Here is a 144,179-nt window from a genome sequence, read left to right as displayed (position 1 = left end):
ATGTGTGCTTAAGAGATGAATGGGAAAAATAAGTGGAACGTAACCATATTTGGGCTCTGAGTTTATGGAGCAGTTCATATCAGCTATCCTAATGATCCCAGAGGGCATTGTGAAATGTTAAAAGAGATTTGGTCTTAATTAACTTTTGTTTTTAGGGTTGCAAGATGAATAGCTCTTTTGAGGGCAGGGGATCGTCTGTTTCCTGGGCATGGAGGTGGTGACGAACAAGGTATGTTTGGGACCCAGTCAGAAGGCTGCTGACTCTGGGTCTTAGAGTCTGTCAGAGTAGTTGGAGAAGATATAGATGCAGGTTACTTCTGGGCCAGGGAAGACCTCAGGTGCCTTGCTAAGGGGTCTGGAGTGGCTCTTGGCACTTTAGAAGGAGCAGTCCTGTCTGGCTATAACTATAAGGGGTCTGGGGACTGAAGAGCTGTCCCATGAGGGCTGATGCAGTCTCCAAGATGGCTACCCACCTAGGACACCTAGCGCCCTCAGCCCTCAAACTCCTTATCCACAGTCCATGCTCAAAAAACAGCCAACGCGGCAGCTCCGGGTGGCCAGGATTGCGACACCAATGTGTTTGTTCCCCGTGTTTGTGAAATACCTCAGAGGCACCGTTCCAGTCCCACCTGACTAGTTTTCTGATTGCCACATGGCCCTGGCTCTATCTGCCAATACTCAACCAGGGCTGACGAGTCAGAGATTTTGAGATGTTTGTGGGTTCAGAACCTAAGAGCCCTCATTTCTGTCTGCCTGAGTGAAGAGACTTTACCTTCCAGAAGCTTCTGAAGATCATCTGTGGGGCTTGGAGACAGCTCTGGTACCCTGGAGTGAGTAGGGTGGCCCTGGGCCAGTCACTTGACCTCTCCAAGCTTTTGTCACTTTAACTGCATAATGAGGATAGTAATTCCTATCTTGCAAGATCATGACCTACAAGTATACCACCAGATGGAAGGTCAGGTACCAGGTCACTTACTAGGCTTCCTTTCCCTAAAGGTCACTGCAAACAAAGTTGGCTTCAAATTTCTGAGTCATTAAAATTCAGTCTTGCATTTAATTCTTGCAAATGAATTGCTGTCAATCTTTGACTGAGAGCAGGAAGAGGAGGCCTAGCTAATATATAACATAATGAGAACTCAGAAGCCTCTGGAAATTGGTTCAAGAACATGGCCAGTGTCTGAAACCACAAAAATCCTAAAAGAGAGCACAGGTAGTAATTTCTCTGGCATTGGCCGTAGCAACATTTTTCTAGATATGTCTCCCGAGGCAAGGGAAATAAAAGCAAATATAAACTTCGGGACTACATCAAGAAAGCTCCTACACAGTGAAGGAAATAATCAACACAACTAAAAGGCAACCTAGGGAATGGAGAAGATATTTGCAAATGACATATCCAAAAAAGCGTTAGCATCCAAGATGTATAGAGAACTTATATAACTCAACAGCAAAAAAAATCCCAAATAATCAAATTAAAATTGGGCAGAAGACATGAATGGAAATTTCTCCAAAGAAGAGATCCAGACACGTGAAAAGATGTTCATCGTCAATTACCGATAGGGAGTTGCAAATCAAAACTACAGTGAGATATCACCTCACAGCTGTCTGAATGGCTAAAATCAACAACACAAGAAACAACAGGTGTTGGCCATGATGTAGAGAAAAAGGAACCCTCTTTTACCATTGGCGGGAATGCAAACTGGTGAAGCCACTCTGGAAACCAGCATGGAGGTTTTTCAGAAAGTTAACAATTAGAACCCCTCCCATACTACTGCGTTTTTACCCAAAGAATACAAAAACACTAATTCAAAGGGATACATGCACCCCTAGGTTTACAGCAGCATTACTTACAGTAGCCAAATTCTGGAAGCAGCCTAAATGTCCACCAATAGATGAGTGGATAAGGAAAATATATATAGATAATGGAATATTATTCAGCCATAAAAAGAGTGAAATCTTGCCATTTGCACCTATTGGGATATGGATAGAGAGCATAATGTTGAGTGAAATAAGTTAGTCAGAGAAAGACAAATACCATAGAGTACACCCATATGTGGAATTAAAGAAACAAAACAAATGAACAAAGAAAACAAAAAGACAAACCAAAACACAGACTCTTAACTATAGAGAACAAACAGATGTTTGCTCCATCCCAAAGGGGAGGTGGGTGGGCCTGGGTGAAATGGGTGACGGGGATTAAGAGTATACTCATTATGATGGGCCCTGAGTAGTGTAGAGAATTGCCATGTCACTATGTTATATACCTGAAATTAATACAACATGTATTTTGCCTATACTGGAATTAAAATAAAAATAAAGGAATGTGGTCAGTGGTATTCAGCCCACGGAAGCGGGCAGCACAAGACAAATGACCTTATACCTCATTTCCTTCCTCGACCTCCTTCTACCAACGGCATAAAACCTGAATTTGGGGAAGGGTAAGGCTAACGATTATTGAGCTTCTATTATGTGCCAAGCACCGAGAGAGTAAGAGTGATTATGCATATGTTTTCTCATTTTGTCATTTCCCCAGTCCAAAGAAATAGGCAGCATTATCCTTAAATAACAGTTGCTCGTTTAAGTAATATTCATTGAGTTATTATTATGTACCAGGCATTGCTTTGGGAGTTAGAACATGTGAGAGAAGAGGCCTTGCTCAAGGTCACACGGCTGGCCCGTAGCCCATCAGGATAAGATCCCTCCTTTATGGAGGCTTTATTCCAGAGCTGTTTTCAGTCTGACACGATGCACAGACAGACAGACCCTCAAATATGCACACACATGCACACACACTTACATGCCCTCTCACACACAATACACTCACGTACCATGCCAATGCACATATTCTCGCACATGCACTTGTGCTCGCACACAAACACACACGCGCACAAATATACCCACTGGTGTGTGCATGCACACACCAGATATGTATATACCTGCACGTATATTCACACACACCGTTCCATTCATTGGGAACATTTTTTCAAACTCCTGGGATCTCTGAATATTTCAGGTCAGAAATATTACAGATACAATCCCATAAGTTTCATTCCATTAGCTTCCCTCCCTCCCCCTGCTTGTCTTTCTCCTTCCTCCCTTTGCCCCTTCCTCTATCCTTCCCTCTCTCCCTCTTTCCCCTTCTCGCTCCCTCCTCACCTCCTTTTTCTCCGTTTCTTCCCCATTCTGTGACCAGACCTCTCTTTCTGATTTCTGCTAGCACTGACGTCTTAGGGAATTATCAGGCCTGCCAGGATCAGGTCGGAATACTTAGCCAGAAAGCAGACTGTCTAAGGCTACCAAAGGCTGAATCTATTTGCCAAATTCTGCCTTGGTTGTGCTCTCCCCCATGCGGCTGCACTAATCCAAAGTCCCCTTCCCACCCCATTCTCTGCCTCTCTGCCACCAGACATGACATGCTCAAGTTCAAGTGCAAACCTTGGCCGGGAGTCCTCAGCCCCAGCGCCCATCTCCCTTGCCCTCCCTTGCAGGTGCCAAGTGCCTGTGGAGGCTCCTTCCAAGTGTTTCATCACGCCTCGGGGTGGGGATGCATCTATTTTTGTTTCAACACTTTGCTTCCACCTGGCATTTCATTTGCCAGCTAATATGTGAAGTAACTCATCCCAATGCTGGCGGCATTGGAGGGTGAGGGGTGGGGGTGGGGAGGGGAGGGGGTGCTGCACTCTGGTCTGTAAAGTGTTGGTGGGGGGCTCAGCAAGTCCTACCAGTTGTCCTTTGTGGTCACATAGGAGGTAGGCTGGGTGCTGGGTTTTAGCTCAGCTCACCAGTGTAAGCAATTCAAATTCTTCAGAATATTTCATCATCCAGGCAGCTCAAGGTGGGGGTGGTAAAATTTGACAAACTTTGGCAACTCCCAAGTCTCAGTCCCCGAAGAGTGCCAAGAGTCACCTTACCCGACTCATCTATTGTCCTGTGGTTTCGGGGACCTCTCTCCATATACATATCGAAAACACTTTGCCTTTACTATTAAAGGATCTTTTTTTTTTTTAACTTTTTTAACGTTTATTTATTTTTCAGAGACAGAGCATGAGTGGGGGAGGGGCAGAGAGGGGGAGACACACACACACACACACAGAATCAGCACAGAGCCCGGCTCCAGGCTCTGAGCTGTCAGCACAGAGCCCGACGCGGGGCTCGAACCCAAGAACTGTGCGATCGTGACCTGATCTGAAGTCGAACACTCAACCGACGGAGCCACCCAGGAGCCCCTGAAGGATCTTAAAAGCGTGCTTACAGACTTCCAAGTACTCATTGAAACCTCTGGATCCCAGGGGCTAGCATTTACCCTCTCCGTGGCCATTTGGCCACATTACCCAACCTGTGAACTTGCTGGAGGCAGACTGTTGAGTGGAAACACTCACAAACCATTCTGAGGCACAGGAGACAGCACATTCTGCAGACAACCCGGGAATGGTTGTGACCGCATGCACTTTGGGGCAAGCTCACTGTAACACACACGGACACACACATGCTCTCTCTCTCCACTAGAGAAGATAAAACAGGAAATGCAAATAGGAGGTCCGGTGAGAATGGTGCTGTGGAAGAGAACACCCCCCAGTGAGAAAGGGAACTGGGTGCCCAAGTGCTCGTGGGTGCGGGGCCAGACTTCGGTATCATTCAATGAGAAAGACACGGAATTCTGGAGGTGGGGTTCTCTGGGGCACTTAGCTGATGGTCTTATATGGTGATTGCTTAGGATCACGTCTTGACATTGCAACCAGGTCACCAACTCTTAGTACCCAGAGATCAGAGCCTTCCTTTCCCTCTGCGATACCGACTTAACTCAGATCCTTTTGTGCAGGGCGTGTTCAATCAGTGCAGGAAAGAAAAGGAGGCTCGGCTACATTTATACGATGCTATGTCATGTTCAAACCCCTTTACGATGAGTCATCCCCTTCTGGTGGCTGAGCTCACTTTCAGGCATGTGAACCCCTCACCTCCCTTTTCTGGTGCCTGTTTTGGTATATAGCAGCGTCAGGCCGTGGCGAGGCATCTCCTAGCAAGGAAGGCAAGATTCACACATGCAGAGTGTGACCACAAGCTGTGGTGGGTTTACCTAAGCACCATGATGTTCAGACCACATGCCCTACAGCAGACAGAGGCATCTCCCCTCATGTTACAGATACAGAGACGGCCTTCTCGAAGCCAGTGGGACCGAGGGGGGGCTGCAGGCAAGAAAAGGAGATGATCCAGGCAAGAGTACAGCACAAGGTAAACACGAGGTAGGGTTGTGCACGCTTTCATTTGCTCATTATTCTTCTTGTTTACTCACTCATTCACCCAAAACTACTTCATGAGCCCTGTTCCACGCCGGGCACCGTTTCAGCCTCGGGGAGCAGAGCAGTGAGCACGTCCGACTTATGAACGTGTGCAGAGCCAGATCGTGAACAACTATCACAAGTGAAAAAACATCATCTGGAAAAGACCAGCGTGTCACAGAGGGTGGGACAGGCAGGGGTGGGAGGAGGAGGGTCAGGAAAGGCTGAACCCGAAATGATAAGGGGGCAGGTCAGCCTGGGGGACAGGAAAGGGTGGGAGGAACGGCAAGAACTATTCCAAGCATGAAGCTCCAGGAGCAGAGAGAGCCGGGCGCTTGCGCGACACTTGGACAAGTGCTGTGTGGTCAGGGTGCAGAGAGGGACAGAGGGAGGAGTGGGTGAACAAGACAGGGGTGAGGAGGCGGGGAGCAGGGGTGGGTCAGGCCGGAAAGAGGTCATGCAGAACCTTGTGGGCTATGATAGGGATTTTGGACTTCCATCTAAAGCAGTCTAAGCAAGAGATGCTATTGGCTTGCGTTAGGGTGCAGAAAGCGTAACAGTGTGGCAGCTTGGCAGTTCATTTAGGAAGGGAATGTCCTACCCCACCCGAAGATCTTCGGTAAGGTTGTTTCCAGCTTGGCCTTTTGCGATTGCACTCTGTGCTGTGCTTGTTCGGCCCTCCCTGGGGGCCTCTTCCTTCCTGTGCCCTCCCTCCCCCACCCATTACATCTTCTTCCTCCATTGCCCGCTTCAAGGGGTCGATGCCCCCCAGTTACCCTATGTCGCCCAGTTACCCCATCGCTTTATCCCAAGGAGATTGTGGCTCTCCTTCCCTCGGACTAAAATCCCCCTTCCACCCTCAATCGAAGTCCTTATTGGGCATTCAACGCCAGGGTGTTGCGGAGCCTGCTTTTCCTCCTCCTAGCTGGGAAGCTTGTGTGTCCCCAACCCGGGGTCTTGAGTAGAGAATGGGTGACAGCAGTGCCTCCTGGGGCAGCTGTGAGGGTTTACAAAGCTGCCACTAGGAACGTGCCTTGCCCTGGCCTGGCTCATGTTGCTTCTGTAAATGCTACCTGTGGGTACAGTCATGGCCGCCCAAGCCCTTCCCAATGGCCCCCCACTCTACATCTGCATCATTTCTTTTTTTTTTTTTTCAACGTTTATTTTATTTATTTTTGGGACAGACAGAGACAGAGCATGAACGGGGGAGGGGCAGAGAGAGAGGGAGACACAGAATCGGAAACAGGCTCCAGGCTCTGAGCCATCAGCCCAGAGCCTGACGCGAGATCGTGACCTGGCTGAAGTCGGACGCTTAACCGACTGCGCCACCCAGGCGCCCCATACATCTGCATCATTTCTATCCCTTCTCCGAACTGCCTCACCTCCCCAGCCATAGTGGACGCCCCCCATCCCCGAACATGGATTTCTGTCTTGCTCATGCTGTTCCCTCAGCCTGCAATGCCCTTCCTTCCCTCAGCACCCTGAGGCCTAGCTCATGTCTTGTTTCCTTTGGAGAATCTTCCATGCACACTCCTGCCAGTCCGACTCTAAGGCAGATTTAACTCTTCCATTGAGTCTCCCCAGCGCTTGGGGGCCTTGCTTTGTTACAGCACACACGGATAGGTATTTCTGTGGCTGTTTGGGCTCTGTCTCCCCTCACAAGTATGTTTCCTTGTGCGGGGACATGTGTCATTCACCTGCCGTGCTGAGTACTGGGCACAGAGCCCAGCGCTCAGAGCTAGCTGGGTGAATGAGTGAACCAGCCTGGTGCCCTTACCCGCTCGGAGGCAAGGACTGTGTCTAACTGATCTTTGGTCCCCCAGTGGTCGGCTCCCAGTAGGAGTTTGCTAATTCTCCTTGCCCACCGTGGAAGGGTAAGTCGGGCAGGTTTTGGTAGACGTGTTGAAGCAGGGAAAGGCATGGAGGGCCAGGAGGAAGGGCAATCTGGACGATGGGATCAGGGACCAAGAGATAATTCCAAGCTTCTTTGACGAGAATCTGGGGCTGGAGAGCTGGAGTGTCAAGGGAGGCTCAGCCTCTTTTCCCTGGGCTGGACCCTTTCCTAGCCCTGTGGGAGGGAGGACACCCCACCCAGGCCAAAGGGGAGTATCAACGTGTCAGAATGACTCCCAGAATATTTCACGGTCTTATCTGTTAATAATAAAAATGAAATTATATTAAAAATACAGCCATGTGTGGGTTGCAGAACGAGTTAATGATGCCTCACGTAGTTAGATGCGTCCCCCTTTAATTGAGGCAGGTAATGACTGTGGTAATAATACCTTGGATCTGTTTATGGGTTCTTTCTTCGGAGAAGCTCAAAGCACTTTCCCTTCCTATCTCATCCGTCTCCCCAACTTCCCAGGGAAGTGTGTCTTATTATCCCCACTGCTTAGGTGTCTGTGCAAGGTGACTCACTCCATGGCTCTGAAGCTCACCTCCTTGTCCCCTGGCCAGGGTGGGGCCCACGTGCCCCTTTCTTCCCTGACTCTGGGCCTGGAGCACCCCATTTCCTGGACAACCAAGAAGGCCTGGCTTGCTGTGCAAGACCAAGGGGTGCCGGGGCACCAAAGGAGCAGAGAGATGGGGGCAGGGGAAGAGGGAGGGCGGAGAGACAGGAGGGCCGGCAGAGAAAATGGGAGAAAAGGCAGAATGCTAGAGCGCCAGCATTGTGAGGGTAGGGACCATGTCTTGTTTACCTTCCCTGCTTCTGGATCAAGCACAGAGCTTGGCACATTCCGTGGTAGATGGCAATACCTACGGTGGCATTGAAAACCCAGCTCAAATGTCACCTTTTCCAAGAAGCTTTTCTTGGTTTCCCCAGGTGTCCCCACCACACGGCCACAGGGCTCTCCTAGCCCTTGGAACCTCTGTTTATCCTTCTCAGGCAGCTTTGTATGCAAGTTAAACTGTTTAGGTATCAGCCACCCCCATTCAGGTGTGAGCTCCTAGACCAGGCTCCAGGCTGACTCATCCCCTCTCCCCAGGATCTGCCAGCACAGGGCTCTCACACAGTAGGACCGCACACAAGGAGTGCAGGTAAGAGAGGGCTTTGAAATCAGAAAGACCCAGATTCAAACCCTCGTTCTGCCTCTTACCAACGGTGTGTCTCGGGAAGCCCCTTGGCCTCTTGTAGCGTTCCCTTCCTTACAGAAAGCGGAGCTGAGAAAGCCCACTTTGCAGGATTGTGGCGAAGTTAGCCACAGCGACCCTGCTTGGCACCTAGTAGGTGCTTATTATTCATTTCCTATGATTAATTTTAGACCTGGTGGTTCCCGGCCCTGGCTCCACATCAGAACCGCCCTTCTCAGGAACAGACGTCCTTGGAAGCCCCCTGGGAAATTCTTAGCCTGTGGGTCTGGGGTGGGGCCGAGGCATCCGCCTTCTAAAAAAGCTTCTCTGGTTCTTCTGATGTCGAGGGTCTCAGTGTTTGTCAAATGGAACATAAGATTGAATGTAGAATCGTACAAAAGTCATCGATTCCTCTGGTGTCTAGGGTCCAGTGCAGGAACAGTGAAATCTTGTGGGCGGAATTGGACCCCAGGTGGGGTGCCTGTGGAGGCAGATAGAATGGAAAAGGGAGGTTCACCCTGGCTTCACTTCACAGTGGCTCTGTGAGCCCAGCCAGCTGTATACCTTCTCCGAACTATATCTTGCTGCTTTCTTGGGGATGGAATAATCATAAGGGCTGATTTCTCCATGTTTTTACATTTGAGGTCCAGATCTGGTGGGCAAAACATCCCCGCAGACTCCACGGCCATCAGTCAACGGGGTCTTGAGGTGTTGTGTGGTCTTTGCTAAAGTTTGCCAAGTTTATGAACCAGAGTTCATAAGCATGTATGGCTCTAGCTGGCATCTGACGGACCCCTTTGTGCAGACCGGGGTGCCAGCCGAGCCTTCTTTCTGGACAGGATCCTGGACCTCTCCAGCCCTGTAGAGGACAAGCGTCAGCACTGCAGAAAGAGCCCAGGCTCTCGGTCCTTGAGACATGACCCGACAATGAGAAATTCTTTTTCAAAGGCTTATTTATGATCCTTGAAAAGAATTTGATGTCGTGGAAAACGACATTTGTCCCAGGGATGAAAGATAGAGTTGCCAACAATGGGAGTCTGGAAAGACCCACACCCATAGTTCAAGGCGGGAGTTACGGGGTGCTGGAGATGCGGAGTCTGGGGTGTGGGGCTCGTGGGAGGCTTCAGGGTCACATTTCATGAAGTAGCCCCATAAAATGGGCAATGGGGCTTGAACATGATGCCGGGCATTTTCTCACATGCTGTTTTCTTCAGTTTTCCCACAGCCCTGAGAGACATTACCGCATCAGCATTCATCGCTCATGATAATCCGCTCTGTGTTACAGATGAGAACACAGAGGCTCAGAGGGGGAGGGTCCCCAAAGTCTCCAGCAACCTGCTGGAGTCAGAATTTGAATCCATATCTGTCCAACTCCGATCTGTTTGCTCATGTTCCCCCACTACACTTTACTACTAGGATGGCCGCCCCAAAGCATTTGGGTTTATTTAAATACTGTCTGGGGGGCGCCTGGGTGGCTTGGTCGGTTAAGCGTCCGACTTCGGCTCAGGTCATGATCTCATGGTCCGTGAGTTCGAGCCCCACGTCGGGCTCTGTGCTGACAGCTCAGAGCCTGGAGCCTGTTTCAAATTCTGTGTCTCCCTCTCTCTCTGCTCCTCCCCTGTTCATGCTCTGTCTCTCTCTGTCTCAAAAATAAATAAACGTAAAAATAAAATAAAATAAAATAAATAATAAAAAATAAAAAAAAATACTGTCTGGAACGGCTCCCCAAATGTTTCCCCCAGGTGAGGCAGACACCCTCCCTTCCCTGGGAACAGGCCACTCTCAGTGTTGGGAAGGTGGGGAGGTGTCTGGTCAAAGCCACCAAGGTGCTGACTTCCTGTCATTACAGGTTGGGGATGGGGCTGGTCCTCAGGATCCTGAGTGGGGGGCCTGAAGCCGTCTCTGCAGGCAGGGTCTGGGGGACGGCTCTGAGCTGTGACTGTCAGTCCTACCGAGCAGGAGAGTGGACAGGTTTGAGGTCTTGCAGAGATTTCCAGATTGAGTATCACCCCGGAAACTCAAAGGGCAGGATTGCACAAGGGTGACCTTGATTTGGGCCCAGAAAACAAGAAAGTCTGCTTCTTTTCTGTGAAAGGTGAATGAATCACTTTCCAAGAAGCCAACCCATCTGTTGTCCACCGCACCCCACACGTGAGCTCAGAGCAGCAGCCCTGCCGGGGCAGAGCGGAGCAGGGAAGGTGAGATGTCAGTGGCATCATGCCCATCTCTCTTCTTCCCTTTCTCCACTGACAGCGAGGAGGTCAGGGGATTCGACCGGGAATGGCCCCCTTACGGTGGCTGAAATTCCTACCCCTGGCATTTCCCTGTGTCACGGCTGGGTACTGAGGCTGGCAGAGGGGCAGCTGCCCCAGAGGCGCAGAGGCAGAGGATGTAAAAGCCACCGAGGCTGTGGCACAAGTGAGGGGCAGAGAAGAGCCTTCTCTGGCTTCCCTGCCTATTATCAGGCTGCAAAGTCCGAAACCTCGCTTGGAATCCTAGCTCTCCCTTTATATTCCTTCCTCTCCCCCCAACTCCCAGCCCTCAGATCCCATAAACACATAGCAACCTCAGACGAGTCATTCTAACTTTTCTAGGTCTTAGATTTCTCATCTGTGTAATGGGGATAACATTACCTGCCTCCTAGAGTCGAGAAAATTCAAGCAGATTAAGCAGGAGAGGTGGCCCTGACATGCCGGGCAACCCTTACTCTCTCCAAGGCTCAGTCTGCTCACCCATAAAATATGCCCTTGCCAGGAGTAGTTGTTAAGGCTCAAAAAAATAGGACAATGTTGGGGCGCCTGGGTGGCGCAGTCGGTTAAGCGTCTGACTTCAGCCAGGTCACGATCTCGCGGTCCGTGAGTTCGAGCCCCGCGTCAGGCTCTGGGCTGATGGCTCAGAGCCTGGAGCCTGTTTCCGATTCTGTGTCTCCCTCTCTCTCTGCCCCTCCCCCATTCATGCTCTGTCTCTCTCTGTCCCAAAAATAAATAAATAAACGTTGAAAAAAAAAATTAAAAAAAAATAGGACAATGCTCCTGGCATATACGAGGTGCCAAGGAAGTGTTAATTGCCATGCTCATTCTTTCATAATTTTGCCATAAGAGAGATTTGGATCTGAAGATGTCAAATGACTCCAGGGATTGGTCTTTTCTGGATCCCTAGTTCATTAGGTGGGTTAGAAACAGCACATATCTCATAGAGCTATCGTAGGGCTGAGGTGATAGAAGTACCATTGTAGAACAGCGCCTCCCACACAGGAAGTGGCTCATAAAGGTCAGTTTTGTGGTCGGCTGTAGATAATTCTTTGTGCTAGTGATGGAGTCCTGGCTGGCGTGTTGGCCTCAGTGGTCAGACGGGGCTGAGCTGACTCACCCTGAAGTGACAGGTCTGGGCAGTGACAGCCTAGACTGGTTAGGTGGGAGCAGCTGGGCTCCTTGCTGAGACCCCAGGAGCAGCTTGGGTATTATTTTGCAACAGAGATTACCTTTGACTTCGACCAGTCCTAGAGATGGTGGGAAAGAGGGTTGTCCATGACCATTGGATGCTCCTACATTTTCTCATGGCTAAGGAAGCAGATGTGGGCAGTGGTAGGGCGGGCTGTGGTCTTTTCCTGGATGCTGACCTACTAGGAGGCCACTATGGCCACAACTTCCATGGTGTTGGGCAGTGAGCACTGGACAGACAGGGCCCTAAAACCTGTTCCTGGCCAAGTCAGACAAGATGTGCGTCCTTCTCAGGAGCTTGGAGGAGGTAGCTGGATGGTGTTTTAGGCTTTGAGGCCATGTTTCTAGACTCTAAGTCCAGTGCTCTTTCCATGACGTTGTGTACGTCCTGAGTCACGGAACCCTACCCTGGGAGCTCAGCCATTGATTTGTGGCAAATGGCGTCCTGGATGCTCAAGGAGCACAGAGGAAGAACAGAGGTTCAGAGAAAGTTTTTGGAGGAGGTGACTTTTGAGCCAGGCTTTTTAGAGGGAGATGAGGGAGAAAGCAGTTGTCCCCACTTCCTCATCTCCCACTCATTTCTCCAGCTCCACTCACTGCAGTCTCGCTTCTCCCACAACATGGAACTGCTCTCGCCAAGGTCATCAGTGACCTTCTTGCGGCAAATCCAATCGATGTCTCATAGCCCTTCTCTTAACGAACGTGGGGGTCATTTTTGACACTGAGCTCACTTCTCCTTTGACTTGCAGTTCTCCTCCTGCCTCCCCCGCTGTCACTTCCTAGTTTTTCTTGTGAATTCATCTTCACTTGTAACCTACCTATCTACTATCCACCCCATCCATCCATCCATCCATCCATTTATTCTATCTATCTATCTATCTATCTATCTATCTATCTATCTAGTTAAGGAGAGTATAATGAAGGCACTATTTACAAAAGTATGGAAGGATTAGGAGAATGCAACAGAAATGGTGAACACTCTAGTGTGAATAATATCAGGGAGCCATTAGCTGCTCCAGGTTTAAAGGGAAAGCCAAGTGGTTATCAGAACCCAAAGACTATAGTTATAAGAGGGGCCTGCGACAGAGGGGCCCAGCCAGCCAGGGGTATAAATAGCCTGGACTCTCTTCCTGCCCTCTGATGCAGTTCACAAAGGCTAGCCTCCCGTGCTCCTTACACTCTGACATTGGCCGGCTATGCTGTCTGAGCCCCTTTCCCTTTTCTCCATGTATTACCCCAAGGGCTCCTCTGTTCCAATGGCTGATGGCCTGAAATTGCTATCTTGTGCCAAGACTTCTGTCCTGACCACCTGGCCACCCAACTGTCTACTTACTGGACATCTCTAAACGTCCTTCCGGCATCACGGACTCAGCATGTCCACAGGGGACCTCATGGCCCTTTCCCAAACTGTTTATCTTCCCACATTTCCTTCCTGCATAGATGGCGTCTTCACTCATCTTGTCATCCAAGTCAGGGCCTGGGATTCATTCCTGGCTTCTGCCCTTGCTTTCCCTTCTACACCCCTCACCACGTCCTGCCAAATCCACACCCAGACATTTGACACACACAGGTCCTCTCCACCCCCCACTTCCGCCCCGCCCACTGATTCCCTTTGCTTGGACCCCTCTCATCGCTCCCTGGATTATGACAACTGCTTCCAAATTAACCTCCTGGTTCCTTTCTCACAGCCTCGTGGCAGGGGCTACTAGCTGCCTCTTAAGGTCCATTCTCTCTCCCGTCTTAGCTGAAGAATGTCAACTTTCAGTTAGGTACGTGGCCAATGATCTGCTGGCCAGGTAGAGCTTCAAAGACAACATGTGGCAGGCTTCTACAGCTAGGAATGACTATGTGCCTAAGTTCTGGCCGAGAAGATGTAAATGAAGTATTATGTGGCAGCACTAGAAGGTTCCTTAAAATGGAGAGGGTGCATTGCTCTTTCCTGGCGCTATTCTGCCTCCTGGGACATGGTTCTGGTGGCTGGAGCTCTAACAGCTACCTTGGGCCATTTGGACAATGGCCTTCCACAACCAGAAGAATACCCTGCATGAAGTGTACCAGCCACAAGCCTCTATTTCTGGACTTCTTCAATGCAAGGGTGAATTAAATGTCTAACTTGATCAAGCTACTATTATTTTTTGTTTTCCTGTTATTTTCAACGGAGCGTAATTCTCACTGCTGCATCTTATACCCGGGGGCAGAGCTGCAGATGTTTCTGCGTCCCAGAAACGCCTCCCTTGGGCCACCTGATTCCAGCGCGACAGTGAGGACGGTTTGTGCACGCTGGGACTGTCCTATTTCAAACGTGCAGGGCTTGTTCAAAACCACAGTCAGTGGAAGGTCAGTGAGACCCTGTGCCTAGAAGAGCAATGGGTGGAAAGAGAATTAATGCCTCCCGAGGCAATCTGCGAGCAGTGGGGACTGCAAGTTGGTGACAACATGAAGGTCATTAATGGTTTCTCAGAGGCTCCCCAGCAGGACTGAGTTCTGCTGTTCACAGAGGTAACTAGTTCAATAACACACCTCTTATGGGGGGGGGGGTCTTACCCCCCAACCCCAACTCACTCTCCTCGCGCTGTCACTGCTGCTTCCTGAGATCACCTCACAAACAAACCACCCGCACCCACTTTCTGGTCTCAGGCTCTAATGCTGGGGAGCTGACAGGGTTTGCTCTAAAATGTGGCTCTGTTTACGCCCTTCCCCTCCCCAAAGTCCATTTCTGGAGCCCATTAATTTCTGGATGATGGTACATTTCCTTGGCCTGTCCCCCAAGACCCTGCTGGCTCTGGTCACTTCTCCCCCAAAGCCCTGGCCCTTGCTTCTTGGCCCCGATGTGCCCTTTGCTCTGGCCGTGCCAGGCTACAGTTCACGCTCTGGTGCCTTCTCACTGACTGGAACATTCCTTACCTTACCCCATTGCAAAATCTCAGGTGTCCTTCACCACACAGCTCACGTGTCCTGTCTTCTGGAAAGTCCTCCCTGACCTCCCGCATGCAGCTGGAGCTGCTCCCCACTTATGGTCTCATTTTTCCTTTCCGCCATACTCAAATTGGCTAATTAGCTGCCCTCTCTCCCTCTTGACTCTGTGCTCCTTTCTAGAGCAGACACTACATGCACCCTATGCAGTTTTGTGTCTCGGGCCTAGTGCTCAGCTGGGACAGAGTTGAAATGTGGCAGGGTGAGCGGGGACAGGACCAGGAGATGCAAGGCCCGGCGAGGGGCACATGCGTGGTACCTTCCTGGGCTAAGGGCTCCACATCCCGAAGGCCCGTCACCCCAGCACCCCCACTTCTCTAAAATTTGGTCTCTTGTCCGTTCAGCCTCGGGTCCCACAACCTCACCTTCTGTTCAGAGCTTTAGCCACACCCAGTGTCTGCCGAACACCACAGACTCTTAAGCCACCCTGACTCTGCTCACAACCTTCCCTTTACTTGGATTACTCTAGCCGCCCCTCCCCCCCCCCCCACACCCAGGAATTTCTCCCTGCCCTTCAGGGCCCTTATCAAGTACACGTGCATCCATAAGCCCTCACCTGCCAGGAACTGTGCCTTGTACGTTGTAGGTGCTTAAGAAGCTGGTTGTGGTTGTATTGGGTGTGTTGGGTGGAGTGGGGGGCATGGATATATGTATTTCATAAATACTTACATTGGGCTGAATATATCCTAGGCACTACTCCGTGTGCTGTGCACTGGTGAACTAAGTCTTTTAAATGTTTATTTTTGAGAGAGAGAGAAAGAGTCATCAGAGAGAGAGAGGGGGCAATAGAGGATCCAGAGCGCCCTCTGCGATAACACAGAGAGCCCAACGCGGGGCTCGAACTCACAGACCACGAGATCGTGACCTGAGCCGAAGTTGGATGCTTAACTGACTGAGCCACCCAGGGGCCCTGAACTAGTTTAATATACATAGTTCTATAAGGAAAGTCTGACTATTATGCCCCACAGAGAGGCTGCTTAACTTTTCTAAGATTGCACAGCTAGAAAGTGCTACAGAAAGGATTTGAACCCAAGCAATTTGAGAAGGACAAACGTTCTTTTGCAGGCACAGGGAGCCATGAAAGGGCTTTGAGTTCTGTCAGTGTAGAAGCACTGAGGGTAGCTCTGGACAGGACCAGGCTACACAGACGTGAGCTGTGATTTTACTGGGCCGTGCAGGCTTGAAGTGACCGTAGGACAGGGGGACTCAGGGGCTGTTCCTCAGGTCCCCAGGACAGTGGAGGTGGCTCTCAGGTCCTGGGGAGCCTTTGCTGTTGAGACAGAGCATGTGGGGTGGCAAGAGGACCTTTTAAATGGACACTCTAAACTGGAAGGAGAAAATCAAATACTTGCTATTTCGATCAGACTCTCTTTCTGGGAGCTCTGAGGCCAAGCCTGGGTGATCAGGGCAGCTGTGGACCCCTTGCAGGTGGCTGGGAACAACTTTAGAGGCCTGGGCTTCAGGTGAGGTGTGGACATTGGCCCGATCTTCACCGAGCAGGGTGCTGGAGGAGTGTGACTGGCAGGAAGTCTCTCTTGACTCCATGAGCCTACTTTCTGCTCTCCTTGGTAGGTGAGAGGGGTTCTCAAAATAGCAAAAATGGTGTTTATAAATGGATGTGGGGATCACAGGAAGACCCCTGTGTCAGTGGTCAGAAGCTTCGATGTAATATACTGGGTGATTTTGGTGGCAAGCTATTTTCCCTCTATGGGACTCAGTTTCCCCATTTGTGAAATGCAAACGTTGGGCTGGAAGCCCATGAAGGGCTCTCCTAGACTGATGTTTCATGATCCTTCCTCGGGAAGCAGGAGGAAGGAGGGAAAATGGGGTGTGTTATGGCCTGAATTGTGTCTCCCCAACCTTCATCCAGATGTTCAAGTCTTAACTTCAGAATGGGACTGTATTTGGAGACAGATCCTTTGAAGAGGTCATTAAGGTGAAATGAGGTATTTGGGATGGGTTCTGATCCAACCCGACTAGCATCCTTATATGAAGAAGAGTCTAGGACACAGACATACACAGAAGGAAAGCCATGTGGGGACACCAGGAGAAGATGCCCATCTACAGCCAAGGACGGAGGCCTCAGAGGAAATCCACTTGCCAAGACCTTGGCCTTGGACTCCTAGCCTCTTGAACTGTGAGAAAATACATTTCTGTTGTTTAAGCCACCTGGTCTGTAGTCCCTTGTTGTGACAGTCCTAGTAAACTGAGACAGGGTAACACCACCGGCAGATGCAATGGCAGTGTCCTCCAGCTGTGGTGTCTGGGGCCAGGCTAAACCCGATAGGAAAGCAGTGCAGGCAGGACAAGGGGAGGGGTTCAGAGCAGGTCATCCTGGGCAGTGTGTACAGAGCCTACTATGTTGTCAGGTCTAGATGAGTAAGCCCTAGCCCTGCCCTCAAGGAGCTTCTAGTCCTCTGGAGGAGACAAATATGCAGTGACGCTTGTCCAGTGGGAGCCCTACAGTGATGAAATATATATACCATGCAGATGCAGGAAGCCCAGGATGACCTCACAGAGAAGACGCTTTGAAGGGTCAGTCGTCGTACTCGCCAATTAGGGACCAGAGGGAAGAGCATCTTAGGCAGAAAGGTCGGAACGTACAACGGCACAGAGACCCACGTGATTCCGCGAAGGGAGGGAGGGAGGCAGGATGCCGGCCAGCAGGACGGGACTGGATCAGACAGACCCAGCCGCGGAGGATGGACTTCCTCCTGATTGGCCTGGGGAGCCTGTGAAGGGTTAGGAGGGGGCTGATGATGCAATTCAGCATCAGAGGGAACATCGCTTACAAGCATGGGGGTCTGCCGCTAGACCCCCTGGGTCTCAGCAGTGCCGCTTACTAGCTGGTTGACCTTGAGCGGGTTTCTTATTCTCTGGGAACGTCTGTTCTCACCTGTGAAATGATGGTAACAGCATGTGCCTTCTAGGTTCGCCACAGAGATTACGTGAACACCTACTAACATGCTTTCCACAGTGCCTGGCAGGTTGATGGCTCTTAATTCACCCTGGTTGTTGGCTCAGCCTTGGTTTTGACACCTGCTCTCCTGGGGCTGAGACCATTATTTCATCAACCCTTTCCATTTGGTGAAGTGAGGAGTGAGGTCAGCGTAGGAAATCAATCATCACAAACTGGAACCAGGAACTGAGAGGTGCAGAGGCTGCTGGAAATGTAAGAACTTGCCAGGACGCATTTCTGTAGGGTTCTAGGAGTCCTGGCCCTCAGCGGGGCACCCTCCGACACCTCGTAGGTTTGTGACGCACGTGGAGGAAGGAACTGAAAAGGGGACCTGAAAGATGTGTTTTCTCAGAAACAGGCAAAGGGGGCAGCAGAATTGGGGGTGGGGGTAGAATCACAGCCCCTCAGGACTGAGAGGCCCTCAGAGGTTATCTGGCCTACAGATACCAAGATGGCAGCCGCTGCATTAGCCTTGGCTTGAAGACCTGCTTTAGTTAACTTTATAGTGTTTGATAGGATTAAAAGGGGCAAAGAGTTACTATTTTTTATAATTCAAGGTTTTTCACAAAAAATCCAGATGTCCGCCTTCTGATGAAAATCAGAATATCTGGGAACGGTAGGCCAGCATTTCCATTTGGCAAGTGGCAGCAGCAACTGGATGGTCAGTGCTCCTGCATCAGGTTCCCTTAGTTCATTTTTGTTTTGTCCCTGCCCTGTTCTAGTAGGCATTTGCTCGTAAGGTCGCCAGGTGTAGGCCAGTATTCTTATTTTACAGATGAGGAAACTGAGACCCAGAGTGAGGATTTACCCCATCCAATTTTACACAAGTGAGTGATCGAGCTCAGAAGGAACTCTGGGTCTCCACACACTCGGCCAGTTTCCACACTCTGGGTTTTTTCCCCCTTTGCCTCAGTGTCCTGGTGGGAAGGACCGGGGAGCAAGGGGACATGGTCTGCTTTTACCTTTAATTGATGGTAATTTAAAATTTTGTTTAATGTTTAGTTAGTTTTGAGTGAGAGAGAGAGAGAGAGAGGGAGAGAGAGAGCAGGGGAGGGGCAGAGAGAGAGGGAGACACAGAATCCGAAGCAGGCTCCAAGCTCTGAGCTGTCAGCACAGAGCCCGACGCAGGGCTCGAACTCACGAACCGTGAGATCATGACCTGAGCCAAAGTCGGACACTTAACTGACTGAGCCACCCAGGCGCCTTTAATCAGTGGTAGTTTTAATAATAACAGTAGTTATCTGTTAAAAGCCTACAAATTATCAGGGGTTTCATCCACATTTAATCCTCATAACAAACCTGGAAAATAAATGTTATTATCCCAGTTTTTCAAATGAGGAGTCTGAGGCTCAGAGAGCTAAAAAAAAGGTTTGCCTAAGGCCACCAGGCCACTGCATGGTGGAGCTGGGACTTGAACGGGGTCTCGCTGAAGCTAAAGCTCCATGCCTTTGTTGCAGGCCTATTATTAATTGAGCACTGGGTTAGGCCCTGGAAGCTGCAAATCTTGGAAAGTTCTGGAGGCCACAGTCTGAATGATTTACCAATGAGCAATTTGGACAGCTGAAGGCATGTCACAGGAGGTTTTGATGTGCTGAAGTCCCACGAGAGAGGGATGACCTTATCTCTCCCTGGGTCTGTCCACCTCTTTCTTCTCAGGCAGTCCTCATCCTGGGAGGGGGCACCGGGAAAGGAGTGGGGAGACCTGGCCGAGGCTTCTGTTTGTGAATACAGAAGGCTTGCTCAGCTTCAAGAGCTCCCCACTCCCCAACATCCCCATGCTGGGTTAATGGTCCCAGCTGAGGACTGCCTAGCACTGTGACCTGACCTTGAACATGGCAGTTGTCTCTTGGTGTGGACATTTCCTTTAGTTTGTCTGTCTTCCCTCTTTAGATTGTCTGCTCCCTCTGGCCAAGGGTCGAATCTCATTTATGTCTATATCCCCACCACATCGCCCAGGACATGACTCACAATGGGCACAACTATGTGTCTCTGGAATGAATGAATGAATCAATGAATCAATGAATGAAGGTACAATGAAGGAACTATTTTTTCTTCTTTTTTTTTAAAGCTCATTTATTTATTTTGAGAGAAAGCGAGAGAGCACAAAAGTCTGTAAGCAGAGGAGGGGCAGAGAGAGGGAGGCAGAGAATCCCAAGCAGGCTCCTTGCCGTCAGCAGAGAGTCCTATGGGAAGCACCATCCCACAAACCGGGAGATCATGACCTGAATCAAAATCAAGAGTCGGACGCTTCACTGACTAAGCCACCCAGGCGCCCTGAAGGACTCTCTCTTCTTTTTAGGCTTAGTCTCTGGGATCTGAATCTTGGCTCCACACTTACTGAGTAACATGGACAAATTCTCTAACCTCTCTGGGCCTCAGTTTCTATAACTGTAAAATGGAGGTGATAATCATGCTTATCTCATTGTTCTTTGTTAGAATTGATTTCTTACCCGTAAAGGACTTAGCACAATATTTTGTACCATGCTGTCTAATACAGCAGCCACTAGTCACATGTGGCTATTTAAATGAACTAAAATAAAAAAATGATCTAAAATTAAAAATTCACTTTTAAAGCAAAAATCAATTGCACTAGCCACATTTCAAGTGCACACCAGCCACATGTGGCTAGTGGCTGGTATATTGGGCAACACAGATAGAGAATGTTTCCATCACAGAAAATTCTATTGAACAGAGCTGCTCTAGAACATAGCAATAGAATACTATTATTCTTACCGTTACTGTTCCTCTCTCTCAACTCAAGGTGGAGTGGAGTGCCGGGCTCTCTTTTGCACTAATGGTGGAGAGTTGCCCTCATGGCAGAGAAGGCTGAGACCGGACCCTGTGTACGTCCTCTTCCTGGAATGCTTTCCCCTGACCATCACCTGGGCACATTCTACTTGTGCCAGTGCCTGAGTGTCAGGCTTTAAAAAAGTCTTCAAAAGGTTGAGCCCAACATAAGAGCTCTCCCCTCCTCTATGAGGCTGGGCTCTCTTCAAGGGCAGGAATGGGTTTTATTCATCCCTGTGTCTCCAGTGCCCAGCATTTGGCAAGCACTCAAAATAAGCTCGTCGAGGAAATAGAGGGGCTGTGCCTACAGGTTTCCAAGGATCTAAGGCGACATGTTTGCGTGGCTTTGTGGCTGCATCAGAGGCTTTGTGCCTGGGAGTGTGGAAGAGAGGGGGTGCTAGGAAGCAGACTGGGTCCGTGGACAGGAAGCAGGAGCATGGGAAGTACTGGCAGGAGAGTGAGTGGCCTTTGAGACTGGTGGAGGCCACCAGGGGCATTACTAGAAGCGCAAGGTGAGTGGGTGGGTGAACAGACATCCCCGAATTAAGGGGAGAACTGTCTTGTGCACAGGGGACATGCCAAGGCCTCCCTGAATCTGAGAGGAGGGACCAAGGTTTCAGGACACCCTGGTGGGGGTGAGGCAAGCCACTAGCATCACTTAGTTTCTGTAACACGTCCCCATTTGTCTTCATTTTTGTCCTGTCCTGATGGGGCTTGGGGAAATGAAAGTTTACCCGTATCTTTTAGTCTGTAATCATAGAGACTCTTTAGTTTGGCTTCTCTCATAACTGCAGATTCTTTCTTTTATGGGCGTGTTTTCTCTGCCAAGTCTGTATTGTTTCAAGGAGAAGCAGGATGTCTCAGGTAAACTGTTGTATTTTTTTGTATGTATTTATTTTTTTAAATCATTTATTGTCAAGTTAGCTAACATACAGTGTATACAGTGTAGTCTTGGCTTTGGGAGTAGATTCCCGTGATTCATCGCTTACATACAACACTCAGTGCTCCTCCCAAGTGCCCTCCTCAATGCCCATCACCCATTTTCCCCGCCCCCCCAACCCCCACCGCCTTCAACCTTCAGTTTGCTCTCTGTATTTAAGAGTCTCTTAGGGTTTGCCTCCCTCTCTGTTTGTAACTTACTTTTCCTTCCCTTCCCCGATGGTCTTCTGTTAAGTCTCTCAACTTTCACATGAGTGAAAGCATGTGATAACTTGTGGTGATCAGGCGTAGTCTTCTGTAATCAACTCACAGATCCAGAGGCCCATTTTGGGGGAGGGGTGTGTCTTTTGCCCCCCACAGTCATTGGAAGCCACCACTGCCTACAAATCCTCTCCTGCTCAAATCTCTACCTGGCCCTCCCTGCCCTAAAAACTCCTTAAGCCACTCCCTTTTGATATCAGGGTAAGCCTCAACTCTACATTGAGGTCCACGTGGCTCTGTGACATCTGGCCCTGATGGCCCTGATGTCTGTCCATCTTTAGCCCCCAGCCTCTCCTTCGCACTCTCTCTGCCCCCACCAGCCTCACTCAACTTTCTGTTTTCCCAACCATCCTGCTTTCTATCAACACTGGGACTTTGTATGTGCTTTTTCCACTGCTTGGTTCCGTCGGCCCCTGCTTTGTCATCTGGCTGACTCCTGCTTGTTTCTGAGGGCTCAGCATAGATGTCAATCCTCTAAACCTTCCCCTCTGCATCCCAGGACTCTCTGGGATGGCCCACACCTGCCACCTGTCACCTGCCATCTATATTGCAATTACGAGCTGAGGCCTGCATGCTGTCCAGGTGGTAAGCTCTGAGCAGGCAGGGCCACGACTGTCTTACTAATGGTTGTCCACTCAGTGTCCGGCCGAAGGCGTAGAGGATGCTTGGTGATACCTGATGAATGAGTCAAAAAGGTGAATTAGTCAATGTCATCATCAATTTCATAAGCCACTCTCTGATTACTGGTTCTGACAGTCTTGAGAATGCCTTTCAACTTGAATGTGGAAATGACTTACTCATTACAAGAGTTTACTCATTTACTTGCCCCCAAAATAAAATAAAATTATACCAATGGCTTTGTGTTCATTTGCTTTTACAGCTCAGAGGTTATTAGCATGGACTTTGGGGTCAAACTGCCTGGATTCGAATTCCAGCTTTGCCCGTTAGGGGCTGTGTGACACCCTGTATATTACTTAACTTTTCTGTACCTCAGTTTCCTCATCTGTAATATGGGGATGGTAATAATATGTATACAATATGATTGCTGTGAGGCTTCAATTAGATTACACTTGTAAAGAGATAGCCCCTGGCACACAGATGTGCTATATAAAATTTGTTAGGTAAAGTAAGTAAAGATAAAGCTCAAATAATAGGGTGGTCTCTTTGATGATAACCTTTTGGAGTAAAGCTTTGGCATGGTCCCAGCACAAGGCAAATTCATGTCAGAGGGGAAGTTCATTTTCAGTGTGTGGCCATCCCCTCTTCCCACTCTTTTCTCGCCTTCTGTGGTATTTCATCCCACTCGTAACTCCTAGAAGTCTCATCCTTTTCACCTTCTCCATCTAGCAACTGCTTTCAGATCTGTTAAAAAGACCAGTTAATACTCTAGTGTAAACGACTTCTAGGGTTTAAGGTATCTCCTCCCCAAAATATTGTCTTAACATGAAGTGCCCTAATTCCAAGAATCTGGGAGGGTAGAAAAGCCTTGTTACTACATGTCTAAGGACAGCAGACTTTGGCCAGGCTTATTTATGACATCTCCCAGAATAAGGAATCAAGAGTGGGAGGGTTAGGCTCATGGAGCTTAACACTGAGAATCTTGGGGACACATTGGGAAGGAAGAGAAAAATGTACCATCTAATAAGAGTGGATGAGTTTAAAATAGAAAATCAGAGTTCTAGCTAGCCCACACTGTCACTCCAAGGCTACTGAGCCCTCAGGTGCCACGTGACCCGCCCTCAGAGGAGAGCTGCGGTCTGAGGGTCAGCGTGGCAGCGGCCAGTGATTTAGACAGCAGAGCTCAGCATGGGACCCCCTGGCAGGAGGCCGCCTGGAGCCTGTAAATGACGCCACTGTTTGAAGTTGCATGCAATCAAAAAAAAAAAAGTCAGGAAAAAGAACGAAAACCAAACCACTTAAAATTTTTGGGACAACATCCCTTGCCAAACTTTTTTTTTTTTTTTTAAAGGAAAAACGAACCTGGAGTCAGTGAAGCAAAGAGGAAAGTGGCGTCTGGGCCTGTTCTGAGGGCAGACGGCAACCTCCTGAGTTTCAGCATGAGCCGATCATTGCATAAACAAGGTGTCCTCTGGGTAGGGGCGGCCTGCTCTGTGGGAGCTGGCCCCTCATTGAGCACTGGGTCTTTTAGTGTCCGCACTCTCTCAGCTGGGCTAATCCCATAGCCCTTCCAATTTAGGCATTGCTGGGTCATTTGGTCTTATTCCTTGTGGTGATCTGTGGGGGTGGCATGAATTATTAGACCCATTTTATGGAAAGGGTAACACTGAGTTTCAGAAAGGTCACCTTGCTGGCTCAAGGCCGGGGTTGGTGGGGGGGCGGAGTAAGTGGCAGAGGTAAGCACAAGACACAGGCCTCTGTTCTGTCATTTGGCCAGGAACATGTAGACAGGAAGGGAAGAGGAAGGCATACCTGACCTTGGGGGGGGGGGGCGCTGACGGGTGTGATGATAATGTCACCTGGAGTTTGTTGAGCGTAGGCTCCAGAACAAAAGAATGTGAACTCAGATCCCAGACCCATGTCCTACTAGCTGTGCAACCTTGGGCAAGTTATTAAACATTTCTGGGCCTCCGCATTCTCATCGGTAAACTGGGGATAATAGCAGGGCCCTTACTGGGACGTTGTGGTGGGGATTAGATGAACTACGGCATGTAAAAAACTGCTCCTGGCACAGCATGAGTGGCAGTTCTTATTACGGCATCCTTTAACATAGGCTCTTTCATTCCAGGTTTTCTGTTTACGATGAGAGAGAATTATTTATTTTTATTTCCATTTTGCAGATGATGGCATGGAGAGGTGACGTTATTTGTTAAGTAAAGCAGCTGGGCTGAGTGTTGATTCGAAGACTAAACCCACCTTGCTCCTGGCTGGCCATGTGGGTTCTCTGTGTAAGTTCTTGGACTTCCCTGCCATTGTTGACCCCAGGTGTCTTGATAGGAGCCACAGCAGCACCAACACTGAGCGGAGTCATGACCAGAGCACCAGCGTCCCAAACTTCCCTTGCGGCCCTGTTCCCCTATATGAGTAGAAGCCTCCAACTCTCCCTCCCAAGTGCTCAGTGTTCTTCAGCACTTGCCTTGTTTTCTTGCTCCAGTGGGTGCAGACTCCTCCTTCCCAATGCCTCATAAATGTTAACCACCCCCTCAGCACTCAGGAGGCAGTGGTGGGGGCCAGGTGAGACCTGACAATCCTTTGAACCAGGGTGGAGGTGGTGGTGACAGAGATGGATGGCTTTGAGGGCTCTTGAAGGCGAAATAGATTGGTTCCAGGCCCCGTGGTAGGCAGTGGAGACACAAAGGTGAAGAAGATCTGGAAACCCATCTCTAAGGGGCTTCTGGTCTAAAGAGAGGCAGGCACACGTGTAACACAAGCATGCCTATAACACCTACACACAAGGGCACCTGACTGTGGTGGAATGACTGGCCATGGTCACAGTTCCTTGGCTCGTGCTACATTCGTGCTCTTTGTGATGTGAGTTCCTAGTTCCTCCTGGTAAGAGACAGAAGCTGCGTTCCTACCCCTTGGACCTGGGCTGGCCTTGTGAGCTGCTTTGTCAATAAAATGTGCTACAAGTAATGGTGTGCCAGCTTCGAGCCCGGGCCTCAACTGACCTTGTACTCTTCCATCATCTCTAAGGCATTTCGCAGAGAATAAACCCAGGCCTTGATGACAGGAGACTCATGGCCCCATCATCTCTGTCACCTTCACTGATAGCAGGCCAACTGCCAGGTGTGCAAATGAACATTTTAAACCATCCGGCCCCCGGTGTCTGTACAGCTGACCACAGGTGTATGAATGAGCTCAGGCAATATCAGCTGAGCGTGGCCCAGATGAGTAGGTAGATTGCTTTGGCCAACTCATAGACTCATGGGCAACGATAAATGCTTATTGTTCAAAGCAGAGATTAGTAAACTATGGCCTGTGGGCCAGCAAGCCACCCATTTTTATAAGTAAAGTTTTATTAGAATACAGTTATGCCCATTTATTTATGTATCGTTTATAGTTTCTTTGAGCTATAAAGGCAGGGGCTGAGTAGTTGTGACAGAGACCATGTAATCTACAAGGCCTAAAATATTTGTTATCTGGCCCATCGAGAACATGTTTTCTGACCACTGGTGTGAAACCATTGAGTTTGGGAATGGTTTGTTACACAGTGATAGCTAATTGATACATAGGTGCTGGGACTGAGAGGCTGATGGGAGCACAAAGGAAGGATTGGTTAGCTGTCCTTGGCCATGACATGGAGTGGTTGGGAGAGGCTCTGTAGAGGAAGTGATGTTAAATGTGTCTTGAGCCACGTGCACACTCACAGGGAAATGATGAGGAAATCAGGAGCCAGAGTGATTATGACCAGGCCAAAGTCACATGACAGGTGTCCTGGTTCTTGTTTGGAGAATTTTCTCTTATTCAAGTAGACAATTTAACTCTTTAGGTGAAAGAAAGGGCCATGGGGCCAAGCAGAGTTGGGTTTGGATTCTAGTTCTACCATTTCTGAGATGTGTGATCTTGGGCAACTTAATTTTTCTCTACCTAAGTTTCCTCATTCGCAAGCGATACCCATCTCCTTAGATGACGGACCCAGGTTCTGGCAGGGCAGAACCTTTATGGTTATAAAGAAAGCTGTAGAAATAAAGACAGCTTAGATGTACTTGCGCTGGGATTTTCCTTTGTAACCAGGGCAAGAGGTTTCAGCTGAAGGAAAGTTGTTCCACTGCTGGAGTTTCTGGTGGGATGGGTGGTTCTGGAACCATCCATGAAACCCCTCCCACACAGGCCACCTGCTTCCCTGCTGGATTCATCTCACCCTTGGGACTTTCACTACCAACAGCTTCTTGGGGCCCCTGCTCTGGGCTGCTTGCTCTCTGTTTCACACCCCACACATGGTGGGCGGGGAGATTTGGTCACTTTGTACTTATCTCTAGGTTCCTGTTTCTCTGGGCCCAGTTTAGGCCAATTCACATGCCCATTTAGAGGATGAGGTCAAGCCAAGGGTGTTGAGCCAGATTCTACAAAGTGCTCCTCTGAGCATCCACTATATGCCAGACCCTGTGCTGGGCTCTGGGAATCAGGATGAAGCCAGACATGGTTTCTCTGTCTTCCCAGAACTCAGAGGTGAGAGATGGACCAGAGGGAAGATGTTTTCAACACAAGGTGGTGAATGTCAGGGTGGAGGGAAGCCTGGGGCTCCACGGAAGTGCCGTGCAGCACGGGGCTCGGGAAATGATGCTCAGGGTGAGCCTGAGCTGAGTCTTCCAGCATAAGTAGGGGCTTGCTGGATAAAATCTGAGGAGGAAGGGTGTCCCAGGCAGAGAAAATACCATGAACAAAAGCAGAACAGCCCACAGAAGGTGTGTCAGGAGCCTGGTGCTGTCTGGCATAGAGTGTGAGTAGACGAGAATCAGGCGAGGCTTACAGGGTAGGCAGGAGCTCACAGACCGTCGTCATCAAAAGGACGGAAGCCCAGGGGGGCCGGGCAGATTGCTGGTGGGCGAATGCGCCACGTAAGGGATCAGAGGAACCCTGCCGATGGGGCTACCACAAAGGGTGACAGTTTCTGTTTTCTTGGTTTCCAAGAAGGGCAGGGAGTAAGGAAGTTTCTAGCATCATCATGTTCCCCTTCAGCTCCGAAGCCCATTATGGTTTCACCATTGGGTTACATTCTATTTCTTACCAAACCTAACAGGAGATTTTATCATGTTGCTTCATAACGTATGGTGGGACATGGAGGGCACTGATAAACTGTGCAGGGCGCGTGAGTGGGGGTCAGGGGAGAGGAAGAGGAGATGGAGACATCCCATCTTGTGCCACATGGTTCCAGGAGCTGACAGTCAGGGTCTGGGGACAAGGCCAGTCTTTGGCGCTCAGAGGAGACATTCAGTGAGCGTTTGGAAATCCTTTCTGCTCTTCCAGATGAATGAAGAAGTGAATCCAAACCTAGAAGTGGAAATTCAAAAACAAAACAACAAAAAAGTCCCATCATCACTTTGGGAGCTGAGATGTCCAAGTGTCACAAAAGAGAATTTCTCAATGAGGAACTGGCCAGCAAGGGAGAAAAATACCCTTTAAAAATACTTCCTGCTAGAAGTCAAATGGTAGGCAAACAAAAGTTGCACCATCAATGCACTCTTCTTTCTGGGTTCAGTTTCTGAATTCGGAGTAGGTCAGTTTCCACAAATCTAGCACTTTGCCCCTGCTGCCAGCATCCCTCCAAACTGAGGCACAGAAGTGAAACTTCCAGCTAATTAGCTAGTGCAGACCCGGGTGGGCATTGATGGGGTCCTCGATGATCAACACACAGGGAGTGAGGAGTCACAGTGACCCGGGACATCAGGAGACCTCCATTCCTTAACCTCCCCCACCGGCTCGTCTCAGACCCGCCAGAGCAATTCCATTTCCCACCTAGTGATTTTGGATTGGAGACAGATGAAGTTCAGAGCCAGGCTCATAACCTCCCGCCCCCACGGAGGCTGCAGGGACGGTTCCCTTTGGCCACCGTTGGCTCACCTGTCCACCCGGCAGGCCCGGTGCTGGGCTCAGAGATGCGAACGTGGCGGTTGGAGGCATGGATATTCGCATTAGGCCCTGCCCCTCGCTATTTGAGTCATTTGGGGAAAGCTGATAACCTTTGGGAGCCTCTGTTTTCATATCCAAAAAATGGGGACCCTCCACACTCACCTCATGGGGAGTAAGTGATGCCATGACTGTGAAGGACTTAAGACATGCGCCCCATTGTAGTAGGGGCTCAGTAGGGGATACCTCTCACGGTGTGCTCGTTATCGCATTGCACCTGCTAAGACTGTGTTAACACGAGCCTATACCTGTAAGACACAGCTCCTGCCCTCAGGTTGTTCAGTCTCGGGAGATTACTCGTGGGGTGTTTTGAGAACATAGCGCAAGGCGGTTATGAGCTCACTCTGAGACGCGTGCCAGTTTGTGGGTCTGTTTGCGGAGGTGTGTGTGTGTGTCTGGTGTGTGAGAATGAATACGAGTGTGTGTGTGTCTGTGCGTGTGTGTGTGTGTGAGGGTTTTGTAGCGCCTTTGGTGTTAGTGCTGAGCACGGAGGACGCTGGGAGTTGGGCTGGGGATGCCTGGCAACATGCAACCGATATGGACTGAGGGTCTTATCTGTGTCCCGCTCTCCGCCAGGCGGTGGTTATTAATCAGTCACCTCTGCTGGTGCTCCTCCACGGTCCACGGGGTGCATTCCTGCCCTGCTCTGTGCCCCGGAGGCTGACCCTGAAGACTGCGTCGCCTGCTCCCTTGTCCTGTCTTCTGCTTGAGCTCAGCCATGGAGGGTCCTGGCAGGAGACCAGACGGCAGGGGAGAGGCTCGCTCCTTTGGCCGTGCTCCTCCGCGAAGTCCTCCCATCATCCTCTTTCAGCGTCTCCGCCCCCCTGCTGCTCCGGGGGTGCCACGGCTGGGAGCCATGACCAGCTGGCCCCCATCTCTAAGCCATCCCTTTGATAGACGCTCTTCACCGGCACTATCTGTGGTGGATGCTGGTTTCTGCTGGGAAACCTTATGGATGCACCTCCTGTTCTTGTTATCATCAGTACTCTGTTAGGCCCCAGTCTCCTTTCCTTGGGATGAACTCCCAGCCCCCTCCTGTGTTTCATCTTTTGGTCCTAAATAAAGCAAGCGGGGCCGGCAAAACTAGAGACTCTGGGGTTTGCTCCACCTCTGAAGGTTCCGGGCTTGGCTTTCAGTTCTCTTGCCTGCTGTGGGGCAGGGCTCCGCTCCCGGTGGTTCCGGGCCACTCTGCACTTGGGGGAGGAGAAGGGGGAAGATGAGTGTCTGCACCCAGCTGTGCCCTGACAGGGGCACCCATGGGCAGCTGTCAGCAGCCTTGGAGTTCCTCCTTGAGAACGGTTCTGCCTCCCCCTCCACGCCCCTCCCCACTTTGCTCAGCTTGTGGCTTTCTGGCCTCTCGGGCCTCCGCCTGGCATGCCAGGGGAGCCCAAGACTTTTGTCCCTCGTGCAACAAATATGCACAGGGCACCTACTACGTGCCCTGTCCTGTTCTCAGCGATGAGGCTACAGCAGTGAATGCTCATATTCTAGGGGACAGAGACAGACCATTAACAAAGAGATGCATCATTCTGACTGGCCAGGTGGGGGTGCTTGTTTTGATGGAAAATCAAACAGAATGAGGAGATAAAAAGTGAAGGGATGCTATTTTAGAAAGGGTGGTCAAGGAAGGCGTCACCAAGAAGGTGGCCTTGGAGCAGAGACCGCGAGGAGGTGAGGACGGGATCCCTGGAGATGTATGGGCGAGAGTGCAAGGGGCAGAGGGGGCAGCAAGGGCAAAGGCCCTGAGGGGGGAGCATGTGGGCGGATCCCAGGAAGAGAGGCTGAACAGTTGAGGTCAGGGAGGCAGCTGAGCAGATCTTGTAGGTGCTGCGGGCCTGGTTTTGGGGGGGCGGGTGGCTTTGGATTTTCTCTGAGTGTAGTGGGAAGCCTTTGCAGGGCACCTGGGCCGCTCGGTCTGTTGAGCGTCCGGCTTCGGCTCAGGTCAGGATCTCACAGTTCGTGAGCCTCCCTGCTGTCAGCCCAGAACCCGTTCGGGATCCTCTGGCCCCTCTGGGTCCCCGTGCCCCTCCCCCACTCGTTCTCTCAAAAACAAACACTAAAACAGAATGAAATGGGAAACCTTTGGAGGAATGGAGGGGCGATGAAGATTTCAGGATCACTCTGCCTGTTGAAGGGACCTCGACGATGACAATCAGGCCCAGCCCACTGTTACCACCATCACATCGGAAACGCAATGTAGCTTATAGAATCTGCGCCCCCCATCCCCCCCCATCCCCCCCCCCCCCACACACACACACAGGGTCCTGTTTGCCGAAGTCCTCTTATCAACAACCCCACTGTTAACCCCACCGGCCGTGCAAACTAATGGAAGTGTTTTTTTTTTGTCTGAGGTTCAGTTTGCTCATCCCTACAATGGGATGATACTAGCTACCTTTCAGTGCTGCCCTGATGATTTATATTGCTCACCGACGTCACCCTCAGAGAAAGTGAATGAAGGGATTATCGCCCCCATTTCAGGGATGAGGAAACTGAGACTCTGGGACTAAACCAAGGCCACAACCTGCCCATCCGCTTCTACCAAAGAGGAACAGCCTCAAATCTGGGACTTAACAGAGACGTGCCTCAGGTCCTTGTGGCAGAGGGGACCCTATGGCCCTATTTTCCTAATCCAGTGAGATTCAGGCTCCTACGCCCTCCAGCCGGTGAGAGCCCAGGCTCCCACTCTCCGTGACCACCACACTTTTATAATTCCCCCTCACTGGCTCTGACCTAGTGCTCATCACGTCCAGTGCGACCCATCTTCCGTGTGCTGCCTTCCTCACGTGGGCATTGTGGGGACGAGTAGCCTCCATCACAACAGCTACTGTTTATTCCATATTTGCTGGGTGCCAGGCACTACGCAAAGCCTTTCATACATGCTGTGCCATTGAATCCCCATGACGACCCTATGGGGTTAATATTCTCCTTTGTAGATTACAGAGGAAGAAATGGAGGTTGAGAAAGGTTAACTAATTTACCCAAGATCATGTCCTCACGGTAAAACCAGAGCCTAGATCCAATACTTCAGAGGTTCAAAGTCTGGGCTCCTTTCACTGATCTCCTCTGTTTATGAATCTGTTGCATAGCCCGGCTTGGTCAGACGACTCATAGACGGATTAGTTAATTAATCAGTTAATTAACTGATACTGTTCCGTTGCGCGGATAATCTTTGCTGACTTGGTATCATGGGGGGAGTGGAATAGAGCAGGGAGAAAATGAACCATGGAAATGAGCTAGGTCTGGGAGGGACCGGGGTTCCTGCACTTGATTGCCACGTGGTCTCAGGCCAAGTGTGGCTGGCAGGAGGAAGGCCCGCCAAGATGTCCACGCTTGAGTCTCTGGAACCTGTGAGTGTATTACCTTATGTGGCAAAAGGGACTTTGCAGACATGACCGAGGCTATGAAATTTGAGACAAGGAGATTATCCTGGATTATCCTGATGGGTCTGATCTAATCATGTGAGTTCTTAACAGTGAAAAACCTTTCCTGGCTCTGGTTAGAGGGAGAGATGCCAAGAGAGTGGAAGGGCCAGAGAGATATAATGTGGCCATAGCTGGCTTTGGAAATGGAGTAAGGGGCCATGAGCCAAGGAATGGGAAGGCCCTGAGCAGTTGGAAAAGACAAGGAAAGGGATTCTCCCCCCAGGAGCCCCCAAGAGGGAATACAGCTCTCCTGACACCTTGAATTTAGCCCCATGAGACCTATGTCAGACTTCTGATCTACAGAACTGCAAGATAATGGGGGCGCCTTGGTGGCTCAGTTAGTTCATGTCTGACTTTGTCTCAGGTCATGATCTCGCGGTTTGTAGGTTAGAGCCCCGCGTCGGGCTGGGTGCTGACAGCTCAGAGCCTGGAGCCTGCTTCGGAGTCTGTATCTCCCTCTCCCTCTGCCCCTCCCCTGCTTGTACTCTGTCTCTCTCTCTCTTTCTCAAAAATGAATAAATGCTAAAAAAAAAAAAAAAAAGAATTGTAAGATAATAATTTTATGTTGTGTAAGCTACTGAGTTTGTGGTAGTTTGTAGTTTCCACAAGAGGGAACAAATACAGAAACTTATTTCAGCCCCTGAAGCCTCTGTTCTTCCCTTGGCAAAATGGGGACCACAAACCCTACACCCTTGGGTGGTTGTGAGAATCCAATGAGGCTGAGCGTGGAAGTAACCCAACATGGAGCCGGGCGCCCAGTAGGTACATGGGGACTGCTAGCCGTGCTGGAATTTGAACGATGAGATGTTGAGCTTTTCTTTCCTGAAGCCGGGCTGTGATCGGTAGGTGTCCATCAGGGTGGACAACAGGCCCTGGAGGAGTCCAGAGGAGCGGGGAGGGCTCAGTGGACAGGCCAGTCAGAGAAGGTCCCTCAGCGGGGGTGAGACTGAGACATGAGTCGAAGGGCCATCACAGGAGGATTATCGTGTGGCTTGTGAGAACCTGAAGTCTGTGTTAAATCTCACTATTAGAGTTGTCGTCTTATGGATGTGGGGGTGGGTGACCCCCGGGGAACAGCAGTGGGTCACGGGAAACACTGGGTCCTCATGAGTGACTCACGAGCTTGTCATTACCTTCTCTGAAAATCTTTAAAAATAAGGATAGCCACACCTACCAGGGGAATTTGACAGGAGGATACAATGAGGTGAGATGTCGATTGCAAACGTTATTCAAAGGCAGCCCTGCAGGGCGCACAGGCGAATCGCCATTATTCTTTCCCTTGCTCAGGGTCAGGCATTCTTGCACCGCCATGATGAAAATCAACAGTGCTTTGCGAGGAAGGTGGCCCAGCGCGATGCTGTTGGATTTGGGACCATTTTTCCAAACAACTGTCCTCCGCTCTCCGGGAATGCGTGCCCACTTCCTGCCATTCTCACACCTCTCTAGAGACCTGCTTCCTCCCCGGGAGCCTGTGCGGTCAGGGAAAGGTTACCCCGGTTTCTCTGCGTCTCACTGAAGGAAGGTTGCTCCTTCCCTCCACCTCTCGCCCTGGGACCTGAAGAAAAGGACTTTTTTCTGGGCCTTGTTTCCTTGTGGGCAAAATAAAGATGTTGCTCTGGACCACTGACGGTACCCCTTAACTTTAAGAATCTATGTGTTTTGGGGAAAAAACAAAAACAAACCTAAAAGCAAAACCCCTGACATCACCATTTTAAGACTAGAATAATCAGGGCTAAAGTTTACTTGCTAGAAGCCAGATGCTGTTCGCCTAATCGTTCATTTAATCCCCACAAGAATTCTAAAAGGTCAGGGCCATTCTTATTACCAAGCACAGAGAGGTGAGGTTTCTGGCCTTGACTCACACAGTGAGCATGGGTTGTGACCGGGCTTTACCCTCAGTGGTCGTATTCCACGGGCCATGTTAGTAACCAAGATCCTTGGACCGCTTCCATTCTCTCCTCCACTATTTGGGAGTCACCATGGATCCTTACCAAGACCTGGCCATGTCTTCCTTATACCCCATCTTTTCTTGGCTGATTTCTCCTAGTATAGTTAGGTTATATTTTACTGTTTCCCAGAAATGTATGGCAAGCAAGAAGAGGGTTCTGAGACGTTTAATAACTGTGTTCATGTTGTTGGATAATATGTGAGCCTTACATTCTAAATAATTGATATTTATTGAGCACTGACTATATACAGGATCCATTCCAAGAATTTTACATGTGTTACTTTTAGTTCTCACATCCCTTCTCATGAGGTAAGTCCTCTTATCATCCACATTTTCCAAATGAGGAAATGAAAGCACAAAGCATATGGGTAGAGTAGCGTGTTTATGTCACACAGAGAGTGGGGGGCATTGCTGGGATCCAGACCCAGGCTGTCTGGCCGCAGACACCAGCCGCTTACCCACTTCACTTTACCGTCTTTCTCAAGATAGCCTCCTCTGGAAAGGAACTCTATGGCGTGTTTTTAGAAATTCTGTAATAACAGGGTTAAATTAAATGAAACAAGCTGCTTTACCTCGGGATTCCCCACAGTCTTCAATAACCAAATGATGATCAGGATCTTTAAAGGCAGGACATCTTTGGGGCGCCTGGGTGGCACAGTCGGTTAAGCGTCCGACTTCAGCCAGGTCACGATCTCGCGGTCCATGAGTTCAAGCCCCGCGTCGGGCTCTGGGCTGATGGCTCAGAGCCTGGAGCCTGTTTCCGATTCTGTGTCTCCCTCTCTCTCTGCCCCTCCCCCGTTCATGCTCTGTCTCTCTCTGTCCCAAAAATAAATAAACGTTGAAAAAAATTAAAAAAAAATAAAATAAAGGCAGGACAGAGCAGGTATATTTGTTAAACTCATTTAATCATGGGGACTCTTTACTTCTGGTGGATCAGCTCAAGGAACATATTTTGTGAAAATCAACTCTAGAGACATTGCAGATGGGAAGGTTTTTTTTGGGGGGGGGAGTCAAGTTCCAGATTCTCAGTAGCCTTTCCCCATTCTAGTTATCCCCCAAATATTCCATTCTCACTCCACTAATGACTTTGCTGATCCTGTAATGCACCTGACGTGTGTTAGGGCAAAACAAATTTATGTATTGAGTCTCTGAAAATTTAATGGTACACTTTCAGTGTACCATGTTGGTAATTTGTCACTTAAAGAATCTTCTTCTTCTTCTTTTTTTTAAAGTTAATGATTTCTGGTAAAACAAATCATTACTTCTAACTGATTTATACTCTTGGGCAATCTGAATTTTCATGAAATCGCTTTTTTAAAGCAAGGCACATTTGGCTTTTTCCCCTGTGGATGGGAAGAAAAAGTTGAATGGGGAGGGAATGACAGAAGGGGGTGTGGAAGCCACAGGAGTTGAAGCTGTGGTTTTCCCCAAAAGTTGCACAAGATAATAATATGACTTCTGTTTTTCATCTACTCTGGATGACAACTGGGGAATCTGGCCGCTGGCTACAGAGGACACAGCTGGTTAAGTTGAAGGGCAGTCTAATTGTTAAACCTCAGAAGGTCTGGTTGTCTAACCTGTTGGGCTTTCTTCAACTCTGGAATGCAAGAGGCCCTTCTCACATTGCCATTTTATCAGTTTCCACATTCGATTCCATTCCATCTATGGTTGCCGAGCACCTCCCAAGGCTTGCTGTGAGCCTGGCACTATGGGTTCGGTACTCCTTGACTCTGCACATGAATGCCAGGCCCTGGGGATAGTTGACTGAAGCATAGGCTCTGCTCCAGAGGAACACTTGTTAAACAGAGACAAGTAAGCCAAATACACAGCCCATCATAACTTTTGGTAGAACACGAGGGTCAACAGAGATGGACAAAAGGAGGATTCTGGAAAGTTCTCTCGACGGTGCAGCAGCGGAGCTGGACTTTGAAAGATGAGTAGGTTATAGCTACACAAAGAAGTTGGTGGGAGAGAATTTTTCGGGGAGAGAACAGCCTGAGTGTGGAGAAGAACTTGAGAAAGTCTGGTGGGTATTAGTAGTTTACCAGCAGCAAAGTGGCACTAGGTTCAAGTTCTTTTGCCATTTTTTTTTTAATGTTTTATTTTTATTTTTGAGAGAGAGAGAAAGACAGCACGAGCAGGGGAGAGGCAGAGAAGGGGAGAGATACAGAATCCGAAGCAGGCTCCAGGCTCTGAGCTGTCAGCCCAGAGCCCGACGCGGGGCTCGAACTCACAGACCGCGAGATCATGGCCTGAGCCGAAGTCGGATGCTCAACCGACTGAGCCACCCAGGCACCCTCTTTTGCCATTTCTGTGATGACTGCTGACCCCTCATCCGTTAGCTGCCCCCCAGCAGTGGAGCAGCTTTCAGTTTCTAAAGCTTTCCAGATAGTTTCTAAAGGGCCCAGATAAGTTATTGCACTCTCAGTAGCCTTATGTTTTCATCAGCAGAGTGGGGATAAACTAATAATCTCATGAGGTTAAGGTAAAGAGGAAGGGTTCATGGTGTATGTAAATAAAAATATTTATTTTTATTTATTTATAAATTATTATTATTATTATTGAATGCTTGAAGAATTCAAGAAATAGCTTTATCATGAGATCTCTAGAGGCACGCTCCCTTAATTATTTCCGTCTCTGCTGCGTTTACCAGTTTCTGAGCTGGTAGCTTTCAGTAAGTGTCTTTCAGAGAACTTGAATGGTTGAATGAAGAAACACGAGAAAAGTATCCCTTTTCCTAGGATGAACTTGCCCTTTTGTCCTTGAGGGGTCCAGACACCAGACCCCGGCCTGGGGGAGAAGGACAGGACCCCCGCATCACTGGGCCACCTCTGTATCTCCATGTGCCTCTTCCGTGAGTTACTCTGGGGTAAAGAAAAACATTTGACCCCTGTTTAGAAAGATTGCCTTTCACAATCTCCCAGTTCCCTAGATGGGAATTGCTGAGCTGACAGAATGTACAGAGAAGAGCTAACTATTTTTAGGATGAACGAGAAAGATTAGAACTTTGCTCTCTCCTCAAATATCCAACCTGCAATCTGTAGGCATCCAAACAGGAATTATTGGGGAACTGGATGTAGGGAGTTATTCATTGCACCGTCATTGCTTAAAATTCCTACATGAGGGGCGCCTGGGTGGCGCAGTCGGTTAAGCGTCCGACTTCAGCCAGGTCACGATCTCGCGGTCCGGGAGTTCGAGCCCCGCGTCAGGCTCTGGGCTGATGGCTCGGAGCCTGGAGCCTGTTTCTGATTCTGTGTCTCCCTCTCTCTCTGCCCCTCCCCCGTTCATGCTCTGTCTCTCTCTCTGTCCCAAAAATAAATAAACATTGAAAAAAAAATTAAAAAAAAAATTCCTACATGAAACTAATAGTAAGCTGTTGATGTCGGAGTGCCTACTAAGTGCTTTACACCCGTTACACTGTATAATTCTTATGGCAACCTCAAGAGATGGGTTAAATTCTTCCTATTTTGCAGATAGGAAAACTGAGGCATAGAGATGTAAGGCATCTTGACCGAAGCCACAGACAGAGGGTTAGCAGAGCTAGAACTCCATCCCTGGTCTGTCTGGCTTCAAGACCCATGCTGTCTATGAGGGCGAAAATTACAATGACACAAATCAAAACAAAGAGGAGAAAACAACCTGGCGCTACCGGCCGAAGAGTGAAATCACCCAGGTCACCGTGGATTCAGGGAGCACGTCGTTTTGCTGGGTCGAGTGGCAGATTCACAGATGAGAAACTCAGGGGATTCTGTCTCTGGGGCGCTCACATCCTAATAAGAGAAATGCAAAGGCTGTTTTTTGTCTGCCTCGCCCCTTCCTTTACTTTTTGGTATCTCCCCTTCCCTCACTGCATGGCACACTGGGGTTTTGCCAGGCGGGTTTCCTGTACCGTCCTGGCCAAGGGCTGGCCGTTTGTCTCAAACGGGAAAATTGGACATTGGAAAAGGAAACGGTGACCCAAGAACTACAAATGGCAGGAGCTGAGTGACTCAGGTAACTGCCTGTGAGTTCCTGCCGTCTGATTGTTCAGCTTTTCCTTCCTCCTGACGCCTTCCTTGTGGTAGGAACTACAGGCTATTTCGCTCAACACGTGCTCCAACTCTCTTCAAGCTGTGCTTTCTCTGTTCCAGGACGTGGAAGGCTCAAAGCTCACTCTCCCAGACTTCTTGCAGTTAGGGGTGGCCATGCAGCTCAGCCAATGAGAAGCAAGTGTCCATCCGCCAAGGATGTCGCTCCCCTTTCTCCTTCTTCCTACTGGGATGCGGGCGTGATGGTTGGGGCTGTGGCAGACACCTTACAAGCGTGAAGAAAAGGTTAAAAGCACCGTACAGACATCAACCCTGCTTAGTGACATCAGGCCACAACTTCCTTTTGGACTTCTGCCGAGAATCCTTTATGCTTTAAACCGCTACAGGGGAGTTTTGGGAGTTCCATTAGTTGTAACCAGATGTACCTCTTAACTGATACCTAATCTATTTCCTTTGCATTTTTTCTTATAGGGAGGGTGCTTGAGGTAGGCAGATTTCCTTATGCCACCCAAACCATCCTAACTGATGGAAGGGAGGAGAGCACAAAGCAAACCATAATCTCAGCCAGAATGAACAAAGCTCCCCTGCAGGGAAGAACAATCACAATACAAATGTATGCTGACATAGTTTGTTACATTTTTCTAAGGGTTTTCTCACCATTGTTTCCTTTGGCTCTCTCAGCCACCTTGTAAAGTAAGAATTATTATACCTGCCTTACAGGTAACAAAACAAAACAAACGACTTGGCGTGATTTTGTTCCACGGTGCTATGGAACATAGTACTCAGTGCTATCGAAGCAAAGGAGGGGAAGTGATTGATTCTAGCTGGAGAAACTGTGGCAACCTCATGAAAGGAGTGGCTTTGAATTGGGGTTTGAAAGATGAACAGCCTTTTAATAAACAGAGGAAGCAGTGGGATAGGAGGTCCTGGAGAAAGCGAGGTCTACAAAGCACCAGAAAGCTGGGTGAGTTTGGCAAACGTGGCTGGTACTTGGGGCCAGGGCCTGGGGAACTTGGGAAAGGTATAGAGGAGATAAGGTTGGAGAAGTCAGCAGGGGCCAGGTCATAAAGGTCTGGTGTGTTGGCAGCCTCTTTGGGCTGCAGAGGTATTCAGGTAGCTTCAACTAATGGGGTAATTGGGAGGATATATGTGGGAATACAAGAGCTTCCAGAACTAGGGCCAAGCTTCTCGGGGAACCAGGAATACACCATAATCAGCATCATAGGATGAACAAGATCCTTGGGACAGCCGGGCCTCATGGAGGTTGGAAGTTACTTTGACAACCTAAAATTGTTCAGGACTGAATCTCCTTCTCGTAACTAAATCATCTCATCTTCTGCACAGTAGCAAAACTCATTGCTTCCTACCCTAGAGCTTTGACATTAACAGGAAACCCTTTTGTGTTCAAGTCTCTACGTGTATCTTCAGTTCAAATTCTTTTTTTTTTTTTTGATTTAAATTTTCATTAACATACAGTGCAATATTGGTTTCAAGAGTAGAGTTCAGTGATTCATCACTTACACACAACACCCAGTGCTCATCGTAAGTGCCCTCCTTAACACCCATCACCCAACTAGTCCTTCCTCCACACCTGCCTCCATCAACCCTCAATTTGTTCTCCTTCATTACCAGTCCCTTGTTGTTTGTTTTCCTCTCTCCTCCCCACCCCCCACTTCCCGTATGTTCATCTGTTCTGTTTCTTGAACTTTCAGTTCAAATTCTTAAGTGCAAATTAGTTAGGACTGATTGGGCTCTGTTGTGATAACAGATAGGCCCTGAAACCCTGGTGGCTTTACACAGTTACACAAGTATGCCTGGAACACGCAGCCTCCGAAGTCTCTCATGGCAGGAGAAGAGAGGGAGGGACAAGGAGGCGGACTAGTTCTCAGTGTTCTTGATTCTTATCTTCACAATCCATTGATCAGAAGTATGGCCCCACATGGCCCCCACTAACTGCCAGGAAGGCTGAGAGGCGTTGTTGGGGGGGGCGGTGCACAGAGCATCTGATGAGCGTAAACTGCCCCTGCCCGAGGGTCTGATGGATCTTGTGCTCACCTTCACCTCCACGGACACGGCACTCATGCCAGATGTCTTAGTCAGTTCGGGCTGCTGTAACAAATATACCCCAGATCATGTGGCTTAAACAGCAAGCATCCCACAGTTTGGAGGCTGGGAAGTCTAAGATCAAGGTACCAGTGGGTTTGATGTCTGGTAAAGTGCTTTCTGCTTCATAGCCATTTTCTCACATGGCAGAGAGGGCAAGAGAGCAAAGGCCCCACCTCTAAATGCCATCACGCTGGGGGTTGGGATTTCAACATGCGAATTCTCGGGGGGACGCAGATCCAGTCCACCACAACAGTCACTTGTAGGCCCCTTTCCAGCAGTAAACTGGCTGCCCTTTGGTCAGGTGCCTTCCTGTGGTGCAATGAGCTGGCCTGGGAGGAAGACGCAGCAGTATCTCTGGTGTAGGCAGGACAGTTTCCATCTAAGGACTTACTGGAGCCACTTCAGTATGCTGTGCGAAGGCTGAGGGCTTCTTTTGAGGCACTGGGGAGCCACTGAGGGTGTTAGCAGGGCAGTGGGAGACATTGCCAGATTTGCATTTTGCACATGTCCCTCCGGGGCTGGGCTGAGCATGACGCATAGGAGATACAAGATGGACTGGAGGCAGGGAGTCTGGCTGGGAGGCTGGGATTGTCCAAAGAAGGCACTTGATAGGAGAATGGAGTTGAAGCAGAAGATAAATGGAAGACTGCAGACAGGAAGCTGGAACCCCAGGGTAATACACAGAGTGCCTCACATGCATTGTAGTGAGAAGTAGGTGAGATCCTGTCTGTAGAGTGCTTAGCCCAGACTTAGCCCCTGCTATTATTCCCTGCCCAACATGTTCAGAGAGGGCCGGTCAGCCTTGCACGTTTCCAGAGATGGGAAGCTCACCACTTTGTGAGGCAACCCGACTTTAATGAGGTAAATAATGCTCGCCTGGCTAATACTGCAGCCGACACACAGCCTCTGAAGGAGCTTTATTAACATAAACAGCTAACCCATTATATCATGTTTCAGAACTAGAGGGTAGTTTCAGGAACATTTGGTTGAAAGCAGCAAAACCTAGTTCGAGCTGACCTATATAATGAAGAGAACGTATTGGTTTATGTAAATAAAAAGTCTAGAGGGTGTGATTCAGGCAGTGCTTGATCCAGCAGCTCAAAGATGCCTCTGAAGACCTGGTTTTTCTCTGTTTCTTCACTCTGCCTCCTATGGTGTCACTTTCATTTAAAGCTGGTTCTCTTGTTGGTTGCACAGTGGCTTCCAACATTTCCTTGGTCATGTGCTTCTTCCTTTGTATCCAGAAAGAGACAGAAAATGATTTTTCTCCTATGTTTTCAGCAAATATCCTGAAATTCACTCTCACCGGGCCAGGGCCAGTGATTGGGCCAATCACTTTTTGCAGGTGGATGGACCTCAGTGATGGGCTTAGCCAAGGTCATGATCCTGGAGCGGGAGGCAGAGTCAGCTTCTTGGAAGCCCAGCGATGGAAATCAGCACAGAGGAGTACAGACCTGAGCCCTGGGAGACACCACGTTTGTCCTTGTCATGCCTTCCCTCATCATGTGTTTTATTCCTCTGTCTTCTATGCCTGTTTTGATAATGAGGAGTCTTAAGGCTTTGGGGTGGGGCCGTGAAAGCTTGGTCTTTGTTCCATTAAAGAAGGACTCTGGGGGCACCTGGGTGGCTCAGTCAGTTACGTGCCCAACTCTTGATTTCAGCTCAGGTCATGATCTCTCAGTTCATGGGCTCGAGCCCCACGTTGGGCTCTATGCTCACAGCATGGAGTCTGCTGGGATTCTCTCTCTCTCTCTCTCTCTCTCTCTCTCTCTCTCTCTCCCCCCCCCAAATAAATAAATAAACTTAGAGAAAGGTTTAGAGAAATTCTGAAGAACTGTTCTTTTGGAGGAACCTCCTCCTTCATCTGAGACTCTCCTCGGCTCTAGGGGACCCAGGCGGGACTTAGACATCATAGAAGCAGATTGTCAGCTAGAAGGAACTTAAAAGTGGCATAGTCCTAGTATGGGGACCGAGGCCCAGAGAGGGGAGTCTCTGGTCCTGGGCCACAGAGTCACAGAACCTCAGTTTGCTCTGCCACACGCACTGACGTGCCTGGCTAGCACTGCCCCTCTCTGGGACTCTGCCCCCCCTCTTTGTAAAATGAAGCCCCTTCCTTGTCTCTGGGTTCTGTGGTGAAGCAGAGTTAGCTGGCGAGCTCGTCCCAAGTACACTGCCCAGCTCACACCGAGACTGTGACGTGCCTGAAGGGGAGCGGGGTGGGTATGTGCATCTCGAACAAGCTGAACGTGCCGAGCCCTGGCCTCTTGCTTCGCCTCAGGTGCCTTCCACTCTGGTCCCAAGACCTCTGAACTTGGCCTCAGTCTGAGGGCTCCGGGACTGAGAGAAAGGGAAAGGCAATGGATGTCCCAGGGGAACCTGCCTTCTTTGACCCAACCGTAGAGGGAAGACAAGAGACCTGAGTGTGCTGGCGACAGTCCAGAGGGCCAGTCCAAGACTTCGCAAGGGTGCCGCTGGCTGAGCCTTGCTGTCCCGAGGCCCCGGGCAATGTCGTCATGCAACGCGGCCTCACGCCTGCCCTTTGGCTGACCGGGGGAGTCTGCAAGGCACGGGGCATCGTGTCCCTGCTCTCGACCACTCCCCCTTAGACGGCTCGGGTTACTGGATGTTTCTAGAAGGAAAGCCTTTAGAAGGAGGGCGGGAGTCAGACTGAAAACGCCCGGGTTCCAGTCCAGGTGTTTCTTCCTGTGCACTCTGTGAACCCCAGCGACTGTGGGCCTCAGTTTCCTCAGCTGCAGAGGAGGGCTAACGGCTTCTGCCTAGCCTTTGTCTTCCCCAAGACGCAGGATTTAAAAAACAACGAAGCAACGTAGCGAGAGGGCCGGGTGGACAATACGCACGTTAGGGGATTATTATTATTGCTGTTAACAGCCATAGACACCTTGGAGGCTGGAACGAGAGGCAGCTCCAGAGGCAGCCCCTGCCAGCCTCCAGATCTAACGGAAGATAGCAGGGCACGGAGAGGAAAGCTGCTCCTGGAGGCCTCTGCCCGTGACACCTTTGTCTCCTTTTTCCCCTCGAGGCCTGCGGGGAATCTGGGAGGCTTTCAACACACACAGCGCTACCTGGTAGAATGACTTGTCATGCCGAGGCACCTGTCATCACCTCCGGGGAGACGGAGGCCAGAGGTGGGGAGAGCAGGAGGTGCACACGGGGGGGGGGTGGGTAGGGAGGATGGCTCCCCTCCCCCACCCTCCGCGTCCCCTGAACTCCTCCCTCCCAGGACACTCCTCCGCTCACCGCTTGTCAGTGTCCTGAGCTCTGGAGGTACAGGTGGACCTGGGCCACACTGGCCACCTCTGCTTCCCACCCATAACCTGGCTCTCTTGATATTGGAGGTGAAGTCAACCCCCTTCTTGTCCTGAAATCGATGCCTTTAACGGAAACGGGGGTCATGAACGTAAACCCAATGGCCTTGTGAGACAAGGCAAGTGGCCGTAAACGTGAATGCACAAGTATGAAAGTCAAAAAGGGGACAGCCTCGCAAAAGGGATCTCAGGTCCTTCTAGTGGTTTCCTCATTGGGCCGTGGAGCGCCCTGAGACAGCAGATGCCATCAGTGCCCCGGAAGCATCGGGCAGGCTTCCGGTCCAGGCACGGAGTGTTCACGTTCGTGAGGCAATGGACTCTGGTTCAATGCGAGCCTCGAGCCGTGGGGCCATTTTGCAGATGAAGCAGCCAAGGCTGAGAGACAGGTTAAGTGACTTCCTCAAGGTTCCCGGCCAGGAAGAGGCACGACGGGGGGCCAGAGTGGGTCTGTGGACTCCAGGCCCAACGTGTTTGGTGTCCCCGACAGCAGACGGCATTTAGCCCAGCGCTCGACACAGATGTGACCAAGGGGGAGCTTTTGAATGAGGCAGGCAGCCTCAGGGAGGGGGCGGTGCCTCGGCTTGGAACCTAGATGCAACTGTTCTAGAATGTTTGCTTGGATCGGTGGTCCCCCAACGGCGCTCATAACCCCGCCCCTCTCCTCTGGTTGAGGAGCTGAGCTCAGGGGCCTTTCTACTTTTCCTTTTCCTTTTTTCTACTTTTCCTTTACCCAAGGCAGATCCCTCTCATGACATGATTTGGAGTAAGATTTCGCTAGAGAAAGAAGGAGAAACAAAGATTCCTTTGCTAAAAACAGGTTAAAGAATTCTGTTTCAGGTGGCCTTCGAGGTCTTCCCCAAACCCCATTGTCTGTGATTTTATGATCGAGCATGGGCTCCACCGCCCCCTGGCCACACGGGGGTGGATAAGCGGGTCAACACCCTGAATCTTAGCGTCTTCATCTTTCAACTGGGCACCAGGAGAGAGACACTGCTGAGTGACCAAGTTTGTCACGTGGAGGAAGCGTGCGGACGGGCCCCGAGAAGAGCCCAGGATGGGAGCGAGGTGAAGTTGTGCAATCATCCAACATTTCTGGAGTGGCGGCTCTGGGCTGCACGCCGGATAAGTGCTGGAGATACAAAGAGCCACCAGGCTCAGAGGGTAGTAGGAAGCAGATAAACAAACGTGGACGCACAGTCTCCTGGGAGATAGGTAAATAAGCAGGCCGTTTCAACGCCAAAGGGATGTGTGCCGCGAGGTAAGCACGGGGAAGGGTCATCCGGCCCAGCTCAGCCTGAGGATGGAGGTGACAGGAAGGGGGTGGGGTGGCAGGAGTGACATCTAGCATGAGTCTCCAAGCGGAAGCAAAGCCTGATAGCGATACTGGGTGCCCACGTCCCTGCTTCATTCACACAGGAGTTTAGTCACAAAGCGTTAAGGCTTCTGAGGTTCCTCTTCTCCTTTCCGCAAGGATCTTACAGAGACCTAGTGTGAAGAATACCACTGGGCCAATGGTACAAACTCTGAGGAGTTTGCTCCCCCTTTTTTCTTGCAAAAAAAAAATATTTTGCTAGATATATGTTCTAGGCCCTGTCCTCTTGAGTAAAACTCAACCTACTTTCAGAACCGTCATCCGTGAGAGCCCAAGGGGGCCCTCTGAGTATCTCTTGGCCAACGACATGTTTGTACAATGAAAAAGCTGGAATCCGGAGAGGTGAGGTGTCTTCACCGTGGCCTGGAGGTACAGGAGTCAAGTTTAGACCTGGGGTTCCTCGGGTACCCCAAGCTCTGAGGACTCCGGAACAGGAGGGGCCGTGTGTGTAGGAGACACATCAGGTTGCAGTCCGAGGGCCAGAGGTGGGGCTCACCCCTGCCTTTACCCCACAAAGGTTGAGTGTGTACCTCAACTACAGCGATGGGCTGGGGTATGAAACGAACCGCTCTCCTTGCTTTAAAGAGCTCATAGGACAAAGATACTCAAGTGCCAGTTAAAATCCATGATGCCAAGTGCCAACGGAGAAAGGCGTCCCGTGCCTTGCAAGCAGTATTTGCATATGATGGGTTGGAAGACGTGAGCTCTGAAGCCACACACACCTGGGTTCCAGTTCAAACTCTGCCCCTCACTGTGTGATCTTGGGCAAGTTAGTTAACCTTTCCAAGCCTCAGTTTCTCCGTCTAGAAAATGGGGAGGAAAATCCCCCACCTGTGGGCACTCGTGAATAAAGAGTTTAACGCTGAGATACTCATGGTACAGGGCCTGGACCAATAAGCAGAGACCATCACCAATGGTAAGAACTGGGGCAAAACAGTCAACTTCTCCAAGCCTCCAGGAGCATTGATCGTCCTCATCTGTGTGAGAGGTGATGGAAGTGAAGTGTGCTTTGTACCACGGTGACATGTGAGAAAAACGGTAGTTATCTCTCTGGGGATTCTTAGCCGGTCCCAATTAGGATGAAGACACGGGAGCACGGTGGTTTGTCAAATGCCGGTGAGCGGCTGTGGGTCAGAAGCCCGGGCGGCCTCCCATGCCCCTTGCCCACTGCCCTCGAGAGCCTTCGGATGTTTTCCTCCTGTCATCTGCAACCTAAACGTTTTCTGGACCGGGACCTGTAGGTCTTGGGCTTTGTTTCTTTGTCGATCAGCAAAGTCCTGCAGGGAGGGGGCCTGGCCATCAGGCCTGAGAAATTAGTCAGGCGTGCTTGGAATGCAATTGCAAAAGAGGTTACAAGAGCCTGGCGAGAATGCTGAAATCAAGTGATGTCGGGAGGTTTTGTTATTTTTGAAAAAATGACTCATTCTGAGAAACCCTAACGGGCCTCACAGAACGTTCACCTAGTTGCCTGTATGTATAACCCAGAACCCACTGCAGAGAAAAACAAACCCTGTTGTCACAGCTGAAGGAGGGGGTGGCGAGGCTGGTGGGGGAGACAGGGATGATGATTTGATGGAGGAGAGCTTCAAGATAATTCCCGCCCTCTGAGCGGACCGCTTTAATTTCCCAGTCCCTTTCTCCAACCACCACGGAAACATCCCCTTGGAGGTAACGATGTGTCCTTCGGATTGACCCGAGCTGGCCAGAGAGGAGGCGGGGTTATTTCCATTCCACGTGCAGGGCAAATAGGTGTCCAGAGAGTATTAAGCTATTGCCCCAAGAGGAAAGAGGAAAGGGAAGGCTAAGGAAGTGGGGGGAAGAGAGAGGGAGAGAGAGGGAAAGAAGAAAAAGGAGAAGGAGGAAGACGGAACAGAAGAGCAGAGCAGAGAAGCTCCATGAGTGAGAACCCAAATGAGAGCCGTTCTTGTCTGGAGAAGCACCGAGAAGGGCGGCTTTCAGTGCGGGCACGAGTTGGCCTCCTCACGGTGGGATGCCCTTAGCCAAATGTAGGACTTTGTTTTTTGGTTTTTTTTTAATTTTTAAATGTTTACTTATTTTTGAACTAGAGAGCTGCGTGAGCAAGGGAGGGGCAGAGAGAGAGGGGGACAGAGGATCTAGTGGGCTCTGTGCTGACAGCAGCGAGCCTGATGTGGGGCTCAAACCCACGAACCGCGAGATCGTGAGCCGAAGTCGGTCCGTCAACAAACTGAGCCACCCAGGTGCCCCCAATGACTCTGGGGAAACAGGTTCCTTCACCAAGTCTCCAAAAGGGATGGGGGAGTAGAAGAGATTGAGAACTTCTAAAATTTAGTAGGCATGAGAATATTCTGGAAAACCTATTACAATACAGATTGCTGGGCCCCCTCCCAGAAATTCTGATTCTGAAGGTCTGGGGAGGGGCCGGGGAATCTGCATTTCTAACAAGCTCTCAGGTGAGGCTGCTTTTGCTGCCACGGACCCCAGCGTCCTGGGGCTGGCTGAACTTGAATGTCCCTGCTGTTTCTGCTGTCAGTGAGTCAAGAAAACTCAACAACTCCCGGTCGTGGAGAGCTGTGCCGGGAGGCTGGGAATATAAAAACGAACAAGACAGGGTTTCTGCCTTTTGGGTCCAGGAGCCCAGGTGAGGGAATGGACAATGCGAGGAATTTCACTACCACACAGGGACACACAGGGAGCCCGCGGAGGCAGGAGCGGGCAGCTATCTGTGGGGAAGTCAGGCAGGGCTTCAAGGAGGAGGCTGCTGGGTGAGCCTCTGGGCCTAAGTTGTCACTAACCAGGAGGTCATGTTAGGGAATGACCTCTGGGCAGAGGCCAGTGCAGGCTGTTTGGAATAGTCCACAGAGAAAGCTTTGGCTCAGTGCTCACTGAGGCGGTATGAGTGCTGCTCAGAGTGTTATCCCAGCTCTGCCATCCAGGAGCTTGCCAAACATAGCTACAGCTTTTCCTCATCTCTCCAGAGGGCCCTGGGGAAGCCAGGGGAGGGAGCTCCGGTGGCCAGCATCCCTGGGGACCACAGTCAAGTACACACACACACACCCACACACGATATTATACATACGTGCAACACATACATATGTACACACACATGCACACAGATGAGACTCGTTATTTGCCTACTGGCTGGTATTTGCTTGCAACCCCCAAATCGATACTCATGGCCCTTTTAGCCATTCAAGGACGTGTGCAGAGCGGTGACAAAATTCGATTCACCTGACACATTCCATATGGGATGATGCTCTGACTTCTTGTTTCAGCCCTTGTCCTGTAAACAAGGGTCCTTTTTATAGCTTATGAGTACCATGTTTTGAGCATCTTGGTGCTGTGTGTGTGTGTGTGTGTGTGTGTGTGTGTGTGATTTTGCTGTTTAAAATGGCCCCCAAGCCAGTGCCGTAGTGCTGTCTAGAGTTCCTAAGCACAGAGGCTGTGATGTGCCTTCTGGAGAAAACAGGTGTGTTAGAAAAGCCTCATTCAGACCATGAACTCTAGTGCTGTTGGCTCTGACTTCAATGCTAATGAATCAGCAGAATATATTAAATAAGGTGCCTTTGAACAGAAACACACACGAAACAAGGTTATGTACTCAGGGGTTGATGAAAATGTTGTGGCCAGAGGCCCCCAAGAACCTAACCTTTCATTTCCCCTAGGAGCAGTGATATGGCACTCACTAATTCAGTGTTCATGGGAACTTTAAAGAACTTAATTACCATGAATAATGAGAATTGATGTATGTGTGTGTGCGCGCGTGCTTGTGTATAACATTAAGCCCCTGCCAAGTATTTCTGTGGCTCAATATTACAAGTTAATATATTTAACAAGATAATTCAGAGTTGTGGCAAGGGCTTAATAAAGTCCAAGCCCACATAGGTAAACTCCGGGAGTTTTCCTACTAATCCCATGTGGTAGCTGTCCTTATCCAATTTAACCATTTCTTTTTCTGCGGAGATGCGAGCAAACGGCGTTTTTCTCCACGTCCTGAAGTGGCTTCCACACGCACTTGAAGTCACAACGTCTCACCAACTTGGTTTAGGTACACATGTACATCTGCGGAAACTTCATGCCGCAGCGTAGCTGAGCGTGACTTTGGTATGGATGACAGGGCGATTTTAAATTGGAGATTATTTTGGCTTCGTCACTATGATTCTGCCGCCAGTTTGGATGTGTGTTCTTTCTGACACCATTGAGCAATTCTCTGCGACACCAGGGTGTCCTGTAATCTAAATTCTGACACTACTGTTTGAGGTTGCCCCAGACCCCACAGACTAAAGGCTCAGTCCCACAAGACTGTCCCCACTTTGGATGCCAGGGACAAGTGCAGGTTGTCACCTATGCTTCTGACCGATGGGCCCTAAATCAGAGGTTCCCATAATCCCCTCCGTGGGTTCAATGAATTTGCTAGAGTGGCTCACACAGCTCAGGGACCCAGGTTATTCGTTGGATTGCTGGTTTATTACAAAGGATATTGAAGGATATGGATTAACAGCCAGATGACGAAATACATAGGGCGAGGTTCCAAATGCAGGAAATTCTGTCCCCATGGAGTTTGGGGGCCAGCAATGTGTCAGGTGCTCTGGTCCACTGACCTGGAAGCTCTCCCAAGCCTCTCTTTTTTGGGTTTCAAGAAGGTTTCATGATATAGGCACGACTGATTCAATCACTGGCCATTGGCCACAGAACTCAACCCCCAGCCCCCTCTCCTTTCTGGAGGTCAGAGGGTAGAGCTCAAGTTTCCTCAGCCTTAGGTGACTTAGGGGCTTTCCAGAAGTTACCTCATTGAACATAACAAAAGACACCTCCATTACTCTCTATGTTTAGGAAATTCCAAGGGTTTTAGGACATCTGTGCCATGAACAGGGATGGAGACCAAAGTATCTATTTTTCTCTTACAAATTGAAATCACATCTGTGAATCCTGCATTTGGCAGACTGGTTCAATTTTTGCCACGGAAGGGGAGACAGCACTTAGGCTTCAGGTCCTCTGGGAGCCGATTCGAGGGCAGGGAACTAGGACGCAGTGACTGGCCTTGCTGAAGCAGCTGGGGACCAAGCTAGGCCTTGAGCCTCTGCAGCCTAAGGCAGCAGTCGCACTCCCCATGCCTTGGCCACCCTGCCTCTCACCTCCAGGACCGGCCCTCAGCCCTGTCCCCTCGGCCACCTCAGACCTTTCTGGCTTGTTTCTGAGACATGTGCTGAGAACAGACAAAGCCCTGTCAGGCCTTCGTGGGGTTGGGCTTGCACGTGATTTCCCTGGGAACCAGGGCCGGAAGGCGGGGGGAGGGGGTTCCGCAGGCTTCCTGGACTGTGAAATCTCTGCCTCCTGAGGGTGGACCATGCTGGAGGGAGGCTCTGGGTGCTCCTGGGCCTCTGACTCCTCCCCATGGGTCCTTGCTGGCCAGCCGAGCGAGAGGAAGCACTGAGGCTGAAGGAGCGAGGCGGCTGGCTGCCATCCCACATAAACACGCTCTGTCACTGTAAATTATTTACGCACCATATGGAGGCTGGACAGGCTCCTTGATGGGGTGCGTTAATTAGAAGCCTGAGGATCCTGCCTTGGCCCAGATTCCTGGGGGCCGGCGGTGGGGGGTACAGAGGAATGGAGGGGGGCTTCCTCCTTTTGCTCGGTATTGCCCTGATTAGAAACGTCAGTGATTCCGGCTTTTCCAGGAGCAAGTCTGAATGCCTCCGCTCGGCATTCAAGGCCTCTTTCCATCCACCGCTCTCGCGCCTGCCCTCTGCTTCTGGCACAATTTTCACTGTTCTCTGTAAATGACCACACCATTCCCACCTTAGACCTTACATCGTGTGCCCTCTCCCCTGGAAACCCTTCCTTTCTCAGCACCCTTTAAATCACAGACCCTTTAAATGTCATGGCTTCTGGTGTGAACCCAGACACCGGCTGTGTCCCTTGCTGGGGGATCTTGGTTCCTTAAGCAGAACCGGGAACCGAGGGTGTCTCCCCAAAGCTCTGGGCAGGGGGAGGGTCGAATATATGCCAGCTTTAAGTAGTGCTTGGCACCCACACATCCCACAGACATTGGTCTTCTTTATTGTTATTAACACAGCATTTATTTCCCTCGGCTGTAATCCCTTCTTTTGAAAACCTCACTCTTTCGAGACTCTGAGTGCTGGGGCTTGGTCTTGCTCATCGCTGACCCTTCTGCTTCCGGCCCTGTGCCTGGTGCTTATTGGTGTCACACAAGGAGCATCTATTCACTAGAAGCCCACATGTGTGGGATTCAGCGTTCACTGAGGGCTGTGTCCTCAGCCCGTCACACGAGTTAACTCACTGAATGCGACGGCTTTACGTTATAGCTGTTATCGGTATTCTCATTTAACAGATGAGGAAACTGAGGCACAGAGGGGCGAAATAACTTGTGCAAGGTTACACAGGAGTCCCGGAGGTGAGATCTGAACCCAGAGAGGTTCCAACCTCCGTCGTTCCAGTGCCCCTCACAGTTCGACACACCAGTGATACAGAATGGGGGTTCAGCGGTCGGTGCCTGGCACAGAGTAGGTGTTTAGTGCGTGTTGAATAAATGTTTGGAGCCTCTGTATGTGGACTGCCCAGACGAGAGGCAGGCAAGCCACACAGGTCAGCTACTAAAAAAGGGTAAAATTTCCCATTTGTTAAATTTATCTCTAGAAAATGTGTTTTTTTGGGAGTCTCCGGTCCTGTGTGTCTTTTTTCCAGGTGGCCTGCCCTACACCCAGCTCTTGACTTTCCAGAGAGGAGGAACGGCCTGTGTTTCCCAGACAGGCTCTGTGTCACCCCCTCATCGCCATCTTTTCTTTGGGCTGTCTCTTCCCTCTGTCCAGAACGTTCCTTCTCCCTCTCTTCTGCACCTGCCCCGCCGCCACTGTGATCCCATCTGGAAAACTCCTCTCCCGTCCTTCAAGGTCCAGTTCACACCCACTGTCCCCCGGGGAATCTTGCCCAGCCTTCTCCCCACTCCTTGGCTCTCCCAAACTGAACACACATCTGAATTATACGTACGTGACAAAGCAGTGCCTGGCATGGGCTTTAGCGCCAGGCACCTGGCTTTCACCTGTGCACCTCTCCCTGCCAGAACCTTAGTTTCTCCATCTGTGAAATGGTGCAGTCATAGCCCCAACCTCGCCGGGTTTTGTGAGGCGTTCGTGGAAGAGTATATATACAGCACTTAGCCATGAGATATGAACACAGTACGGGCCCCTGTGCCATTAGTCTTTCAGAAGGAGCCCCCTAGACCCGGGATTGCCCTACCTGCATCCTCCGTCTCTGGCGCTCACCCTGGTGCCTGGCACACAGCAGTTGCTCAATAAATGAAAACGCAATTCGGGTTCAACACAGGAAGCATTTTCTGAGCACCCACCGCGTACCAAGTGCGAGATAGGCAAAGATGGCGGCAGCTGAAAGTCAGGATGCACGCGCGCAGACAGAGCCCGTAAGACACTTGGAGTGAAGACCGATGTGCCAATTCCATCGGTTCATTTGTTCATTAAGGCATTTGCTGTGCCAGGCTCTGGGGAGACAGAGGTCAGTAAAATGCATGCCTGGTCCTCAAAGAGACGTGACTGGGTGCATGAAACATACAACGGGGCAAATGACTGCTGTCCCAGAGTGTGCCTTGGGGCTCTGAGGACAGAGCCACTGGATTGCAGGGCAGTTTGTAAGGGACGGGGGAGGAGAAGCTGAATGAGAGGGGAAGTGCCTTTGCACTTGCTGGTTCTTTCCCCCGGGATGCCTTTTCTCTCACCCTTCCTGTCTCAGATGGCATGTCCTCTCGTCCAGCAGCCCCTTAGGAAAGCTGCCTCCTCATTGCTCTGACACCGCACTCTTGTTTATTTCTTGTCAAGCACTGACCGTGGTCCCCAGTGAATGAAAGCAGGCAAGGAAAAGGAACTAACATTTTGGGGAATATCTACTATGTGCCAGACACAGTGCTCTTTAATTGACAAATGCTATTTAATTAATTTCCCCAACATTCCAGGCACGGTGGTATAATTATCCTCATTTTGCAGACTTTGAGAGGGGCCCCAAGAAGGCAAATGCCTTTGCTCAAGGTCACCAGCCGGATGTAGCAGCACTGGACTTGGAATCCAGGGCCAGCTGCCTCCCCACACCCATGGTGCTTTCATGGCACCGGGAGAGGCCAAGTGCAAGAAAGGAAATGGAATGACTCGTTTACTGCTTCAGGCATTTTCAGCAACCAGTTAGTGATTTCCCTAATTCCCAGTCTGCTGTTAATACAGAAACTTGGCAGCTGGGAACCAGGCTGCAGAAAAACAGGTTTCCTTCTTGACTCAGCAGCGCCACCTGCCGGTAGTGAGGGAACACTGCAGAAGTGATCAGGAGCCAGGGCGCTCCTCTCTGTGGGAGGGGATCCTGAAGGGGCTGACACAGCCCCCCAAGCCCTTATTAACGAGTGGGGCTGAGAAAGGAGCTCACTCCAAGTTACAACACAGGCTTGGGTCTGTATCTCTTCTGATTCCCAGTTCAATACCCTTTCCCCACCCACTCCTTCTTTCTCTTCCCTTGTACCATTCAATGAGCATTAATCTAGCACCTACTATGTCTTGGGCATATTTCTTCCTGTGGGCTATAAATATTAGTAGCTAAAATTAGCATTTGGGATTATCGTTGTATTCCTTAATCACCCTTAGCAACATACTGCATCATTGTGACTAAGATGTGTTGACCATTGGGGCACCTGGGTGGCTAAGTCGGTCAATTCTCTGACTCTTGATCTCAGCTCAGGTCTCGATCTCAGGGTCTTGATCTCAGGGTCTTGAGTTCAAGCCCCACGTTGGGTTCCACGTTGAGTGTGAAACTTACTGAAAAAAAAAAAAAAAAAAGATGTATTGACCGTTACTATGTACCAGGCCCTATGCTAAGGCGTTATCTCAGTTGACCCTTACAGATGGAGAAATTAAGGTTTAGGGAGGTTTGGGAATGTGCCTGGCATAGCTTAGTAAGTTATGGAGTTGGGATTCCAACCCAGATCCTTCTGAGCCCAGAGCCAGAGATCTTAGTCACTATGTCATATTTATTCTTTAAAGTGTCTAAGGTTAGTTCGAAGAGTATCAATACTCTAATAAGGATTTTGTTCCTATTTCAAATAATAATTTTTTTTTTGTCTAAGAGTGGTGCTCTCTTCTCAAATTCATTACTTCCAAAAAAATTTTTTTAAGTTCATTTCTTTATTTTGAGAGAGTGAGCAAGGGAGGGGCAGAGAGAGAGGGAGATAGAGAATCCGAAGCAGGCTCCGCCCTGTCAGCACGGAGCCCAATGAGGGGCTTGAACTCATGAACCGTGAGATCATGACCTGAGCCGAAACCAAGAGTCAGACGCTTAACCAACTGAGCCACCCAGGTGCCCCTCAAATTCATTGCTTCTTAAATCCTTGGGGGTTCATACTGAGGTTCTACTCTGTACCAGGCACTGTTCTAGGTGCCAGGGACATAAAGGTGACTGGAACTCAGCTAACTGCTCATGGCTTTGTGGGTGTCAGCCTCAGTCCAAGGCGATCGGCAAGCTATGTTCTCATAGAAGCATTGCACAACTCCTGGGGGCGCCATTCACACTGCAACTGATGGAAAATGGCCCCTTTTGAGTTGTGCGGGGCACTGCGCGGGTGGCCATAAATGGTGGCCCTGACCTAGTGAGATGGGAACGATGGGCAGGGGCAAGGGGTGAAGGATGGGGAACAATCACTTCCACCGCTGCGCAGAGAGGAAGCTTCGCAGTAAAGGGCACTGGCATGTGAATGCTCTCAAAGCTGCACAGACTCTGATTTCCTGTCCTCCTCAACTGGGAGGTGTCAAGGTTTGAGGAAATATATCGCTGTGTGTCAACCAGCCGAGCAGAAAATGGATTCGGTTTCCATTTCTCCAATTAGCCGCCAAGTTGCATTTCATTTTAAGTTCCCAGGAATTTTGCTCTTGTTCTAATTTTTGGCCGGACGGGTAGTTTCTCTCTTTTGAGTGGTTGGTTCCTGGAACTGGAGCTCACCAGCTGCAGGTGGCATGTGTAAAACCAGAAGATCAAGTGTAGGCAACCTGACGACCGTTCGAGAAAATCTCTGCCCAACCACAGGGTAGTGAACTCACTGCAGCCCCTGGGAGTGGAGTCCTCATGTCCCGGAAGAGAACACGCTCATCTCTCCAGCTTTCCTTAACACCCTCACCAGCTAAGAGCACTTGCTGTGCTTTTGTGCCCGTTGGCTTTAACTTCTAGTATGAAAACAAAAGTTCCCCCCCCCCCCCTCGGGAAAGACACGGCTGTGGGTGAGAATCGCAGGATTGGGTTGGCACCACGGGCGCAAAGCTGTAGGGGACAAAAAAGAAAAGAAGATGCGCTTTCAGTCCTCCAGAAGCTTCTGTCTGGTTGTCGCACTGGGTGTTGAGGCACCCGGTCCGGGAAAAGAAAAGGACCAGGTGGTGAAGGAGGTCCTCGTCACCAGACAGAAGGCAAGGAGCTCCCCAGCTCCCCGTCACCACATCCCCTTAATGGAGAGCAAGTAGAAACCTCAGCCCGTGTGCCAGAGGGAGGAGGTGAGGGAGAGGGCTCTCCGTTGCCCTGGGAGAAAGATACGATCAGCTTTTGGATTTCTCACTAAATCAGAGCAGGAAGGTTCCTTTACTTTCCCACGTTGTGGGCTGAATAGGCATTCGATAGCCGGTCTGGGACCATAATCAGCCAAGATAACCTTGTTTCTACGGGGAAATGAATTCCCTGGTCTGTGCAACTGTCTTGGAAATCAGCTATTGGAACACATCCCTTCGTCGTGCTCAAGTGCCTCTGCTATTCATGACTGTAAAAGTCATGTTGTGGAAGGAGCTGTAAATTCAGATGTTGGGGTTCCAGGCTGCTCCATGCTGGCTGTGTCGTGCTCTTGGGCAAATCACACCATTTTCTGCCTTGGGGTCTTTCCTGTAGAATGAGGGCTTGGACCAGATGAATTCCCATGCTCTTTCGGGGTCTAAGACCTGGGGATTTTGAGTCTCTTCACCATGGTACTCTCAACTCTATTCCTATTATTGCTTTTCTCGCTAAATAGAAGACTTCTTTGGCCCAGGGTGTGTTGGCTCCAGATCCGCTTGTCACTCTCATGTCAGTTGGTTTCTGGCTTGGTCCAGCCAATGGGGGACAGTGGAGCGTTATTAAAAGGCTATGATCAGGGTATTTCTCCTCCCCTCTGCTTCAGAGTTTGGATTTCATCCTTGACTCTGGATCCCACCAGGGTTATAGGGTGATCTCAGGATTTGGTTTTCTATGACCCTCTGCCTTCTCCTCTGTCCCTCCAGCTAAGGGGCATGGCTTCCTGCCATAATTAATTTCTGGGTTGCCTCACTGTTTCCTGGTGGGTTTTTCAGCCCTTCCATCCCATGTAACTCATTCCCCATAGTTTCCTCTTGTTCCAAACACGTAGAGTGGTTTCTGTTTACTTGGTTGGACTTTGACCTGAGACATTCAAACTTTTGTTGGTTTTACCTTATAACAGCCAGCAATAAAGATGATAATGATAATGTTGATGATTATAACCCCTTACTTGGTATATAACCTCACATATTACAAAGCTTTCACTCGGGTTCTGTAATTTTAGTCTCATAATAACAGTGTGACGTAAGAAAGGCATTTATCATTAATTCCACTTTACAGAAGAAGAGGAAATGATCTCACTGAGTCACACAGCTGGTAGGTTTGGGGACAGCTGGAACTAAAACCTGAGATCTTGGTTTCTCATCTAATTCCCTACCCGCCCCCCCCCCCCATTGTCCTACTTTTCATCATTATCCCACCTACCCCACTGGAATGGTGTCTTAATGCTATTCCTTTAGGATGGCATTTTCTGAACGTGAGGCACAAAGCGTCAGTTGAGGGTGTATTAGTTATATATCACTGTGTAACAAATTACCCCACACTTAATGGTTTAAAACCGTATCATTTATTGTTTTGAAAATGGTTCACATATGCTTTAATGCTTTCCTCTATCCCACATTTTTTGAGTTGATGGTTCACCCAGAGCTTGAGGAGGGGGTTCAGCCTGAGAGGGCTTTGAGTTGGGCTTTTCATCAATTCGAGCTGGAGTCTGGCTGCAATGTGATGAGGTGGGACGTGGTGGGCTGATGTTTGTCCTGGGCAACCCTGAACACACAGGCTTCTGCCCTCATCAGACCCTGAAGAAAAAGCGGCCTCTAGCCAAGGGACAAGGCCACGGGGGTGAAGCATAAGCTTATTTGTATTAAAATCATTAAACGGGGAGACCCCGGTGTGTTTCTCTCCATCTGTATTCTTCACTGAGTGTTTAGTGTAAAACATCACGCCAGAAGGCAAAGTGGATCCTGCCACTGTGGGACTTACAACACCATCAGAAAGAAAAATGTTTTGGAGCACGTGGGTGGCTTGGTCGGTTAAGTGGCCAATGGCTCAGGTCACGTTCTCACGGTTCATGAGTTCGAGCCCCGTGTCGGGCTCTGTGCTGACAGCTCAGGGCCTGGAACCTGCTTCGGATTCTGTGTCTCCCTCTCTCTCTCTGCCTTTCCCGCACTCGCACTCTGTGTCTCTAGAAAACAAATAAGTGTTCAAAAAAAAAAAGAAAGAAAAATGTTTTATATTCCTGAGCCCCCAGAGACCCCAGCCTTTGGGGAGGGTCAGGGTCTCCACAGCCATCACAGTCTCTGTGTTTTCAACCATCAATAAATATTTATATTTACCTTATGCTCATCGTGTTCCAGTCTCTTACCCCACTGTCTAGGATTCCCTGCCAAGAACTTCACCTTGGTTATTTCTGGAGGTTCCAGGGGATGGCTCCTGTGTACACGTGAACTCCGTCCTTCTGGCTCCAGTGTTCTGTTTACTCTCCTTCTTCTCAGCTGTAGTGGTCTGCTCTGATGTCCACAGCCAAACTTTGGAGGTCCTTGTGTGGCTGCCGTGGCTGGTATCTGTGCTGGGCCCACTGTCTCTCTCCAGCATCCGTGTTCCATGCTGACCCAAGGACAATGCCCATCTCTTTTTGCCTCTTATTTGTTTACATACACCCTACGCAGGGCCACCCTGCTTCTCAGTAGCTCATGGAGATTTTAAGGAAATAATTCGTTTCTTTGTTTCTTCTGTTTCAGCCTCTCTCCTCACAGATTCTTATACAAGCTCCAAGGCAGGTATAAAGAGGCATATGGGAAAACTTCTGACCTCTGCACTCAAGTTATCTCTCTGCTTTCCACCATGACCCCACCTACCCCACTGGAACAGGGTCTAACACTGTCCCCTTAGAATTATGTTTTCTAAGTATAGGGCACAAACCATTGTTTGAAGGTGTACTAGCTATCTATTGCTGTGTAACAAATTGTCCCAACACTGAGTGTCTTAAAACAGTATCATTTAGTATCCCAGAGTTTTCTGGGTCAACAATCCAGGAGAGGTGTCACTGGGTCCTCTGGCCCTGGGTCTCTCAGGTGACTGGAGTCATCTCAAGGCTCGACTGGGAAGGACTTGCTTTCTATCACTATTGATGGATTCAGTTCCTTGTTGGCTCTTGTTCTAGGGGATTCAGTGCCCCAGAAGCTGCTGGCTGGAGGCACTCCTTGGTGCCTTGCCACATGGGCCCTTCCACAGAGTATCTCACAACAAGACGCTGGCTTCCCCATAGCGAGCAAGTGAGACAGCAAGAGAAAACACACACACGTCAGACGTCAAAGTCTTTTGAAACCTTGTCTTGAAAGTGCCATCCATCATCTTTGCCCAAGTTTATTAATTAGAAACAAGTAACTAGATTTAGTCTGCACTCAGGAGGGCATTACACAAGGAATGAATAACAGGAGATGAGAAGCCCTGGGGACCATCTCAGAGGCTGTGGGGCACGGACAGCAGGGGTGGGGCGAAAGTCATTTTGATGTTGAACAAATTAGGATCAAAAACAATTAGTCATCAGCCACTTATTTTAAAGTGTGGTAGGAAAATGTTACTGGATGTTATTGCCAAAGAAGAGGCTAAGAAAAAAAAAAAAGTGAGGGAATCAATTAAAAGAAAAAGAAAACTATGAAATGCAGGTGCTTTTCAAATGGGCTTGCCAGCAGGAACTGTGACTTGTTCCTAACCAATGAGATGTGGCAATGGTGATGGGATGTCACTCTCACAGTTAGGTCGTATCATGTAAGACCCTGTCATATCAGAGACTCTCCCTGTGGGCTTGATGAAGTAGATAAGCCTGCATGGCAAGGAACTGAGGGTGGCCTCTAGGATCTCAGGACAACCTCTGGCTGACAGCCAGAAGAAAGGCAGGACCCTAGTGAGAGAGCCACAAGGAAATGAATTCTACCAACAACCTGAATGAGCTTGGAAATGGGATTCTTTCCCAGTTGAGTCTGCAGATGAGAACGTGGCCCAACGGACACCTGGACTGTAGCTTGGTGAGACCCTAAGCGGAGAACCCGGCTAAGCTATGCCTGAACTTCCGGCCCACAGAAATTGTGAGGACGTAAGTGTGTGTTGCTTTAAGCCTCTACGTTTGTGGTAACGTGTTGCACAGCAGTAGAAGAAAAATAAAAACGAATGCACCCACTCTGAGACATGTGTGAAAAGCTAGAAAACGTTTCAGGGCACAGCAAATTTAACTATCTAATTTTGTTTCAAATTGTCGTGAGGTTCCAAATATTCATGGAATCTTGAGAGGGACAGAGCCCTCAAAGCCAAATTTAACAAAGTCTTGGTGGAAAGTAGAGAGATGTTAGCAGCATCTGTAGAGCTGAGTGCCTTTCTTATGGGGATGATGTATGCAACCAGGAGCAGGTGGCTGATCAGGGGTCATTGAGAAGGCACCTGGCTGGCATCAACGAAGCGAAGACTTTCTGAGGCTTGTTCAGGAGAGGGACTAGCGAGTGTATTTGTATTTTCCTTTTAAGCTTGTGATCTGGAAGGAAAACGATGAAAGAGAATGGTGGGAAGTTGATGTGGGTTGAGTCAAAGAGCGGCCATCTTTTGGCCGTGGGAAGTCAAGTTCACTTGTGAGTGCTTCGCTCTGGCCGGCCACAGGCTCTGCAAGCATTCACGTCACATCCATGGCTGGGACTAGAACGACTAGAGAGTGGGGCCCTGACCTTCAGTCAACTAGTCGTTGGCATTAGAGGGGTCTGTTGAGATAGAGCACCACGTTGTAGTCAGGAGTTTGAGTCTCAGACTTGCTCCGCAGCACATGTCAGTGGCAACGTCTATCTAACGTAGTAGTCATAGTTACATAATTTGTGCTGTTTTCATGTAAAGACTATTTTTGAATGAAGAATTTGTCTTCATTTTGGTTCCGGAGCAGAGTCCAGGCAGGGATTTGGAGCCAGGGGTTAATTTGAAGGTGATCTGAGGAGGCTCATTTAGGGGTGAGTAAGTGAGCCAGGGAAGGGAGGAAGCCAGTGAAGGTGCATGAGTGAGTCTTTTGCCACTGTGGGCACCTGCGACTCAGTTGTGCCAGGGACCCTTTAAGGGGCAGTATCGGCTTCCCTCAGAGTTTCCCCATTGAGGGGTGAGACAACTGGGGTATTTATTTACTAATTCTTGTCCGGTATTAGTTGAGGGTCGCTCATGGGAGCTGTATTCCCCGATCTGCCCTAAGGGCCAAATGCACTCCTGTGGGAGAGAAAGAGCTTAGATCAAGGGAAATGAAGGTTTGGAGTAAGAAGGCAGAGGAGCATATGGGAACTGTCACCAGCCGGCAGGTGACCTGTGGGATGGGCTGATGGGATGGGGGCAGGACGTTGGTGTGCGTGAAGCGTAACCATAACATCCAAAGGGGATAGCCACCAATAATAGGCCACGCTTGTTCAAACACATTGGACAACCAAAGCTCATTGGGAGAGATAGTCTTCTGGGTCACAAGACACTGTAAAACTCATTCAGACAAGGGTGCTGTGGAGCCAGGGGCCACAGATGCACATGCCACCTTGCATCATAGCACCAGCCGCAGGCCTCTCTTTGCGGCTCGCCTTTAACTGGTTGGATGCTGGGCCCATTCATGGCCAGGCGACAATGGCAAGACCAAGGACGTACGGGGCAGAACTCCAGAGAGAATTCTGAAACCTTGACGAGCTAGACCCCATCTCTGTGAGTCTTAGAAGATTCTCGCCATAGCAAGTCTCTTTTGCGTTAAGAGCTATAAATCACCTCTCATGTAAAACATGGCAGGTAGTTGAGACTGTTCAGAGTACAGATGAACTTCTTTGGTCTGGAAGGGAGGGCATCGGCCCAGTACTAAGATTTAGACTTAAGTTCTTACTATCCAGATGATGAACAGATAGAGAATGAATTACTTTTCAAACTCAGGTTACTCGTATGATCAGTGATGTTAGTCATCGCTAACACTCATTGAGTGATTACTCCATGCTGGGCTCTGGGCTGCGTTGTTTACATGCCCGACCTCATCAAGCCCTCACAACTGCCCAGTTAGAGAGATATTCTGACATCTCCGATTCGCACGTGTGCGAATGAGACTTGGGTTAAGCAACTTGCACAGATCCCGAGAATGGCACAAGCAGATCGGGGATTGGGAGCCGGGTGTGACCCTAGGAATTTGGGAAGAAGTTCTGTACGATGACTGCTAGGGTTGTGTGTGTTCTGTGAGCTGGCCTACATCTCTCACGGGCCAAGGAGTGACTGAGGTGTTTCGGTTAGATTGGGGTCCCGGGTTCTACAAAATGCTGATGTGAGAAGACCATCAAACATCGGACGTTGCATGCGGCGGATTCCAAACCGCTGTGTGTGTGTGGAAGTATCCGTGTGTGCCGAGTAGTTGGAACAGCATCCGTGGACCACCCCGTGCTCTGACATTCACCTGTGAGGCATCCCAGAAACAGTCCGCCTGCCGTAGAATGGGAAGCTCTGCAGCGACAGTGTCCTGGGAGTCGGGGGACCAAGACGCTTATTTTGGGTTCCACCCATTCCTGGCTGTTTGACTTCAGGCAAGGGACTTAGTCACCAGGGAACCTACTTTTCTCATCTGTAAAATGAGGATAATGACTCCTGCCTTCCTCGCAGGGAGGGCAGGAAGCTTCCTGAGATCACCTCTCCAGAGCCTTTTGATCTGCGTGAAAAAAAAATCCTCCTTAATTGCCCAGCCAGGCACTGGAGCAGCTGGGCGAAAGTTTTACGACCCGAGATTCCCACAGCCCATAATCCACATGCTCCCAGAAGCCCTCTGAGGAGTTCAATGACGGATTCGGCTGGCAAGTGTTCTGCCGGGCCATCAGCAGAGATTTCTCAGAGACTTAGTCATATAATAGGCGGTTTCCCAGGGGCGTCCTTGCCAATGCTTCCACTTATTTGTGTCGTATTTCTTAAGAGTTCCTATGTGCACGCGGCAATTTCTCACCGCCCCCCGACTTGTCCGCACAGTCACCTCTGGCATCGTGGACAGCTCTTGGCTACTTTAGCCTGGATATGCGCTCGGGCCTCTGGTTCAGGTTTGAAAAGCCTTCCGCAGGTGAGCGGTTTGGCTGCCTTCTCATTTCTTGTCCGGACCATCACAAAAGCTTCTTAAAGAGCCTCCCCGTTCCCGGTCCTGCTCTTCTGTGTGTCTGCCCCATGCCATCTGGTCCGTGAGCCACACTAGTTCCCTCCTCAAAACCTATCAATGGTTCCCCATTTTCCACGCAATACAAATGCGACAAGTCAACCTGGCATTTAAAGTCCTGCCCGCTCCCTTGGCTCAAAACTCGGCCCCAGATTTCCTTTCTGGCCTCATTTCTCATTTCTCATTCCTTCCCTGGTTGGCTCGTTTATTCAGTCAACCGTTCCACTTTATTTGCCTCTCGCCTCCTGTATGCCAAGGGCCGCGTTCTGCTCTGGGGAACAAAATAAGGCCCCTGTGCTCACTGAGCTCACAGACTCATGGCAGGTATAGACACACACACTGGTGAGTGCCATGTGGGGTTCGATAAGCACCATAATATGGGAAATGGAGGGTCCACAAGAACCTGTTCAAGGGGAGCCTAACTCTCCCTGGGGTGAGGGTACCACGTTGAGCCCTCAAGGATGAATAAGGGTGGCCGCTGGGAGTAGAAATATGTCTCATCAAGAATGACTTAGATATGAAGGGTGGTGTGGGGATTTCGGGGGACTGACACCACAATGGCGGTTCATGGCTTGGCAAGAAGCCCAGTTCCTGTAGCTGCTTATAAGCCTCGTCCAGGGGACTGCATCTTACCCTGGAAGAAAAAAAAAAAACTAGCAGTAGGGAGGTGATGTGGTCACCACCCTCCTGACTCAGCAATCTTTCAAGTGCTCTCAGACTCCCTGGCCTTCACCAGGGCTAGTCTTTCTTCCTGATGCCCCTCCCTTCCCCTCCCTCCTCCCCCACCTCTCCTCCTGGTACCGTCCTACCCCTTTCATGGTTGCCATCTGTTTCCCGAAGACTTCCTGCATCCTGGGGTCCGAATTCATTGTTTCTTCCTTTGGCACCTAGAGTCCATTACTTGTATGTTGCCATTTTCACATTCTCCATTATAGATGTTTATGTTAGTTGCACCTGTTTGTCTCCCTCCCTGGACCAAAAGTTCCTTCAAGGTGTATTTCTCCTGCATTTCCCAGAGCACTTAGCATACAGTGCTTTGAGCCAGGCCTCCCCCAAGCTCTAGTTCCACTGTTTGTTAGCAATGTGGTCTTGGACAAGTCACTTTATCTCTGAGACCTCGAGGTGTCTCATCTATAAAATGGGGTAATGATTTTTATTACATAGGATAATTGTGAGGATTAAGTAAAGTACCTAGTTAGCACTCAATAAACATTAGTCGCCTTCCTCCCGCCTCTGGTCCCTGGTTCAGAAAGATTGTTGCAACATCGTGGGAGAGCGTCAAGGGAGGGAGGAGGGCCGCGCTCTTCCCGTGGGTCCCGCGGACACACTGGGTGCACCTGAAAGACCTCACGGGCACTGGCTTGCGGAGCGGCCGGGCAGAGAGGCCGGATATCAGCACTGTTGCGCGAAGCCTTGGGCATCAGTGGTAGTCACTGCCACCCGTTCCTATATGGGCATTTTTGACAACTTCCGAGGAGTGCTCATCTTTGATGTAAACAGAAAGAAAACGCTGAAAACGATTCGCAAAAGCAAACTTTATAGTATGCGTCTCCTTGTCTAGGATAATACCCTAAACCAAGGTATGCTCGTAGGGAGAGGTAAACAGTCATCTGCCAGTGAGTCGTTTCCTTCCTGACCCGGTCGCTGCTCAGTCTGTGTACAGAATCTGTGCTGTGAGATCATAAGGGTCATTGTCATGGCTGTGATCATCCTTGTCATCACCATCAACGGCAGCCTCCTCCTCCCTCCCCTCATCCACCCACAGCTGCATGTGGGCGGGAGGCAGGGCAGGGGGCAGGGTCCCCCCCTCCTCACCTCCCATGCCATTCTATATAGACCCCGTGGCCACACATAGCCTCGTGGGTCACTGCTCTGCTTGTATACGTACTTGATTCTTCCAGCAACCCCACGAGGTAGGTAAGGCAACTACCACTCTTTTAGTCGGCAAGGGGTTGGGGTGTGGAGGACCTGGGTGACTTGGTCAAGTCACAACCCAGGCTGGGAGTGGAGGGGGATGTGTAGGGCTAGGGCTGAGACTCAGGTGGTTTGAAGCCTGCAGAGGGCTGTGTGAAACAGAGGACAGCCTTGTTTCTTGGCAAAATGTCACCGTGAAGTCTGAGGAATTTATAAAGCACGGGTGGAAGCTGGTCTCTTTTTCTACTTCCTTTTGGTCCTTGGAATACCTACTGTGTGCCCAGGACAGGCAAATGTTGGTTGCATAAATAGAGACTAAAGGAGCATGGGAAGGGGAATAATGAGATTGCCCTTGGGTTTATGGGGCTGGTGTGATTTCAGGAATATTCCACAGACGCTCCCTCCTGCCTTCCCGCCTTGGCACGCTGATGTGTGAAATTGCAGGAACATATATATTTGTCCTCTGTGGAAGCAGATCTTCATCTCTACTGCTTTACTCGCGTTGCCTCGTGGAAAAGGCAGAAATGTCATTGTACTGGGGATACAGGGAAGGAAGGACTGGTGTTCATTGGGTCACATTTGTCTATTGAGCAGCGTTAACATTCCAAGTCTGCGTGTTGTCTGCTTTCTTCTGGACCCACCTGGACTCTGACGTGGTTCCTTGCACTTTTACTTTTCATGCTTTAAACTGCCCTCTCTCTCCCTGCAGGTGTTTGGGGAAAAAGTTTTGGCCAAAGAACAGAAGTATTTCTCTTTATCGAGCCAGCCTCTCGATGAATTTAAAAAGCTAGTAAGACAGGTTGTGAAAGGTTTAGAATTGCAAGAGATGTATATCAGCGGGTGGAGTTTTCAATAAGACCCCTTCCATTTTCTACTCAAGATCATATTGGGATACAATCAGCCATCACCTGCATTGCATTGTCTGCTCTCTGCCGTGGAGATTTCTTTCCTGGGATTGTTTCAAATGATTCTGGACAGTGAAGACCACTCCCCTCTCCCCTCTCCTACTCCCACCCATCCCCACGAGGAGACTCCTTCATGGTCAGGGTCCTAAGACATAGTTTGGTCACTGCTTGCCTAGGGGCAAGGTGACCCACTTTCCTCTTTTATACTTGAGACATTTATTCTTTGACAACAATGACATTTAATGGCTATGTCTTCTTTCATATTTGGGGCCCTGGGAGCATGGTTTCCTCCAATCTCTAACGGGTTTATTACAGAATCACAGGCATGGAAAAAAAAATCTCATGATTTACAGCAAGATATAGAGACTTTGAAGAATACCTCATCTTTCATTCCCTTCTCTTTATTGTAACCTCCGCAAATTATCTCTTGGGAAAGGAGGCACGCCAGGCTTGAGTTTCTGGGTTCTCCTAGAGTTTGTCAAATCCTTGTTTTTCTCAAGAGAAGGGTGGAAAGTCACATGGCAGGCGGCCGTGGTGTTTGACCTTCAAGGCCAGAACTTCTAAGTCTGGGTACTTGTAGGGAGCTGCCTCAAGGTTAGCACTCTGACCGTGAGTGCTGTGTGGGTGGGGTCCCTTTGGTGGGAGGGAGGAAGTGCTGGGCTGTGGTGTTCAAGTCCAGCTGCGGCTCATAGTCACCCTGACCGCTTCAGTCAGAGTCCCTGGAGGTGGACCCAGGCATTGGGATTTTTTTTTAAATCTTTATTTATTCTTGAGAGACAGACAGACAGAGCACGAGCGGGGAAGGAACAGAGAGAGATGGAGACACAGAATCCGAAGCAGGCTCCAGGCTCTGAGCTGTCAGCCCAGAGGCCAGCACGGGGCTCGAACTCACGAGCCGTGAGATCATGACCTGAACCAAAGTCAGATGCTTAACCGACTGAGCCACCCAGATGCCCTCAGGCATTGGGACTTTTTTAAAAGCCTTCCCATACCCAAAATGTGGACATGATTGAACACACAGATTCTAATATTCAATATGAACCACTGATCTAAGGCAGTCTCCAGTTCTAAAGATTGTTAGAAAACATTTAAACAAAGTGAATATTTTTATCTCTATAGTTCCTTCTATCTATTATCTAGTAGGAATAAGAACCTAGAGGGAGAAGTACGTAGTACCTAGCAGAAGTGCCTAGTACCTTGTGAAAGAATTGTCCAGTACCTTGTGGGAGAAGTCCTTAGTACCTTGTGGGAGAAGTACCTAGTATCTTGTGGGGGAGAAGTACCTAGTACCTTGTGGGAGAAGTACCTAGTACCTTGTGGGAGAAGTACCTAGTATCTTGTGGGAGAAGTATCTAGTATCTTGTGGGAGAAGTACCTAGTATCTTGTGGGGGAGAAGTACTTAGTACCTTGTGGGAGAAGTACCTAGTATCTTGTGGGGGAGAAGTACCTAGTATCTTGTGGGGGAGAAGTACTTAGTACCTTGTGGGAGAAGTACCTAGTACCTTGTGGGAGAAGTACCTAGTATCTTGTGGGAGAAGTACCTAGTATCTTGTGGGGGAGAAGTACTTAGTACCTTGTGGGAGAAGTACTTAGTATCTTGTGGGAGAAGTACCTAGTTTCTTGTGGGAGAAGTACCTAGTATCTTGTGGGAGAAGTACTTAGTACCTTGTGGGAGAAGTACCTAGTATCTTGTGGGAGAAGTACCTAGTACCTTGTGGGAGAAGTACCTAGTATCTTGTGGGAGAAGTATCTAGTGTCTTATGGGAGAAGTACTTAGTATCTTGTGGGAGAAGTACCTAATATCTTGTGGGGGAGAAGTACCTAGTACCTTGTGGGAGAAGTACTTAGTACTTTGTGGGAGAAGTACCTAGTATCTTGTGGGAGAAGTACCTAGTACCTTGTGGGAGAAGTATCTAGTATCTTGTGGGAGAAGTATCTAGTGTCTTGTGGGAGAAGTACTTAGTATCTTGTGGGAGAAGTACCTAATATCTTGTGGGGGAGAAGTACCTAGTACCTTGTGGGAGAAGTAATTAGTACCTTGTGGGAGAAGTACCTAGTTTCTTGTGGGAGAAGTACCTAGTACCTTGTGGAAGAAGTACCTGGCATCCAGAAGGAGAAGAAGGGGTGAGCAATGGTACCCCTAGCTCCAACACCTCCTACAAGCCTGGAGTCTGTAAATCTTCACCATGTAATCCTCACCCCAGCTCTTCTAAGTAGGCCCACCATTCCAGCAGAATTCACAGGAAGTTGGACACGCTGAGGTTCACCTGGTAGCTAAAGGTAGAACCAGGATTTGAATGCAGGCCTGCTGGGCCCCCAAGTTCAATTTCTTTGCTTCTCACCTGGATAGCGTCTAGTGGGTCGGGTGCTTCAGCCCCCCTCTAGCCCCTACGATAGCAGGTAAGATCCCTTCCTTCTCTGAAGCCATGGACAATAGGATCTGTTATAACTGCACCCTCCAGATTGCCTTGGGAACCCCAGGGGTCAAGAGTGCTTTCCTTCTGGTTCACAGGACCACCAGTGTTCCCCCAATTCTCCCAGTGTCGGCCTCCAAATGAATCCCCCAGCCTGCCCCGCACAGAAGCACCAAAGCATTTTTTTAAATCTGTATCCTGATTTCCAGCTTGGGAAGAACAGTCCCCATAACCACGGCTGCCTCTGAACTGTCATTTTTCAGAATCCCTCCAAGAACCTGGGACTGTGATTCACAAGTCACAGCCCTGTGGGTGTTAGCAGTGCGTTCTGACTGTTCCTCTCAGGTTGTCCTGTTCTCTTCAGCGGGGTGACAGCATGAAGGGGCATGGAAGCCTGAGGAGGAAATGTAACAGGTCTCTGGGTGTCCATTAAAAGCCAATTATGCAGAAACTGCACAAGAAGACGGGCTCAGCAGAAGCACGATGGTGTACGTGCAAGGGTTTTGAGTCACAGGAAAGGCCGTATGCGTCAACAGTCTGATCTGACTTCCCTCTCGCCCCACGCACACCTGATGTGACCCTAGGACATATTCCTGTCGGTGGTCCCGTTCTGCTGAAAGTCAGGTCCATCTGGGAATCGTGGTCGATCCTGAGTATTGGCTTAGAGAAGGCGGCGAGCCGATTGGAAGGTGTTGGGAAGATGGCAGCCAGCACCGGAGAGGGACCTGAATTCATGTATGACGACGAAAAGAAACAAAGCGAGGGCAGTCTGCATAACTTGGAGCGGACTCAGGAGAGAGCGGCAGCTGCCTTCTTTACGGCCTCCAGGGCTGCCTCCTGTGTGTCAGGCCAGACCAGGCCAGGCTATGCTGCAGTCACGAAATAAGCCACATAGGTTGCAGCGGCTTAATAACTACCATAGTTTGTCTCTCACTCTGCTGAAGTGCAATGCGGATGGTGAGTTCGCTTCAATTTTGTGGTAACGCCATCTGGGACACGGAGCCTTGGTGACAGCTGCCATGAGGGCAGAGAGAGAGGGAGGCGGGTATCAGCTTCAGGTCGCCTCAGCCTGGATGTGACAGAGCCATATGACCAGTGAAGCCAAAAACATTTACTATCTGGCATTTAGAGGACAAAGTTTGCCAGTCTGACATAGAAAATCAGCTGGCTTCTGAAATCTTTCCTTTTCTTTATTCAACGTGATTTCTGTAACACCATATGGCAAACACTGTTTTAAGTGTTTTACAAATATAAACTCCTTGAATCCTGATAATAACTCCGTGAGGGGGATATTATTATCCCCATCTCTCAGATCAGCAGATTGATGTCTAGAGGTGCCACATGAGTTGCAGTAAGGGTGAGGTCAGCCCAGGGTTCAAAACCAGGCGCTGGGATTCCAGAATCCTTGCTCTAACCACTGCCCTCTGCATGCCGCGAAAGCTCACTGCGAAAACCCAGGCTTGAGGTGCTTGGGGGTGACGAGAGGTTGGAATGCATAGGGCTCATCAGCTCACAGGGAAGCAGCGCTGGAAAAGGCTCAGAGAGCACTGGAGCCAACGCTCTCCTGTATCAGAGAACGGCTAGGCTTCTGGGGAAACTGAGGCCCAGGAAGCGAAGTGGGGTCTTCAAACTTTCCCAGCAAGCTCCGGTTGCCCTAGCAGGTTAAAGGCTAGTGAGAGGTGGCTGGACCAAAGCTCCTAGATGACAACAACAAAGGCGTTTTCATTATGGAAACCGCAGGACAGACCCAAAAGGAGAGAGAACAGTTTTGCGGAACCCCTACGCCCCTTCCCCCAGGCGAATAACTGACGACGTTTGGCCAATCTCATTTCACCTATCACTTGCCAACGATTTCAGAGTGGGGAGCGGACTTTCTAAAATAAATCCCGGACATCCTGTTATGTTACACACAAATACCCTAGTGTCCAAACTCATTTTGGTGGAGGATTCGGGAGAGAAAGTGAGGCGTAGAGCAGTCCTCTGGGGCAGAGCCGGTCCCTGGGACCGGGGAGGGCACTGCTGTTTTCCACGACTGTCAGAGGAAGGTTTGCACACACCCGTTCCTCCCTGGCCCTTGATTCCCTCCCCTGTGAGTAATGCCAGTGCCTGCCAGACTCAGGGCTCCTGGTGGGGGGGAAAAAAACACCTCGTGGAACGCTGTCTGCAACCAAGATGAGAAACAAAGTATCTTGAGTGGATCCTTTCTTCACAACCAGCCTCCCTTTCCAAGAGCAGCCTCTGCCCATGTGGGGCCTCTGTGCCCTGCTGGGTGGGTGTCCACATCAGCTGAATCACGAGTATCGCCCCTATTATCTTATTTACCCGAGTTTGTCATTTTCCAGCAACGTGAGTCACCCCTTGAAAGGGAAACAGAGAGCCTGGGGAGATGAGCCTCTGGTCAAACCCTCACAGCCCCTCCTCTGGAAGCTGAATCTTCCCCTTTGAACTCTCATCTGAGCACCCAAAAGTGGCGGGGGGGGGAGGTGTGGCCGGTCGAGGGGCGTTTGGCCTCTTAGAAGGGCCGCTGGGCAGATGGTGTCAGACTTGGGAGGGGGCGCGGCTAGGTGGCCTTGTGTAATTCTGGAAGCGATGTTCCCACTCTCCAAGCTGCCTGCTGGGTCTTCCCAGAAAGGGTGTCCTTTTCCATCACGCTGGAGTGGACCCTCCTGCAGCCCAGGAGAGAAAGGTGTCTACCCAGCATCCAAAGAAGCCCCCTCTTCTGGGGCAGCCAAGGTGGGACATAGGAGGAGGACCACTTCCTTGGGCCCTGGAGCATGCCCATGCTTGGCCACCCCAGGCTTGATAAAGCAGCCACCCCTATACACGGTCGTCCCCCTGTGCCAGCCACAGGTGCTACACTAGGTCCCCTGTGAACAGACCAGTTTGGAAGAGAGCCAGGGAATCCTTTTATGCCATCTCTTCCTGGGCCGGGACAGACACTGGGCTTCCCACTTCCTCTGTAGCACCGCCCCCCCCCCCCCCCCCGCCCCCCGTAACCTCTTCCTTAGGTGCATTTTCATACTGATTTTTAATTTAACAAATGCTCATACAGCACTATTCTGCTGTTAAAGCACTGTTTAAGTACTTTAGAACTATTAGCTTATTCTAACCTTCAGACTGACCCTTGGAGGCGAGTAACATTATCCTTGCTTTCCGGGTAAGGAAACTCAGGCACAGAGAGGTAATTGCCCGAGGTCCACAGCCAGCATCGTAGAGAGTCTACTAGCCTCGCTCCAGAGTCTGGGTCAGGATCCCTAAGCTCTGTCTTCTCATTTAAGTCCTACAACCACCCAGCAAGGTAGGGATTATTGCCACCTACTCAGGACACTGAGACTCAGAGAGGTTAATTTTGCTCAAGGTCACACAGATATAACTGACAAGATGGCAATGGAATTCGCTTTTGTCTGACCCCAAGCTGACACAGACTGAACTAACAGCTCAGACTACGGAGGAAGAACATTCTACCTTTATGAGTGTACATAGCATGAGTCCTTTCCTTAAATCTCCTGTAGCCAATCAGGAACACCCCCTTCCCATTACCTGAATTCTTCTTTCTCTTCTTCCATTTTCTTTCTTTATCTCTACCTGTCACCGTGTTTGGACCCTCTACTTGGAAGGCGAATAGCAGTACTGATCACCAAGGGCATATTGTATTATCTTTGAGTATAATAGGAGTGCTGCTAACATTTTCTTCTTTCTTTTCCAAGGACAGCGGTTTACTGTGGCTCTTTAGTGCCCAGGAAGAGCCCTGCATCGGGAGGAAGATAGTGGAGGTACTGACTGTGGCTCCACCTCTTGCTTCCAAGAGAACTTGGACAAGTCATGTATCTTGTCTGATCTTCAGCGTTACCATGTAGCATCGGACAAGATCTAGGGTTGGTTGTTCAAATTTTTACATTTAGCTTCTTTTTTTTTTTTTTAAGTTGCAGAATATGTTGGTTACAAGAAATCTTAAAAGTACCTCCAAATACAAAAGAGGTACCGTATTTGTTAATGTATCATGGTGGCCATGGAGGGCTCTGCCGAGCTTAAGTTTGGAAATCAATGCATTAGATAATAACAAACTGCATGATTATATGAAGCCAAGAGGATCAATATATTAGTTTCCTAGGTAAAAAAATTACCACACATTTGATGGCTTAAAACAACTGAAATGCATTGTCTCACGGTTCTGGAGACCAGAAATTCAAAACCAAAGTGTCGGCAAGGTCATGCCCACTCCAAAGACCATACAGGAGAATCCCTCCTTGCCCCTTCCTGAACTTCTGGTGGCTCTGACAACCTTGGCATTCCTTGGCTTGTAGCTACATCACACCAATCTCTGCTTCTGTCTTCACATGGCCTCCTCCCCTGTGTTCTGTATCTTCTCTTTTGTCTCTTCCAAGGACACATGTCATCGGATTTAGGCCCCACCTGGATAATATAGGATGTTCTCCACCCAAGATGCTTAACTTACATGTGCAAAGACTCTTTTCCCAATAAGATCATAGTCACAGGTTCTAGGGATGTGGATGTGGATGTATGTATCATGTAGGGCCACCATTCAATCCACTGCAATCGGTAATACCTTATAAGCACCTAGTATATACCAGGCATTGTGCGAAGCCTGCCAGACAACAGAGATACTTAAGATAAAAATGCTGCTCCCTGGAAACCTCGAGGCTCATTTGAGAATCTCTGTTTAATTTCAGGCCTCCTCCCTCCCTTTATTCCTTTTAAAGATAGGTTTATGGAGATATAATTTACATGCAGTAACCTTCACCCTGGTTAGGTATCCAGCTGATGAAACAGGCTTAGAGAGGTAGAATTATTTGCTCCAGAATACACAGGGAGGAAGTGGCAGAATCTGGGATTTGAGCCTATGTTCCCTATCACCAGGGCTTGCATTTCAAACCAGCGGTCTCCATGGTCTCTACTCTTTCTTTGGGTGCTTCCACCTCCTCCCCTGGCAGATGAAAAGGCTGGCAATATGCTTTCTAGAGGATCTGAGAGCTCTGACATTGGAAACTGTCATGGTGAAGTGCAGAGAAGCACTCTTTATTCAAAGGAACCCTTCAGGACGAGGAGAATCTTCCTGAGATGGAAATTTGTATGCCTTCCAGAAGCATTTGGCTGATTTGTGTCTATGTGCTGGTTAAATGGATTTACAGCTCATGATATCTCATTTCAATTTAACTAATCCTCACAAAATGGACAAGTGATTTAAGTGGTTCCATGAAGGAACTGCAAGCTGAAGGTAATATTAATGAGGCAAACCCGAGGGACCTGTGGGAGGATGGCCGGCTGGATGCTTCTGTAACTCCTGGTGCTTTTGCCACTTTTCAGCGAATGACTGGATAAAAATAATGGCAGTCTAATTACATCAATCACAGCATTGGTTGAAAGACTTAAAAAAGTATTGAGAAGACTATTTGAAATATGGCCTTTCATCCGCTGTGGTTAATGATGAGTCTCTCTTTGCATCTTGACATAACTGATGAGGGTATGAAGCCATCACAATTAGCAAGACACTAAGAATTTTTTTCCCCAGCTGGTTAAAGGCATGATACTCAATCCAGGCCTTTACAGATTTTGGTTAAAACTCATAATTTTGAATTTATTACTTAAGAGCAAAAGTGGGAGGCCATAATCCATTGGTCAAATGCTTGCTCCCCTTGCTATGGTAAAAAGGGCTGAAGAAATACCTGAAAACTACCTAGGGACACATTAAAATGGATTCCGTAGTCATTAAATATTGTTGCAAGATTCATAGACCTTGTTGCTGAAGAGTTGAAGGGACATCAAACAAATAATTCAGTGTGAGAGATTTGGTATGCAATTGGTGGAAAGTACAATATTTCTAGCACGTTTCAGCTTATGCTGTTTCTAGATTGCTCATGTCAGTCATGAAACACATTGGTGGGCCCTTTCTTATGAGCTCTTTAAGAAAAGATGTGCCAGAAAAAATTATGTTCTCAACAGTAACTAAATTTCTTTTTTTTTTAATTTTAAATGTTTTTATTTATTTTTGAGACAGAGCATGAGCAGGGGAGGGGCAGGGAGAGGGGGAGACACAGAATCTGAAGCAGGCTCCAGGCTCTGAGCCGTCAGCACAGAGCCCGACACGGGGCTTGAACTCACAGAGTGTGAGATCATGACCTGAGCTGAAGTCGGACGCTCAACCGACTGGGCCACCCAGGTGCCCAGTAAATGAATTTCTTAACAAAAGCAATACTTTGGGTATTTATGTCGATTAGAGTGGAAAAAAAATTTCATGAGCTAGCACCCTATGTGAAATTTATTTGCTGCTTTGTCCACAGCAAGCTATGTAAGCCAGGAAGTTTAAGCCGCAAAAGTACAGAGCACAACAGGCTCTCATTGATGTGGATCATTACATAGAGGCAAGAAGTTTAAAATATGGCAGAATCTTTATAACACTTTGTAATTAGATAGGAACTTTGCCCGGAAATATTTTATTCAAGAAGGGATTCCCTTATTCTCTTCTGCCCAAGTGTTTGAAATGGCGAGTGAACAAATTCAAGGGTTCAAATTATTTGATCTTTTCCAGGCTGACAAGTAGCTGTGAGGAGTGAGCTATAGCAGGTACATTTGAAAAAAAAAAAACACAAACAGTGCACTTAAGTTGTCCCCACAGGGTAGATGTCACCACTTAATAACGAGACAGTAACTGCCTTCTGAAGAAACGAGTAAGCTGTGGTGAGATGCCATCGTACGTATGTGCACCAAGATGGCCAAAATGAAAAAAGATGGACAATACCAAGAGGAGGTGAGAATGTGGAGCGCTCAGACTTCCAACCTTGGCCGGAATGCAAATTCTCGGAACCAGTCAGGCAACTGTTCGGCACTGTCTAAAAAGCAGAACATAAGCAAACCCAGTGACCCAGCAATTCCACTGCAGGGACATACCTGATGGAAATTCAAACAGGCTCTTGGAAAAGGCAGGCTTTGCAATGCGCATAGCAACACTGTTTCTAATATACTAACACTGAAATTTATCCAACGTCCCATCAAAAGCAAAATGGATCAACTTATTGTGCATTGGCAGGAGACAATCCCCTACGTGATGAGAATAAGTGATCCATGACAACTTCAGTGATATGGATGAATCTCACAAATAAAGTTTTGAGCGAAATGAGCCCGACACACAAAACGGTGCCTCCTGTATGATTTCACTCACATGAAGTTTAAAGAAACACAACAAACAGGCGAAATGAATCTGAAAGCTAGGATAGTGGTTACCTTGGCCATGGAAATAACTGGAAAGGGCACAAAAGAGCTTTTGATAATGTGACTGCAGATAATGTTCTGTTTCTTGTTCTGTGTCTTTAGCTGGGTGTGCTCAGTTAAATACAAATACATTCATCTGTACACTTGTGATGTGTACATTTTCCTGTATGCATGTTGTTCTTGAATACAAAGGAAAAAAAGATACTTTTCCCATGAAGACAGTGTTTGAGCACTGAGGATGTGAAACATTTCCAGTGGTAGTATTGTTAAAAATGATGTGTTATAACTGAGATTGTGTTCCTGGAAGGACTGAAACAGAATATTCTAGCCTGTTTTAAGTTTCCAAAGGTAATGTTATTGAATGTTCAACTAGTTTTTTTTTTTCTTTTTAATTCCAATAAATCGTGGGGAGAATGGATTGTTATCAGGGAGTTTAGAGATGTACTAGCCAAATTTCACCAAAAACCTTTGCATAACTGGTAGATGGAATTGAAAAATGAGTATTATGACTGAGTAAGGTAACAATGCTGTGTTTCTTTCGTTTGAATTTACATGTCTCTTCCAGTAATGACAGGCACTAAAAGCAAGTGTCAGAACAAACTGAATTTAGGACCAAACCATTAATCACTATGTCATACAGATTAATCCAAGATTGAAAAAACTGAGAAAAGCATATTCAAAATCATATTGGTCTCACTAAAAGAATTTGTATTATATCAATAATTTTTCACGAAAGCAAAAGAGTTCTTAAGAGTCGCTAAATAAAATAAAAATTAATAAAAATTCTTTAATTCATCTTGATTTCAACCTTTTAAAGTGACATTTTATGTATATTTTATAATACTGATAATATATTAGAATAATAATATGTATAGGTAAATTAGAAATATACATGCATGCAGTGACAGTCTGTGCTTGAAGTTTCATTGTTGATAGGGTGCTCAATCAGAAAAAAGCTCAGAGACGGTTGGTCTCCACCAGCAGTTAGCCGTTAGAAACAGGTTATTTTAATTGATATGGGTGAGGAACCAAAGAGATGAAGTACTGAATTCTCAACGTGCCACTTACTGCCAAAATGTGCCAAAATCTGTGATTCTGAGCAATCAGTCAATGTACCTGGATCTGGGTGTTCTCGCTAGTAGAACAGAAAGTTAGCCTCTGTTGGAAAAAGTTTGTCCAGGTAATTAAATGAGTCAATATACGTAAATTTCTTAATACCTTGAGTGGCTTATGGAGGTTTAATCAATAGTCACTTCTACTGTCACATAGTCATTTACTAGTGTTTTCCAAACTTGCCTCATGATAAGGATCTTCTGCATGCTTAGGAAAATGCTTGGGTCTACCTCAGATTTTCTGAATTAAAATCTTCATGGGTAGAACCTTGGAGGTTGTATCTTTAAAAGGCAATTTTTATGGCCGAGCAAGTTTGAGAAAGACTGATTTACAAGGTGCTGAAGCTCTCTTCCCTTTAATGATTAGCTCCATGTATGAATCTTACCTCATAAGAGCCAGAAACTCTCATAGGACCATCTCTGTCCTGCACAGCGTCCAGCAGAGAGCTCTATAACCCACTGGGTGGAGAAGGCCAAGGTGAGAGCTCCATGTCTGGGCTGATAAACAAAAAATGGGTCCTAGTTGGACCCATTGGACCCACTGGAGAGACTGGGAGAGGCAACAGGCTGACATGTCTGCAGGAGAGGGGCAGCGTGAAGTAGGAGGAACTTCCCTCTTGGGCTTGGGCTCAGAAGTAGGACTAGTTCCTTGGGGGGCTAAGTGGGAGATGCTGGAGGGAAAGCATGGGGCCCAGGCACACCGGGAAGGCTCTGAGTCCTAAGTCCTATGTCCGAGGTGGGAGCTGACCACAACTGACCGATAAAATTAGACGGGTCCAGGATGGGATAGACGTGGTGCTTTACGTTTGACCTTGTTGACGAAGATCCACACATTCCATTCCCATTGACTTAGGAGACACTGGTCCTTGAGACGGAGGCTTGTCCTGTGCATGAGGATCGAGCAGGCTAGAAGCATAGGGGGTGCCTGCTTATTCAGGCTGGCCTATATTCGGTGCTTAATAAATGCATGCACATTCAGCATGCAGTTGGGTAATCCCACTGAATCGTCTCTTGTCATTTTGTCTTCTGTGCATCCAATTTTCTTCCCTGTTCTTCTCCCTGCCTCCGCAAGGAAGACTGTCCCGGGTGGGCAGCACTCTCTCCCTGTGTTTGCTCTTCCCTAGCACAGACGCTCTGCTGTGTCCTGACAGCCCTGAGTTGCCCTCAATTTGAAGGTGTGGATAATTAAGCTAATGAACACTTTTCCACTGGCTGCTGAAAGCCTCATTAATCTACACACATGTTGCCACAGGCAAATTATGGCGTCAAGGGTGGGAGGATCAACAAAAATAACTTCAGAAATTCATTAATCAGACTTAGTCAAGCTCACTGTTTGGAACGGGGAGTTCTTATCCAGCCGTGGCCAGAGGATCAGATTTTTTTTTTTCCCAGCTACATGAAAGGGACTTCTTAAGCAATATTTCGGAACATCTAGGTTATTGTACTGGTATTTATGACTCTAGTGGTTGATGCTAATGAAATCTGTCCGAAGACTTCCGTGTGGAGGATTCGAGAAATGCTGAGTGGATGATCAGGTTTCCAAGCACACAAGAGGGAAAATATGATCACGAGATCACACGTAAAAACATACCTAGCTCTGATGGAAGTGGTTCACGCCACCAAATAGTCATTTTCTCCCCAACATTTCACAGGTGTCCTTGGAGTCATTTGGAGCTAGTGACTCCTTCCTGTTAATGCATGGTGAGCAGGGGCAAGATCTGGCATGCCTCCATGGCCGCCTCAGAGCCCACCGTTCTAGATGGCAAAATAACAAGATGGGGAACTGCTTGACCCATATGGGATTCACATGCATGAAGAATAAAGCATATGATAAGCCATGGAGATCTCCTCCTTATCTGTTAATCAGCAGAGTCTGTTGCCTCCTGGTCTATTCGCCAACCACTTAAGGCTAAGGGTTGTTTTTTTCGAATATGGTGATTAGATTAGTTGTCTCATATCCTCATGAGCAGAGTGTCTGGATTGCAGCATGGCCTTCAACAGGCTCTTCTATGGATAAGTTGGGGTCTTTTTCAGACATTTGGGGTCATGGGTGCCGGATGATAAAATAGTTACATGGATTCTAAGCTTCCTGAATAACCATTTACCCTGAAAGTGCTCATTAGCAAATTAACGTGAGCCTCAGGAGAGAGTCTCTACTCAATGTTGTTCAACAGTTTAATCGGTGACTTGGGTGTGCTACTGAGAAGGGAAACACACTGAGGGTCTTGACCGACAGAGTCAGAACTCAAACTCTGGCAGTCGAGAACAATGGGCTTCATATGACACGATGGGAGAAAAGCATCACATATGAATATGAGACATGAGATTTGAACAATAGCATCACAGGAGAGGAGGCGTGAATTTGAAGAGCATTTTGAAAGTAGCTGTGAGTAGGCTAGTAACCAGGGCTCGAGACCAACTAAGGGTCCTCTAAGCTCTAATAATCTCTTATTCCCCAATACTCTCTCTACCTACAGACCTATTTAGGAGAGTGGAAAGTGGGTGAAATGGGGAGAGAAAAGAGAAAGAACACGTGGTCTGGGATTCAGTTGACAAGTCTTCAAATCCTTTAATAAATTTGAAGCCAGGCCCTTCAAAGTTAGCATTGAAAGGAGAATCTTCGTGAAGAATCTTCGTGACTGACCTTAGAGGACATGGATTTGATTTATTAAGATGGCCAGGAGCTCCTCTCACTGCTTGAGGTAATGCGAGACCAGAAGCCCAAAGTTACTTTTGGGGACTTAGGAAATCTCCATTGTACATCAAAGTTACACCAACTCAGAAGCTCTGTAAACACAAAGAGGATCTGAATTCGCTGGAGGTCCTGATCCTGGTTGAAGTTTCTGGTGGCTTTCCTCAGTCACCGTCATTTAGTGACACTCTATCTTGGACAAATACAATAGTAATAAACAACTAGGATCTTGGGCTTTTTTTCCTTAGAATTCTAAAGGTCACATTTCCCTCTTCATGCGCTTACAGTGTTTGATGTTGTGGTGGTCATGCCCCATTGAGAAGAAAGCATTCTCTTAGAAAAGGTGTGAAGAATCGGGAACCAAAGCACAGTGTCCCTGTCTCCCTGGGCTCCACAACTGGGGCCAGCGACTAAGTGTGCACACAGGTTTGAAAAATGAGCTCAGAGGTGGACAGAGAAATTCTAGATTGCAAATACAATAACCCACAACAAAACCAGACCGCCTCCAAAATATCATCAACCTACAAAACATCAGGAAAATAAACCTCTAAGTCAGAGACACAGTGAAAGGTAATTGTCCTAATTCTTCAGTGAAATTTGGCACGGCTGGTTGAGTCCCAGTATAAAGGCAACCCATTGGTCAGGAGAATTTTGGAAGGCCATTGGTTCCCTTTTGTGTTCAAATGATGGGCATTGATGGAAGGAAGATGTTTCCCCTTGTAATGGAGATGCTTGGGAAAATTCTCAAATGGGTGGAGCCCATGGCAATGTCTTGGAACGGTTAGGATGTATTTTTCCTTCTTGTGGACCCCAGATGAGATGAGAGGTCATGGTATCGCTCTGCAGCCAGGAATGTCAAATCTATAGCACCATTTCCTGAAGACTGGCTGTGTCCCTGCCCACACCAGGGGCTAATGAATACCAGACAGGGAGCCCTTGCTTAAGGCCCTTCTGTTCAGGAATGCTGCTTGCTTCCTGCCTCTAGATTGAGGCAAAAGCATCCCTTTTGTTTTCCAAATTAGATGAAAGAAGATTGTGATTGGATTTTTCATGGGCCCACAATTTATGCTTCAGGAACGTGACTGAACGATTATGCCCTCTATCTCCCCCATCCCCCTCCCCCCACGCTATGCCTTTGCTGGAGCATGTGCAGTAATCCCTTTATATCCTCCTCGGCAAACTGCAGGCAAGCCCTATCCGCCCCCCATCCTGGGGGGGCCCAGGGCCGGGCATTGCTGGGGTTCAGGAATGCACAGGCATCGAGTACCATGCCTTTAGCAAGAGGGCTAGAAGCAGTGTGGGAAATATTAAGCACTACATTTGAGAGGGAGCAAGGGGCATGTGACATGTGTGACAGGTACCCTTTGCATGGTGTTCTAGTATTTTCCTTTCCAAGTTTGGGGACCTTACAAAAGCTACTTAAATGGGTAAACAGAGCAGCCTGAATGGTATGCCTGTAAGCAGAGCAAGGGATTGTGGCCATGGCCTTCACCTTGGGTCTTCAGTGGGGTCAGTGTGATGTACTTGTCATGCTTGTGTTCTTACTTCAGTTCTGCCCCTTCCCTTTGGACATGATTGCTTTTAACCTCACTTTCCTTACCTGTAAAATGGGAATGCTATCAAGGAGGGGGTGCTGTTGAGAACATCGTCTGTTGTTATATATATGAAGCACCTTGCGTGGCCCCTGCATATGGCTGACACTCTTTTTCTCTCACTCCTGGCTCCGAAGATTTGTTTTATCCTGCTCAGTGCAAATGTATGGAGTTTGAACTTGAAGAAAGTTACGGAAAGTTAGGGACGTACAGCCTCCTCCTTTTACAAATGAGGAGACCGAGGTCAGAGAAGTTAAGCCATGTTCCCAATGTCATGACACTGAGGTCTTGACTTTTTATCTAGCGATTGTTTTATGGTTTGATCTTCTCTTGAGATTGTAGAAGCCACTAATGCGTCAGTGTTTGTGAGCAAGACAATCGTACAAAGTAGAAAAGACCAATCAGAAGTATTTGTCCACGTTCAAGCATAGCTATGTGCATGCCCGGTGGTGGGGCTGATGATGGGTTGTCAGCAAATTAATTGCTGAAGATGCCTCAGAAGCATGACTTCCTGGGGACAAAAGCAGACAGGGAAACTTCTGGGTACTCTTTAGGGCTGGGCAATAGTGCAGAAGACACAAAGAATGTTAACGAGGCAGTTAAGAGTTACGGGGGGCAGGGGGAGTGTTCCCCAGGGAGATGGAGCCCCTGGTTCTGCACAAATGTGTATTAGCAGTTGAACACGGGTGACGTCCTTCAAAGTAACCAATATGCTCCACCACCCTCGTATTAATCCAGTTGGGTCTGGGATGGATGGGATATTTCAGCTAAGACATCCTGACTCACTGAGAGTCACCCTGGTGAACATAGGTGCTTATACAATTCCAAGGATTCCACTCCTGATTTAGTATTTTTTGGATGATTCAAAAAGTCTTCCAGGAGGTAAATGTGTCTCTAAGGTCACAACAATGAGCACTTGTCCTAGTGGGTGGCCCATAGAGGGAGCAGGTGTACATAGATAGGCAGACCTTACCAAGGGTAGGCTCTGAAGTTCACTGGATCGAGGTCTAGGATGCTCGTTATTACATCTCCATTGGAATGACAACTCCCATTTGATCATGCTCTTTACAAACCATGCCACTGTGAGATTGTCAAAGCATACACTGTTAGCCCCACTTTATTATTAAAAAAAATTTTTTTAATGTTTATTTTTGAGAGAGACAGAGTGTGAGTGGGGGAGGGGCAGAGAGAGAGAGAGGGAGACACAGAATCTGAAACAGGCTCCAGGCTCTGAGCTGGCAGCACAGAGCCTAACGCGGGGCACAAACTCTGGAATGGCTAGGCTGGAGTGACCTAGGCTGGAGTCGGACACTTAACCGGCTGAGACACGCAGGTGTCCCATGTTAGTCCCACTTTTTTTTTTTTTTTTTTTTTTAACGTTTATTTATTTTTGGGACAGAGAGAGACAGAGCATGAACGGGGGAGGGGCAGAGAGAGAGGAAGACACAGAATCGGAAGCACGCTCCAGGCTCCGAGCCATCAGCCCAGAGCCCGACGCGGGGCTCGAACTCACGGACCGCGAGATCGTGACCTGAGCTGAAGTCGGAAGCTCAACCGACTGAGCCACCCAGGTGCCCCGCATGTTAGTCCCACTTTAAATGAGGAATCTGAGGTGAAGTGCTTTGCTCAAGTTCATGGGGTGGGAAAACATCTCATCTGGGACAACCAGCAGGATCTCTTGACTCCTGATCCAGGGCTCATCCTCATGCCTTGTGATGCCTTTGACAACTGCAGAGGGCTATTTGGATCCCGTGAAGTATCCAGGCAACAGATACGATCTACTTCTTTAAGTCTGTGGATCTGTTTTAGAACCCCGCAGCCATCCCGTAAGTAGAGTCTCTAATGAAAGCCTCAACAGTATTCACAATAAAAGTGAAAAAGCTTAACATTTAAAAATTATAGTAATACAGGGGCGCCTGGGTGGCTCAGTCGGTTGAGCGACCTACTTCGGCTCAGGTCATGATCTCACGTTTTGTGAGTTCGAGCCCCGCGTCGGGCTCTGTGCTGACAGCTCCGAACCTGGAGCCTGCTTCGGATTCTGTGTCTCCCTCTGTCTCTGCCCCTCCCCCACTCATGCTCTGTCTCTCTCTGTCTCAGAAATAAATACACATTAAAAAAATTTTTAATTACAATAATACAGATTTATTGTTGAAATTTTAATAGTTACATATATGCAAAAACATACTTATAAAATTCAAATCACATGTAATTCTTTTTTTTTTAATGTTTATTTATTTGTGGGAGAACATCAGAGCATGAGCAGGGGAGGGGCAGAGAGAGGGGGACAGAGGATCTGAAGCAGGCTCTGTGCTAACAGCAGTGAGCCCGACGCAGGGCTCGAACTCACAAACCATGAGATCATGGCCTGAGCTGAAGTTGGATGCTTAACCAACCGAGCCACTGAGGCACCCCAAGTCACATGCAATTCTATTATCCAAATGATCCACATACTTTTGCAGTATTTCTAATTTTTCCTTAAGTGTAGAATTCTGTTTCTTTTTATATCTTTGTGATTGTGTTTATTATTTTGTATTCTGAAGCTTCATTTATTTCCGATGACCTTTTCTTCATATGATTAAATATCTTTAGATATATTTTTAATGACTGCATCGTGTAGGTATGCCATAGCCTTTCTAACTCAATTCCCGATTTTGAATGTTTAGATTATTTACACTTTTTAATATAAATTACACTGTTGCAAATGATGTCACTTACAGATCTCTCCATATAATTTTATAGAACTCTTTATATAACTGTCTTATTACCGGCTTTAGACAAATTCCTCAAAGAAGCATTTTGAAGCTTCTTGGTACATCTTCCTGGAGAAAGTTTTGAACCTTGTCCGTAGCTCCTGAGCTCTCCTGCCCTTCATCTTGATGCCTGCCATGCTCTTGACCTCCTTAAAGGTCATGACCTTTGTCAGTCTGGGTCATAACTCTCTCAGCCAAATCCGCCCTATTCTCTGGACCCTTCTCTTCACTTTCTGGTGGGGAACTGGACAAGAAGGGGAAACTGGACTCCTTCTGGAACACCCCCCCCCCACCTATTAATTTCGTGACACTTTATGAAACACCCACTGTAAGGCTGACTCTTGTAATACTCTCCAGAAACTTTGTTCCCATCCCAGCAGGGGAACAACACAGGGAACCTCCTGCCCTGCGTGCATCTCTGTCCAGGGCAAACACCCCATCTGTGGGGAGGCATCACTTTCCTTCTTGCTACAGCACCTTGTTTGCTCAATAGGCGCTTAATAGCTCAGCCTCTTAATAGCCCTTTCTATCAATTTCCCCATCTGCAGAATGGGGACTGTGATTCTGGGCTGACAGGGTGGTGCTGTGAGCATTAATGAATGTTTTGAGGCACGTCGAGATCTGCAGATAAAGAAGCACGGAGTGCTAATGAGGTTACTATTGAGCAACCTGCTTTGTTTCCCACAGAGGAGGGATCAGTTCCTAATCCCTGGGCAGACAGTGTCTCCAGGCTGCTTCCCCAAGAATCCAAACAGTGGATTCCCAAGGAAATTCTTTCTTCCTAGCTGTATGCGGCTCTCAGCTCAATGGGAAAACTCAAAATTCCATCGGAAGCAACTCCAAAATAATTCCCGAGTCAGTCTGTCTGTCCAGAGACAGCACCACGTGGGCACGGCCCCTGAGCCATCTCTGGAGGGATGTTTGCCTAAGCAGAGAATGTTCACCTGCTGAAGATACTCAGACGACTTTAGACGCGTTACGGATGAACTTTCAGTGACTTTTCACCGTTGTGCTTGGATTTTGGTGGTTATTTTCTGTTTGTAGCAAGCGATACGTGTTTAAAAACATTAGTCATAGTAAGAATACCTACCTGTTATAAGTGCTTATGATGTACCACGTATCGTGGCAAGTGCTTTACAGGAAGTAAACCAGTTAATCATCACAATAGCCTTGTGATGTAGCTCCTCTTGTTACCCCCTTTGGACACACGGCGTTTGGGGACACAGATACTTTAAATAGCCTGTCTAAACTTACACAGCCGGGAAGCAACAGAGATGGGATTTCAATCAGGCAGTTTTGGCTCTGGGGCCCATCACACTCCTGTTAAATGCCTGTCATGTTTCCTTCCAATATATTTGCGTTTAAGGTACTCATATGAAATATGTTTTAAAAATAGATTTATTTAATGTTATGAAAGCATGTGGTTAGGAATAAAAAATGGTGAATAAAAAAATTAGTTTGGGGCGCCTGGGTGGCTCGGTCTGTTAAGTGTTGGACTCTTGATTTTGGCTCAGGTCGTCATTTCCTGGTTTGGGTTCGAGCCCTTCATCAGGGTCTGTGCCGACAGTGCGGAGCCTGCTTGGGATTCTCCCTCTCTCTGCCCTTCCCCCACTCTCTCTGTCTCTGAAGAATAAATAAATCAAGCAATTAGTTAAATACTGAGATGGTAGGAGGATTTGATGGACCCCGATGATGGAATCAAATGACCCAGGGGCAGCGTCCCTCAGAGGGTGGTCTGGTGACCACCTGTGTTGGCATGCCCCATAAGCAGGTTAAAAATCCAGATTTACGGAATCGGAATCTCAATGGGTGGAGCCCCAGAATCTCCATTTATAGCAAATTTGTCAGAGCGTCCCTATATATCACAAAGCATTCCTCTCTATCACCCACACCCCAAACCCCTACCCATCAGCAACTACAGGAATCTTGATTGTCTGGCTGTTCCACTGGGCTGTCACTTCTTTGGCCTCATGTCAGGGAAAGCCATAGGTGAAGGGGCAGAGAGCTACAGCATAGGAAGCATCTACTGTGTTTGGGACTGTGCTGGGTTTGTACCTAATCCTCACAGTTTCCAGATAAATAAACTGAAACTGACAGAGGTTAAGTGACTTGGTAACTGGTGGGGCCAGGAGTCAGCCCTGGGAGCGTGGGGTTTTTCCACTGTGCCTCTTCTATCACCCCAGCCCATTGACGCCAGACCTTTACGGTCAGTGGATCCCATAGACCAACTGGAAGATGTCAAGTCAAGAAAGTGAGCTTGTATTTGGATAACTACACTAAGTGGTGTATCCAGCACTTAGTGCTAGAATTTCAAAGAGGCAGTATCTAAGTCAAGGAAATGTGTCTCCTCCTACGTGTACCCACTGTTGGGTGAGAGGCTCATGGCTACAAGAAAGAGGACAGTAGATGCCACTTATTAGCTGTTGGTTTTGACAAGTTAGTCAAAACTTTAAAACCCACTTGTCCTCACCAGAACCACAGTAGATCTAATCTCTGATGGTTATATTCAGCGTTAAATAGGCTAGTGAATGTTGAGTGCCTGACACTCTATGGTTGGTCACTGCTGGAGAGCCAGGCTGCGAACTCAGGGAGACTGGACAGCAACAACCACAGCCAAGGTCAGCCCTGGACAGCACCACCAGGATGTTGCCGCTGGTGCTGTGGGCAACTCCTCTGACTTCATGCTATTGCTGGGCTCTTGACACAACTACATCCTTGAAAAAAAGACGAAGCCTTTCCTGCATCTTTGTTCCAGCATCAGAGTTCTAGACAGATGGACTTGGTCCTTGCCAATGCCCTAGATTCGACAGATGAAGTATTATCTCTCTTTAGGGGCTTCCAAAGTGTGAGGTGATTGTGGGAAGTTCTAATCCCATGGAATTCTCCTCAAAAGGCAAGAAAGGCAGGGTTGATTTTTGAGAAGAAGGAAGAGAGAGAGGGAGAGGGTGAGGAAGAGAGAGAGAGAGAGAGATCCACTATATTTCATAAAGCTCACAAAGTGCTTTTATGTTGTCCAAATTTGCATAATGGAATCGAGGGTGAAGGCTGGTAGGAAGTGGTCAAGCCAACTCATAGTGAGGATCTGGGTGTTGAGTGCCTGAGGGACTAGATATATTAATTTACTTGTTTATTTGTTCCTTTATTTACTGAGCATATATTGAGTTCACCATGTTTGGGGGTCTAGTGCTGGGCTCCAGGAACATGCTGGTGAATACGACAAAGTTCTTGTCCTGGAGGAGGTCTTAGACTAGTGACATTCAAACATGGAATCCCGGGGCGCCTGGGTGGCGCAGTCGGTTAAGCGTCCGACTTCAGCCAGGTCACGATCTCGCGGTCCGTGAGTTCGAGCCCCGCGTCGGGCTCTGGGCTGATGGCTCAGAGCCTGGAGCCTGTTTCCGATTCTGTGTCTCCCTCTCTCTCTGCCCCTCCCCCGTTCATACTCTGTCTCTCTCTGTCCCAAAAATAAATAAATGTTGAAAAAAAAAAAAATTTTTCAAACATGGAATCCCAAGAGGCAGGAACAGGATCGAGGAGAGGAGACAGCCTGAGCCTAGGAACTGTACCAGGATAGGAATTGACAGATGACGCTTTTGGCCTGTATCTCCTGGGGGTGAGGTGACTGGCTCCAGTTCTATGACTAGTCAATCATTGACCAGGAACTCCAGCAGAAGCCTTCAAGTGCGTGTTCTGAGGCCTTCGTTAACCCTGGGTGCAGCTCTATGCAAGCTGGAGGGGGAGACAATAATCTAGAGCAAGGGGTTGCTGGTCAGCTTTGGGGTCCTGCCTGTTCTACTCGCTAGCTAGGTGACATTTATTGGTTTAGAGTCATGTAATTTCAAGACCTAATCTTCTATCTATACAATGTGAATGGTAAGATTTCCTTCCCAGAATTACTATGAGGACTAACTGGCAACAAATTCAAAGAACAAAAGTGCCCTTGATAATGGTAGACACACCGAGTGCTTAGTAAACGGTAGCTACATAGAATGAAGCTGAGATAGGGTGATTGCCTTCAAGGAACTCACTCTTTACCCAAAGGTGATAGGGGGGGAATAGGACGGGAGAGTAGAATGTACCCAGGTGTGAAAGAGAAGAAATAAGCACGAATCTCTTCATTGAGTTGGTTATAAGTAGGATCAGAATTCGGAGAAAAGAAGAGCACAGTGTGGCCATAAGTCAAAGGCTTTCTGGAAGGACCAAGGGGGTAGCGAGGGTGCTGCTTTTGTTCTATAACTGGACTCCATGGGTTCATATCTGAAGTCTATCCCCCTTATTAGCTCTGCGTTCTTAGGCAAGGAAGTTGTTCAATCTCATTAAGCCTCAGTCTCCTTTGCTGTAAAATGGGTGTAACAGGAGTACCTACTCATGGGGTAGTTCTGAGAATGAAATGAGCTAATCCACATAAAGTGCTTAGTGCAGGTCTGGCACTTAGTAATCATGCCATGACTACTATTCCCATTGAACCGAGCCTTGAACAATGAGTGTACAAAACTTACCTCACCATTGTTGTCGTAAGGATTAAGTGAGACAATTTATGTTAGGCAACTAGCAGAATGTCTGGTACACAGCAGACATTCCTTAAATGCCCTTGCCCTCAATGGTAAGAGCAATGCCTCATATTTCCCTGTATCTCACGTGGCCCCTAACACAAGTGTCTGGCCTGAGGTTAGTGTGAATATGAGGAGGCTGGCTGAGAGGTAGACAACACAGTCAGAGACTAAAAGGAGGCCATTCTAAATATGGGAAATGGCATGATTGAGAACAAAGCAGTGGGAAATAGGCCAGATCCCCAAGGAACCTAAGAACCCCCCTCCGTAGTTTAGCTCAATTAAGTCCCCTTTGTCTCCCCCTGGAGGCCGTCAAAAGCACACAAAGTGGACTTCTTGGGGAAGGGAGTCAGCAGCTTATGAGAATCAACCATCGTAGCCCTCCCCTGAAGATCCCGAGAAGTTGTGCTTTGGCTGTGATTCAGCCCCACAGAATGATTCATGACCTGTCTCAGCAGTACTGACTTGCTCTTGGTGACATTTCCCCAGTAATAACAAATAGTCACCTAAGAACCAGCCCTGAAACTCAAGAATTAAGAGCTGTTATTTGATCTCTTCTCGCTTTAGCCACACAAATCCTTTGGGACTCTGCCCTTTGACCTCCTCCTTCAGGAACGACTGTGCCAGATGGTCTCCTCTTTCCTGCGTCCTTTTGGGCAATTAATCATGTAACGATGACAACAATATTTTGGATGCTTACTCTGTGGCAGGCAGTGTTCTAGACTCTCTAAACATTTAGCTCACTCAGTCCCTCAAACAACCCCATAGGTTTGTCCCCTTTGACCCCAATATTTCAGATGAGGCACAGTGAGGGATGTGACTTGCCAGAAGTGACATGGCTGATGTTCGGCAGAGCCAGGTTCCAAACCCAAGTGATCTGGCTGCCGAGACCATGCTCCCAACTGCTGCCATCGTCAGTCTCCCGTGTCACAGGTATGCCTGGTGACAAATCCTGGCCCACTGTCTTGTATCCCTGGGTTTTTGAGGCATAAAGGCCTTGACTCTCCAACTTGGGGTTAGCTGGTATAGGGCAGGTTCTCACAGTTTCCCAACCATAAAATCATGGGGGGGGAAATGGCTTTAAAAGCACATCATTGGAAGCCACACTCAGAGCTTCTCATTCTGCCAGTCTGGGTTGGGCCCAGGAATCTGCACTGCACAGGGTGGTGATCTCTGGTGTAGCACAAAGAACACAGGTTTGGGGACCGAATCTTTTAGTTCCAGTTCTCAGATCTTTGACAGATCACTTTTAGCCTCCCTGTGCCTTTGCTTCCTTGTCTGCAGAATAGGGATGATAGCCCCAACCTCACTGTAGTTGTTGTAAGGATTAAATATGTGACTCATGCTAGACATCCAGCCCGGTGTCTGATACGCAGCAAGAATTTCTTAAATGAGCTGGCCTTTGAAGGTTGGGGCAGCACTTCCTGTTTCTTGGTATCTCCGGTGGCCCCCACCACAGGGAGGGTAGTGTCAGCTGGGAGGCTGACAGTCACACATGCCATGCAAAAGTGGGACTTTTGGGGTCAGGAATAGACACCTCCTCCTGAGCAAAGCAGGACAAGGGGGACACGGACTCGGAATAAGCCTTGGTCCAATTAGGGCAAACCTCAGTATCTCATCTGAGCCGGGTAGATAAACATGCCTTCCTTCCACAAATGTTGTTGGGAGAATCCTCACATAAGATTGTATGTGAGGGAGGCGTGTTTGGTTTCTCCAAACATCATCCTTCTTATTACCTAGACCGTTTCTACATGGGGACTCAGCCAAATTCCAGCCAGTCCACGGGCTGAGTGGGTGAGCAGGTCCAGAAGAGGTGAGTTGGGTTCTGGATTTCTGGAAGGCAGCTCCCAGGGGGCACGGCAGGGCAGGGACGACTCTCAGAGACTGCAAAGCTGTGTCCAAATACGCCGAAGAAGAGGACGCTTCAGTTCTGATGTAGAAGAAAAGACGGGAACATCTTGGGGGTGGGGGGTGCTATGAACATTCTATGTGACCTCTGGGGTTGACATAGCAGGGGAATTGAGATTCTCCATTCATTTTGGGGGCGAGCAAGGAGGCAGCAAGCTTGGACCTCATGTTGTCTCTAAAAACTGGAATTAATAACACTTCTCTTTTGTTTGAGCCGCCTCTCCCTCTTCCTGCTTTGAGCCTGTGGATATTTTCTCACTTTCTGTCTGTAAAGCCCGTCTGTCTCATTACTCACCAGCAATGACCCCAAATGCAGAAACTGCCCCTGTGAAAAACCACTGGGGAGCCCACAGCAGTCCTACGTCATCCTCTGAGTCACCCTGGAAAGTGAAACCTGGGGTTGCTGCTTTGTCCTGAAGGCTGGCAGTGTTCTCCTGGGGCGATGGCTCCCCCCAGGCGCTGCCCTGTGGTTTGCAGCAGATGGGCCCAGACGGATCCTTACACGGGGTTTCAACCAACACCTTCTTGCCTCTGCACCGTGTGCTTTGCTTGAGATGCTCTCTTCAATCTTCTTTTTCCGGATAATTCTCATCGATACATTAAGACCAAGCTCAAAAGCCTCCTGTGCAAAAACTCCCCTGATTTCCCTTTGGCTCCCTACCAGAGATACCATATATCTCTACTCCCAGGTTTCCACGGCACCTCAAAAATCTGTTATAGCACAGACCCCACGGTGTTGCTATCAGTTGTTCTCACCAGACTGAGCCACTTGAGGGCAGGGACCCCGTCTTAGCTCCGCTAAGCACCTGGCCCATGGTAGGAGTTATGGCAATATAGTGGGCGTGAATTATTCATGATATGGTTGATTACTGTCATGAATCCCACCATGAACATTAGTCTCATGCCCGCTGGACTCCTGGGCCTTAGAACCTAGATGGTGGAAGATTCTGTTCTATGATAACCTTAGCAGAAATTTGCCTGGTAATTCCTTGGGTACTATTTGTGGCAGGTGCTGACCTTCTTACTCATCCTTCTTACTCTGTTGTACAATGCCCATTGTTAGAAAGGCTATTCTGGCCTGGTAAGTCACGACACCCAACTATACTTATATCAGATAGAATTCGATTAAGCTGTGGATGATGGAAAACTCAAAATTGACAGTGGTTTAAATAGGTATTTATTTTTTTCTTTTAAGTAAGCCTCCATAGAGAATCCAATCCAGGACAGCTGTGATCGTTCTTTCCACAAAGTCCTTGGGGCTGTGGCCATTCAAAGCTTCCCCCTCACTCTCAGGGTTTAGCCGCTGTCTTCGTGGCCCAAGACAGCTTCCATAGTCATATCTACGTTCTAAACCCAGCCCGAGGGATGGTGGGAAGGAGGGGCAGAGTGGGTGGACCGGCTCTCTCTAAGGAACCTCCCCGGAATCTATCTCATGACACTTTGTTCACACTCCACCGGCAGAACTTGGTCACGTGACCACACTTAACTGCACAGAAGTCTGGGAAGTGTAGTCTTTTGAGCAGTCATGTTCCCAGCTGTGGAAAAGGGGGACAATGACATCGAGACATAGTAGAGGTCTTTGCCACAATATTTGCTTGGCACTTTGCCGTTCAGATATAATTTTCATTTATTATCTGAGCAGATATCGTATGTAGATGAGATAAGTAGCATGTTCAAGGACACAAGCATGCAAGTGACACAGAGGAACTGAGAGGTGTTTTATTTATTTATTTATTTATTTATTTATATATTTTTAAATATAATTTATTGTCAGATTGGCTTACATACAACACCTAGTGCTCATCCCAGTAAGTGCCCTCCTCAATACCCATCACCCACTTTCCCCGCACTCCCACCCCCCATTAACCCTCACTTTGTTCTCTGTATTTTTTTTTTTTTCAACGTTTATTTATTTTTGGGACAGAGAGAGACAGAGCATGAACGGGGGAGGGGCAGAGAGAGAGGGAGACACAGAATCGGAAACAGGCTCCAGGCTCTGAGCCATCAGCCCAGAGCCTGATGCAGGGCTCGAACTCACGGACCGCGAGATCGTGACCTGGCTGAAGTCGGACGCTTAACCGACTGCGCCACCCAGGCGCCCCTTGTTCTCTGTATTTAAGAGTCTCTTATGGTTTGCCTCCCTCCCTCTCTGTAACTATTTTTTTCCCCTTCCCCTCCCCATGGTGTTCTGTTAAGTTTCTCAAGATCCACACATGAGTGAAAACGATAGCATCTGTCCTTCTCTGACTGACTTATTTCACTTAGCATAATACCCTCCAGTTCTATCCACGCTGCTGCAAATGGCATGATTTTATTTTCTCATTGCCAAGGAGTATTCCACTGAATATATAAACCACATCTTATCCATTCATCAGTTGATGGACATTTAGGCTCTTTCCATAATTTGGCTATTGTTGAGAGTGCTGCTATAAACATTGGGGTACAAGTGCCCCTCTGCATCAGCACTCCTGTATCCCTTGGGTCAATTCCTAGCAGTGCTATTGCTGGGTCATAGGGTAGGTCTATTTTTAATTTTTTTGAGGAACCTCCACACTGTTTTCCAGAGCGGTTGCACCAGTTTGCATTCCCACCAACAGTGCAAGAGGGTTCCCTTTTCTCCGCATCCTCTCCAGCATCTATAGTCTCCTGATGTGTTCATTGTAGCCACTCTGACCGGCGTGAGAGGTGTTTTAATGCTCTATCCTTGCTGATGCACCGAGGGAAGCTGTTGCTTCCCCTGCAGAGCTGGAGGTGGCCTTTTTTGCAGATATGCAGTGATCTTTGTTGTGTTGGCTTAAGAGAAGCAGAAGGAGGATGGTCTTCCTGCAGAGGGGTGACTGCCTTAAGCCCAGGGCCGTGGGGCATTCTGAATACCCTCCCCTTCCCCCACATGGTGCCTGGAGCTCAGAAGCACTCAATAGACTGTGGAATTGAGGAGTTGTTGTGGAACCCCCACTCTTCCTGTCTAAAAGCAGTAACAATGCACGTTCTTATAGCACATGACAGTTAGTCTCTACATCTCTCTGTTTCCAGCTGGCTTCATGATCTTTGGAAGAATTTGCAGTTCTCAAAGCCCTATGGTTCTGGAAGGGCTTTCTCTGGCACGTACAAAACGGTGTGATATTTGATGAGGCACATCCAAGTGTGCTGTACCTTTAATTCTCACTGAGTTTTCCCGAGCTTGGGATTATTATCCTCATCTTCGAGGTGAGGAAACTGAAGATTAAAGAGCCTAACTAACTGGCTGTGAAGGGCGGAGCTGCGCCCTGACCCTGCCTGCCAGACTCTCAATGGCTGTTGTCTGGGGATTCCTCCACTTCTGTCACTCAGTCTGAACACTTCAGTCACCTGGATATCAGGGAGTCACCGGCAAGGTGTGCAAAGTGCTGTTCGGGAGGCACAGAGAAGGGTTAGTCATGGGATACCTGCTATTTCTGGGGACTCGGGAAAAGCTAACCCCTGAATCAGCCAGTGCTGGGGGGGGGGGGAGAGACAGAGAGAGAGAGAGAGAGAGATATGAGAGAGAGGCCTGCTTGTAGGGTGAGGGTCTGAGAGGTCTCTTCACCCTGGCGGGGACTGGAGAGCCAGAAGGGCATGGCTGTGGAGTACAGAAGAAGGCGTGCAGGGTGGGGGGCCCCGGGTGGCTCCCTCAGTTAAGGTTAAGCATCAGACTTTAGCGCAGGTCACGATCTCATGGTTTGTGAATTTGGTTCATGAGTTCGAGCCTCACATGGAGCTCTCTGCTGTCAGCATGGAGACTGCTTCAGATCCTCTGTCTCCCTCTCTCTCTGTCCCTCCCCTACTCATGTGCTCTTACTCTCAAAAATAAACATTTTTTTTTAAGGAGGAGTTTGGGGAACTCGCAGGAATGGCCCTCTTTCTGGTGGACTTCTCCAGTCGTTGGAACTCCTGCTCCTGGGAACTTTCAGGAAGCAAAAAACTTTAAAAATCCGTCCTCTGAGACTCTCCGGAGGGGAAAGGGAATCTGATTAAGATGCTGAGGGGTGAAACAGAAGCATCTCGTGGTGGACATAACCCGGGGTTCAGTCAGCAGATCCCCGTCCAGGTCCTGTGTCTCCTCTGAGCGTGACCCTTGGGTGGGACTCCACCTCCTGCCAAGAGCTTCCTCATCTGTAACACGGGAGCATGACACAGCCTCTCTGACGAGGTGGTGGAGGGGACCGCACAAGGTCGTGTACCTGGGTGAGTTTTGCAAACTGTGACTCACTGTAGGTACTTGAAATACAGTGCTGTTTGCTTGGGTTAAGCTTATTATACAACACTGGGACACAATAGAAGGCAGGCCCACGGGGGCTCAAATCTTGGCTGTGCCCCTTACTTCCCGGGCAAGTCACTTCCCTCTCTGTGCTTTCTTTTCCTAATCTTTAAAATGTGGAGAGCAATGGAACCCAACAAATACGGCCGCAGTGAAGATTTAATGAGATAACATGTACATACTAAGTCCTTACTGTTAGCGATGATATGACAAATATTTTAGAATAATTCATTATGCTACGAGGAGTCAGGCATGTAGCTGAGGAATGCCTTACCTACCTAAATGGTATTTTATTTTATTAATTAAAACATTTTTTTTAACATTTATTTATTTTTGAGAGGCAGAGAGAGACAGAGCATGAGCTGGGGAGGGGCAGAAAGAGAGAGACGGAGACACAGAATCCGAAGCAGGCTCCAGGCTCCAAGCTGTCAGCAGAGAGCCCAATGCAGGGCTTGAACTCATGAACTGTGAAATCATGACCTGAGCCGAAGTCGGATGCTTCACCGACCGAGCCATCCAGGCGCCCCCTAAATGGTATTTTAAAATACTATTTTTGAGATATATCGTGATTTTTCTTACCATTGGTTTTATTAGTAGTAGGATTTTCAACATGGAAACTGCAGGATTCTGTGCAGGTGTTTCTCGTTTTAGCCAGCAGATGGCACTCATGTTGCGTTTAAATTCTGAAGAAGCTTTAAAAAATACATACATATTCATATTTTCTATTTTTACCAGAAAGAGTGAGAAAAAAAAATCTTAAGAAAGGCCATTGTCTGTGCCACGGGGAGATAATTAGGGTATGTAAAACAGCTGATACAGTAATTAATAAGAGCAGTGACTGGAGAGTCTTGAAAAGCTTTACTATAAAACTGCGGGAGGGTAATTGACCTCACCGACATCAGAAAAAACATCGCGAGCTCGCACACAGCAGGGAAAGGCTGTGTTCTTACTTCTGTGGATTTAGAACCAAACCAGGAAATCCTGGAGCTGCGCTTCTAAGCCACACCTGGGAAGGCTTTGAAGCAGTTAGTTCTGAGAAGACGGGATCTTCAGTGACTGTTTTCAACCAAATTCTAGGGCTAAGGCAATGATTGACACGTAGTAGATGCTCAGGAAACACGAACACCATGGCGACAGCAGAGTCTGAACAACAGGCGTCCGCTTTCTCATGGTAATCCCAGATAGACTTGGAAATTCTAGGGTCTTGTCTCCATTTGCTGGTGCAGCCCCGAGCATGGCCCTCCCCTTGCCTGGGTGTCATTGACTTAGGGGAAACGAGGTGGAAATAGGCATGTATCGTGACCCTATATGGATTCCACTGGACGCATCCTCTGTGTTGGGGGAAAATGGGTAAGCATGGACAGAAGCAGTCAAGTTCATGCCGTTTGGGTTGGAGAATCTGTGTAAGTCTCCTGGGAAGGAAACAGTGACAGTGTTGGGGTTACATGGACATTGTCTGAATTCTGGGTCTGCCTGGACTTGCTGTGGAACTGTGAGTGGCTTCACCTTATGGCTCCTCCACTCTGATAGGGCAGTTGTCCCTTCATATTTGCTTGTATGGGTAATGGAATGATACGGTTCTCAAATGTTTTGTAGAAATAGAAGTATATTCTAGATGCTGAGTCTATTACATATGTTAGAGGTGGCCAGTAAGAGCTATGGGAACACGTGCCTGGATTTTATTTCTAATCTACCCCTCATCTGGCTCCCTTTCCCCATCCATCTGGGCCCTCAAGAGCACAGGCCTTTTCTTTAACCTTTCCAATATGGTGGCCCTGGAGACCCACTGCTCAGATTTTCTTCAAGAGACCCTGCCTTGGGAAGCACCGTTGACTGACAGCCTGCAGTCACCATCCCATGAGCACTGAGGCCCTGCTTCCTCCAGGCTGCTCCCAGCCAGTGACTGGGCCTGCCTCTGATGGTCTTATCTCCCTGGTTGGCCATCTTGAGCTGCAGTTTGAGGCTTTTCCTCCCCACTCCTTCCTTTGCTGTCTCCCTTCGGAGGTTTCAGATGTGCCTCCCTGTCTGAAAACTCTACCAGGCTTCTCCATTCCTGACCCCTTCTATCTTTCCCTGTAATGAACCTCTTGTACATTGAATCCCATTGTGGCATATGTCTCCTGCCAGATGACTGAGGGATTAAGTCCTGCTCTCTGTTTTGACCCATTCTCTGACCTTCAGAGCATGGGGTTGACTTTTCCTCTTTATGGGTTTGTACAAAGCCGGAAGGAAAGTTCCAAACAGCCACAATTTTTTTTTTTTAATTTTTTTTTTTCAACGTTTATTTATTTTTGGGACAGAGAGAGACAGAGCATGAACGGGGGAGGGGCAGAGAGAGAGGGAGACACAGAATTGGAAACAGGCTCCAGGCTCTGAGCCATCAGCCCAGAGCCCGACGCGGGGCTCGAACTCACGGACCGCGAGATCGTAACCTGGCTGAAGTCGGACGCTCAACCGACTGCGCCACTCAGGCGCCCCCAAACAGCCACAATTTAAACAAAAGAGAATGACTACTTTAAACCAACAGGATAAGGTAACAGCAGGCTGTATGCATCACATTGGGGTCTATTAGCTTTTGCTTGGTTAGTCTAAAGTTTCTTTTTTTAATGTTTATTTATTTATTTATTTATTTAAAAAAAATTTTTTTTAATGCTTATTTATTTTTGAGACAGAGAGAGACAGAGCATGAACGGGGGAGGGGCAGAGAGAGAGGGAGACACAGAATCGGAAACAGGCTCCAGGCTCTGAGCCATCAGCCCAGAGCCTGACGCGGGGCTCGAACTCACGGACCGCGAGATCGTGACCTGGCTGAAGTCGGACGCTTAACTGCGCCACCCAGGCGCCCCTAATGTTTATTTATTTTGAGAGAGAGAGAGAGAGAGAGCATGCATTTGCGTGTTCACCAGGTGGGGAGGGGCGGAGAAAGAGGAAGAGAGAGAATCCCAAGCAGGCTCTGTGCTATGAGCACAGAGCCAAATGCGGGGCTTGATCCCACAAACTATGAGATCACCACCTGAACTGAAATCAAGAGAGAAGCTCAACCGACTGCGCCACCCAGGTGCCCCCAAACAGCCACAATTTAAACAAAAGAGAATGACTACTTTAAACCAACAGGATAAGGTAACAGCAGGCTGTATGCATCACATTGGGGTCTATTAGCTTTTGCTTGGTTAGTCTAAAGTTTCTTTTTTTAATGTTTATTTATTTTGAGAGAGAGAGAGAGAGAAAGAGCATGCATTTGCGTGTTCACCAGGTGGGGAGGGGCGGAGAAAGAGGAAGAGAGAGAATCCCAAGCAGGCTCTGTGCTATGAGCACAGAGCCAAATGCGGGGCTTGATCCCACAAACTATGAGATCACCACCTGAACTGAAATCAAGAGAGAAGCTCAACCGACTGAGCCACCCAGGTGCTCCTAGGCTACAGTTTCAAACCTCAAATCTTAATGGTTTACAGACCCAGAGGGGATAGTTCTCACTTACATTACGGGTCAGCTGACATCCACGTGTCTTCTTTATCCCAGGATCCAGGCAGAAGGAGCAGCCTCACTGGGGACATGCTGTTCTCTTGGAAGAGAAAAAAAGAACAAGAAAGTAGATGTTTCAAACCATGAATTGGCTTTAGAGGTTCTCCTGAGATTGGCATATATCACTGCCACTTGCATTGCACTGGCCAAAGTGAGTCATACAGCTAAGGCCTGATGACAATGGGCAGGGGCATATACTCCCTCACCCCCAGGGAGGTAGGGGACAAGGATGTATAATCCCCTTACCGTGAAGACAGTGAATAATTTGGAGCAATAACACAATATATACAGCTGATCTTCATTATTGACAGATCCTATATACGTGGATTCATCCGCTTGCTAGAATTTATTTTTAACCCCCAAAGCAATACTTCTGGCACTTTCAGTCATTTGTGGACCTGCCCTGAGCAGCAAAAGCTTTGAGTTGCCCGATGCGTATCTTCCCAGCTGAGGTGGAACAGTGCTGCACTCTGCCTTCGCGTTTGAGCTCTGGCGCACAGGTGGGCAGAGGATGGAGGCAGGATGGAGCGGACAGGGCTCTGATACAGGCCGGTTGGACAGGGTTAAATCCCAGCTCTGGCCCCTGTTCATGTGGAGGCCTCAGGCAAGTCACTGAACACTTCTGAACCTTGTTTTCTCAAAATAATGGAATCTGCCAGGATGAGTTGTTTTTAGGATTTAAGGTTATAATCTAGGTGGTGTGTGTGTGTGTGTGTGTGTGTGTGTGTGTGTTCCCTAAGAGCAGTGGTTTAGTATTTGCTACTTCAGTGTTTGCGATGACGTTACAGCACATATCTATCATATAACTACCCTGAATAATGAGAAGCAAATGTATCTCAGCGTCATTGGGAGGCCCCCCAAATAGCACCTCTCTTCACCACCCATGTTCTGAACCATCTGAAAAATCATAAAATGACGAAGATGTGGAGACTAAAATGCAACTTTTCTTATCGATGGCTAGTAGAAGCTCTACTGAGAGCCAGATGGGCTCGCTTACCCCCTGTCCATGGTTCCGTCTCCCCAGGGCACATCCGCAGAGCAGACACACTTTCTCAGGTCACTGATACCCATCTGTCTGGGTAGAGAAGGAGAAAGAGACCAGTGACCCTTTGAGGGATTAACTACTCCCCATTGAGAAATGTGGACCAATGGCCATACTGTTCATGGACCAGGAAACTCATTCCACCTTGGTGGGGAGATGAAGCATCAAGGGTCTGGAAATATTTGGGGAAGAATGGCCCCTCATGGTCAGCAGATATAGGGAAAAGGCATTCTTCTCGGACACATCAGAAGAAGACGCAGACCCAGCTGTGGGCTTAGTGGATGAGTTAGGATTTCCCTCCGTCACTGCTATGTGTTGACTGCTATTCTAGCTCTGGTCTTAACATGCAATCATAAAAGGGAAGTCATTGTCTGGTATCCTGTTGGAAAGGTGATGTGTGGCACCCCTGATCCGAGACGTCTGGCCAGGTTCTATTTATGGGTCATTTGTATACAATCTGCTTACGTAGGGCTGCAAAAAAAAGAATCATTCCCCGGACAGTTTGAACTGGTGATGGAGTTGTTTCCCCAATGAGACAAAGTAAGGAGGATGGTGAGCCAGATGTTGGTTCAATCTTGAGCAGCAGGGAAAGCTGGAGTTGTCTGGTGCTGCTATAATCTTGGCTGATGTTATATGCAGGCAGGGAACTGGGGCGTTGAGATTGACAAGTGTCATCCGAGGAGCAAGGAGTTCAAAAGGAACAATTCATCTTTGTTCTTTATCTTTGGCTGAGAAATCTCCCTGGTAGCTTTTTAAGGCTAAGTACTAGGGCTGTTTCCCTGGTTACAAGGGCTCACTTACTAGGACAAAGGTGGGGTCCACAGGCCACCAGTAGGTATTCAACATGGCAAATTGCCGAGTGTGTGTGTATTAGTGTCTTCGGTGCTTTGTTAAAGCACCACAAAGTAGGTACCTTAAAACAGCAGAAAGTCATTCTCTCACAGTTCTGGAAGATGGAAGTCCAAAATCAAAGTGTGGGCTGGCTCATGCTCTCTCTGAAGACTTTAGGAGAGCATCCTTTTTTGCCTCTTTCCAGCTACTGGCGGCTTTCCAGCAGTCCTTGGCATTTCTTTGCCTGTGGATGCATCACTCTACTCTCTGCCTCTCTTTTCACATGCTCTTCTCCTCTGCATCTCTGTCCAAATTGCCGTCTTTTCATAAACACACCAATCATTGGACTAAGGCCCACCCTAATTCGGCATGACCTCATCTTCACTTGATTACATCTACACAGACCCCATTTCCAAATAAGATCATGCTCACAGGTTCATGGTGGATGTGAATTTAAGGGGAACACTGCTCAACACAGCGCAGTGCCTATGTATGGATACATGTGTGAAATCCATCCTGAACACACATTGCACACTTCCATTACTTTCTGGTTCCCCTGTTGCTGCCTTAACTCAGGCCCCGTGAACTCTCCAGTGCTTTACGATTTTATAAAAGACTCTCCTATTCCTTATTTCATCTGGTCCTATCCATAACTCAAAAAAATGTATTTTTCCCCCAATTGTCAGAAAGGAACTAAGGCTCCGAGATGTTAGGTCACTTTCTGAAGATCACGTAGATAGTGTGAGGCGGGAAGAGGTCTGTCTGGTTCTGTGCTTTACCATGTGGCTGTCCATAACTTTTAGCTGTAAAAAGCGGCATGATTCTCCGAGTGTTTCCCAAACCTCTTTCCCTAATGAAGGAAAAGCCTTTCTTTTTTGCAGTTTAAAGTTGCCTGGCAATGTTCCCCTTACAGAGACTCATCCATCAACCAAAACTCCAACCGATCAAACATTATCAAGTGCCTACTATATTTGAAGCAGCATTGCTAGGGCCTGAGAATGGAGGGGTAGATAAAGTCTCCAGTCGAGCAGTGAATGAGACAGATATGCAAACAAGTAACACAGATCAGGAGGTTCTAACCAGCTTTGCTGGTTATTCATGGAGAAAATGGAGGGTCAGGGATCTACTTTAGATTGGGATGGATCAGTGAGAACTCTAGGAAGGTGATGTTGGAACAGAGATCTGAGGCATGAGCAGGTTTAGCCAGGTGAAGAAGGGGCATGGAATGTTCCAGGAAGGATAAACTGCCAAGTTTGAAAGGAGCTTGGTGGGTTTGAGGGGATGAGGGGAAGTTGGTGTAGCTGACAGGGCAAGAAAGAATCAGGGAGACAGGTGAGGAGATCCCTCAGGTATGGCCCAGCGGTGATGGGGGCTTAGGTTTTGGCAAGTGAGATGGTAAGAAGGCGTGGGGTTTGAGAGAGATTTTGGAGAGGGAACCTGAGAGGTTAAGGTGCCATCCTGGCTTTCGACTTGCTGTAATGCATTTCCTTCCACCAGTGACTCACATTCCATGACTTATCGATGACTGATGACTCACATTCACATCTCCAGGTGAGGAATGACAGGTGGCAGGTGGCATCAGGAAGGAGTGCCCTGCATCCTGAGTGATGAGGGAGCATAAGGCAAACCGACACCCTGCAGTGCCCCGCCCCCGCCACATGGGCTGTGTGTGGTTTTCCTCAGGCGCTCCTGCCTGCCCAAGAACAAAGGAAAGGCAAAACCAATGGTTAACTGATAGAGATCGCAGTCACGCGGGACCTTGAGTCTCCATCAGTTTACAAATGTCTTAGTAAATTACAGGAAAAAGGCAATCTTATCAATAGCCTAGTTTCCATAAACCTATAGACTTAGATTCCCGGAGCCCTAACATCACCCTCCCCTGCATGGTGATGTGGGGAACAAAGGCAAGAAGGAAATGGCAGGTAAAGTTCAATTTCCTTACATCCTGCAGCCCATTGACAACTACTTGAGGCAGGCAGAGTAAAACATTCCTCCAAGAACTCCCCACTCTCTTAACCTAATGCTTTCCTAGAGAAAAAAACAAAACAAAACAAAACAAAACAAAACAATCTTAGCTTGACAATAGCTAGGCTTCCAGTATACTGTGAGCCCTCTTTGGCATACGAAAGTCCCTTCGGAAACCTCACCACCCCCAACTCCCCAACTAGGTAGTATATGATCAGTTACTCGTCACAACCTCAGTGCCGCTCTTTCTGCACACGGTGGGGATGGGGGGTGGGGGTGGGGGGGTCCTGTTCCCGTGCTTTAATCAAACCCCCTTTTGTACCAAAGACGTCTCAAGAATTCTTTCTTGGCCGTGGGCTCCAACCCCCCACCAACTACCCCAAAACCGCATCACAGACCACCACTTTGGGGACCTGTTCGCCATCGTGCCACAGCCCTGAAATCTGCCCACGAGGGCGCTGTCCGTTTTCGCCGCCAGACCTCACGGGGCTGCTATCAGATGAAACCCGCCCGAACCACAGCTACAAACCCAGCATGGTCCATCCCTGTTGCCCGTTCCTTTCTAAACACAGGCAGATCTTGGAAGATTGTTTTTTTTTTTTTTTTTTTTTTTTTACCGTTTATTTATTTTTGAGACAGAGAGAGACAGAGCATGAACGGGGGAGGGTCAGAGAGAGGGAGACACAGAATCTGAAACAGGCTCCCGGCTCTGAGCTGTCAGCGCAGAGCCCGACGCGGGCCTCGAACTCACGGACCGCGAGATCATGACCTGAGCTGAAGTCGGCCGCTCAACCGACTGAGCCACCCAGACGCCCCTGGAAGATTGCTTTAATTCAGGTTGAAAATCTCCTGGATCCTGGTGAGAGAAAGAAAGTGCCGGAAATGAAGCATTCATTTCTTAGCCATGCACCTCAGGACACAGGCCATTTACCCCCGAGGGACTTTTTTGGGGGCACTTAGGGCTGTCACTGGGTACCAGGCAGCAGAGGAAATTGTGGTTCCTTCTGACTGAGGGCAGTTTAGGCTGCTGCAGATAAGCGGGCACGGGAACCCAGACACTTACAGAAACGAAAGAAAGTGACTACAAGCACCTTTGAGGTTTAATATATACTTTCTTCTGTCTTAATCCAAGAAGCCATGACGAGTAGCGTGTTTGTGTGTGTGTGTGTGTGTGTGTGTGTGTGGTGTTTATGTGTGCCTGAGTGTGTGTGCTTACGTGTGAATGGCGATGGGGACAGTGTGAGAAGCTGCTGTTTGTAGGGCTTTCCTTGACTAATTGTGTTGAGAATCAAATTCAAATACCATTTATTGAGCACCTACTATGCCCCAGAGGATGTGGGGAACAAAGGCAAAAAGGAAATGTAGACATAATTAAATTTCCTTATAACCTGCAGCCCATTGACAAGTACTTGAGGTCACAGAGTGAAACATTCCTCCAGGAACTCCTAACTATTTTAATGTTAATGTTTTGCTAGAGGGAAGAACAACCTTAGCTTGACAATAGCTCAGCCCCCAGGATCCTGTGAGTCTTCTTTAGCATATGAAAATCCTTTTGGAAACTTCCCCAGTCTTCACCTCCCCCAGCCCCGAAGTATATAATCAATTGCTCTTTCACAATCCTAGGGCAGCTCTTTCTGCTTCAGGGTCCTGTCCCCGCGCTTGGATAAAACCACCCTTTTGCACTGAAGACGGCTCAAGAATTCTTTTTTTGGCCATCAGCTCCGAACCCCCACACTTCAGACCACATCACCAGACACTGTGGGACATGCCCATGTTAAGTCATCATTTGGGTAGGAAATATGATTCCCATTTTACAGATGAAGGAAGTGGGGTTTAACGAGTTGAATGGGTTGCACCCTATGCTTACCTCTCTCATCAATGAGAGGTCGTCGATGAGAACCTCTGCACGGCGTTTCCAGTCCTTGAGGGACCTAGTACCTCTGTGTTGCCAGCATCTCTAACCCTGTGCATGGCACGCAGTGGGTGCTTGTTATTTTTTTCAGTATACTTTTTGCTGAAGTCGAACATATATAGAAAAGTGTGCGAATAAAGTATGCAGCTTGATGAATTTTCTCAAAGGAAACACAGAAGCACAGCCGTATTATTCCAGAAGTCTCCCTAATGCCCTGTTCCAATCACCACCCCCTCCCCTCATCCTCACCAATGGTAACCACAGTCCTGATTCTAACACTACAGCTTAGTTTGGCCTTTTCCTGCACCTCTGTGGATGAGGTCGTATATTCGTCCCCTATTATGGATGTTCATTTATTCTCACTGCTGTATAGCAAGCAGTCCATTCTATAGCACAATTTATTCGTCCAATCTTCTGTAGGAAGACATTTGGTTGTTTATAGGTTTTGGTTATTATAAATAGGGCTGCTATAAATGTTCTGATATAGGTCGTTAGGTACAAGCGCTCAGTAAATATTTGATGAAAGAATAATTACTTGCTGCATGAGAATTCACTCATTTTATAAAATATTTTATAAGTGAAGCCTCTAAATCTGTTATACAGAGGGAAGTTCATGGGAGTTCGAGGGAGATGTTGGGTATGCAGGAGAATTCCTGAGAAAGCAGTCCTTAAAGAACAAAGGAGGAGATGATACAAAAACCGGATCCCCAGAAAGACCTAGATGGCAAGGATGGGAGCAGGGCAAAATGCTAGTGGGAAGCTAAAGGCTTGAATGGCCAACAACACCTGGTCTTCATCTGAGAGGCAACAGGGAGTTGTGGATGGCTTTGGAGCTTGAGAACATTGTTAGGTTTCTTCCCTCCCTCCCTCCCTCCCTCCTTCCTTCCCTCCCTCCCTCCCTCCTTCCTTCCTTCCTTCCTTCCTTCCTTCCTTCCTTCCTTCCTTCCTATTGAAATTAAGTCTCCATGGTTGCCATGGTGAATTTGGGGAAAAACAACAACAACCAGGAATCAGGCAGTCAGGGTAAGAGGTTGCAGTTCAGTTCAGTTGTGTCAATGAAGTCGGTGGTGGTGTGGAAAAGACCTGGTGGGAGAAACCTTGAGACGAAAAAGGTGTCACACTAGTGAGAGGCCATATTTAAACATGGTGGCAAGGGTTTGAGCTTGTGACAGAATGCATACAGGCCGGGTGGGCGAGCACATTCAGGGACGCGAGTGAGGAGGTACTGCCACCTACTGGCTTCTTTTTCCTCAGCGACGTTCAACATCAGAGGAGAGGTCAGGTTCAATGGAGAAGGAGAATCCAAGGGAGAAATCAGGTATAAAATAGTGGATTCTGAAGAAAACACAAAGTATCACGAGTACCTGGAGAGGAGACTGTAAACCTCCAGAATAAATCCCGATTATTTTCAGTCGTTAGTTAAAACACTAGCTTCCTCTCTAACCTTTTCAATCTGTCATTTGTAGCATTTTTAAGGTAAATCTCTTGGTTTCTTTCTACTCAGCCTATTTCAAGTGTGGGTGCCATCCGGTTTTCCTGCCGTGTCTGTTTTATTGTTTTTCTCAAATAATCAGCTTTTGGCTTTCTTTTCCTTCTGTCGTATGTTTGTTTCTGATTTATTAACTTCTCCTCTTGCCTTTGCTATGTATTTTCTTCTGTTTTCTTTGGTTTTTATTCTGTTGTCCTCTCCCTAAATATTTGCAAGCTGAGTTCATTGATTTCCAATCTTTCTTGTTTTCTAATATACTATTTAAAGCTATAATGCCCCTCTAAATGACATGTTTGGAAAACTCCACGTGTTTGATGTAGAGTGTTTTTATTATCATTTAGTTATAAATATTTTCTCATTTCCATTTGATTCTTTCTTTGATCTTTGAGATTTTTACAAGTCTATTTTTCTAACTTCTAACTATAGTTTTTGTTTTGCTATTTTTCTTCAATAAACTGCACTGTGCTTGAAAAGATGCTCAGTACGATTGTTGCTCTGTTTATGTTGTTAGCAAACGCTGATGGTCACTCTCTAGGTCAGGGATCAGAGAACTATGGTGACCGCTGCGAGCCAAGTCCCAAGTGCTCCTGTTTTTATAAATAAAGTTTTATTGGAATACAGCCATGCCCGTTCATGTTTTATCTACATCTGCTTTTGAGCTACACCAGCAGAACTGAGTAGTTGTGACAAAGCTTCTATGGCCCATGAAACTAAAATACATACTAGTTGGCCTTCTAAGAAAAGTTTGCCAACCCTTGTGCTAGAGTCATTGCTTTAGTAGAGTTGCAAAATCGTGATTCTATATTCCTTTTTTTTCCCCAAGTTTATTTATTTTTGAGAGAGAGAGTGCACGTGGGGGACGGACAGAGAGAAAGGGGGACAGAGGATCCAAAGCGGGCTCTGCCGTGACAGCAGTGAGCCCGATGTGGGGCTCAAACTCATGAGCAGTGAGATCATGACCTGAGCCTGAGTCAGATGCTCGACTGACTGAGTCACCCAGGCACCCCTATTCTATCTTCCTTTTTAAAATAATTCTAGTTCCATAACCTTTTCCCATTTATTATCTGAGATTCTTCCATAAGAAGAAATTTCCCTACCCAATTATTTGGTTGCCCTGAGGTATTGTTTCTACAGGAAAGGCAGGATAAATGTTTGATTTTCTTCCTTTCATTTACTAGCTTGAACAAATTAATTTATTTCCTTAAATATAACCATTTAAAAGTTACCATTATGGGGGCGCCTGGGTGGCGCAGTCGGTTAAGCGTCCGACTTCAGCCAGGTCACGATCTCGCGGTCCGTGAGTTCGAGCCGCGCGTCGGGCTCTGGGCTGATGGCTCAGAGCCTGGAGCCTGTTTCCGATTCTGTGTCTCCCTCTCTCTCTGCCCCTCCCCCGTTCATGCTCTGTCTCTCTCTGTCCCAAAAATAAATAAATGTTGAAAAAAAAATAAAAAAAAAATAAATAAAAAAAAAAATAAAAGTTACCATTATGATATATTTGATGTATTTCTCTCCATTGCACTTATTGGCTGCTCTATTTGCTATTATATTTTATGTGTTTTGAAAATGCAAATATCGTTTTTGTATTTTCCTCAGTTGTAGTGACTGTCACTACCTTTTACTGATGTGCAAATTGTCCCATCTTTGAACAATGAGAGCCTCTTGGTGTGGGCTATTATATTTATATAATCCTTTTGACCTGACACATGTCATCTTTGATAACTTCTTTGCTCTCTGGTATAACAATATATTCCAGACTTATCTTACATGCTTCCTGCCCCAGACTCGATAACCATTTTTATTTTTACTGGAGGGTTTAGTCTATATTTATTTAGGTTATTGATATATTTGGATTTAGTCCTATCACTTTATTTTGTGCTTTCTATTTGACATTTTTTATGCTTCTTCCCTTCATCCCTTTTCCTGTGTTTGAGTTACCTGAAGGTTTTTTTTTTTTTTTTTTTTGGTCTCCTTTAATTTTAACATACATCATAACCAAACAAGTCTAATGTTAAACGATGTCTCTAAACTCCTCCTGGAAAACGCAAGGACCTTGAATTACTGTGTCCCTAGCGTCCCTCCTTTGAACTCCCATGTTACTGTTGTCCGTTATTCACATTCAACCTTGTTTTTATCCCAAATTAATTACTTGGGTTTAATCGAATAATTGATTTATTATTGACTTGCAGGTACTGGCTTAGCTTTGCCCACTTTTTAGAAAGACCAGTTTCCTCGTTTACTACTCCTTCTGGAACCTAGTTTCTGATTTCAGTTTTCTTCCAGAGGAAACATGCATGTTTTCAACGAAAATTTGTTCGTGATAAGCTCGGGTTTGCCTCCCTTTCTGTAAAAAGTTGCTAGTTTGGCCTTGGGTCTCTGCCTCTCTCAGCCCCACTCCTTACTGCTTCCCAGTTCTGGGGGTCCCTCGGCATATGATGGCCAAGATATCACCATGCTTGCTTTGCCTTTATAGCCAGCGATCCCAGAGCCCCAGGAACACCTACTTTTTGACTGTTTTCTCGACAGGGCTTTGATTTTCCTGGCAATGATCATGATCTTCTGTCTCAACTCATCGCTCAGCCTGAGGCTGAAATGTCCTGCTCCTCCAGGCAGAGGAGACCTGCCCTCCTGAAGCCCTGTGGACGGTGCCACCAGAACAACAATACTGAGAATGACAGAGATGTGAGTCTCCAAGGAGGTGCTGGGGCAACCACAGCATCTGTGCCCCATGATTATCATATCAGAAATAGTTCACATTATGGGGCAACGCTTTTGTTCCATGTGCCTTTCCTAAAAGTATATTAATAGTTTAGTATTTGGTCGGGTAAGATTTTGGACCCATAAAGAAGAACGACAGAGTGTGGATTCAGTGTCCATTCTCTGTTTAACCTCTCCAACCATCCATGCAAGTAGAGAGCCCTGTGAGGCCTTGAGGCAGCCAGGTAGGAGTCTGCTTAAATATCCCTTCAGGCGAGAACCGCCCAGAGCAGTGCAGTCAGCTGCTGGAGGTGGGGCCCTCAGGACCCACTGCCTGAGCGAGGTGGGGCTCCCAGAGCTGCCATGACTGCCCAGGGCTGGATACTTCTCCAGACCGTCTTTGTACAGGAGCTTCCCACTGGGCTGGGTGAAAAGTTCTGAGCTGTACTGCAGGGAAGCTCTCCCTATGCAGTTTTCTTTCTTCTCCCCTCTCCCTTCCTAGATGTCGGACCAGCATCATGGTCTGGAGCCTTTATCTGCCTACTCCTGCTCCTTCTACCTTCCATGTACAACACCGTCCCCTCCACAGCTCTCTCACAGACAACATCATCCCCTCTACAGGTCTATCATGCTGCAGACTCCCTGTCCACGTCGGTTTCTCAGAGGAGCTGAACGGACACAGGGCCTTTTTGGCCGCTGGCCACTTTCTTCCTTTTCTTTTTCTTCTTTTTCTGTTGAAAAATCCTTTCCTCTCCCTCATTTTCCGATATCGCATCTACATAAAATGAAACAATAGGTCTTATGAGAAGACAAAAGAGCGATTCAACTCCTGCTCAAAAACTTCCTCTTGGAAACTGTAATAGTGTTTTCTAGAGAAACGGAACCAGTAGGGTGTGTGTGTGTGTGTGTGTGTGTGCGCGCGCGCAACATGCACACGTACATACGGACACACATACATTCTATTGTTTATTCACACAAAATATTCAGAGGAGGCCAGCAGGCTGGAGACCCAGGGATGGGTTGATGTTGCAGCCCGAGTTTGAAGGCAGTCTACTGGCAGAATTCCCACTTCCTTAGGGAATCTCAGTCTGTTTTCTCTTAAGGCCTTCAACTGATTGGATGAGGCCCACCCTAGGAGTGTGAGGTGCTTGACTCAAAGTCTACTGACTTAAATGTTAATCTTATCTAAAAAAATACCTTCACAGCATTTAGACCGATATTTGGCCAGATGCCTGGATCCCATGGCCTAGCTAAGTCGACGCATAAAATTAACCATCACAGAGACCCTCTGGTCTGAGTTCTGCTTTCAAATAACTTGCTAGTGAGCCTATAGAGGGGTAGCTTCGTCTGCCCTGATTATTAACCTTTGGTAGCTTCTGGGCTAGTATTATTTACCAAAGACAAGCTCACAGCCATGCATTTCTAAGTCTTCCGACGATAAATGTTTTAGCCTTTATACTGTTCCTGTCACAACTACTCAACTCTGCTGTTGTATATGAGAGTAGCCGTGGACTGTAGGTTAACAAATGAGCGTGCTCTGTTCCCGTAAAACCCTACCGATGGAAATGGAAAGGTGAACTGTATGTAATTTTCACATGTGGTGAAATAGTATTCTTCCTTGGATTCCTCCCCTTGCCTCCCCTCGCTCAACCATCTAAGAATGTCAAGAGCTTTCTTAGCTTGTAGGCCACGCAAAGCAGGTGGTGGGCAGACTGGTTTGCCACCCTTACTCTATGCCATGGCCGTCTCCACGACGATATACCCGTCTTTACATCTTCTCAGCACGCTGCTTATTTCCAGATGCCAACTCAAGTATTTAGCAAAACAACCTGTCTCGGTAGCTCAAGACAGCAGCTTCGTCTGCAAATGTGCATTTTCGCTGAGCCTTCTGAGAAGAATTTCTTCCTCAGAGGAGGTTATAATGGTAGAATTTCTTTTTGGGCTGTTGGGAGATTCTTTTGTGGGGAAGAAGGTTTTGGCATAATACCATAGCACCTTGGACATAAAGAGTGGTACAACTAGAAGATGCCTTAGCTTATCTCTTTTTGTTAGAGCCACTTTTATTCACACATTCAACACCCATTGAACAGGATAAGAGGCATACACTTCTGCTCACAATGGGAAGTTTTGAGCATATGAGAGTCTTGCCTTTGGTGTTTTCTGAAACAAAGTTTCTGCCTTGGAACAGCCTTCCTGCTCCTCCAACCCTAGGAAATGCTTTTTATGCTTCCAAACTCAGGGAAGAAGTCAGTCCTTCAGCAATCCTCTATCTTTTACCTCCTCCCAAGAGAACAAATTACCTCATGGTCTGGAGCCCATGAGGGCTAAATTACCTCTGATCCCACCATCCCCCCCATTTTGGCACCTGTTTCATTGATTAACTATGAACCATACATATATTCCCCTATTTGTCTCACCTACCAGATGCTTAGCATCTTGAGGAGCTGTCTTACTCATTTCTACATCCCAGAGCCTGATACATAGTAGGTGCTCAATAAACACGTGTTGAAATTATTTACTCATTCAACAGATATTTTTGAGCCCCTACTATGTGGCAGGCACTGTTCTAAACAGTGAACAGAACAGACCAAATCTCTGCCTTCTAGATCTTCCACTGCAATGGGGTAGGAGGTGGGAAACAGGCAGACCTGATAAGTGAGGAAATGACATAGTATTTTAGAAGGTGGCAAGTACTATGGAGAAAAATAAACCAGGAAGAAGAGGCAGGAAGTGCCAGGGAGTTGGGGTGGGGTTGTAGTTATTGGCAGAATGATCAGCAAAGACTGAAAGGCCATGAAGAGAAAGCCACCTTGCTATCTGGAGAAAGAAAGCCAGTGTTAAGGTCCTGAGGTCGGTGCTTGGAATGTGTTAGAAACAGCACAAAGGCCAGTGTAGCCAGAGCTGAGTGAGTAAGGGGAAGAAATACATTTTTTTTTTTAAAGTTTATTTTTGAGAGAGAGAGAGACAGACAGACAGACAGAGTGTGAATGGGGAAGAGGCAGAGAGAGAGAGGGAATCACGGAATCTGAAACAGGCTCCAGGTTCTGAGCTGTAAGCACAGAGCTCAATGTGGGGCTCGAACTCCGAATGGTGAGATCATGACCTGAGCTGAAGTCGGAGGCTTTAACTGATTGAGTCACCCCGGTGCCCCAAGGGGAAGAAACACATTTTATTGCGTAGATTTGAAAGATGAAGAGAACAGAGATGCCTTCCGGAGACATGGAGATAAAAAGGGAAACTGAGGCTCAAAGACGTGAATAATTTTTTTCAGGATCATACAGTACAGCTGGTCAATGTCGGAGCTGGGGCCTGGGGCCGGACCCTGATCTTTGCCACAGGGGACATTGCAGAGCTCCGCCCATAGGGAGACCAGCACCCCAGCAACAGAGACAAAGGAGCACTCTGTCTTGCAGGGACCCCATCCTTAAGCCCTGTCTCAACAGGAGAATAAGATTCAACCAGACACTGTGTCCAGGGAGAGGGTGGCAGTCAGGGCTTCATCGCTGCCGGCAATTTTGACGTTGCCCATATTTCTCTCACCGGGGATGTTTTCTTGCTCCGAAGCCTTTTAGCAGATGACAAGGTATCGCCCTGGGTGTGTTCCAGAACACAGGTCTTTGCTAAAGTGGTTAGACAGCCACTTCCGTTCAAAGCCAGGGACTGCCCCCGGGGATGAAACCATTCGGAGAGCATTTTCTATTTGCGAAAACATTGCTCTGACATGTTATCAGGTACTTCTCTCAACAGATCAGGGAGATTGGAGAGCTTTCTCAGAGGTACCGGACATCCGGGAGAAAGATGAGGGCCAAGTGAGCTGCTGATTCAGGGCGGTCCTTCTCGTTGTGTGTGGACTTGTCATCATCCTCGTCTTTCTCCTCATTTTTGTCTCTGGCATGGCTTCTGCCTGCAGAAAATTTATAATCTAGTTGGGTCACAAGTTCATCGATTCATCCAGTTGCCTTCAACATCGCCTCCATTCTGTAAGCTTTTGTTGAGCACCTGCTATATTCCAGTTAATTCTCAGAGGTCCAATAATGTGAGGAGAAGCCTTCACAGAGGAGAAAAACTTTAGTTTTTTTAAAAACATTTTTTAAAGTATATTTATTTATTGTGAGAGAGAGAGAGAGGGAGAGCACAAGCAGGTGAGGGGCAGAGAGAGAGGGAGAGAGAAAGAATCCCAAGCAGGTTCTGCACATTCAGCACAGAGCCTGATGTGGGGCTTGAACCCATGCACAGTGAGATCATGAAACCAGGAGTTGGATGTTTAACCGACTGAGACACACAGGTGCCCCAACTTGGCTTGGTTTAAAGGATGGACAGGATTGTATATGGAAGGCAGACCAAAGGGGATGTTTTGTTCAGGCTGAGGGAATACCAAGTGCTAAGAGGATGAGGCAAGAAAGGGCATGCGTGTCCAGGGAGCCTGGTGTGGCTCGAACACAGGAGATGCGGCTGGGGTGGGTGAAGGTGAGGGGCTCTGGGCAAGGTGGGCGTCGGATCCACACGCCATGCTAAGCTGAAAGGCACTTTTTCCTCTGGATGATTAGGAGCCGTGGAGTGACGTGATTAGATATGGTTTTCAGGAAGACCACTCTGGTTGTAGCACAGGGAGCAGGCAGAGAGGAGGAGCAAACCAGAGTGGTCCCTCTGGAAACAGCAGGGAGCAAGATGCATGGGTTTACTATGCTGGGGTCACAGACCCGGACGCACAGCCTGAGAACAGGGTGCTGGGAGACGAGGTCGGCAGGGGCGGAGCTGGCACGGACCTGGAAGCAGCTTCAGTCTCATGAAGCAGACGAATGGATTGCATCTGTCTAACTCTGGGCCGCGGGATTAGGAATCTCGCTCGCTCAGATTTGTAATATATATTCTCCAGTGTCACGTTTTTTGTTTTTTTTTTTTTTTTTTATCAGTGAAAAGATTATGTATTGATTTTCTACAAGTTATTTCTCAATTAATTCAGAACTGGGCAGGGAAGAGAGTATTACTATTGGCCCTTCTCAAAGAGTCAGAAGAACAACCTTGCTCCTGGCCCTGACATTATTGAGCCGTTGAATGAATTCCAGCAACCACGTGCCTCCGGATTACTCGATATGTGAGCAAGATTAAGCCCTGTTCATTTAATTCAGTGGTGTCCATCAGGCTTTCTGATAAAGTGAGTGAATGTATTCCCAATTGATAGAGGAAGGTCATGACGCCATTAAATCTAGACCCACAGAGAGGATGGGGCTGAGGGTTGGGGTTTGGGAGCCCCCGGTGTTTAGATGAGAGTGGAATTCATGACTAGGTGTTATGGGAGCACAGAGGGTCATGTAACCAACACGGGGTAGGGGTGGGAATCAAAAGAGGCTTCCTGGAGGAATGGTCATCTAAGCCATCTTGAAGGATGAGAAGAGAACAAATATGTTGGATTAAGAGTGAGGATCTGGTGGGGTTGGATGGGGTTGGGTAGGCTAGGGGGCAGGGCAGTGGCGAATGGGAAGGAATGGAACCAGTCACAGCACACGTGCATGTTGGTGTTGCTTATCAGCAGCAATTTCAGCAAAGACCAATAAGGATAGGGAGGTAGGTGGGGGCCAGATAATAAAGGGACTTTTCAATACCATTGAAATTATCAGATGAGGAATGCTAGACCTCGGATGATACCCCGATAAAGGAGACAGAACCGAAAGAGGTGACTTCAGAGGAACTTTTGGGCAGCGCAGGCTGTGATAACCATTTGGATGACGGGATGGAGGGTGAGCTGCGGCCTGAGGCGGTTTATAGATTTCAGGGGGCAGCATGGTATGGCAGATGTGGTTAGCCTCTGTGACAATATCGGGGCCTCACATCTTCCTAGCTAAGAGCACCTTGATAGTGCCTGGTGCATCCTGCAGTGTGGACGGGGCGGCTCTGTCACTGGGTTCTGGGTCCGCCCAGCGCTCTGGGAAGCATGATGCTTTTCCTGACAAAAAGGCAAAATGCAACAGACACTGCTTCCCGCTTCCCTCTTTCTTGTGGCCTTGTATTCAGTAGCTTCATGAAACCTTGGAGTGATAAGCGGGAGAAAAAGTCAAGAGAACAGCCCTGCTGCTCGCCTTGACATTATCGAGTTATTGAATAAATGCCAGCAACCACTTACTTCTACATTACTTGATAGGTGAGCAAGATAAAGCCATGTTTGTTTAATTCAGGGGTGCACATCAGACTTCCTGATAAATCGAGTGAATGCATTCTTCACTGATGCAGGAGGGCGGCTGCAATAGAAATCTTCCAGACTTCAGTTTTGAATCTGCCAGGAGGCAACACGACATTGTGATCAGAGCACATGAACTGTGGCACCAACACGCCTGAACAGGAGTTCGGATACCCCCGAGCAGGCTCACAGCCCCCGTTGTAGAGTGGAGACAGCAGTAATCTACATTAGCATGCTGCTTGGCACAGTGGTGGTGGGGACATGAAGCTCCAGGTCCTATTTCTTTCTTTTTCTAATGTTATTTATTTTTGAGAGAATGAGCCTGGGCCGGGGAGGGGCAGATACAGAGGGAGAATCCGATGCAGGCTCCACGCTGAAGGCACAGACCCTGACGTTGGGCTCGAACTGACAAAGCGTGAGATCATGACCTGAGCCGAAATCAAGAGTCAGACACTTAACGAACTGAGCCACCCAGGCGCCCCTACATCTCCTAGTTCTTTATAAGAAACAAGGTTTGCTTTCTACAGCCTCAGGCAAAACACTTTCAGTGACAGGCTTGGAGTCTCAAATTCAAGCTTCAGCCCTGCTACCGGGTAATCTGTTTCATCGTGTGTAAGTCTCCTTTCCTCTCAGGGCCTCAGTTTCCCTTTTCGTGAACCGAGAGACTTGACCTAGGACGTGACTTCTGAAGCTCCTCCTGGTCTGAGCTGGGTTGCTTCTCTTTAGGAGGGTTTCAAATTCTGCTGCAGTAGTTTTCCTTCTCGCCAGAAGGTGGTGCTATTGAGTCCTTCGTGCTCCCGCACTCCCGCTTATCCGCGGTTTCCCTTCCCCAGGTTCCGCTTTCCCTGTCCGTCACCGGTGGGCAGCCACCTCCCGGAAGCGGATGAGCCTCCCTCCCACCAATCACTGGAAGATCAGTGGTAGCCCCACCCCCCGACACAGCCGGAGTCACCCCCCTCGCTTCCTCTCACCACACAGTCATTTTATCATCTCAAATCGGCCCGATGAGGGTGAGTACGAGACGGTAAGATTTTGAAGGAGAGAGAGCGACCACGTTCCCGTAACTTTTATTGCGGCAGGTTGTTATAATGGTTTCTATTTTATTATCAGTTATTGCTGTTCATCTCTGACTGTCCCTAATTCATAAATTAAACCTCAAAATACGTATAGGTACATATGTATACCAAATAGGTACGCATGTTTAAGGGAAAAGCAGTCTATAGAAGATTTGGTACTGTCAGCAATTTCAGGCGTCGGGCGGGGGTCTTGGAACACATTCCCCCCGCGGATAAGAGGGGAGTGACTGTATTGTAAGGAGCGCTCCGTTTGCTTCAAGCGCTGGGAGACCCAAGCTGGCCTTCCTTAGATGCTCGGAGTGTGAACTTTGGGTTGCAGGGACCTCTGTCGGTCCCGGCTGTTCTTTGCCCACTTTCCAGCCCCGCGACCCAGGCCGCAGCCTGGTTCGGTTCTGTTCAGGTCTCGAAGTACTGGTCAGTACCGCTCTAGTTTCTCTAGTTCAGGACCACAGAAAGGACAGTAGGAGGCTTTGAGCCATTTCAGGATGTAGGGGGGGGGGGGGACAGAGGTCTGAGGGTTGGCCCCAAGACCGGCTGGTGGAGCTTACACCTGAGTCTGGCCTGGCTGAAGGCCTGGGCAGAAACAGCGTGTTTGATTTGACCAGGACTCACAAGACCACCTCTGACCCCTTGCCTCAGACCTGCCATGCCCCTGAAGTCCTTCCAACCCCTGCTTGCTGGAGCTACTCCTCATTACTGGAACTCTCCAGATCCAACCAGAAGCATCAGGCTTTAGGTGTGGCCAAGGATCCTCACCCCACCTGAATTTCAGCGGGGTTGAGGGTTAAGACACTGACCTGTCTCAACTCCTTGTACCCAGGAGCAAGCCCCAGGTCTTGTGCTGTCAACGACAACCAGAGGGGTGACCCTTGAGGGTATGGACCGTCACCATCAATAGCAATAAATGCCGCTTTTTCTCAGACACAGAACACTGATAAGGATGGAACTTGCCCACAAAGGCAAAGGCGTATGAACAGTTTCCATCAGGTCAGGAAGTGCCTCCCACTCAGGTACCTCCCAGCTCCTAGGTGTGCCTGTCCCTGGGACCCACCAGCCTTTCTCTCCTTCGGGAGCTGCCCCTACGCACTCCATCCCCTGCCTCGTGGGTACCGTCTTCTCCCCTCAAGCCCCGCTGAGGAGCCTAACACGGTCAAACCAACCTGTGCTTCCTTGCTCCCAGCTAGGACAAATCACAGCGTTTGGGGTTTCAGGGTTTTGCGGTGGGTCACTAAGGAGAACCAGACAGCCGATGCCTTCAAGGCAAACAAGGCAGAGTGGAAAGAAGATAAGCTCTAGAAACACAGAGCCTGGATGAGGTTCCCAGGTCTATCAGCACTGCCTAGTGTAATAGCACCTGCGAGTCATTTAATTGCTCTCTGTATACATACAGATATGTGTGTGTGTGTGTGTGTATGCGTATGTATACGCAAAAAACAAATGGGTGCTTGGCTTCAGCTCGTGATCGTTTGTTGAACGTAAATTGTTTTATATCCGGTCACTGGTATGTTTATTGCACTTTGGGGAATATAGGGTAATTATTAACTTTCCTCTTGAAAGGACCCTTTTGTGGTCAGTGATTTCCTGGGTTCTGGTCACGTTTTGGGGGGATTTAGCTTTAATTGCCTCAGTTTGGTCAATCTCTTTAAAAAAGAACCAATATTTCCCCAATTCTGGGACAATAATTACCTTTTCATTGTGCAATACCTACGTCCGCCACTTAAGAACATTTTGGGGTACCGACCTTCTGGCCATGGCGAAGCAGTAACAACAACAAGAGAATGTTCTCAGGTCTTGGGGCCTCAGGTAATTCTGCAAATCTTTCTTTTCCTTACTCCATGGAAATGGGTACCTGTTGTACCTCCCTCTATGAAAAGCCTGAGCAGCAGTCATTTTACTCAGAAATCACCGATCAATGATTTGAATGATGGCAGGTAGAATTATTTTGGTTTTCAACTAACAACACTACTACTGGTAATGTTTTTTATATGTGTAATATTTTTTATTTTTAAAGTGATTTCCTATGTATTATCTTACTGTGATTCCCCAAAGTCCAGGAATATGAATATTGAAGATGATTTATCAACATTTTTTAGATAAGAAACCCAGAGCCTTGAGAGGTTATGTAATCATTGTAAGCATTTCTATCAATCACATGCCTGTTGAACACATCGACCTTATGAGGAAGGCGTTATTGTAACTGTTTTTCAGGTAAAGCAGCTGAGCTCAAGAGAGGTTTGAATAACTTGTTCTAGATCACACCGCTACTAAGAAGAACCAGGATCCACACATTTGTGTATAAAGTCTCATAGTGTTTGTTTGTGCCCTGACAGCACGATGCTCCTCCCCTAAGAGTGGTGGCCGTGTGGGAAAGGCACTGGCCTGGGAGTCAGGAAGCCTCTGGTCCTGCCCGCGTCTGCCCGTAACCTATGAGTCATCTTGGGTAAGTCGTTTTCCTCCTCTTCCCTTCAGCTTCGTCATGTGAAGCGTGGAGTGTGGAAATGAGGCACGTGCTACCTCTGGACTCTGGCCTATTTGAATGACTCCCTGGGTTACAAAGCTGGGGTGATTACCAAGCTGCCCAAACATGGGCACCAAATATCTCCCCCTCTTAGCTCTTGACCATGTCTTTCGTGTCTGAATGAGAATTTCCCTCCAGGAGGAGTTCACTGGTATGGGCACAGCTGCGGTGCCTATAGGCAGGACCATGAGCCGCAGCCTACCTCATCCCTGCGGCATGGGAAGATGTAGCAGTTTCGCATAAGCCAAGTGTTGCCACAGGGGAATAGCCAAGCATGGTCTGCTGGGCTATCTTGGGGTTCCCCCGAAGCAGAGCCTACGGCAAGGGCTCACATGCACTGGGGTCCCCCTGAAACAGAACCTACAGCAAGGGCTCATATGCAGGTCATTTATTTGGGGAAGTAATCTGGAGATCAAGAGTGGAGGGGCTGGGAAAAAGGATGTAGAGGGAGGGGAAGCCAGTCCTAAGGGTGCATTCTCGAGGTGGTTACTGCTGTGGACAAATGGATCTTGATCCTGCAGGCTCTTGCCTTGGAATTGTCACTAGAGTCATGGAAAACCATTTCTGTCTTCCACTGGCCATGAAGCTTCCAGGCAGGGTTGACTCCCGTGTATTTCCAGTTTGCACATAGGCCAGAGCGGCTGAGCAGACTCCAGCATGTAGCTGCTATGGTGAGGGGCCCCAGGCAGAAAGCAGGGGGTGCCTGGGGCAGCAGAAGAAAGATTCTAAAGCTCGTTGCTTCAACGATAGCCAGGGCAGAATGGTGGCCGAGAGGACGAGAGAGAGATGGGGCATCAAAGATGTCTGGCACAATTGTGTGGCTGGTACCCAGCCCCTGTAGGCTGTGGGGTAGGTTGCAGGGTGAGGTACAAGTGTGGGGATGGTGGGGCTGGGAGAGATGCTTCTAGAGTGCATCTGCCACATGAGGAAGCTGTGTGATGGAGAGACCCCATATGTCCTCCCATGGGTGCTCTGTGAGACAGCCAGCATTTGGATGCCAGCCACTCAGAGCTCATAGGTGGCCTAAAGGAAGAAGGCTTTCCTCTTCTTCTCTGTATTCCCCTCTTCTTCTCTGGAGGGATTAGGAGTGGAGACAGAGGAGGGAGGGAAACCACCTCCTCCTCCCCACCAAGTCCCTGGGGCCAAGAGGCTGAGCACCGAGCAGGGGGAGGGGAGGGTGTGGATGCCAAACTTGACATGACACTTACTTGTGTTCCACTGCACTGGGCTGAGGTTTTTAGTATCTAAAAGTGACCAAAAAGCTATGGGACGTCACTACGGGGTGGAGGAGATGTGACACAGCAGCATTGATGGCGGTGCCTGGAGGGAATAAAGGTTCCATGTTTGTACTTCGTTAGGCTTAGATGTTCAACCGCTGCCCGCCAGTATTAATTTAGCTGTTTATCACGTGGGACAGCTGATCCACAATACTTCCTTTCCTCGATAGTGGTCTTCTCAGCTTAGATGATGTCACGTATGTATCTGACTTCCAGTGTTAAGGATAAAGCACACTTTACGATGGTGGTTTCAGCCTCTGGTGCCGTCAGGGACCAGATAGGTAGCAGAAGTGAGGGTAGAAGGCTGCTTGGGACCAATGAACCAGAGCGCTCATGCCCTGCTTACAGGGGGCGGGCACTGTTGAGCTCTAGCCTGCTGCCTTGCGGAAGCAGCTGGGTAGGGAGTTTGGATCTTTGATGAGTTGCCACCACCATATTAGCCCTGGGTCCCCATGGTAGATGATACTAAGGGCCCTAAGTTTTTACCCCCCCCCCTTTTTTTTTACATGTTTTTAAATGTTTATTTAATTTTGAGAGAGCTGGAGAGACAGAGCACGAGTGGGAGAGTGGCAGACACACACACACACACACACACACACACACACACACACACACACACAATCCAAAGCAGCCTCCAGGCTCTGAGCTAATAGCTCAGAGCCTGATGTGGGGCTTGAACTCCCAAACTGGGAGAGCGTGACCTGAGCCAAAGTCGGATGTTCAACCAACTGAGCCGCCCAGGTGCCCCCTTTTACCCCTTTCTGTATCCAGCCCCCTTTTCTAATTAACTTTACACTGTCCTCCCATTGTGGTTGGGGACACTTTCTTGTCCATGGGCCCATCTCATTTTCAGGTCTCGTTTTGGCCAGTGGTGCATTAGCAGCTGAGACACAATGGTGCCCTCTTGCACCTCTGCCCTCACCACGAGGAGAATACACCTGCACCAGCTGCTAATCCCTTGAGGGGGACGAGAGTGTGCGGGGCTGAGCCACACTGGCCAAGCCCCTCCTCGGTCAGCTGACCTGCAGATTATAAAAGTAAACGATGATTGTTGTAAGTCCCTGGGTTGGTTACGTAGTGATTTTGTAGCAGCGGTTAAGCCAGTAGATCAACATCCATGACACTGGTAACATGACACGATTCCTGCTGAGCCTCTAGGTGGCCTCCGATTCTTCCCGACACCGTCATCTAGGCAATCACTGTTATTCCATGGGAATGAGCAGACCAGATGGACTGTATGCCAGACCCCAGGTGACAGGGAGCCTCTGAAGGCTGCCTTTGGTGTCTGGGTGTATTCACGGCACTGCCGGGTGTCCGTTTCCCTTGTTCTGTCTGCCCTAGTCCTCGGAGAGCTGGTGGCCCGGCCACCGCGAGCTATTCAGCACTCACAGGGTATCTGATTTAGTCTATTTGGTCCCTTTTCTTAGTGTTTGTACTCTGGGCTTTTTACAGCTTCAAAGAGCTTCTCACCCATATTCACTAATTAATTCATTACTCCAGCCAGTAAAACCTGAAGCAGCCAGAGGAGAATGTCATTAGCGAGAATTCTAGAGGCTCATTATTTAGAGTACGTTGCCAGCTCCATCCACCAAGGCTGTTAACCCTTCCCTGGCTGACGGGCTCCTCAGGCAAGTGTGTGTCCGGGTAGGAGTCTGCTAGGCACTCAGCAGTCGCCAAGCACCTACTGTGTGCTCAGCTAGTAACACTGGGTGCCGCGGGGATACAAGAACTCCTAAAACATGGTTTCCGACTCCCAGGGCCTTCAGTCTGGTGAGAGCTCTGGAGTCAGGCAGACCTGAGTTTGAATCCCGGTCATTTATAAGCTGTGTGACGTTGGGCTAAGTAGCCTCCGTTTCCTCATGTCTAAAACGAGAGGCTCATACCTCTTTGGGGGAAACGTGAGGATATACGACGTCAGGTGAATAAAAGGTCTGGCACGCAGTGAATGCTCCAGAAACTACACGTTTACTAATGTTACCCAGACGCATGCCTTCACGTGCGTCTCTCATCCCGGGCCTGGCACGGGTGCACAGGACAGTGTGGAGGGAGGAAGGAAGCTGGCAGAGGGTAGGAATTTGGGGGACGCCTTTATTTCCGGGGTGATCTGAGGAAGAGGGAGCAGAGAAGGAAACTGAAGGCAGAAGGGTAGGAGGGTAGGGGGTAGGAGGGTAGGGGGGACCGCAGGAACGTGCCAGCAGGCGGGTTGCAGCAGCTGAGCTTTGAGAATGGGGAGGCAGGAAGGTGAACGCCAGCAGTTCCCTGCATTGAGAGGTGGAGCAGAGTGTAGTCTGAGGACACCCATTTGATCACCCATGGGCCACCGCGAGTCGGGATGGCCATGAAAAGCTCCACTCAGTCTCCTCCTGCGGGGATCACGGCTGACCACCAGCCTCCGCCCCTCCAGACTGGATCTGCCCCTACGCGGGTGCCTCAGGAACGTGCTGAATAACAGCTATGTGCCAGGTATTCATCTCAGCGTTTTTTTAAGTTTATTTGTTTTGAAGGAGAGAGGAGAGAGAGAGAGAGAGCACACACCCGAGCTGGGGAGGGGCAGAGAGAGAGGCAGAGAGAGAATCCCAAGCAGGCTCTGTGCTGCCAGCTCAGAGCTGGACGAGGGGCTCGAGCCCACAAACTGTGAGATCATGGCTTGGGCCGAAACCAAGATTCTGATGCTTCGCCGACTGAGTCACCCAGGCGCCTCTCGTCTCAGCTCTTAAACTACTCATTCATTTAATCCTCACGGCAGTTCCGAGGTATAGACAGTATTACCTTTGCTTTCCAGGTGAGAAAAAAGAGGCGAAGCTATGACTGGCACCGAGACCCGATCCCAGGGTCTGCTGGACCATCCCGATCGCAGGCCCTTTAGTAAGACGTTCAGTCTGCCTCTGTTGTTACTGTCCACTTCGGCAGCCAGCCTCTGCGCCCCCTGCTGCCTTAGGTCTGTGTTCCGACGCAGTCCCCAGGACGAGCTCTGCCCTGGTTCCAGTCCCACCTTCCTGTCAAGGGTTTGACTGTCTTTTCCTTTTCCCACTGTGGGTGCAGGGTTAAAGCATATTGCTAAAACCGTGTCTCTTCATGGATCTTTTCGCATAACATTTAATCGCTGGTAATGACTGTGACCCCAGCGGCACTCGTGTAGTGAACTTCAAGTTGGCATTTCAATTAGCTGTACTGATTGCCGGGTTTGGGCATTTCATATATTTGTGAGGTAGCTTAGCCTGAGAGGAGTCAGCTAAGGGACTTATTACCACAGTGCTTCTTGGGGGGAATAAATAACCTCATTACAGCGTCTTTTGCTCTGGCTGAGAGAGAGGAGGAAAAGTTGAATCTTTCAGGGCCGTTGTTTGTGGGGGCATGGGGCTCGGTGCCTGGGACTAAGTGGACCAAGCAGGAGGGTTGCTTCCCTTCCTTCCTCTCCCTTCCTCTCCCATCTTCTCCCCTCCCCTGTCCTTCCTTGCCTCTTCTTTCAGTTTGTCATTTCTTTTGTTCTTTTGCTAAAGCTTTTGATGGAAATAATGTAGTGACCTCTAGTGTTCCCAGGACTCAAAGGTTCGTGGATATAGATGGGGTCACATTAACAGTTAAACTTGGAACTTTTATACACACACACACACACACACACACGCACACACGCATGTGCTTCAAAGTCCAAGTCCCCTCTTTCCCCAGGTATCCTTGGGAGACCCCCGGATGTCTCAAAGGTGCTTACAAGCTGGTTTTCCTATGGTGTCTGCCATGTTCTCCCTCTCCTGCTGTCCTCTCCTGGTGTCCTGTCAGGGCTCCTGGACGCATTGGTGGCAGTGTGACATCTCTGAGAGCACAGGGTTCCTTAGCTGCCCTGCAGTGGGGCCACCTGGAGCCCTCAGCATGTTAAAGCATCCCTCAGGGCTGGAGCTGCCCCTGGACATCAGGTGTAGATACCATCTTGTTCCCCCATCCCTCTCTCTTCCCTCCTCTCCTCTGGGTGCCTGTGCCTCAACTCCATCCCTCTTCCCTGCCTCCTGCCCCGTTCAGCGAGATAAACCAAACCCACCTCCAGTAAATTCAGCAGACACCCGGGCCCCACCGAGGCTCACCTGGGGTGCACTGTCAACTTCAAAAAGAAGCACTGACATGGGTGCTTATGTTGATTTTTGCTGTAGCTGACTTTAGGATCTGCTCTCAATCAGGGTTACCACGATGGGCTGCTATTTTCCTAAATGAACGCCTGTGTGGTCTCTGGAAAGAGCCTTGGATTTGGCGGAGTCACAGATCCTGATTTCAATCCCTCTGGTACTTTCAATTTAGGAACCGCTCCCGTGTTAGTTAATATTTTTTTCACTTAATTTATCTGTAAATTCAACAGGGTTCAATGAGATACTGTCAGTGAAAATTTTCCTGGTACATAATAATACCAGGGAGATATATGTGTATGTATATGTGTATATATATATATAAAAAAATATATAAAAAATATATATAATATATATAAAAAATATATAATATATATATAAAATATATATAATATATATAAAATATATAATATATATATAAAATATATAATATATATATATAAAATATATAATATATATATAAAATATATATAATATATGTATAAAATATATATAATATATATATAAAATATATATATAATATATATATAATATATATATTAACCAACCTTCACTAGACTGTTTAAAAACATACAGTTGCCTGCTGTAGCAAATCTCAACTCCTTTCCCTGCCACCACCATGATGGTCCCCATGGCCCCCCTCTACTTGCCCTGACCTTTCCCACCTTCCTTCCTGCCCTGGCTCCTTTCTTCTTCCTCAGCCTGTTGAGTTGGGAAAAATCCTCAGCTAGGATTCGAACCTAAGAGACCTACGATTTCATTCAACCTCACAGTTTACTAGCTGTGTGAACGCACGTGCTTCCTGGGGCTTCCTGTTGGTTTCTGGTTCCAGTTCCGGTAAGCATCCTTCTGGAAGCAGCGGCGCCCTCGTGTAGCAGCCCCTGAAGCCAGTTTGTGTGTGGATTCAGCCTCATCACGCCCGTGCCAGACATCAGCCAGGCAGTGCCCCTCGTCATAACTGGGTCCCGGGCTCATGCGGTGGTCTTCCGCTGAGCTCAGGGACACAGGTCTCCGCTCAGCAGTGTCCCCTCCTCAGAGGCTCGAGTTTCAGCTCCAAGGGGCCCCTTCTCCAAGTTCCACAGTTTTAATAATTAATCATTTCAGCCTCTTCCCTTGGTTAACCCAGCCCTAAGTGGTTCCTTTAGAATTCTCTTTTTACTCAGTCATCAGGTTAATAGCTTCGTGTCTGGTTAACAACTTTTAATTCTAATTCTGTTTAAATAGCCGCTGTGCTTTCCATCTCCTGATTGAGGTTTGGTTTATACAAGTGCCTGGGGTGGGTCAGGCGCTCTTGTGAGCTCCTTGGAGAGGGCAGTAAACAAAATGGAGAAAATATCCCCCTCGTGGAACTCACCTTCTGTTCAGGCAAAACAAAACATAAATACATGCATAAGGAAAATATGGTATGTCCGAGGTCTAAGTGCTGTCTGAAACATACCTCCAGAAAGAGATGCGGAAGTGCCGGGAAGGCGGTGGTTTGCAATTTAAGCTGTAATGTCTACGTGACAGCCCTCATCATACGTATGAAAATACTTTGTGGCCCGAATATTGGGAATTATTTTCTTTCGTTCATAGCTGAGCCTTTTTGGGAATCTTGGAGGCTGTGTAAAAGCAGAGAGAGTGTAGAATGAACAGGACTCTAAATGGGCGACACGCCTGGAAAAAAAGAAAAGCCCAATGTTTTAATTGGGTGGCTAATGAGTATGAGTGTGAGTGTGAGTGTGTGTGTGTGTTGGGGGGGGGCAGTGGGGATTCCTCTCAACTTACAGCATAATCACTGAATCCAGCAGTCTTCCTTAGAACAGTCTCAGGCTCATTTTAAGCCACGGATACTATGGACCAGAAAGAGACTCCATTTTTCAAATAAATAAGCTTTTACAGTTTTCCTCATCATTTCACAATTCTCGGAGGATTCCAATCATATTTGTGTACTTATTCCTCATTTTTCGTCCCGGACAACGAGGAGACCTCTTGAATTGGACAGTCCCACCGTTGGGGCTGTTCATTTAGGGGCTTTGCCTAGGGTGGCAGCTTTTTGCTTTCGGGTTCCCGAGTCCTGAGGGTAGAGGTGAACAGTGTCTTCAGGACAGAAGGGCATGGCTCTGGGTTGTAATGAACTCCACAGGCTGGAGCCAGGGAACAGGCTTTGCATCTCAATGAGCAGCCTAATTTCTTGCCGACAGGTGTTGTAATGGCTTTTTGACAATTCTTTTTCTCAAGCCTGGGAAAAAAAAATCTGGACTCCAACTGGTACTTCTTTGTATTTCGCAGACCAATTTTTTTGTGTTGGTCAGAATGCTAGGTGGTAAAGCCCCCAGATGAAAGAGTGGGGGTGGGTTTACTGGTCTATGTGAGACTGGTTTCCATCCCGGGTGTTTCTGCAGAAGGGGATCCCTCCTGTCCTGATTTTGGAAGAAGTCACAAATTTTCTTCTTCGACTTTCTGGAAATGTCCCTGGGCTGCACAGAATGCTTTGCTTATTAATGAGGAGGAGAAACAGATCCACCTCTCTTTCCTGGTTGTTGTCCCTTTGGCATCATTCAGAGTGAGAGAAAGTTTATTTTATTGCTATTGCCAAGGGCCCAGTTAGAGTCTAGGTTATGCCCAGTGCTGGGATTCAGAGACATCGCATAAGTAGGTGGACCGCACACCAGGAAAGGATTCTGAGTGTTTGGTTTGTGCTGGGCACTGTGCTGTGTGCTTCATATGCGTTTATCTCATTTAATCCACAGATCCACCCTATAAGATGATTGTCCTTTTTTTAAAATGTTTATTTATTTTTGAGAGAGAGAGACAGAGAGAGAGAGAGTGAGGGAGGGGCAGAGAGAGAGAAGGAGACAGAATCCAAAGCAGTCTCCAGGCTCTGAGATGTCAGCACGGAGCCCAATGTGGGGCTTGAACCCATGATCCGTGAGATCATGACCTGAGCCAAGGTCGGATGCTTAACCGACTGAGCCACTCAGGCGCCCCGAGATGAGTGTCCTTATTTTACACGGGAGGATGTTGAGATATTGGGATATTGAGATAGGAAGTAACTCAAGTGAGGTTTAGAAGTGGGCCTCCAACCTAGGTCTGTTGACATGGATTGCAAGGGATGCTTGCATGAGGCAGGTGGGGGGAAGGGGGATTTCTGAGACGAAACCGCTTCATGTCCCTTTCTACAACTCAACGTTCAAGGTCTGAGAGAAAGGTCATCTTTGCTCTATGTTCTGAAGACAAACCAGATCAAATCAAACCTAAACTTACTTGTGCAATAGTTCTACTAGGTTAGCTACTATTGTTTAATACTTTAAAAAATTTTTTTTTTAACGTTTATTTATTTTTGAGACAGAGAGAGACAGATCATGAACAGGGGAGGGTCAGAGAGAGAGGGAGACACAGAATCCAAAACAGGCTCCAGGCTCTGACCTGTCAGCACAGAGCCCGATGCAGGGCTCGAACTCACGGACCCACGAGATCATGATCTGAGCTGAAGCCGGATGCTCAACCGACTGAGCCACCCAGGTGCCCCTATTGTTAAGTACTTTTAAACTTCTGATCATATTTAATTTTCTCAATATCCTGAGAAATAGAGATTAATATCCCCCTTTTTACATAGGGTATCACTGAGCTTGAGATTGAATTCACCGGTCTTCCTGAAACCAGGTTCATGATTTCTAAAGGTTAATCTCTTCTTTGAGATTAACAGATCACTGTTCTCATTATCAGTGGCTGTGGACCAACCACCCAAAACGAAGTGACATAAAACAACAGTCATTATGTTATGCTCACACTTTGTTGGTCATGAATGAAAATAGCATACAGGGAGGATAGCTTCCAGCTGAGTGGGGCTTCAGCTGAAGGTGCTTTAACTGCTGGAGACATCTGGGTTGGCTCAGTTGGATGCCTCTGGGTTCTTCGGTTCTTTGTCATTTTGTTTCTGCTGGAAGCGAATGTCCAAGATGGTGCCTTCACTCATGTTTGACATCTGGGCAGGTATGGCTGGGACAGTTGGAATAATTCAGGCATTTTCTCTCTGTTTTTAAAATATTCTTTTTTGGTTGTTTATTTATTTTTGAGAGAGAGAGAAAGAGAGAGAGAGAGAGAGGGAGAGAGAAAGCACACACATGAGCAGGGGAAGGGTAGAGAGAGAGGAAGAAAGAGAGAGCCCGAAACAGGCTCTGAAGTGTGAGCACAGAGGCTGATGTGGGGCTCAAACTCACTAATGAACTGTGAGAACATGACCTGAGCCGAAATCAAGAGTTGGACGCTTAACTGACTGAGCCACCCAGGTGCCCTAGGCATCTTCTCTGTTTATATGGACTGTTCAAGGGGTTACCTTGAGTTTCCTCACAGTGTGGTGATTTCGTGGCTTCTCGTTCTTAGCACTATTGACATTTTGTGATGGATAGTTCTTTTTTGTGAGTGGTTGCGAACCAGATTCCAACTTGCCTAATCTCCAGCTTTTATACAGTTCACTAAGCTATACTTGAGTTTGAATGACTCATTGTTGAAACATGGACTCTGTCCCAAAGGGCACTCAGTCTTGTACTTCGACTCCTTTAGGAAAGCAAATGCCTGCTATGCCAGACACGGTAACATTTAGCAATGCTGTAGCAGAGGATGTAAAAGGATGCTTTATTTATATAATCTTATGTACCACACACTATTCTGGGTAGGTATAAATATCCATATACCCATATACGTAATTTTTTATGAAGTTAAATCCTGTTACGGTAATAATATCCTCATTTTATAGTTAGCAGCCCTGAGACTTGACCATGTAGGTCAAGTGACTTGCTCATCTTGGACAGGGTAGTAAAGATCTTACAAGGAATGGGACCCTAAATGTGTCCGCATCATGAAAAATGTAGGGGTTAAGCATGACCTAGCTCCAGAGCTGTTGTAACCCTTCCCACTCATACCACAATATCTATTTTAGTCTGCCCATTTGAAAGTCATGCCTCTGTATGACTTCAGCCTCTCTCTCCAGCTACCTAATAACATCTGGGAGCTTGGGAAAGGCTTTGTCTGATAATTCATCTTGCCCATCAGAGTCACTAGGCAATCAGCGGGTTTCTTTGCAGAGAGGAAAACCAGGCTGACAGCTGAGGGGAGCCTGATGCAATATTTTTAGGGCACTTGGGTCTGTGCAATTATTGTTTCTCAGTGTTGATTGTCAATGGTTGCAAACAGACAACAACGGTGTGAGGTTGTGCAGTCACTGAGCCCCTGAGTGACAGGTGGTCATTGTTTCTGGCATTTGACAAGGCTTAAGTATAGACATCACGATAGGTTGTCACTACAGGTTCAGTTCAAGGATGTTTTTATATGGAAAGGAGAGGGGTCCTGGAGAAGGAGTTTGAGTCATAAAGAAAGTTTGGTGTTTTGCCACATCAACTGCTAAATCGCACTTACACTTTGGCCAGATCCCCCACAGACTTTAATTTTCAGTTTTCATTCGAAAATAACAATGTCAATTTATGGATCACTGGGACTGAATGTCTCTGTGTGAATACCAGAATGTTCTAGTACTTCTGCCCTCGTAGACTGTGAATCAGTAATTCCCTGGCACCCAGTAGGTGTTCAGGAGATGTTGGTTAAGTGAATGAAAGAGCTGTCGTTTGGCCTGAGAGCTGAAATGGTGTGGATTACAGGTGTTGACAGTGGAGAATACAGTATATTATCAATTGTAATCCTCATTATTCCAGGGACTTATATGGTCCAGCCTCAGAGAGGGCTCATCTCAACAACAAAAAGTAGCTAGAGCAAAAATTATACAAAAGTAATTCATATTCATTTTTTATTGACTTCCTCAGAGAACACTAGAGGGGGAAGGACCATTTCATTCACTGAAACATCGTGTACTCTCCCTTCCCTTTTCTCTCCATCTTGCTCTTACCTAGTGGCTGCTTCAGAGTCTCTAAAGGTACCACCGCCAAGAATTACTTCCTTGTAATTCTTAAGCAGTTTTATATCTCTCCCAACAACCTCAAGTTTTTTCAAATGTAACTCTCTTTGGTCTCTTCCTTCAAGCAGGACTCTTGGTTCTCTAGAGAAGAAGGGGGTTAGGGAAATTAATTGGACAATTGCAAGATTTTTATTTGAATAACAAGGGAGAGATAAAGACTATAAAGACTCACATGATAATTTTTATTCTATAATTGCTTCATGTATTAATTTGTTTATTGAGTAAATACTAAGTAGCAACTATATGTATAACAATTTTTTCATACATTCATAAAGATAGGGTTTGCCTATTTTCAATTTTAATATCTATTGGCAGATTACTTTCCCCCCAAGCTGTGGCAATTCATGCAATCAGTTTTCAAAAGTGCTTGTTTCTTTGCATTTTCATCAGCTCTGGTTATTATCTCCTCTTCAGTTGTCAGTCTGATGAGTTACTTTGATTTGCATTTCCCTGAATGCTAGTAAAGATGTTCTAAGAATATTTTCATACTTATTATCCATTTGGATTTTCTCAGTAGTGATTTGACTGTTTTTATAATTTTCCCATTTTCTGATTTTTTCTTTTTAAATAGGCAATTTGTAGATGTTCTTTATATATTAGGGATGTTAACCCTTTGCTTATATAATTTGTTGAATTAATTAGGATAGTTGTAGCTTCTCTAACAAATGAACCTCCAAATTTTAGTGGCTTAATACAACAGAATATTATTTCTTTATTTAAAAAAATTTTTAAGTGCTTATTTATTTTTGAGAGAGAGCGAGAGAGTGAGAGAGAGAGAGAGAGAGAAAGAGAGAGAGAGGGGCAGAGTGTGAAGGTGGGGGGCAGAGAGAGAGGGAGACACAGAACCTGAACCAGGCTCCAGGCTCTGAGCTGTTAGCACAGAGCCCAACACAGGGCTCAAACCCATGAACCATGAGATCATGACCTGAGCTGAAGTTGGATGCTTAACTGACTGAGCTACCCAGGCATCCCCAGAAGATTATTTCTTGTTCTTCTGACAATTCAGTATGAGCAGTCCTGGTTTGCAGGTGGGCAGCTTTATTCCAATTGGTATTTCAGGGACTTGGATTCTTACCATCTTATGGCTCTTCCATCCATTATGGCCTTGGAGTTCTGTGCATATAGCTAAAGAAAGGGAAAAGTAGGGTGGAGAATCCCTACCAACTTCTTAAAAGCCCTAACCTAGAAGTGCCATACACCATTCAACATTGATGCAATATTGATGCAAGGGGCTGGCTGTGGTTTTTGGCTGGGCAGCTATCCCTGACTGTGAATTCTTGGTAGATGGCTAGCCATGTTTCTGCCACATGTGTTGCAGGTATTTATTTTCCAGTCTAATACTTGTCTTTTGACTTTACTTATGATATTTTTGTCATAAAATAATAAAGACTATGGAATTATCTCTGTCCATTTACCTATCATCCATCTCTCTCTCTCTCTCTCCATCCATCCATCCATCCATCCATCCATCCATCATCTATCATCTAATCTTTCTATCTTGCTATCATCTTTTATTTTGTGGTTTCTACAATCCCTAGCTTGCTCAGGACAAGGTCATCCACATTTCCCCCTAAATTTCTTATTACATCTGTAATTTATATTTTCAATATGGTATGAGTCAGGTTTTTTTTTTTTTTAACCACAGTTTTTTCTAGTGAATTAAGTTGCCCTTTTCTGGCCATTTTTGGTTTATTTCTTTATGTATTAACTTTATCCTGGTCTGTATTCAATTTCACACATTTGTCTAGTGTTACGGAAATAGAAGACTAAGTTGACTACAGTGGATTTATAGTAAGTTTAAGAATGGCTTCGTCAAGATAGCTATCATCTTAACTATTAGGTTATGTGGACTTTCTCTTTAAATAAGTTACTCTTGGGGCACCTGGGTAGCACAGTCAGTTAAGCGTCAGACTCTTGATCTCTGCTCAGGTCATGATCTCATGGTTTGTGAGTTTGAGGCATCGGGTTGTGCTCTAATGGCGTGGAGCCTGCTTGGGATCCTGTCTCTCCTTCTCTCTGCTTCTCCCTCACTTGTGATCATTCTCTTTCAAAGTAAATAAATACACTTAAAAAAAGTTACTCTTGGGGTGCTTGGGTGGCTCAGTTGATTAAACATCAGACTTTTGATTTCAGCTCAGGTCCTGATCTTAAGATTTGTAAGATTAAGCCCTGTGCTGGGCTTTGCACTGATGGTGCAGAGCCTGCTTGGGATCTCGCTCTCTCTCTCTTTGTCCCTCCCTCACTCATGTTCTCCCTTTGTCTCTCAAAATAATTCAATAAACATTTTAAAAAATTAAAAAATAAATAAGTTATTTTCATCTTTCTTAGCACTAGCTTCTGTCTTTGAGAAACAAAGACAATATTTTCAGTGGGTTAAGGAGGACCACCATCCATTCTTTGACATAACTCCTATTGAGAAATGGGGTGTATGTCTCATCCCCTTGAATCTGGGGAGACTCTGTGATTGCTCTGATCAAGAAAACATGGCCCCAGAGGTGCTGTGCTAGTTTCTAGGCCCAGACCTTAACAGTATGGCATCATCTGCTTCCTCTGTCTTTGAACATTTGCTCTTGGTGCTACTGTGTAAGAAATCTGACTATCCTGAAGCCACCGTGATACAGAAGTCCAAGCCACATGGAGGGATCCTGGACAACGTGGAGGGAAAGAGAGACAGAGAGACAGAGAGAGGCCAAGGAACCTCAGAGTGCCAGAGATGTGATGAAAAGCCATTGTGAAATGAACCCTTTAGCTCCAGTCACCCCAGCTGGTGGCATGAGATCTGAGACGAACCTCCCAGCTGAGCCCCACCCCCACCCCAATTCCTGGCCCACAAAACTGTAAAAACATAAAATGGTTGTTTTAAGCCACTAAATTTTGTGGTAGTTTGTTATGCAGCGTTTGATAATCAGACATGGTGGAGATCTCATATCACATGTGCAGTGCCATGTTCGTGAAATAAGGTAGTTCTTACTGACATTAGCATTATAATTTCTCCTGGAGGAGAGCACAAGCCAGTGGAGGACAGCTTCACCCGCAGGTGGCACCCGCAGGTGCTCAATACCAGCATGCCAGGCTGTCCATCAACTCAGCCTCTAGAATATATGGAAACGTTGGGCATAGCATGTGGTGTGTCTGGGGGGCTGGAGCCTTCCTTGGACTGTCTCCAACTGCTTCCCTGTCCTGACCTCCCTCTACTTCCTAGGGTGGTCCTTTCTTCCACTCCAGGTAGACTCTCCTCTTTGTTTATCCTATAACATAACATGTGGACACCATGGGCTTTTTCAGTGTTGTCTTTCTGTCTCCTTTCCACATTCCTTCTTCCCACCCTGCCGCTCCCTGTAAAAGCTGAAAAGGCCTCCCCTGTTGTCTCCCACTTGCTCATTCCCCATGAGCTTTTCCTAAGTGCTCTGGTTTGCGTGCCTCCCTTCCTTCTCTGAATTCCTTCAGCAGTTATTTTTCACCTCTTACATGTATTAAATGCAGGCTGTTCTGCTGCTTGACCAAGTCGTATCATGTCTCTTATTCATCCACTGGACAAATATTTATTAAGCCTGTACCACATGCCAGGCGCTGTTCTAGTTTCTGGGGATATAGCAATGCAGAAAACAGAAAAAAAATCCTTTCTTAATTTTATTTTTAATGCTTATTTATTTTTGAGAGAGAGAAAGAGAGAGTGACAGAGCTTGAGAGGGGGAAGGGCAGAGAGAGAGGGAGACACAGAATCCGAAGCAGGCTCCAGGCTCTGAGCGGTCAGCACAGAGCCTGATGCGGGGCTTGAGCCCACGAACTGTGAGATCATGACCTGAGCTGAAGTCGGGTGCTTAACCGACTGAGCCACCCAGGGGTTTCCAAAAAATTCTTTCTTAATGGAGCATAAATTCTTATGTGGAATAACAGCTGTTGGACAAATAAATACGTTATGTAACATGTTAGGTGATGACAAGTGTATTAGAAAATTAGGGAAAATAGATAGAAAGGAATGGTACCTTTTTTGTAGGTGTTATTTTATTAACTGTTAATTATAAAATAAGCCATACAGCTGAAATTTACCATAAAAGCCTTATAAACCAACCTTGTGACTATAAACTAATCATGCCAGCTCTCTTGAGATTCGCATGTCACACAGTAGGTGATAAGCACTCTTTCTTTTTCTCTTCTTTCTTTGAAACCTTACATCCTGCCATAGGCTGAATGTTTGTATTCCTCTCCGAATTCATAGGGTGTTGCCATTTTAAGTAAGGTGATCAGTGAAGAACTCACTGGGAAGGAGACTTTAGACAAAAACCTGAGGAAAGATTTTTGAGGGAGGAGGCTCATGTGAATATCTGGGGCAAGAGCATTCCAGGAAGAAGAAAGAACAAGTGTAAAGGCCCTGAGGCAGGGCTCAGTTATGAATGTGAAGGAACAGCAAGAAGGCTCACTGTCAAGTCCTGGAGGGCTAGAATCATCTGTTATGTTTCCTGTGTCCCTCCTTATGGCACTTAACTCAGGACCAGGTACTTAGTAGATATGGATAGAAACACAGAATAGTAGAGCTCAGAAGTAGTTTCTAGTGCCCTCATTGTGCAAACGAGGAGCCTGAGGTCCCAAGAGTGAAAGTGACTTGCCCGAGTGCTGATACCTCTATTGTTTCTGCTCCTGTGGCTGCCACTGCTACCACTAATGCTATTATTATTGCCATTATTATTAGTATTACCCCACCCCCAGAGCCCTACATCATTCCTCTTGTACACTGCCACATTCAAGGAAACATATTTCAATGAGGAAAAGTATTTATGAAGCACTTATAGGCGTTACCTCTATCCCTTGGAGAACATGAATGAAAATCCATCTCAAAAGGCAGAGCCATGTCCTCCTTTCCTTTCTCAGCCTCTCACCCTCTTCTTCCCCACAGCTGACTCGTAACACCCTCCTTCTCAAACGCTTGCCTTTCTCTGCTTTTGATCGGGTGATTTTGGCCCTTCTTCCTCTTTGATCAGGTGATTTTGGCCTTTCTTCCTCTTGCCTCTTCCTTTGGTTTCTTTGATTCCTTTCTCCCCATCCTCCCTATTCTGTATTAAAACAAACAAAATGCCCATAAGGCAGACAAAGATAGAACAGGGCAGGGGATGGGGAGGAACTAAATGGACAATAGAAAAGTCTTTTTAGCTGCCAGGAGAAGAAGGGGCTGGTAACCCTACCTTGTTATTAGTATTTGTCTTTGTCAGACTGCTATTGTTTCTATTTCTACTGGTACTGTTGACAACCACTATCACTTGTATTCCATTTCTTTTTTTTTTTTTTTTTTTTTAATTTTTTTTTTTTCAACGTTTATTTATTTTTGGGACAGAGAGAGACAGAGCATGAACAGGGGAGGGGCAGAGAGAGAGGGAGACACAGAATCGGAAACAGGCTCCAGGCCCTGAGCCATCAGCCCAGAGCCCGACGCGGGGCTCGAACCCACGGACCGCGAGATCGTGACCTGGCTGAAGTCGGACGCTTAACCGACTGCGCCACCCAGGCGCCCCACTTGTATTCCATTTCTTATTTTACAAATAACTTTTATGACCAAGATTTAATGGGAATTGGAACCCACATGTGGTGAAGGCCAAACCTCCATTCTTTCCATTACATGCTGGTTGAATGAATGAGTGAGAAAATGAATGAAATGAGGCTCCTTGCCCGGTTTATTTAGCATTTCCCAATCAAGAGCAAAGAGGAAGTAAATTTTCCTTCTCATGCATTTTTTTTTTTAAATTTTTTTTTTTTCAACGTTTATTTATTTTTGGGACAGAGAGAGACAGAGCATGAACGGGGGAGGGGCAGAGAGAGAGGGAGACACAGAATCGGAAACAGGCTCCAGGCTCTGAGCCATCAGCCCAGAGCCTGACGCGGGGCTCGAACTCACGGACCGCGAGATCGTGACCTGGCTGAAGTCGGACGCCCAACCGACTGCGCCACCCAGGCGCCCCTCATGCATTTTTAATATGATGGCTGATCATGTTTTTATTGTTTGCTGGCATGAAAGAAGTACATATGAACAAGCACAGTAAAAGAGCAAACAATCTCCATTGAGAAACCGTGATGGATAATTTCATGTGTCAACTTGACTGGGCCCTGGGATGACCAGATTTTGGTTAAACGTCATTCTGGGTATATCCATGAGGGTGTTTGTAGATGAGATTAACATTTGAATCAATAGACCAAGTAAAGCAGATTGCGCTCCCCAACCTGCCCGATGTGGACCTGAATAGAACAAAGGAGAGAATTTGCTCCCTCTGCTTGACTGTTTTGGAGCTGCTGCATTGGTCATTGTCGTCATTGTCTTCTTCTTCTTTTTCTTCTTCTTCTTTTAAATGTTTATTTATTTATTTTTGAGAGACAGAGAGAACAAAAGGGGGGTAGGGGCAGAGAGAGAGAGAGATACAGAGAAAATCTGAAGCAGGCTCCAGGCTCTGAACTGTCAGCACAGAGCCCGATGCAGGGCTTGAATTCGCAAACAGCGAGATAATGACCTGAGCGAAAGTCAGAAGGTTAACCGACTGAGCCACCCAGGTGCCCCTACATTGGTCTTCTTTCGCATTAGGACTGGAACACACAGCATCAGCTCTCCTGGTTCCCAGGCCTTTGGACTTAGATGGGAAATATACCACTGGTTCTGCTGGGTCTCCAGGTTATAGACAGCAGATCATGAGACTCTTCAGCTTCCTTAATCATGTAAACCAACTCTTTATAATGAATCACATATTACAGGATATACATGTACATGACATATATGTATATATATGTATATGGTATGCACATAAACCATATACATACGTATTTTGTATATATACACACATATGTGTGTATATGTGTATATCTATATATCTATGTATTTATATACCTATATATATCTCCTATTAGTTTTGTTTCTCTGGAGAGCCCTAATACAGAGCTTTTCTATGTATTTGTATACACATTTGTAGAAAGTGAGTGCATTATAGTTCTAATGTATGAACCCTAGATAAACAGAACTGGATTAAATCACAGCCTTTCTATTCACTGACTGTGTGACCTCACACAAGTTGCTTAACCTCCCCAGACTTTAGCTTCCTCTGCTGCTAAATGCCCATAATAAATATCTCACTCCTGGCCGAGATTTTGGTTGCTACCCAATCTCCATCTGCCCTTCGGTGCTTTCTAACCCAAATCCAAATTTGTTATGTAATTCATTCTCTGCACACCCATATGTTTCTCTGTGTTAATGGCTATGGAACATGGAACGCAGTTCTAGTTAAGGTGACATGGTATTTCTGTCTACATGTCTGCGTGTCTACATGTGAGGTCTGGGACTACGGCGACCATTTTGTGACCACAAAGTTCAGATTGCCTGATGATGGCAGAGAGGATGATGCCATCACCACTGAAGTTGTCAGTCATGGAGTTGTCTACCTCTGGATTTCTTGTTGTAACTTTTCTCTGGCTTAGTCCCAGAGCTGGGATTTCTGTTTCTTGAGGTTGAAGGAACCCTAAACGATGTACTTGTTTGTGTTGTTGTGAATATTAGATGAATTAGCCTCTATAAAACACTTCACACGCTGTTTGGCATTTAGTAAAGAGTCAATAAAGGCTAGTTTTAATAAAAAAACAGAGAATAAACCCATTATGTCTGTCACCACGAATAGCCTAAAGTAGAATCCGTGTTTTACTTGGTTCTCCAGAAGTTCTTACAAGACGCAAAATGGAGGAGATGGAGGCCAGCTGCTATGTAGAGAAAAGTTGACAGCTTTTTCTATATTTATGATGATTTCCTCAGGCTACATTCCCAGAAGTGATATAACTGAGCACAAGCACTTTAAATTCTCTTCACACATATTACTAAATCGTTGTCCCAAAGGTTGAACCATTTTACATTACAACCAGCCATCTCGGTACATGCCTTTCACTTCATCTTGGTCAGTATTTGGAACTATTATTTAAAATATTTTTTTTTTCCTGGTAGGCAACATGTGGGATCATCATTTTAATTTTATTTCTTTTGACTAGTAGTAAGTTTTAAAATTCTTATCTAGGCATCAAAACCCTTCTGGGGCTGGTTGAGATTTGCGAGTGCTCTCCAGCATGGGCCGTGGGAGTCTGGGAGAGAGCTCGTCCCCCTCCCCCCTGGTAATTTACAGTGGTTTGCTGGTTTGAAGTAATTAAAGGGCTTGAAATAATTTGCCTTTTTAGTATCCTGTATCATCTAGGATCTCATGACTATGTTTCTCTTGAACTGTTTGAGTCCTCTTCCTAAATGGGAACAGAAAAAGGGCATCCAAAGATAACAATAATGTCTTACTCGTGGGGCTGTCCCCAAGGTGTGTGGGGGCCCCAGAAGATATTTTTTACAGGACCCTTGTCTAAAAAATTTGAGTCGTCCCAAGTCAACATGTCAGTATGATTTTGGTGGCTAAATATTGCGTGATTCCCATGAAAGAAATACCACGCTGGCCAGCGAGACCAGTGCTTTTGCCGGGCCACCCTCCTGGAACCAGGGCCCAACCATTAGGCTCCTTGTACAATTTAATAGACGCAATTCCTAGAGCTCCATGGGGGGGCATCTGTCAACCCCATACCCAGGGCAGGAGCGAGAATAGAGAGTTGGAGAGCATCTCCAAAGCGGGAAACGGAGCTGAGGTCCAGGCTGGGCACACCCTGCCTGATGGCACTGCTTGCCCAAGGCCCATTGTAGGTAGCAGAAATGCCTTTACAAAATCATAAGGAGAACACTAACTCATGTGGGTCCCCTTGCCTGCGTTTAAGGGGTATTTACTGTTATTACTATACTAACAGCTAATTATAATTGTGCTTTTCCCATGTCCTAGGTGCTATTCTAAATGTTTTCCATTAAGGCAGGTTACTACTATTATCCTGTTTCACAGGTGCAAAAGTAGTGCTCTAGGTGTTAGCAGATTGTCTTGCTCAGCCTGATGTAAAGGCTGGGCTCTAACCAGCTCTCCTCCAGAGCCTTAGCTCCAGAGTGGAGGCCCCTCCAGATTGTCTCTGTCCAGGAGTTCCTCCTTCCACTTCCTTGTGAAATCTCTTCTCACATTAAGTGAGAATCGTTTTCCATTAAGTGTCTGACTTGCATCTTTATCTAACACCCCCTAACTCATCAATGCCAGCCCCTTTCTTTAATGGCATTTCACACCACAAACGTCTTCTCACATCCAGAAAGATCTTTTCAAACAACATTTAATTGTGGTTATAGAATATATTTCATTGCAATAGGTTGACTCTGAAAATTGTACAAAACAGCAGGGTCACACTCACAAAGGACCTCTCTGCTTGTATGCAGGTCTGCTTAGCACTTTGGGTTTTGAATAGCTGCCCCAAGAGCTTTGAAAGATGTTTTTCCTCCTCCATTATTTTCCCAGGGAAATGTCAAATGAACATATGATTTTGAAAGAAGCATCTCTAAATTAAAATACAGTATAATTGGCAATTGTGGGTCTCTTCCATGACTCTAAATGTTATTACAAGATATTCATTCACTCTTTTATCTGCTAGGATATACAACAATGGTAGATAAATGGTGAAATGGAGATATTTGAACTCTGCAGTTATTTCTAAATTGCTGACATTTCTCCTTAAATTTTTAAAATAACATTAAGATGTGCTGCCTGACTCCCCTCCTTCACATCCCTACAAAATGTATTTGGTAAATATATACAGAAAGTGAATTTGACAGTATACATATAATATGGCATATTATTTTGATTTGCAATTTGCAAATACATTCAGGTAATTTGGCTGTTAGTCCACCATTGGTCAGAAGAATTTGTGTTACATAGAGATCAATAAGAAATTTGCCATTCCCGTATGAAAGAGGCCTCATTTTATTTGTTTTGCATTGCTAAAGATGGTGACCAAGAGAACCAAAAGCTTGGCATTCAGCCACAGAGGCTGCAGTTTGAATATTTTACCTCTGTAAATGGAATTCCTTTTGGCATCTTATCAGAACACAATGAATTTGATTTTGGAGAGGCAGGAGATCCTACACCCCATTTTCCTTGCAACAGAAACATCTATTGTGTGACCCAATGAGCTGGTTTGAATTCCTCTAGCTCATGGTTCAATCTTCAATTGTCAAACAGTTATACTTTCTCCAACTTTTGACACTTCCATTTTATGTGATTCTATTGAAAGTGAACTGTGGCACCTAAGATTTAATTTAAAACCTGTTTATTGAAATAAGCAGACACTGTGAGAGTCAGTCGTCTGAATCTCTGAGGGCTGAGATGGTTGAATTTGGAAAAATATGATTTAGCAGGGATGCACTAATACAGGAGACTGGGCCGCAGCAGGGAGAAGGCAGCTATAGAAAAGGGGCACTGGTCTATTATTATCATAGTCCAGTCTGAGGTACTCTTAGGGGAGTAAAAAGACTTCTTTTTTCTTTCTGCCACGCAAAGCACAAAATCAGGACCAATGCATCCAAAGTGCGCAGGAAGCAGATTTCATCTTAATCCTACAAGGAGCTTCGTATCAATCCCATTCGTTCCATAATAGAATGGGCTGCCTCCGGGTGAGTAGTCACAACCGCCACCCATAACAACCCTGTATGGTGGGTAATGTGACAACACTTAACTGGCAAGAAATCTGAGGCTCAGAGAGGCTGTGTGGCCAGTCTGGAGTCACTAGTAAGGGTTGGATTTTGAGTCCGGTTCTCTCTGATCCAAAACCCTTTGATTTCTCTACCATGCCAATACCTGTTCTCCTATAATCCAGTGAGGTCCCCATCATGGGAGGCCTCCAGCTAGAGACAGGTTGGTAGGATGCATATTTTAACCTCAGTTCAGAGATTCAGTTCAGTTCAGTTACTCCTCTGAGTTAATTCCTTCTTTCTCAGGGCTCCAATGCATCATGGCTAGATCACCCTCAGCACTTACTATACTGGACCCCACCTAGTTAATTTGTGCTCATATCTGTCTCTACTGCCAGACTTTCAAGGTTGTTAGGCGTTGTCTCTGGGGATCCCTTCCTTCTCCTGCAGGTAACCTCCCCACTCCCGGGATCCAGCCCAGTGTCTGACACTTCAGTGTTCTTGGAATAAATGAATGGATATGGTTTATTTTGTTAAAGCACCTTTTATCGTCAAACTGGGGATATTGTAATAAATGCAGAGAAAATGTAGCCATTCCTTTCAGACTTCAAATAGGGAGATGGCTCCGTGGAGGTGGGAGTTGCGCAAAATGACCATTGAGTATATAATTATAAATGATCCTAAGGCAGCAAATGAGGTGGATGTCCATAAAAATTAATATGTCAACATCAGAAAGAGTAAGTGAGGCTCTACAAGTGTGAGAAAAATTAAGAGATGAGCTTAGCTAGGTTTAGAGTAGGAAAGGTGACAAAGAGCAGATATTCCTACAGCTTAGGTCAAGTGGTGTGGTAAGAACATGACAGAGGGAAATAGATGTATTCGTGCTTGTTTTCCTTTTGTCTTTTATCTTTTTTGTTTTGTTTTGTTTTGGTGGCCTACCCCTCAGCTTTTCTATCCAACCCCCTTTTCTAGGAGTTTTCTAATATCTTTGACCAAATGGGAATTGTAATAAAAATGTAACTTGACTTGGTCCTCTGGCCAGGGGGGTAGGTCCAGGGTTGGACTGCCTGCTCAGGCTTGGCTGGTGAATCCTTCCCTGGGAACTTTTGGAATTAGGCAAAAGAGATCTTGAGGGCTGTTGCTTCCAGGTAACCAGATCTGTAAGACAGAAAATGTGGGACCATTCAATGACTGTATGTACCGTTAATATAAACACCTAGTTTGTAGTGGGAGAAGCTAAAGGCGCCACAGAGGAGCAGGTATAGAAACAGTATGGGAGTCTGGGCACAGTCCAGTCACGGTTCCAGTGTGTTCAGACCCTGTCACACCCCTGATCTTCTTCATTACATTGATTGTGTCCTTTGCATAAAGAAGTTAGAGTTGGTTCTCTGTTACTTATATTAGAAGAGTTCCGGGGCGCCTGGGTGGCGCAGTCGGTTGGGCGTCCGACTTCAGCCAGGTCACGATCTCGCGGTCCGTGGGTTCGAGCCCCGCGTCAGGCCCTGGGCTGATGGCTCAGAGCCTGGAGCCTGTTTCCGATTCTGTGTCTCCCTCTCTCTCTGCCCCTCCCCCATTCATGCTCTGTCTCTCTCTGTCCCAAAAATAAATAAACGTTGAAAAAAAAAAAAAAAAAAGAAGAGTTCCAGCAAATCTGTACCCTTGTCCACCAAGATGAATGGAATCAACTAGAAGCGTTAGAGACCCCCATGTGATCAAGTCCCAATAGATTAAAAAGCAGTGCCTGCCAAAGGACTAAAACTGTTCAAGTGTCTCATCCCAGAGCACTTTCATGGAAGGGCATTGAGAGTGCTTGCTACCAGATCTCTTCATCAGCAATCTTTTATGAGTCCTGGAGAATATGGGAGGGGTCAGATAATGGGAAAGAGAAATGTATTTCCTAAGAGGATACTAATGAGAGTTTCTTTATCTTCTTTGTATCCCAATTTATATACTCTCTCTGATCCTCAGTTATTTCCTTTGTACAATACAGATACTAGAACACCCCACTGCCTTCCTCATATGCCCTGGAGATGCCACCAGATATCAGAAAGTGCTTTGTACACACTCACTTTCCATAGAGAGGCCAGGGATTGTTATCCTTGTTATCATCAAGCTGGCGAAAGTAATAAACAGAAAGCAGTTGTAGATACAGGCAGTCATTATTAATGACATTAATGACATTATTAATGACATTATTAATGACAATATGCTCAGCACTACACTATACTAAATATTGATTAATTATCAACTAATTTTTAAATTAGCTTCCCCCCCCTTGGATTAAGGTATTCTCTTATGTAATAGAAATTTTACCAGAGTTAGCATTATGAGACATTTTCACAAGATTAAAGAAAATCTTGTAAAATTTGTTGTGCAATGGGCTGCAAACACTAGCATAGCCCTGAAATAAAGCAGACCATTTCCTCCTCTACAGACTTCTTTAGACACTTATTCCATAAAAAACAAGCTAACTCTTGCATGGCAGAGGATGAAATTTCAGAGAGGAGCCAGAATGACTGTGTAGTATGAGGTCATGGAAATAGGGAGAGGAGAAAATTTGGGGAATGATCTCAAACAAACAAACAAGCAAAAACAAAAACAAAGCAAATGCAGCAGATAATAAAGACAAAAAATTGTAAATTAGAGAGATATGCAGTCATTAAGGCTTGGTGATTCTACTTCCTTATTACCTCATCTCTCTCTCTTCTTAAATCCCTATTGGCAGTTACCAAAGTCTAAGACTCCATGAAATCTTCCTAAATTACTTCAACCATCTCCTAAGTGGCCTGCCATCACCCCCGTAAACTTAGTGAACACCCCTTCTCTGCTTCGGAACTTTGGCTTGGAGGCAGATGATGGAGTATTGCTGTCCACTTACCTCTCTTATCTCTGCCTTGTATTTTTTTTCTGTCTTTCCCTGAGATGAGAAAGGGCAGGCGTCTCCAATACTTTTCTCTATTGGACTAGGACCTCCCTTATAGAAGTGTAATATCGTCCACACAAGGACACCTCCTGATATGTTAAAGGAGGTAGATGAAGACATTTAAGAGAATTTCCTTTTTGATAGAACCTACATTTCAATACCATTGTCTGGTTTTAAATTCCAGCAAGAGTAATTCCTTACTTTCTCCTTGAGGTCTTGCTATAATTTTCTTACTTCCACCCCAGGTGCATTTAGATTGATGGTGCAGACTACGTACACAGAAATGCAAAAGTGGAAAGCCCATTAATTGCCTTAAAATATTGTACCAATGATTATCCTTATTTTATGGAAGAGGAATCTGGCTCCGACAAGCTAAGTGATTTTCCCTAGCTGCTGAGTTAGTAAGTGGCAGAGGCAAGATTGAAATCCTAGGAACATGCCATTTTCTATTGTATTGTACTGTATTGTATTTTTTTAATACGAAATTTATTGTCAGATTGGTTTCCATACAACACCCAGTGCTCGTCCCAACAAGTGCCCTCCTCGATGCCCATCACCCACTTTCCCCTCCCTCGCACCCCCCCATCAACCCTCAGTTTATTCATGCCATTTTCAAGGGGACTCTACAGAATACTGAATGGAGAGGGAATTTGGAATGCCAGGAGAAGAGGAGTAATGATTTGAGAAAGGGGCAAGAAGCTGGATAGAGACAGAATGGGGATGAGACAAAAGGCAGTGAACCCCAGCCTACACAGCTGCCTTTTACTCCCCGTGGTTGATGGCCTCTGCAACAATTCAGGTTTTTGCTGGCATCACTTCCTTGTAAATATCCCCTTGGCCTCCTCTCCCTGCCCCATAAATTGTGCAGTGAATTTTTTGATGTGTGGAAATTCTGGGTGCTGAGTGACTTTATTTGTTGGTTGGGAGAAGGGATGGAGGGGTGCCATAGAAGGGGGCGAGCTTTCCATCTGGGTGGCCCCCTTGACCAAAGCACAGAGAGAGCTGAGGCAGAAGTGGGAGGTAGAGCAGGTCATGATTTTGGAGAGAGACCTCTGGAATCATTTGTAGAAATTTTGTGGGAAGGACATAAGCTTACAAAGCCAATGGAATTGAGAGTTTTGAGCTCATTTTATCCAGCTCTCTTCAGGCAGGTGAACCCCAGCTGATCTCTGGGTTATATCTGTCCTATCCTCTCAACCATATATATTCCTGAGGCATGAGGACCAGACTGTCTTTTATTTTCGTTTTTATTACTGAAGCGTAGTTGACACACAACATTGTGTTATTTTCAGGTGTACAGCATAGTGATTAGACAACTCTGTGCATTACTCAGTGCTCACCATTGTAAGTGTGGTCATCATACAACATTATCACAATATTATTGACTATGTTCCCTATGCCGTGCTTTCAATCTCTGTGAATTATTTATTTTATACCTGAGGACCAGACTGCCTTATTCCCTTCCATCATAGATCCTCACATGGTTCCTGCTTCGTAGCAAGAATAAATCAATGGTTTGTTTGACAGAAATGCTTGAGAAGACTGGTCAGGTAGGATCATAGAGGCAGAGGTCTGATTGAAGGAGGTTCAGGAGAAAGTATGGGGGTGGGAATATAGAATTAGGAGACATTAGCCACAGATCTGAAAAATTGGGCAGCGGTAGCTAACATAGGCATCATGGTTGAATAAAGACAATTCTGTTGTTTTAAGATAAAGAATACGTGGCTTCAGAATATTAACAGGCAGAAGGGAAGGAAATGAGTCTCCTTATAGAATAAACTGATTTTTTCTTCTTGATTGCACATTTACCCTATTAAACAATTCATGTTAAACAGTCACCTACACAGCAGTAACTTATCTTATCTACAATAGTTGCCATTTTGTCACTTTCCTTCTTCAGGTCTTTCAGGACTTTCTGGAACCTTCTGTGTACAGTTCAGAGTTGACAACAGCATGGTCCTTCTTGACCCGGCTCTTGCTTCCTTTTCTGGCCTTATCTCCACCTGCCCTCCAGAATGACCTGATCCATCCGCATCGTACGACCAGTAGTTTCTGGAAGGCACCACACTCTTTTACATAAGTTATCTGCCCTCTGTGCTCTTCTCTCTGCCAGAAATTATGTTGCCTACCCCCTTTCTGCTTGGACAAGCTCTCCCCTTAGCTCAAGTGATGCCTCCTCTGGAGAAGGCCTTTCTTGGCCCATAATCTTGGTATTTTCAGAAAGATCTATGCTTTCCTTCTTGCTAATAGATCTTCTTTTGAGTAGCTGTCTAGATTCTAAGTTTGTGATGGCAGAGACTATTGTGTTTATTCTCTGTGTCGCTGTTCCTCAGTCTGCCCCTGAATAGGATTGCAGTAATTTTCTATCACTGAATGAAGTCAGAGCAAAGAACATTTAGCCATTTGTAGCACACGTTATTTCAAAATTCTACTGTCCGTGTCCGTTTTATGGCTTTGGAAGACAAATTTGTTATTGTCACTTTTATGGCTGTTTGTTCTAACTTTTTGTTCCTCACGTGGCTCTGTGGTCCATTACAGGCCTGCATGGAGTTGTTGCAAGCAGTTACGACAACAATGGGTGCACAGTATTTTTCTTCTTTCTTCCGTCATAATTGCCGTGTCTCAGGACCGTGTTTTTTCCCAGTGTATACAGTGTTTGATCAGGTCAGTCTCTCAGGAATAGCTGTTTCTCGTTTCTGGGGCTAATATTTAGGGCAGCTATAAACATCTTTCCAGAGAGCCCCTTCTTTTTCCTTTAAAATTAATTTCTTGGGATAAATTCTCC

General features: G+C 47.5%; 1 long non-coding RNA gene across 2 annotated transcripts; it reads left to right on the top strand.

Annotated features, from left to right (window-relative positions):
• The first annotated feature begins 63,779 nt into the window (after positions 1-63,779).
• On the top strand, positions 63,780-116,503 carry LOC123585472. 2 transcript variants are annotated; one of them, XR_006706216.1, is made up of 4 exons: positions 63,780-63,937; positions 70,966-71,133; positions 113,826-114,002; positions 116,277-116,503. It is a non-coding gene; the product is annotated as an uncharacterized LOC123585472 (long non-coding RNA). The 2 variants fall into 2 exon arrangements; XR_006706217.1 differs by lacking the exons at positions 63,780-63,937; positions 70,966-71,133 and adding an exon at positions 106,653-106,802.
• Positions 116,504-144,179: the final 27,676 nt, after the last annotated feature.

Source organism: Leopardus geoffroyi, chromosome C3 (genome assembly GCF_018350155.1).
Source record: "Leopardus geoffroyi isolate Oge1 chromosome C3, O.geoffroyi_Oge1_pat1.0, whole genome shotgun sequence".
Taxonomy (NCBI): Eukaryota; Metazoa; Chordata; class Mammalia; order Carnivora; family Felidae; genus Leopardus; species Leopardus geoffroyi.
The sequence above is the reverse complement of the archived record's forward strand: the minus strand, read 5'-3'. Positions and strand labels throughout refer to the sequence as shown.